Below are 144,179 nucleotides of genomic sequence, written 5' to 3'. Positions count from 1 at the left end.
CTCAAACAAGTGTTATGCAGATGGGGTGTGTCCAATGCTTGAGGTGGTGTATCCAATATTTGTTCTTTTTTATGAAACATTCCTCTGTTAGTTAATGCGAATGTAGAGAAACGAAAGTAACAAAATGCAAAATCTATCTAAATACATGATGCATGAGATGTTCAAGGCATTGATCCAAAAATTTATCTGTTATTATAAATAATCCTTATTGGGGGGAAAAGTGTTACGTCTTAGGAGATAAAAAACATTTTAAAGGTATAGATCTCGAACAGCCTCTGACAGGTTAATTCGTCTTCTGTCTTTTTTCTGTCACTAGTTGAATACCCTATTGAACCATTCCAGCTCATGTACAAGTGATGAGTTGCTTACCCCAAAAGAGTCTCAAATGAATGCATCTCCGGCTTTCACCCTCTGCTGAGTCTGTTCCTCATGAAAGTGCCATTGGAGCCCTCCATCAATAGGAACTATTCAAAGCTTGCTTCTTGAATATGTCAACAATGACCTCCAGTTTTAGCTACCGTTTTGCCATCTTATTCTTGTTGTCTTTGAAAGGACTCTCCAGGTCAGTAATATTTTCTTGTCCTGCCCCTGCCACCTTTGTCAGCTCGAAAAGTTAACTTTTGGTGTGCTTGGTGTAAATCCCGGTCCATTCTGAGTATTTTCTGACCATAGCAGGACTTTTGAGCTTTTCATATCTTGTATTATAACCCCTTTGTCCATTAAATCAAATTATTTACGTTTAATGAACACGTTTTAGTGGATCAACACCACTTTTAAATGATACAAATGTCAAAAAAAATGACAGAGAACAAAAATGAAAAAGAGTTAGTGAGGTAAATCAAAACAATAATAAAAATAAAAAGTCCTACCCCACATGATATCTACCCTGCATGCTTTAATTCCTACCCGGACATGATCTCTATCTCGCAAGTTGATTTTGAACAAGTCCTAATCGTATATTTTCTAGTTCACATGCTTTGAACATAAAATAAAGCAGGAAATAATCTCAAAGCAGCCTAGGGTTTGAAATGAGGTTTTGGGGTAGGCTCTAATTCCCTGTAGTCTCCCAGTTTATGTTCCAAAAAAGATACCCAAGTTCGCCTTGCTGGTGCCCCCTTGGGCTTTCCAGACCCTTAGTCCTAAGCCCATTACAAGCTTGTATGGATTAAGTTAAACTCAAGATGTAACACCCCAACCCGTACCAGACCCGAATACGAGTATGAGATGTTACATTGACTTTTTAAAACGATATTCTTATAAAATATCAAAACATTTGAACTTGTTTTAAGAAAATACAATAATATTCTATTAAATTATACTTCATTATAAAATTCTTGAAAAAAAATATGTATATATGAGCAGTACTATACGATATGAATAGTATCGTGAACAGTACCATGAACAGTAATGAACAATGAAAACTTTCGAATATCAATTGTGTATCGATGCACTGCTACAGTGAAAACTTTCGAATATCAATAATGCATCGATACACTGCTACAATGCATCGATACACTGCTACAGTAACTTTCGCAAAACGTTCATAAAACTCGTAAAAATTTAATTGTTCATTATTACACATTTGCCATTTACATAAACACATTTAAAATACTACAAAACTCTATCATATGATTTTAACAAAACCGATTAAAACATATCGTATTCAAACCTTTATTTACATGCCAACCACTATTCTTATTACAAAATACATACTATTTAATTATTTTCTGATCTGATCTTTGAAAAAGATAACTTACCTGTCTTGCTTAGCTTTTATCATTCTTCCTCTTATCGAAATCCTACGAGTGAAAATATCACACGCTAAGTCGTTGACGTAGTGAGACATATAAAACATATAATAAAAATAATACATTTCATATTCATATGAACATATCTTCTACTCATTCAATCGTGTCACATATGATTCCATGTAAATAATAATAGCATGATAACATGTAATAATGCAAACATTTTTATACCTTTTTATAAGCCCATGTACATTACTGAGAACTCAAGGTATTCGAGTACATTGAATTTGTGCATTATGCTGTCACCACGGCTCGTATGGGGTCCCACGTAGGGCTATGAAATTTTGTCCCGAAGTACATATGTATTGTATTTGTCCCGAAGGACCACTCCTTAAGAACCATATACATATTCCAATGGATCAAATATGTCTCAAAAGACCCTGTAAATGTTCCAAAGGATACATATACGTCCCGAAGGACCACGTAAAACCCTCGACTCTTGGCATGCCAACTATACCTATAGCTCTCGTATCATATACCATGGGCATTATTCTTGTGTTTCATATATTCATGTATTCATGTCATTTCTCTTGTGATCACATATACCTTTTCTTCTATCATATACCACATGTATGTGTAAACATCTATGTCATTTCATATAACATGTAATACATATTGCATATTCATATATATCATATCATATATCTTATGTTTTATGCTCTTATATTCATGCAGATCATGTAACTTATATAATAACCTATACCCATTTCATGTATTCATGCATATATAAGAATTATAAATCAAATAACATTTTAGGAGTCACTACTTACCACAGTAACTCCATCACTGGCTCATCGTAAGCCAATGTTCGTTCATTAACATAAGTACAATTAAAATTTGCACTCACCTTAGCCTTGCTTTGATTCGATCCTAATTCATTGATTGTTCCTGAACTTGTTTAGGCTCAATATCTACATAAGCATAATTTACGAGACAATTATCAAAAGCCTAAACCTTATAACTTGATATTAATAACTCAAGCTAGTTTAATGAACCAAAATTCCATTTTTACTTAAGAGGTGTATCGATGCACTATGGGTGCATGGGTTTAAAATAGCTTCAAAATTCCCATGCATCGATGCACCCCTTAATGCATCGATGCACATTTAAAAATTATCTTAGTGCATCGATACATACTCATAGTGTATCGATGCAACTGCCCAGAATAGGCTATTTCATCCGAAAATCATCAACACTTCACCCAAATTTTCATGTATAAAATCGTTATCATGCTACTAAACTCATCTATAACAACTTTAACTAATTTCTATTACTTCAACACTTTATGATCTCCCATATTTCATCCAAATTCTTAAGGTTAAGAATCATACCAAATTTCCATGTTATCCAAACTTAATTATAACACTTCTAACTTCTTATTCTCATAGATGACAAGTCAAATTCATCCTCCAAATTCATTTAAACCTTCTTAATCAAAATTTCACTTAAAACCCCATTTTCTTTAATCTTTCATAACTCCTTTATCTTTTGATTTTAATACAAATTAGGCTTTCCTTAAGCTTAATTATCATCTAAGGATCAAAACCCAACTTAAATTTCAGCTAATAATCAACAACGAAGAAATCTTATCTTTGCAAGCTTGGATCCCTTTCTCTCATATGAAGAAGAATATGAAATGGAGAAAAATATATCTCCTTATCCTTATCCCCACATGTTTATATATCATTTTATTATCATTTCCAAGTAAAATGAGCATTTTGCCCTTTAATTCTTTTAAAAATTACTAACAACCCTTCAGGAAATACTTTCAAATAAATCATTAAACTTTTCAACTTTTCCACTTTCATCACCAAATTCTGAAATTTTACAATTTAGTCACTAACCCGGTATTGAGGATGTTACAAATCTCTCATCCTTTTAAGAAAATTCGTCCTCACATTTTCATTGTATATACCAATAAGAACATATCTTTTAATGTTCTTATGTTGCTTTTACAACTTTATCCCTTCGAAATTTATAATCAATGATTTGCCTTCAATTTTCAAAGAACCCAATCCATTTATGTCTTTTCATTCCTTCAATTCTACATTTTCCTTTGATCTTTCTAAAATCCATATAATGTCACTCATTATATAGACAATAACTGTCATTCTCATCACTCCATATCATAAATCAATCCATTTCTTCATTAATCTCTAATTACCTTATCACAATACCAAACTTTTATTCCATCATCATTTAACCAAAACACGACTTTAAATCTTCTTTAATTGTGATTAAACACATACTTTACAGAATCAAACAATCTTTCCACATTACTTTGCACATTTTTCATATTTCTATATCAAACTTATCATCTACACTTCCATATAACCTTTATCATACTTAACCCTTTAATTTCTTTATCCTTTTACTCCTTCACAATTCAAAATATACTTGTAACATAGATCATATCTTTTCTTCAGTCTCTCATACGCTTTTCATTTCACTTGGACTTATCCCTGATTACTGATTTTCATCACATCTTCGTAACTTTGATAATTCCTTTCATTTATACATATCCTCTTCCTTGACCATCTCTTGTACTGATAATTTCTTCCTTAATCTTAGACAAATACTCATTTATTTGTCTACATAATATCTATATGATCAGAATACACAACCAAATCCAGATTCATCATACTTAATTAACTTAACCTTATATCTTTTCCAAGTCTTACAACTCTATCACCTTTACTATTACAGTTAATAAACATCAACTGTTCAATCTAGGGCACAAGCCCTAATCATCCAATCATATACCTTCTTTTCCGTCAAAATTTTCCTCCACGGTATCGTACTCAACTTTTCAAACTCATACTTTTACTCACATACTATATTATTCCTCTGTTTGAGAGTCAAACATTGTAACTTTCTTTGTCTTATAAACTGTTAACCAAAATACTCATTCTTAAACTCTTCTTATCAATCACCAGCTTTACTCAACTATATGAATCCTCACTTCCTTCACGATATCACCTTACTATGATCAAAATATGCAACTGTATCCAATACATTTTTATCACAAAATCTTGTTAGCCAACGCTAACTCTTTCCTTCTATAGTACAAACCCTTATCATATCCACACTCATGCTTATACACAACGCTATTCCTTTTTTTCAAATTTATAACTCTGATTTCATTCATCTTATAAACGTATCATTGATGCACTTATTGTTGAACTCTTCTACAATTCTAACTAGATCATTTGATCTTTTAATGTTCTTATGGTGACATTTGTCCACCATACTCTAGCTTTCTCTCATAATAACGAAACTTCTCAATTTAACTTCTCCACTTTGGAGAAATAAAAACCATCTAACATTATCTTCATATCATTTATTCCAAGGTATGTAACAACATAACCTTTCTCAAATTCACCCTTGAAATCAGGTGCTCTTAAATCTTTTAACTATTTCTATACATTCATTCTATGAGTTAAAGAAGTATAAAATTGAAAACACATCATAATATCATTCAACATCATGAAACATTCTCTAATCTTATACAGACACTCCTTGAGGTGTTCGCTCTTCTCCCTGCCTGGCCAGGGCAGGTGAATTGCTATTACCTTCAGATGTATCGCCTTCTGTTTCACTTTGGAAATTCTCATGGTCAAACAACTAGTATAACATAACAATTTAACTCTATTACAAGACAGTACACTCCTTACACTATCATCATAAAAATTTTCACTTTGTCTTTGCATGTATACTTTTTAAAACACTTTTGACTTCGTTTTAAGCCTAGAATCGGCTAAACTGTAGCTCTGATACCATTAAATGTAACACTCAAACCTGTACCTGACCCAAATACGTGTCCGAGATGTCACATTGACTTTTTAAAATGATATTTTTATAAAATATCAAAACATTTGAACTTGTTTAAGAAAATACAATAATATTCTATTAAATTATACTTCATTATAAAATTCTTGAAAAAACTACATATATATGAACAGTATTATACGGTCTGAACAGTGTCGTGAACTGTAATGAACATTACCATGAACAGTAATGAACATTGAAAACTTTCGACTATCAATTGTGTATAGATGCACTGCTACAGTGCATCGATACACTGCTACAGTACGGTTATAGTAACTTTCGTAAAACGTTCATAAAACTCGTAAAAAGTTAATCGTTCACTATTACACATTTGTCATTTACATAAACACGTTTAAAATACTACAAAACTCTATCATATAATTTTAACAAAACCGATTAAAAAATATCGTATTCAAACCTTTATTTACATGCCAACCACTATTCTTATTACAAAATACATACTATTTAATTCTTTTCTGATATGATCTTTGAAAAGGAGAACTGACCTATCTTGCTTAACTTTTATCATTCTTCCTCTTCTCAGCATCCTACGTGTGAAACAATCACACGCTAAGTAGTTGACTTAGTAAGGCATATAAAACATATAATAAAAATAATGTATTTCATATTCATATAAACATATCTTCTACTCATTCAATCATGTCACATATTATTCCATGTAACTAATAATAGCATGATAACATGTAATAATGTAAACATTTTTATACCTTTTTGTAAGCTCATTTACATTACTGAGAACTCAAGGTATTCGAGTACATTGAGGTTCTACACTATGTTGTCACCACAACTTGTATGGGGTCCCACTAAGGGCTATGAAATTTTGTCTCGAATGACCTATGTATTGTATTTATCCCGAATGACCACTCCTTAAGAACCATATGCATATTCCAATGGATCAAATATGTCTCAAAAGACCCTATAAATGTTCCAAATGATACATATACGTCCCGAAGGACCACGTATAACCCTTGACTCTTGGCATGCCAACTATACCTATAGCTCTCGTATCAGATACAATGGGCATTATTCTTGTGCTTCATATGTTCATGTACTCATGTCATTTCTCTTGTGATCACATATACCTTTTCTTCTGTCACATACCACATGTATGTGTAAACATCTATGTCATTTCATATAACATATAATACATATTACATATTCATATATATCATATCATATATCTTATGTTTTATGCTCTTATGTTCAAGCAGATCATGTAACATATATAATAACCTATACACATTTCATGAATTCATGCACATATAAGAATCATAAATCAAATAACATTGTAGGAGTCACTTCTTACCACAGTAACTCCATCACTGGCTCATCGCAAGCCAATGTTCATTCAATAACATAAGTACAATTAAAATTTACACTCACCTTAGACTTGCTTTGATTCGATCCTAATTCTTTGATTGTTCCGGAACTTGTTTATGCTCAATATCTACATAAACATAATTTTTGAGACAATTATCAAAAGCTTAAACCTTATAACTTGATATTAATAACTCAAGCTAGTTTAATGAACCAAAATTCCATTTTTCCTTTAGGGGTGTATCGATGCACTATGGGTGCATCGGTACACAAAATAGCTTCGAAATTCCCATGCATAGATGCACCCCTTAATGCATCGATGCACATTCAAAAATTATCTGAGTGCATCGATACATACTCATAGTGCATCGATGCACCTGCCCAGAATAGGCTATTTAATCCGAAAATCATCAACACTTCACCTAAATTTTCATGTATAAAATCCTTATCATGCTACTAAACTCATCTATAATAACTTTAACTAATTTCTATTACTTCAACACTTTATAATCTCCCATATTTCATCCAAATTCTTAAGGTTAATAATCATACCAAATTTTCCATGTTATCCAAACTTAATTCTAACACTTCTAACTTCTTATTCTCATAGATGACAAGTCAAATTCATCCTCCAAATTCATTTAAACCTTCTTATTCAAAATTTCACTTAAAACCCATTTTCTTTAATCATTCATAACTCCTTTGTCTTTTGATTTTAAGGCAAATTAAGCTTTCCTTAAGCTTAATTATCATCTAAGGATCAAAACCCAACTTAAATTTCAGCTAATAATCAACAACGAAGAAATTTTACCTTTGCAAGCTTGGCTCCCTTTCTCTCGTATGAAGAAGAAGAAGAATATGAAGTGGAGAAAAAAATATATCCTCAACCTTATCCCCACATGTTTATATATCATTTTATTATCATTTCCAAGTCAAATGACCATTTTGCCCTTTAATTCTTTTAAAAATTACTAACAACCCTTCAGGAAATACTTTCAAATAAATCATTAAACTTTTCAACTTTTCTACTTTAATCACCAAATTCTGAAATTTTACAATTTAGTCACTAACTCGGTATTGAGGATGTTACACGAGAGGATACATTCTCTTATGTCTATGCGGTGAATAAATTCACACGAAGATATAAGATATATGAATCCCGAAGGTTACTTGCTAGGCCTATGCGGAGAATAAATTCTCACGAAGGCATCGCTTTCGCCCCCATTTAAAAGGGTTCGGAGCTCAGGTATAGAGCCAGAGATGGAAACTTTTTCAAAATCTGAAATCATTGAAAAACGTCAGGACAACTATTTACTTCAAAAATAATCAAAGATAAATAATTAGAATCAAATAAATAAATTAAAATTTAAACTTGTAATTTTCGTTAAAAAAGACAACCGAAAATTAATTTCGGCTTGACTCACTTACCTGTCCTCAGTGGTGTCGCCAAGCTGTCGTGGACGTCTTTCGGTTGGGCCCGAATTGGGCCTCGACTTGAATAATTGGGTTAGAGTCGCCATCGATCACTTTAAAAACTTTTAGGTGGATCGTATACCATCTTACCTGATCTGCGTTTTACCAGAAATTTGTCGGTTCGGGAGTCGGTTACGGTCAATAAAGGATTAGCACCCTTGAACCTCCCTTTCGGTACAAATTAATTTATCGGTTGCCTTAATTGCAAAAATTGTAATTTAAATTGAAATTTAGAACATTCAATTCAAATTACTTACCTCTGATGAATTTGAATAGAGACCCTTAAGAAAATAGAAATGTTAGATTTGTAATGAAGTGCAGAATCGAGTTACGACAGGAATTGCATAAATATGAAAACAAAAAATAAAAACAAAAAAAAAGACTAAAATCAAAAATAAAACAAAACCAATAAAATAGTAAAATAAAAACAAAACGAAAATAAAATAAAATAAAAGAATAAAAAAATGATAAAAATAATAAAATAGACAAAAACAAAACTAATATATATAATGAAGAAATAAAAGGGGAAAAAGTTTTAAAAAATGTATATGAATAATGTTGTGTAAAAAACAAATAATAAAAAAAGAAATAATATATATATATATAATAATAATAATAATAATAATAATAATAATAATAATAATAATAATAACAAACAGAAACAAGAAACAAGGTAAATAAGGAAAAGGATAATAAATAAAATATATACATATAAATAAATATTAGGGAAAAACTAAAATTGATAAGATAAAAAAATATATAACAATAAATATAATAATAAGGAAAAAATAATAAAATATATATATCAATAATAATGGGGACAAAAGGAAAAAAATAAAAGAAATATATATATAGTAAAGATGGAAATAATAAGTAAACATATATATAAATGAGAATGTTGAATTAACTAAATATAACAGAAAATAATAATTAACAAGTAAATTAAGTAAAAGGACTGAATTAAAATAAAAATAAACTGAGTGATCAAATTAAAAAGATAAAAGGAGTAAAGATCGAATTTAAGGACAAAAATGAAATCTTTAAAAAGATGGGGGACCAAAATTAGAATTTCCCCTGTTGAATAAAAAACATGCAGGTCAAGAGTATGGGTCGGGTCAACCCGCGGGTTACAATGGATTGCATATAAAACCCAAAAAATTACTGTAAACCCTTCATTTCTCCTCTCTCAAGATTAAAATCTCCCCATATCCTCTCAATCTCCCCCATCTCCGGTCATCCTCTCCGATGGTCACCGCCAACCGTCGGCCGAAAATCACTCTGGCCACACCCACGGTGGTCGGAGACCCATAAGTTACACCCTTTCGAAAGCCCTTTTTCCCCTAACCCCGAATCTGGCCACTGATCACCGAAAAAGGCTCTCCATCACTGTAGATCTACACGAATAGGTCTCGAACGTTACCTTTTCCCCGACGACTGTTGGGTTTCCCGACGATGCTTCGGCTACTTTGGTAGTTGTTCAAATATTCTCTGGTTTTTTCCTTTATTTTTGTATGTGTTGTCTCTTGGTTTCGATTTGGTGTTTGGCTCTTGTGGTTTGGTTTTGCTTCGGTGTTTGGCTACGGGTTTCGATGTTCTGTGTTGATGTCTTTGGTTTTGTTGATGGTGGTTTTGTTTCACTATTTTTCGATTGTTCTTGTATCCCCTTTCTCGATGATGCCCCCTGGTATTTATATAGCCCCGTTAGGGGTTGTTTTTGACTATTTTGGGGTCAATCCCGAATATTCAGAGGTGGCCGATTGTTGCATGTATTTGGGTTTCCGTTTTTCGGAACGTGTTTGTTCTGATTTTTGCTCTGATCTTGTTGTATGTTTGACCGGCGACGCACAATGCTTCTGACTCTTGATATCGCCTCTGACTGTTGAGGTTGCTTTCTGACCGTTGGATTGGGTCAGATCCAACGAGCTGGATTGATATGTGCCCTCTTGCCATGAGTTATGTGCGGCGCCTAACGAACGTTAGAACCCTAATGCATTTGGGCTGGTTCAGGCCCACCCAGTACGGGTCTACTGGATCAGGCTAGCCCGATTGGGTTCACTGATGGACTATTGGACTGCATTTTTGGACCTGGACCCTGGACAGAAAACAAACAAAGAATACTAAATAATAAATAAATAATAATAAATAATAACAATATATTATATATATAAAAATATTTTCAAAAACATATAATATATAAATTTCCAAAATGTTTTAAAAATATATATTATATAGATATATATGTATAAAAAAATATATGGATAAAAATAAGTGTCTATCAGATTAAAAAAAGAATAACACAAAACATGAAGAGAAAGAAAAGTTTGAAATTTTTAAAAGATGGATTCCTCATGTGGCCAATGGCAGCTACTTTTTCAAATACCATGCTCCTCTATTTGCTCTACATAGCAAAGGTATAGAAAAATACAAGAATTGTAAAGGTGAGTAAAGTATGTGAGAAAAGGGTTTTGTGGAGATGAGAACGCATGGGGTTGTACCCATCTTCACAGTTCACCCCTCGTGCGTGCTATCTATCAATGGCGGCTCACTCTCTTCGAGCACCTTCAGTTATCATCATGGGTAAACTACACAGGTGACCACTCAACTATTGTCCCCTTTCATTTTGACCAACGATATTTCAATTTCATCAACCAAACCACCTAATTATTTAAATGCTTCAATCAGACCACTAGCTGTTAACATTTAAAAGATATGGTGACATGACAATTAATAAAATTGACATAATTATATATTTGATCCTCGATATTTAAATATTTTATCAATTTAGCCTTTATTTTAATTCAATTAAATAAATTTAATATTCAATTAGATGGTAACATATTTCATCACATAACTAAAGTGTATTTTATTAGTTATAATTAATTTATTTCTCTCTGAATCAAGTTGTGACACTTACAGTCACTGCCTCCTCATTAAATAGGGAATATAAATTGAAGGATACAACGTCTACACCACTGGGCCAATCTGCAAATTTAGCAATGAATTACAACAGGTATTATATAACCTTCGAATGTTAAAAAGCATGTAAGCATCATATTTTTAATACCGTTTATATAATTCATTTTATATTTTTAAGATTTAAGGTTTAGCACCTTAAACACTTATTTTATATTTTAAATATCCTTGATATCACTAATTTATATAATTCTTCCTCATTATTTATTTATTTAATATTTTTAAAGATACTTAATCGTCTTTTTAACATTGTTTTTGGAATAAAAGAAGCTTAATGTTACAATTTAGTCTTTGTGCTTTTAATTAAATATATGCTACGATATTTTAAAAAAATTAATTCGGTACATGTACCATTCATTAGATTTATTAAATGTTAACAAAAAATGATAAATATATATATATATATATAATGATTGAAAAATTAAGATTATATATAAAATTTTAACAAAAAAATTAAGAATATATTATTATCAAATATATTCTTTGGCTTAGTGGATAAGGTTTACTATTTTTATCTCTTGGTTCCTGGTTCGATTCCCCCTATGATCACATTATCTTTTCTCTTATGCCTTTAGTAATAATAGGTTATATAACAATTGTTGTCAATCATTACCAAATATGCAGCTTTGCCCATTGGTTTTGGCGCAGCTAACTCCCCTAAGGACCGAGGTCACCACCTGATTGGGTAAGAAATATAATTATAACTAATAAAATAAACTTAAATTATATGGTGACACGTAATATCATCTAATAAGATATTAATTTTATTTAATCGAATTAAAATAAAGAATAAATTAATAAAATATTTAAATATTGATGATCAAATATATAATTATGTTAATTTTATTAGCTATCATCATCGTATCCATTAAATATTAACTACTAATGATCTGATTAAAGTATTTAAATAATTAGATGGTTGAAATCAAAACATATGGCTAAAATGAAAGGAGATAATAGTTAAATAATCACCCGTGTAATTTACTCTACATCATTAACGGCATGCTGCCAAAAACAGAACCTGTGAGTTAATAGTGTATAGTGAATAATCATTTCTTCTTCTTTTTCTTCGTCACTTTCTGTTCATGTTGTTGCAGTAGAAGCGCGATTGGGGCTGTCATGTCAGCTAATAAGGAGAGGGTGGAATAGGGAAGAATGTGGGAGACAACCCCAAAACATTTGAAGTAGTACCAGTTGACATAACGTCTTTTTAGGCTCACTGTGGACCAGACCACCCCCATTAATATCTCCTTTATATTTATATATATACCACCATTTCATTTCCCTAGCTCCCCATCCTCCTCTTCATTAATTCCTTTCATCTCTCGTAAAAATTTCGAGCTTGCTTCAATGGCTGATGCAGGTGGTTCAGCCTCCGCTATGAGGATGTGGTGCTCAGTTCCTGAAAGGCTCCAGCTGCATATGGCCATGTTGGCCTTGCAGTTTGGTTATGCAGGTTTCCATGTGGTTTCTCGAGCTGCCCTTAACATGGGCGTCAGCAAACTCGTCTTCCCAGTTTATAGGAACATCATTGCTTTCCTTCTACTCGTTCCGTTTGCATATTTTCTTGAAAAGTAAACCATTTAATACAAGCATTATCTTATTACTGAATCTTATTTTTGTAGGTACTAAAACCCTAACTTATTTTCCACACATTTCTACTTTGTCCAGGAAGGACCGACCAGGCATTACTCTAAATTTTCTTGTACAGTTCTTCCTCCTCGCTCTTGTTGGGTACGCATCATATCCTATACAGTCTACACGCTAACATGGTTAGTATAATAAAGCAAAATTAACTAACTTATCCTATTGCCTTTTTATATGACAGAATAACAGCAAATCAAGGTTTCTATTTGCTTGGCTTAGATAACACATCACCAACCTTTGCATCTGCAATTCAAAACTCTGTTCCAGCCATTACCTTTCTAATGGCTACCATATTTGGGTAATCCCACAAATTCCTCATATTATATACATGAGATGGAATGCAGTGTTTGATGGTTATCTATTTTTTTTCTTCTTCAGAATAGAGAAAGTGAGGCTAAATCGAAGAGATGGGATATCGAAGGTTATAGGAACGGTTTTTTGTGTGGCTGGAGCATCAGTGATAACTCTATACCAAGGTCCAACCATATACAGCCCAACTCCACCGCTAAATAGACCCACACCGTTGTTTGTTTCGTTGGGAGATGCAAAGGGAAAGAACCGGACACTTGGTTGTTTGTATCTGATTGGCCATTGCTTGTCCTGGTCCGGCTGGCTGGTGTTGCAAGCACCGGTGCTGAAGAAGTACCCAGCTAGACTCTCCGTCACCTCCTATACATGTTTCTTTGGCCTTATTCAGTTCCTCATCATTGCGGCAGTCTTCGAGCGCGACGCTCAAGCTTGGATTTTCCGTTCCGGCGGCGAAGTCTTCACTATTCTCTATGCGGTCAGTAGTTCACCAATCCCTAATTTAGTCAAACCATTCACAAAATTTTCTTCCTTGATCGGATGTGTAGTTCACCACACATCTCATGTTCATGAAATATAACCCTTGTGTTCTAAAATATTTTAGTAGTACGTTAGAGAAAAAGTGGGAAAGAAGACCTAAAACTTTAGTGTGGAAAATGCAGGGAGTAGTGGCATCGGGGATTGCATTCGCTGTACAGATATGGTGCATCGACAGAGGTGGCCCTGTCTTCGTTGCTGTTTATCAACCTGTTCAGACTCTTGTTGTCGCTATTATGGCTTCCATTGCTTTAGGGGAAGAGTTCTATTTGGGAGGGTAAGTGGGTCCTTTTCTTCTCAACATTAATTATCTCTGCAACCCCTTTGTTTAAGAAACTCATCAATTATCAGCAACCCCAACCGTAGGATCAAAATATATATCCGTCATACATTTAACAATGCTTCCTTTTGGTAATCCACAGTATCATCGGGGCAGTGTTGATCATAACGGGATTGTACCTAGTTTTGTATGGTAAAAGCGAAGAAAGAAAATTCGCAGCTCAAGAAAAGGCTGCAATCCAGTCAACTCAGGGGCATGGCAACAGCAGAGCACCCAGCCATATCAAGACGACATCCCTCACTCAGCCACTTTTGCCTCCTTCAACGGAAAACGTTTGACTTCAAAAAAATACCCTAAACCAAAAACTGTGTGTGTATGATTGTTTTTTCTTTCACTTTTCCTCTTTTTTATATTAGTCATCAATGGATTTCTGTGAGTAGCAGAAAGAGGTTGAAAAAGAAGCGTTTTTGAAAGGCCACGACAAAGACGATGATGATCACTGTCACAGCTATGTAAGGTCTATGCGGGCCTGAAATCCCATATGCATTCTACTTTATATGTTAAATTTTATGGTTTTTTTTAAGATAAAACGATAATGCAAATTATCAAGTTAGTGCTCAAAACATGATGATCGTGTGCGGTGAAATGGACCCACGTGCCATCTTATTTTAATCAAACAAATTCCATAAAATTAGACCAACGATATCAACAGCCTTCTCCTTTTTGCTTGGCCCTTCACTGTGAAATTTATGACAAGTTGGTGTGCGAAATATGAAAAATTAGATACCGACCGGATATCACCAAACCCTACGTTTTGATGATAACTAAGGGTTGTTTGAATAAATCAGAATTATTAAACGTTGAATGATTCAATGATCTGAATGATTCAAATGCTCTGTATGAATTAGCTCTGAATGTAACATGATGTTTGATAATGGTTCTGAATCATTTATAATATACTTTAATGTTGAATCATTCAGCAGCGTTTTGTTGAATCATACAACAGTGTTTTGTTGAATCATTCAGCATGGTCTTCATTCAGAGTGAGAATCAAACACGCTGAATATTAAACGGTTCAGCATTCAGCACTGAATGGTTCTATTCAACCGTAAACAAACAGCCCCTAAATTTATATATTGTGTTGGAAGTAAGCGAAAGAAATGACAAACATATATATAATTATATTCAAGATATAGACAATGATTGACCATAAAGCTTTTAAAAACGACCATAGGTAAAGCAAAATAGCTTGATTCTAAACAGGCAATACTTTCGACTTTATTGTTATTTTCGGAGAACAACCTCCGAAAATTACCAATTCTCTTATATAAGAGATCTTCTAGTACTTCATCGATGGTCTTTATATAGATCTTTTCGTTTGATGAAATCCCTATAAACTCGTGTTTTTCAAACACATATTCTTAAGTTAACTACAATCATAAACGAGACCCAAACAATATCCCTGACATGTTCACGTGACTTACAGGACGAAATCCAAAGTTCAACCATCATATCTTTCTATTACAGTCTATCTATAAATAGTCATCATGATCATACGACTGATACATACACTAACCACTATTAATACTTCAATCAATATCGAAAAAAAGATAGACCGTCTATAACTAATTGACCCTCTTTCTTCTCCTTCATTATAATTTTCTTCATCCTTCAAATACTGACCATTGATCGTTCTCTCACTTATTACGATTCTCCACCTAAATCATAAGGGATGGACTGCTCAAGATCGACGAGCCTATCATATTCCCAACAACATACCTCAATTGACTGTTTTTATGATTTTATTTGTGTTTTTAGCCAACTGTGAATTATTCCTTTCAAATATAAAATAGCTTATGAGCTTTAATAAATTAAACTCAAATTTGGGTTTAGGTATATTAATATATCACAATATTTTCACAAATAAATATTGAATATAATGTAATACATATTAGAGAATCTATGTTTAAGTTTTAGAAATAAAAAAGGATAACCACGAATTTTAAATATGAATTATAAAATAATATATATATATATATATATATCACATATTTTCATCAATTTTAGTTATAAAAAAATACAAAAGTTAATCTCGTCAAGTAAATATTTATTCACAAATTAAATGAATTAGAAATATAATATATTAAAATCTATTATTAGAAAATAAAAAATTTACCGTAATATCTCTATGTTTCAAAGGGAGAGAAATTATTTATAAAATTTAAAAAATGCGATAATTTTATATCATCAAAAGTAAAAAGAAAAGATTATAAAATTTTAAGATATTTTATTAAACATGTGTATGGAAAAGAAAGATAATGAGCGGATATATTTTCATCCACTGTTAAATTATGTAGTGTAAATTAAGGTGGGTGAAGGGATCCCAAGACTAATGCTTCAATAGAGAGATGACATCCCTACAGAATTTCTATTAATCGCAATTATTAGCAACCCTTTAACAAAAGCAATCTCCTTTTCCTTTGTTAATGATGTGAATGGAATAAACATCATTTTGACCCTCTTAAAAGTTTAACCACGGATTGATTATTTTGGATCTGAGTTTAGCAAAAATTTACACGATCTTTTTAACCTAATTTTGTTTTATTCGTAAACGTAAGATTCAAATTTTTAATCTTACTTAAGAAATCTACTATTTTATCCCACTAGATCATCTGATTATTGATAAATTAATTAGTTTCTATTGCTCCTTACAAAGTTTTTGCCTCAATGCATTGTCCTAATTAACTGCGAACGTTTTATAATTTTTTGTCATGATTTTACAAAATTAAATTTTTTTAATTCATTTTTTCACTAATAACGGGGACGCAACTGTAACCCCCTCAGACCGATGAGAGTAACTAGATCCGATTCGGGGTGTCACATTTGGGCCACCAGAGCGACCCACTATAAAAATAGCGAAAAATTTAAAACTTTTTATCAAAACATGTAAACTCATAAAACCATTTATCAATATTAAGAAATGAAACAGATTTTCAGACTTGTATTTAAAACAAAATACAATTACATGTCCCCCTAATCACATGTACCATACTCTGCAAGCAACGCCGGAAGAACTCCCTTACCGATTTTGATAACTGTACTGGTACAATCTTTTAACCTGAAATGGTGAGTAATAGAGTGAGCTTCGAAAAGCTCAATAATACAGAACTACCAGATGATGCTGAAGAATGTGCAGATACAGATAAACATATATTTCCTTATTGGTTCAGATATCTACAGATTTCTTTGGCTGAGCTGAGGTCCCATTGATATTTCAGGTATTAACAGATAATATTCAGTTCTGATGGAAAATATTTGGGATCTTTAGGTTCAAGAGATCAGAATAGGTTTTCTAGTGTGTTCCCAAAAATCATGTAACTTTTCAGATCTTTTTAAAACATATATATATATATATATACCCACATCCGTCAAGTCTAAAATGTGTAGGTTCCCCAGAACCATACACCCACCGTCAAGTCCAGTAAGGCCCTGAGTACACAGCCGAGGAGCCGGTAAGTAAGGCCCTAAGCACACAGCCGAGGAGCCTCCAGGTATACTTCCTCCAACATTACCCCCCAAATAAAACATGTTCCGTCCGTAAACGGATATATCAAAAATCAAAACATAATTCAGGTCAAGTATCAGATCAAAATCCAGGTCAAGTATTCGATCAGAATCCAGGTCAAGTATCCGATCAGAATCCAAGTCAGGTATTATAATAGAAATCAAATCGAAAATCAGGTAAAATATCCAGGTGATTAGGGAGCATTCTCAAATCTTGAAATCATTCCTTAACAGGCTTCTAGCATCGTGCATAAACCCTCTTGGGGTTGAAAACTAATTATCCAAATTTCCTAAGCAAACTAGCATTTCTTATACACATATGTAGTTTTATCATATCAATATATCCTTTCAAAGTTATAAATTAACTTCCAGGGACAATTCTTGACATATTACAACTTAAGGGTATTTTCGTAATTTGACCCTACCGGAGTATTCTCATAATTCCCTATCCAAGTACCTTTAACATTTGACCTTTGATGAAATAAATTATAAGATACAGATCCAGTTTGATTTCTTTATTACCAAACATATAACTTGAAATTTAATTCTAACAATCCCTCAATTTCTTATAAAAGTTCTTTGAACCATAATCAGTTACCAAATTTCTACTATATTCGGATCGAGTGTAGAAATTCATTAACTACCCAAATGAGACCAATGTTATCTTATTCATGCATTTACCAATATTCACATATTCAATAAAGCATAAAGAGCTAGTAAAGTATTACCTCGATTTTCGTACAATACTGATCGACCATTAAATTCTATTAGAATGCCCTTGATCTTGAAATTATCTTTCAATATTTCCTTGGATCCATACCAACAGAAATTACATAAAAAATAGAGCTTAATTTTGAAAAACGGATCGAATCGAATGATAAATCAGTGAAAAACAACTTACCTCAAATTTGGCGAAACGGACTTCAGATTCGGATTCAAGACGTCGAAAGCATAAAATATGACTTTTCAAAAATTTGGAATTTTCGGTCAAAGTCAAAGTCAACGGGTTTGACTGGAAATTTTGAGGCCTTCAGGTCCGAATTTTGAAAAACGGACTGTGGAATCGGATTTGGAACGTCGAAAAACGTCAGGATAGGTATACTCGGTCAAATTCAAAGGTCGTTTAATGCTCGGTTAAAGCCGGTCAAAGTTCCGGTCAACGCCGGTCAACGGTCAACATTCGACCATTTTACACAAATATCACCCTAACAGAAATTAATTACAAAAGCAGCCACATTCTGCAAATATTTATGAAACTAACACCCAGATTTTACATAAATAGCACCCGAACAGAAATTAATTACAACCAAACGATGCGCACTCTCGGGGGTGGGGCGCGTGAACAGTGCTACGGTGTCGAAAAATTCTCGAAAAAATTCTTAAAAATTATTTTAAGGCATTTTGAGACACTTACAAAGCTCGGTTCACAATTTTGAACAACGAAGAGCTCGATTCCGAAACATCAGAAACTTTAACGGTCTTACCCCTCCACGCGCCGGCGACGACGGAAAACCCCGGTGGACTCGAAACGATGCAAGAAACACGATAGTATAGGAGGTGTCGTTAACGGATGATCGGATCGTCGTGAATCGACGAAAAACCAACTGAAATCGAGTTATTACCGACGATACTTCCGACTGAAATTAACGACGAACGGTGATGATTCACGATGAAATGTTTGAGGGGTTTTGTTCCTCGGTCGACAATGAACATGATGGTGGTTTCGGTTCGTCGATCGGAGGTCGGACGACGAGTAGATCGAAGATCGAAGTATGGTGAACGGGGGACAGAAACTGGAAAATGTCTCTAGAAACTGACGGGGGAAGAGTTTATAATTCTCTCCTATATAAAATTGGCTAAATTAATAGTTTAGCCACTGAGTTTCCTGCACTTTATAAAACGGTATGCCAACTTTGAAATTTTACAATTTAATCCTCAATTTTCCTCCCAAAATACCAATTAAATCTACTACTTTATAATTCTTAAAATTTAGCCCCTAAATTGGGGTGTTACAATTCTCTACTCCTTAAAAGAATCTCATCCTCGAAATTTATTCATGTCACATTAATGTAGAAATGGAACTTCCATCAGTTCTTTCATAGCTTCACATTGTTTTTACCAAAAGTACGAATCCTCTACAAATTCTTAGCCAGTTGAATATACATTCTTATCAGAACTTTTCCTTATTTCAATAAAAGAATCCGAACGAAAATGTCCTTAAGTAATCAATTCCGTCTTGGTCATGAGAATAGGTTCATAGAGCAGTAGCATATCCCAATTTTATTTCCGGAGTCGAGTCAGAATTTCTCAAATGAATAATTCACACATGGCTCGTGAGGTACATTACTACGTTTAGACATATGTTATTGGTATTCCTTTTTGTACAAGTATAGCCTTAACGAATAGAAACTTCGGTTTACTCGTTATAGATAGGGACTCAACCTTGGAGTTCCAGCTCAGAGAGGTAAAATTGCAGTCTAGGGGCATGTGTTGATCAGACAAATTTTGACATTCGACCGGCCGATCTATCATGAAAATTTTGACTCAAACCATAGCTCTGATACCACTAAATGTAACCCCCTCAGACCAATGAGGGTAACTAGATCCGATCTGGAGTGTCACATTTGGGCCACCGGAGCTACCCACTATAAAAATAACGGAAAATTTGAAACTTTTTATCAAAACATGTAAAATCATAAAATCATTTATCAATATTAAGAAATGAAACATATTTTCAGACTCATATATAAAACAAAATACAATTACATGTCCCCCTAATCACATGTATCATACTCTACAAGCAACGCCGGAAGAACTCCCTTACTGATTTTGATAGTTTTACTGGTACAATCTTTTAACCTGAAATAGTGAGTAATAGAGTAATCTTCGAAAAGCTCAGTAAATAGAACTACCAAATGATGCTGAAGAACGTGCAGACACAGATAAACATATATTTTCTTATTGGTTCAGATATCTACAGATTTCTTTGGCTGAGCTGAGGTCCCATTGATATTTCAGGTATTAATAGATAATATTCAGTTCTGATGGAAAATATTTGGGATGTTTAGGTTCAGGAGATCAGAATAGGTTTTCTAGTGTGTTCCCAAAAATCATGTAACTTTTCAGATCTTTTTAAAACATATATATATATATATACCCCCATCTGTCAAGTCCAAAATGTGTAGGTTCCCCAGAACCATACACCCACCGTCAAATCCAGTAAGGCCCTGAGCACACAGCCGAGGAGCCGGTAAGTAAGGCCCTGAGCACACAGCCGAGGAGCCGGTAAGTAAGGCCCTGAGCACACAACCGAGGAGCCTCCAGGTATATTTCCTCCAACATTACCCCCCAAATAAAACATGTTCCATCCGTAAACGGATATATCAAAAATCAAAACATAATCCAGGTCAGGTATCCGATCAGAATCTAGGTCAGGTATTCGATCAGAATCCAGGTCAAGTATCCGATCAGAATCCAGGTCAGGTATTATAATAGAAATCAAATCGGAAATCAGGTAAAATATCTAGGTGATTAGGGAACACACAAGAGTTTACAAAAATTATTCAGAGGTACTGGATAATCTTAGCAGGTAGAGAAACATGAATCTTCAGTATACCGATAAGATATCGAAATTTAGAATCACTATAGGAAGAGTTCAATAACTAATGAAATCATCAGTTATTCAGAATATGACTTAGGCTGATAAGGAAGAAATGAAGATTCAAGACATTTACAGTCTATGCCAATTGATTTCATTATCAAACAACTTCAGATGAATATCTCCCAGAATTAATGCTTATTGACTGGTCAATTCATTGTCCTTACAGGGTATTTACACTTTAATACATCAAATTCTAGTCCATATATAATCTTCGAAATCATCGCTGAATAAATCTTCCAATGTCTTTATTTCATGTTCACGCTTCCACTATATCATGAAATGCTGACGTGCTTGATTGTAGTTCAAGACCCATAAGAACATTACATCATGTATGTTCATTAACGTTTCCAGACTCATCTAAATTACTTACTTAATCTTTAGTCTTTAAGGTTACTTAGTTCATTTAGCATTCAAGTCTATTCCAGTTACTTCGGGATTTTTCCAGAGTAATTCAAACGTTACTGAATTTCATATATATGTTGTACTTTCGTCTCATTCAATTTGGTCTTCGTGGTTGATTTGTCGAACAAACATCCAATTCTTAGTACTAAATGCGATCTAGAGTTGAGTTGAGCCGAATACTTCCAAAATTTATCATCGAGCCAAACTTGAGAAGACGAACACGCATTCTAGTAATAGCTATGCCATTCAGGTATTGATATAGCTTTAGAATTGATCTACTCACTTAAATTATGTTTCATTACTTTTAAAGGTAGTCCAATACCTATGCTTATTTGGATTCCTTAATTAATTCAAGACATTTACTTAGTTTAGGCCATAAGGTTACTTTGGTAATTTTGGTATTCAGTTTTATTCCATTCATTTCATAGCTCGAGGATATCCAATCATTCCTGAGCTTGGTGATAGTATTGGGTCATTTTCATTACAGGGGTATTCTGATCATTCTACAGATCTGATGTATTTCAATCATTTCCTTCTATCCTGTCTTATTATTTAATACCAATTTATCATCTATTTCAGTCCCTTCGAACAATTCTGATAAAAGAGCACCCCTGATAATTTGTTTTTCAGGTATTTACTCGTATCTTGGATATTTTCAGGTCAAATGCCTCCTCAGATTTTTACCAACGGAATATCAAGAATTTTTATTCACTAAGTCAGGATCTTAACAATCAAATCCGTACTTAATCGAGTTAAATATGAATCCTCAAAGTACTTTCTCATTCAGGGTCAACTCAGACTATTTAAATTCTTAAGGGTAATTTCGTAATTTCTTAACCAAATAATTTCGATATTAGCTCTTAACGAAAATAATTATAATTTAAAGATCCTAGGTTAATTTCTTTTCAGAATATTCTCAAATCTTGAAATGATTCCTTAACAGACTTCTAGTATCGTGCATAAACCCTCTTGGGGTTGAAAATCGATTATCCGAATTTCCTAAGCAAACTAGCATTTCTTATGCACATCTGTAGTTTTATCATATCAATATATCCTTTCAGAGTTATAAATCAACTTCCAAGGACAATTCTTGACATATTACAACTTAAGGGTATTTTCGTAATTTTACCCTATCAGAGTATTTTCTTAATTTCCCATCCAAGTACCTTTAACATTTGACCTTTGATGAAATAAATTATAAGGTACAGATCCAGGTTGATTTCTTTATTACCAAACACATAACTTGAAATTTAATTATAACAATCCCTCAATTTCTTATAAAAGTTCTTTGAACCATAATCATTTACCAAATTTCTACTGTATTCGGATCGAGTGTAGAAATTCATTAACTACCCAAATGAGACCAATATTATCTTATTCATGCATTTATCAATATTCACATGTTCCATAAAGTATAAAGAGGTAGTAAAGTATTACCTCGATTTTCGTGCAATACTGATCGACCATTAAATTCTATTTGAATGCCCTCGATCTTGAAATCATCTTCCAATATTTCCTCAGATCCATACCAACAGAAATTACATAATAACGGATCTTAATTCTGAAAAACGGATCGAATAGGATGATAAATAAGTGAAAAATAACTTATCGGGTTCGAATTTGGTGAAACGGACTTCAGATTCAGGACGTCGAAAGCATAAAATATGACTTTTCAAAAATTTGGAATTTTTTGTCAAAGTCAACGGGTTTGACTGGAAATTTCGAGGCCTTCGGGTCCGAATTTCTAAAAACGAACTGCGGAATCGGATTTGGAACGTCGAAAAATGTCAGAATAGGTATACTCGGCTAAAGTCAAAGGTCGTTTAATGCCCGGTCAAAGCCGTTCAAAGTTCTGGTCAACGCCGGTCAACAATCAACAGTCAACATTCGACTATTTTACACAAATATGTCCCTAACAGAAATTAATTACAAAATCAGCCACCTTCTGCAAATATTTATGAAACCAACACTCGAATTTTACAGAAATAGTACCCAAACAGAAATTAATTACAACCAGACGATACCCATTCTCGGGGGTGGCGTGTGGGGCGCGTGAACAGGTTACGGTGTCGGAAAATTCTCGAAAAAATTCCTAAAAATTATTTTAAGGCATTTTGAGACACTTACCAAGCTCGGTTCACAATTTTTAACGGCAAAGAGCTCGATTTTGAAACGTCGAAAACTTTGACGGTCTCACCCCTCTATGCGTCGGCGACGACGGAGAAACGGAGAACACCGATGGACTCGGAATGATGCAAGGAACACGATGGTGCAGGAGGTGTCATTAACGGATGATCGGATCGTCGTGAATCAACGAAAAACCAACTGAAATCGAGTTATTACTGACGATACTTCCGACTGAAATTAACGACGAAAGGTTTGAGGGGTTTTGTTCCTCGGTTGACAACGAACACGATAATGGTTTCGGTTCGTCGATCGGAGGTCGGACGACTAGTAGATCGAAGATCGAAGTAGGGTGAACGGGGGAGAGAAACTGAAAAGTGTGTCTGGAAACTGACGGGGAAAGAGTTTATAATTCTCTCCTATATAAATTTGGCTAAATTAATAGTTTAGCCACTGAGTTTCATGCACTTTATAAAACGGTCTGCAAACTTTGAAATTTTACAATTTAATCATCAATTTTCCTCCCAAAATACCAATTAAATCCACCACTTTATAATCTTAAAATTTAGCCCCTAAATTAGAGTGTTACACAACTGTGATGAAATCATGGAGAAATTATTTAGTTTTAAAACTTTATAGGGTCTTTAGAAGTATTTAAATGAAAATAGATATTAAGGTTTAATTTATATAATTTTAAAACTGACAGGAATTAAAAAAATTAAACAAAAAATGAAGTGTAAAAGCTTAAGTTTATTGGTTTCAAAGCTACTGAGACTTGTTTCTCATAGTTCGATCTTTTTTAGTGTTTTAGTTCTGCTACGTACATGAGCAAGTTCACGAATAATTTTAGACTAAACTTGGAGTTTACCTATACTACGGCATGAAGGGTGAGATGAGAGTGCAACAGCGGTTTGGAGTGGTTGTGTTCGTGGATAACGTAAGCAAAAGAATCCATCATAGGACATTGAAAAAAGCTTTCCAAGAGAATGGGGTGGTTATGGACGTGTTTGTTGCTTATAATAACGTGAAAAGGAAGGCGGCGGCGTCAACTTTTGCATTTGTGAGGTTTATGAATGAGTCTGAAGTAGTGGAGGTGATTAAGAGAGCTAATGGGAGGAGGATGGATGAGCATATCATCAGGGTATTTCGAGCGCAAAAAGAAGACCAGACCTCACGAGCAGTCAAAGAACCTGTGAAGAAAGTGTGGAGAGTGAAATCTGCACTGAAGGATACAAGAACTTATAAAGAAGCTTTGGCTAGTGTTAATGTTGCTGGTGTGTCTCATCAACTTTCTGAAATGGGATATGCTAAGGAGGTGAGTGTAAAATTTGTGGAGTCCAGCACTAATGTTTTGAAAGTTCAGCAGGGGGTACCGACGATAAGAATTCCGAAAGCTGAAATGGAGTGGAGAAGCCTTTGCCTTGTGGGTCTCATCAAAGGAATATATAATAGATTAAAGGCATTGTTGGTTGAATGCATGGTCTAATAGGAGCAGATATATATGGCCCAAACAGTGACAATTTGGGTCTGTAGGCCTACTTTCTTGGATATCTCAACTAATGATTGAACTTTTAGACCATCTAACTGTTTAGAAAACTGAGTTATTTTTCACACGAATGTAGTTTTAAAATTGACCTAAAATGTCAAGATCAAAACCGCCAAAGGTTGCACAACGGATAAACCCGTCAAACTATTGAATATTAAACACAACAGAAAAATTGAATAAAAAATAAAGGATAGAACACACCAAATTTACGAGGTTCAACGAAAATATCGTCTACTCTTCGGGCACCACACCGGATGATAACTTCACTATCAACAAAATATTACAACAAATGGAATTCTTTAGAATTCCCAATGTGAGAGAATGAAGAAAACAAATGGAAGAGAGAACTTGTTTTGGGATGATTTCTAATGAAATACTTAGGCCTATTTATATTTGAATTTTAAGGACTAAACTTATAAATAACCTAATATTTTAAGGATCAAACATGAAAATAAGTTGGCTACCTACCAAAGAATTTTCCAATTTGTACAAGTTAGCCACCAAATATGAAATTCAAATGTTCAAAGTTTGGCCACCAACCAAGATGAAATTTCCAACTTGCCAACTTAATTTCAAGCCAAATCTAACAAATCTCCACCTTGGCTTGAAATTACCAAGCCTACTCAACTTCTTCAACTCCCAAAATTTGATGTTGTGCCTCTAATTGCGCTCGCAAGCGCCATACACCCGAAGGTGTTCATACTTTCAGGAAGTTAATCAAGTTCAAACAATGATTGAACTTGATTATTGTTACTACCTTGGTCATCATATCTACATGATTTTCTGCTGTCGTAATTTTCTGAAGCAGAATCTTTCCTTCTTCAAAGATCTCTCGCACAAAGTGAAACCTCACGTCGATATGCTTAGTCTTTGAATGGTAGACTTGATTTTTCGCTAAGTGAATAGCGCTCTGACTGTCACAATAGAGACTAATGTGACTTTGAACAACTCCCAAGTCTTTCATCAACCCGTTAAGCCAAATTGCTTCTTTCACAGCCTCTAAAACTGCCATGTATTCTGCCTTTGTAGTAGACAAAGACACCGTAGATTGTAAAGTAGACTTCCAACTTGTTGGGGATTTAGCAAGAGTAAACAAATACCTAGTAGTTGATCGACGCTTATCCAAATCATCAGCATAGTCAGAATCAGCATATCCAACCACACACTGACCAAGTGTTTCATCCTGTTCAAAAACTAAACCAAAATCCACGGTTTGTTGGAGATAGCGTAGAATCCATTTCACAGCTTGCCAATGTATTTCTCCAGGATTATGCATGTACCTACTCACAACTCTAACTGCTTGTGAAATGTCAGGACGCGTACACACCATTGCATACATCAAGCTCCCAACTGCATTAGCATATGGAACTTTTGCCATATACTCTCGTTCTTTGTTAGTTTTAGGAGATAATTGAGAACTAAGTTTCAAATGAGAAGCCAGTGGGATACTTTCATGCCAAAACATTGTAATACCTTTCTCAGATATTGCTTCTGTGTTAAATAAAGCTTCCCTCTCTGTCTATCTCTATTTATCTCCATACCAAGAATCTTCTTGGCCTCACCTAGATCTTCCATCTCAAACTCTTGATTCAACTGAGCCTTTAATTTTTCTATCTCCTTTTGACTCTTCGAAGCGATCAACATATCGTCAACGTACAAGAGAAGATAAATGAAAGATTCATCTTTGAGCTTTTACAAATACACACAATGATCATATTTGCTTCTAGTGTACTTTTTCCTCTTCATAAAGCTATCAAATCGCTTGTACCACTGCCTCAGAGGTTGCTTCAATCCATATAGCGATTTTTTCAGCTTACAAACCCATTTCTCAAAACCACCATCTTTGTATCCTTCTGGCTGAGTCATATAGATCTCCTCTTTTAAATCATCGTGCAAGAAAGCCGTCTTTACATCAAGTTGAGCTAGCTCTAAATTCAACTGTGCTACCAAGGCCAACAATATTCTAATGGAGGAATACTTCAAAACATGGGAAAATACTTCATTATAGTCGATTCCCTCCTTTTGAGCGTAGCCTTTAGCTACCAACTGTGCCTTGTAGCGAACATCTTTCTTGCTATGAGATCCATCTTTCTTTGCAAAATCCACTTGCATCCAATTGCTCTTTTACCTTTCGATAATTGTGCCAGTTTCCAAGTGTTGTTCTTTTGGAGAGATTGCATTTCTTTATCCATGGCACTTTTCCACTTATCACTTTCCAAGCTTTGTATTGCTTCTTGGTAAGTGATAGGAATATCATCATCAACAACTTGAAGAGCATACGCCACCATATCAACAAATCGAGCAGGTCTACGAATTTCTCTCCTTGGCCTTGTAACTGCAAGTGGTTCTGGTGTCTCCAATGGTTCTTGGGTTTAAACCTCTTCATCTTCTGATTCTTCTATTGGAGTTAAAGAATCAGATGCATCAACTTCTGGGATCATCGTCTGCTGAAACTCCACCTGTTTTGGAGTATGCTCCACCTGCTACGGAGTACTACTTGTCTGGACAGCTTCATTTGTTACCTTCTTTACTAGGGCAGATTCATCAAAGGTAGCATATCTGCTACAAATTATCTTCTTGGTGTCTAAACACCAAAGGCGGAATCCCTTCACTCCATGGGTGATTCCCATAAAGAGAGCCTTATTTGCTCTCGAATCAAGCTTGGATTCCTTCACATGATAATAAGCAGTGGATCCAAATACATGTAAGGAATCATAATCAGTAGCAGGTGTCGTAACCCGTTTTTGCCCAGGCATGAAATTTTACTTGGAGGGAAAAAATAATGTGGATAAAAAATGATTTTCATTTAAAAAATGTTTTGGGAGTCGTCATCGACCTTTTTGGGTTAGGTAGGTCGAATACCTAAAAATTATCTTTTAAAATAGTTTTTAAGAAAACATCAGTTAAAATATAAACTAGTCTGCGTTTAACCAAAAATTCATTCTTTTTAGAAATAAAAGGGATTTGTGGTCGGTTACGTTTGGGGAAGGATTAGCACCCCCACAACGCCTAAAATTGGTACTTGTTGATTATAAATTGTCTCTAATAATAGAATTTAAGAATTCGAATATAAATTTAATTTATGATCTTTTATTTCAAATTTAGTCTGATATTTCTAAGGAAAAATATTAAATATATATATATACATAGGATTTTGTAAATATGACATTTATTTATTTAAAAATATCAGAAAATAATATCTAGTTGCTTTAAGACTGTCTTTTCTTTAATATTAATAAATAAATAAATATTAATAAGAATATATATTTATAAGTAGGATATAATTTATTTTTAAAGTACCATAATAAGACGTCCAGTTATTTTAAGACCGCCTTTTCTTAGTAATTAATAATAAATAAATATTATTATTTAATTAATTGGTGAAATTAATTAAATAATACTTGTTAATTTTATACATATATTAATTTGAAAAAAATATGAAATGAAGGAAAATATAATAATTTGAATGAAATTAATATATATATGACTAATATGAAAATAATAATAAAACAATAATTAAAGTAATAATTTAAACATATTGAAAAAATAAAGGACAAAATTAAATATAATTAAACAGTGACTAAAATAAGTAAAATTAAAACTATAGTATTAAAATATAGAATATATAAATTAATAGACAAAATGAAAATTATTAAAAAAATCAGTAAAAAAATATAAAATATAAAACCTAAAGATCCTAATTTGAATTATTAAAAAGATATGTACTAACAGTGTAATTTAGCCTTAATATTAATTATTCGGGTTAAAATAAAATTTATTAAAATTACTAGGGCCTAAATAAAGTATTTACCATAAATATGTAAGTATACTAATAGTGACTAAAGTATAAATTAAATAAAATTATAAAACCGAATTGAAATGATTATAAATTGACTTTAGTGACCAATTCGTAAAGCTATAAAATTGTAGGTATTGCGGAAAGGGTTTGGCCATTGGTGAAATTACGTACATACCCCTCCCCAAAATGGCGTCGTTTGGGAATAGTATATAAACTCAAACGTCGGCCCTTAAGGGTCATATTCTCTCATTTTTTTAATTTCCTCTCTCTTCAATTCCCTCATCAGAGGGAAAAGAGTTCCGGCCAGTAGCCGCGCTTCGACGTCGGCCGGTGGCCGAAAAATCCTAAAATACACCAAAATGAAGCCCTAAACACCCTAAAGCCAAAACCGAGGACCATTTAGCCTAAAAATCCTTAACCCGACCTAGATCTAAGCTTGTTACCTTCGGTATTTTGGTTTTTCAATGGCGTAGAGAGGCTCCGATGACAGCAATCTCTTCGGTAAGTCTCTCTCTCTTTCTTTTTCTTTCTGTTTTGTGTATTTTGCTTCATGGTTGTTGGTGTTCCCGTGTTCTACTCTCTGTTGGTTTTGTTCATTCTGTTCGTTCTCTCTGTCTTGCTCTAAGGTTATTTTCTTTTTCTTTTTGCAGGTGTGATGGATTTATAGCTATCCCGGTTGTTTGCTCGGACCGGTCCCCTGGGTAAAGTTCGATGAGTAACCGAACTATGTGGTGACTCACCATAGGGCAGCAATGTGGATGGCTGGCCTAGTGTTGGAGAACTTCTGGAGTCTTCTGGCGAGGGCGGCAGCAGCTGGAATGTCGGTGTGGAGATAGTAGAGGCTGCGACGTGGTAGTGAGGTGTCGACGTGGTAGTGAGGTGTCAACGTGGGGTGGTTGACTATCGGAAGTAGCCGGTTGGAGCACTTGGCAGCAGAGGCGGCGGCTGTAGTCCCTGGGGTATCATAACCCTAGGGTTTCCTACTGGATATCTGTAATACCCTAATTTTGACCGGACATTTTAATTCCATTTAAAGATGATCGGGAAATAATTTGAAGATGTTGGTGCTCGATGAAGAATTAATTCAAATAAGGAAGCATGGAATTTTGCGTTTGAAAGCTTAAGGTGCTCGATTGGAATTGGAATCGTATATGGAAATCGAGGCATAAATTGAAATCCAAATTCTAAAATTGAATGTTTAAAGTCCATTTACAAGCCCAACTAAAGTATAAATAGTTACAATAATAATTACAGGATCCGAGCCCACAAAGAAGAGCAGGCCCAAGTTTGACCCGGTTACAACCCGAGCCCATTTGTAGCAATCTGACCTGACCCATTTAGTGGCTGCTCACGTGAAGTCCCTCGGGACTGTTGCTCCACTAAACGTTGCCCATACTTTATTGCCACCAATGCTCATGCATGCCCACGTGAGGACATCACCATGCAGCATTGCACCCAATAGCTCAGTCCCCGAGCCAACAGTAGATCCTCCCAGAGCCCCGAGACAGTGCGCATCAACCCATGTCTATCAACCACTGCTGCCATCAAGACATCCACTGCTGCCGCCCGTGCTCACCATTACTCGAGCCCATACCTTGCAAAATATTTGTTTTTGTTCTCCGAGGGTGCCAGGGGAGGAGGATCGAGAAGGCAAGAACAAATAAAACCAACTATCAGTAATTACAAGAGGGGGGTGACAAAAAAAATCAGCCATCAAACAGAAAAAAAAATCAGCAAACAGAGAGCATAGTGAACACGAACAACAGGGGACATGAGACATCAGTCACGAACAGCAGTGAACAATCAAAAAATTCACCAACAGACAGCAAAGAGGGGGAAAATTCTGTTTTTGTAATGAGGGTATTATGAAACCCATAAAAATGGTGTAACAGGGGTCTTCCCCATCTTTTCCAAAATCAATAGAAACAATTCAAATCGGAGGTATCTCAATTAATCTTTTATTTTTTTTTACATGCATGTTCTTAAGTCTAAAAAGAAACAAAATAAAAACAGTAGGGGGGACGAGACATTTTACCTCGTTGTTGGTCCCTCGTCAAAGCCCAGGTTGTCGTCAAATCGCGAGTCAGAGCATCTAGAGGAAGCAGTGTTGGTTTGATTTCGAGAGAGGCTGGCTTAAGGTTATCTTGATAATGAGTTTTGGCCATGGTCTTTGGAGCCTTGGTTGAATAGAGAAGGGTTTAGGCTCAGTTCAGGGTTGGTTCTAGTAGGTTCCCCTCGGTCTAGGTGGTTATCGGGGTGAAGATGGCCATCAAGGCGTGGTGGCCGTCGGCGGTGTTGAATGATGAGGGCGATGTCTCGGTTGAACCATATGAAGAAGAGAGTAGATAGGGGATGAGAGGAGCGGCTCCTTGGTGAGGGAGAAGAGGAGAGAATGGCTGAGGGGGTAAATGAGGGTTAGGTTTAGTCCAAAGTAGGTTTTATATAAGGCTTTTAGGGTTAAATGCTTTAAGGTCACTACGCTTTTGTCCATATTTTCGTTTTGGTCATGGAATCGAGTCCTATTTTTTAGTAATTTGGACGTCATCTTTTATGCACATTTGATTTTAGTCCTGAATGCTAGTGTATGTGTTTTCTTTCGTTTGCATATTTGGTTTTCAAGTTTTTGCATGTTATATTTTAGTCCTTAAATCGGTATTTTTGTATTTCTGATTTTGACTCTATGTTTTATCCGTATTTAATTTCAGCCCGATTGGTAATGTACTTAGTTTCGTTTCTTTAGACATTTTAACCTCTGAATGGTTGCATGTTTCATTTTAGTCCCTAGGTCGAAGTTTGCATGTTTCTAATTCTGTCTATTTATTTTATGGTTCATTTAATTTTCGTCCTAGTGTTGATTTGTTTATTTTCTGGTTTTTAGATATTTGACCTTAATATTTTTGCATGTTGCACTTTAGTCATGAGTGTGTTTGGATTTATTCTGTTTTTAGTCCCTTGCAATAGGAATAGTTTCATTTCAGTTCTTAGTATTTAATATGGTATAATACTAGCATTTCTACCTTAATTCGTATTTTATTTATAATTAGGTTATTAAAGTTTTATTTAATATTATTTACTCCTCGTTTTAATAAATATATTTATTTTCTGAAATTTATAATTTGTTGTATTATGTTTTCGTTTGTTTTGTTTAGGTCATATTTGTTCATTAAATATAACTATGTATATAGTATATATTTTTAGTTATAAAATGTGTATATAATTTTTATGGAAATGTCATATTGCAGAATAATTTTGTATATGTTATTTGTTAATTAAATGATCATTTTGTTTAATTAATTTTTGCATGTTAACCTCATGTATAACTCAACTCCTAATTTCATAATCGAACTAAGGGTAATACCCTCTTAATTTAAAACTGTCAGAATAGCTTTTCGTAACTTACATAAAAGTCGTTCTTAACGGTTTTAAATTACAAGTGTAACCCGTCATTGTCACCAAAAATTGATTCTTCACTTTAAATTTTGGGAGAGAAAGAAAAAGAAATGTTCGGCTATTTAAATTTGATGAGAAAAGTTCGTTAGAACTGACCTAAAGATCTGGTCTCAACATATTTAAATAATCGAATATTCTTTATCTTTCTAATGGCTTGGTAATTGTCATTTAACTTATCTCATTGTTTTTTAATGTTATAAAATTAGCATTTTTGTTGTTTTAAGGGATCATAAATCAAATTAAACTCGAACTTGTGAAATTCGTTAGAAAGACATTAATTAATCGACTAGGTATCGATTTAGGGTGTTGTGGGGGTGCTAATCCTTCCCAACACGTAACCGACTCCCGAACTCGGATTTTGATAATGCGGACCTTAATTTGTTGTTTTAATTAAAATTATTTTTTATTTAAAATGACAACGTTTTTGGGTGCCCAATCACACCCTAATCAAATATTGGTGGCGACTCCTCGAACCATATGTTTTTATCGTAAACGAATTTCCAAATTTTCGAAACGAGAGGTTTTCTAAAATCGCATTGTTTTTAATTAAAAAATCAATCACAAAGAAGATAATTAAAAATGATGCGGTTTTCAAAATCTCGCTCCCTCCCCGTAAAAATCGTTTCGATACAACCTTTCGATATTTAGAGCCTTCTTACTGTGCTCTGTCCCGTTAGGTAGGGGTGAACGCTACGCTTACGTGAGAAAAATTACTTTTCTCTGCATGGGCTTTAGCAATTAACCTCTGGGGTACATGCCTTATATTTACGAGTAAAACATTGAGTTTTCTCGCATGGACATAGGGAAGAGTATCCTCTCGAATTGAACTTGATCCATTTTAAGCCTATAAATGGGTGAGGATCGAGGGTCTGGCAAGCCCAATGGGGTACCAGCAAAGGACAATTCGAGGACCCTTTTAGTGATACCAAACTTTGACCATCTTATGTTGAATCTCAATCCACAGATACAAAGGGGAAACTCATTCTAAACTTTTCCTCGAATTTATTTTTGCAAGAAGTATGAGAACTAGAAAAGCATGCGGTTAGGTTTTATATTTTCGCACAAAGTATGTGAATTAGATACCATGCGGTTAGGATTTTTTGTTAATGATAAAGCATGTGGGTAGATATCATGTTGGGTAGGATTTACTAAAGCATGATTGGTTAGCCAGCATGTGAGGGTAGGTTTTATTTTATGTTTACGGTACCCACTATCTTGTTGTTTATCTTATGTGCACTAACCCGTTTTTGTTCTATGTCTATTTTATTATGATTTTATTGCATTTGCATCCTCATGTCCTCGAGGGGGTGTTAATTCACAAGTGATTGACTAACAAGAAGGCTAACCATATTGAGGCAAGAAATTCTCCACCATGTAGTCAAAACCAAGAGATCTAGAGATGTTCAAACGATCCATGAAGAAGGACACCCGATAAATGAGGAGATCTGAAGCTGGTTTAAGAAAAGGTGCAAAGACCAAGATGTTGACTCAAGGGATAGATACAGTCATACCAAGGACGAGAAGACCCTTCATAAAGATATGAAGACCACTTTGCATTTCAGGTGCAATACAAGATCCCATGAAGAGTACAACTCAAGGAAATGAAGAGATAAAGAATCACAGTTGTATTTTGACTACATGGTGTACTTGCTGAATTCTTGTTGTCTAAGTGAACGGTTGTTCTATAAGTGGTCACTTTCGGAATTAACACCTCGTGCATTTGCATTTGCATTCTTATTTTTGCATTTGCATTCTTATTTTTGCAATTGCTTATTAATTTATTTTGCTATTATTGTTTTTTTGTCATTTTGTTACCTTATTTATACTTACTTGTTCTTTACGTTGTTTGCATTGCATGATCATGACATAATCAAAAGGTGTCGATTTGTGAGTGGTCAGCATAGTAGAAGGTTTTCATGATGGACAAGGGGTTTCATGATCAAGCAGACTATAACACAGATGAGAAATGGCATCCTAAGAAAGCTTCGAGAATAGTGGAAAGATCTGCACCCGAAGATCGCGTGGCTGAGGAAAGAGAAAAATGAGATAAAGAGAGCAGATGTACAGGATAATGGATATGATAGATGCTTTGTCCAAAGGAAGAGGGACTTCTACAACAGAGCTCGACAGAAGCAACCTTGAGGTGTCAAATATGCAAGAGACTACTTTAGAACCTGCTGATTATAGCCAGTATGAGAAGCCACACACAATCATTATTCGTATCAACAAGCTGTTTGGAAATGCCAAAGAAATAGTGGCAACTACAGAAATTCAGAAGGATGAAAAGAAGCCATGTAGTCAGAACTCGGTGGTATTTGATAGTCTACTTCAGACATCAGGGGAGTAAAACTTAAAATTCTAGTCCAACCCAAGTCGAGAGGTGGCTCTCATTTTGATTTTATCCCTATATCATATAAGGAGTTGTATGATGCACTGTTAAAAGCCCGAGAAGTAGCTCCTCATTATGTGAAGCCTTTGCAGCCTCCGTATCCAAAATGGTATGACGTCAATGTTCGTTGTGAATATCATGTCGGGGTTCAAGTACATTCCATTGAGAATTGCACTGCCTTCAAACATTGAGTCCAACATATTTTGGATCATGAAGTTTTGGAATTTGAAATGAAAGGTCAACTGGGTTTGGTGACTGATTATCTAATTAAGGTGGAGCCAAAAGTGTTCAAAGGTAAAGGTATCAGTGAGAACATCCAAGAAGAAGATAGTTTGCCAAGATATGAAGCCCATATTCTTCATTTAAGGAGCGAGAATGATAGATTGAACAGAGAGATGGAAGTTATGCGTGATAGTTTTCAAAGGATCAGCCACGTCTTTAAATTTGTTGGCATACGAAATGTCCCAGAGGAGTGGATAGTAGGGGTCGCTAAATTGAAGAATGATGTTAAAAAGTAGAAAGAATTGCAAGGTGCATGAAGGCCGAACAAATAAGTTTTCTTATGAATTACAGATTGCAGAGAAAAGGTGTGATACAGCTATCAATGATTTGGGTAGATATCAAGCCGAAAATCAGACGTTGAATTTGGCCATAGCTAACATGGAAATCTCATATCAACACCACAAGTAGGAGAGTGAAGTTGAGCTAGAAGCCACTAAAGCCAAGAACAAGAAGTTGATGAAGATGGTGGATGATTGTAGTAATCTTATGCAAGAGTTTCATAACCACAATGACTTTCTTACAAGGAAAAATCAACAACAGTGTTTGCAGCTCCGAGAATTGGCACTCAAGATAGAGAAGAGGGACAATGTCATGAAAGAGGTTATGACCCAAGCAAGCAATGCGGCTCACAAATGGGTTGATTTAGCTGGCTTTGTAAGAGAATTAAAGCAGATTGACAACTCAAACCCTCGAGCATGAGTGGAAGTTAAATTGGTTTTTGAAAGAGATAGAAAAGCTAGGAGTGAAAGTTGTCTATTATCTATAAAAGTTTGTTTGATGTACCCAAACCTTTGTGTTCAATGAAAGTTGTTTTAAGATGGTCACTCTAAAATGACACCTTTTGTATTTGCATTTAGCATTTGCATTTGCTTTGCATGTATTTATTTAAGCATTTTACATGAATTAAATTATGAAAACATGGAAATAACTTATGAGAGGTTATGTGACAGTAATAACCAGATCATTCATTCATACCACTTCCTCATCATCATGAACAAACAAATAGAAGCAATGAGCAATCTAATGAGAAAGTACAAGATCAGTTGCAAGAGCAGTTGGTCGAGTTACAACAAGATACGAGGAATCAAGCATCGGGGTCTCTACAAGGCGTATCGAATCAAATGATCCAGGTGCTGGCAACCAAGGCTGTTGGTAGAGAGGAAATCACTGATAAAGGACACCAGTATCATCAGAGTAGTGCATCAAAAGTGATAATCTTCCCCCGAACATCTAACTCAAACCAAGGGAAGAGCCTCGTCAATTATGGGTAGTTTGAGAACGAATTCAAGTAGTTGAATGAAGCTGTTAAAAATATGAAGGTTGCTAATGCCACTCAAAAGGAGTTAGAAGCCAGAGAACTCAGTTTGGTCCCTAATTTGGTCATCCCACATGAATTTAGGGTGCCTAATTTTTAGAAATATGATGGCACTAGTTGTCCCCTAATTCATCTGAAAATGTTTTGCAGAAAGATGGAAGGGTACTTAGATGATGATAATATGCTGATTCATTTCTTCCAAGATAGTCTTGTTGGGCCAACTGTAGTATGGTACAATCATTTGAACAGAGAGCATATCAAGACATGGGTCAACCTAGCTGATACTTTTATGGGGCAATATCTCTATGTTAAAGGCTTAGCCCCAAAACGTCATCACCTTCAGAAGATGAGGATGAAAGCTACTGAGAGCTTTAAAGAATATGCCCTAAAATGGAGAGGAGTGGCAGCACAAGTTCAACCTCCTTTGCTAGAAGAAGAAATATCATGCATGTTTATCGATTCTCTCCCAGCTCCTTTCTTTGAGTTAATGCTGGGAAACTCGACGAATGGCTTTAAGGACCTTATGCTAGCTGGAGAGTCAATTGAGGATGCAATCAATAAGGGAAACTTGAAAGTCACTTCCAAAAGCTCAAGAAATGAAGAGCGAAGAGCTGATGAGGTGAATGAATGTCACGTCCATAGCTCCCACAGCCGTAAGAGAAAAGGGGCAGTTGGTTACTCGAGTCATCCAAAGAAGGTCCCACGATCAAAAAGTACTTTGAAAGTGTTCTAAACTTCTATCTTGGATTTATATCCCCATTTGGTTAAAGGTTAATACCTCACACCGAGGCCAGTGAAAGTACAACCAAACCCTTCTGCTTACAACTATGATCCAGATGTTGTCTGTGATTTTCACTTGGGGGCATTGGGGCATTCTACGGGAAATTGTAGGCCATTGTTGAAGGAGATAGAGATGCTTATGGAAAATGGGACATTGACACAAGAATTGGTGAAACAATGGATGACAAGCTCGAGTGGGGCACTAGAGCACAATGTGTAGCACCTGATCGAATCAAACATAACTGCATCAGAAGAATAGTGGGGCACCTGACTGCGCAAAAATCATTTTGTTCATCATGAAACTTTTTTCATTTGCAACATCTTGTTTGAACATATTTTTTGGACTTTCTCATCAGTTTTTTGTAATGATATTTAAATGAATTCATGTTACTTTAAGGATGGTGAACATTGAATCGGATTTATGACTTGAAATTATTTGAATATCAACTGAGTTAAGAGCTCTTTAATAATGATGAGTTGTAGGTCTTTGACAAAGTGACAAGGTTGAAACCTGATAAAATAAGGACCTTGACCTTATCCCCATAAGTTACAATCGAACACCGTACCTTTTTATTACAGGGACCGATATAGCCTTCTCTTATCATAAAGGAATGAACCATAGGCTTGGTATTCAGGTATGCATAGGAGCGGACAACATGGGGCATCTTTTGTGTACGATGTTACAAAACTAAACATACCACACTTTTGTTGATGAAAGTTCGATGATGATTATGGTCTTTACGGATGGAATAGTCGAGTAGGTGAATCTAGTTTAGGTCAGTTGTTTGGAAATTGAACTCTAACGATGAGATTTTCTGGCTTTCAACAACACCTAGACTATGACAGATTCTTCTTGACAAGCTTAAGAAATTGAATCTGCATACCCAACAATATATATATATAATATATATAATATATGGGTGCATAATAAAGCTGAGATATTCCACTAAGGCAATTGGTTATAGAGGAAACTCGAAAGCCCTGGCTTTATGAATAGATTATATTCAAACCATGACCTTGATCGGGTACCTGGCAATTCGGTGTATGCTACACTGTGATTGTCAAGTCAAAGACTTTGTGATGAGATGAACCCTTCAACTAGCCCGATAAAGGCAAATTACAATAAAGCTGATTTTAGCTAGCCAGACAATGGAAAATTAAATCAAGTTTATCTAAATAAGGAGTTGCAGTAAAGATGGACTAAGGGAGTTGAGAAACACTTGTCATAGTCAATTTCATACGAGCACTCAGAAATTTCATTTTTAGATCGATATTTCTGCACTACCTTGGTTAGAGGAGTCTATGAAGCTTGAACAAATGGAAGATTTCAGAGAACTGAAATGGAAGTGTTCTGGAAAGTCTAGTAATGGATTATACTAGTTGCGTCATTTTGTCCGCATCCGATTAAAAATCCAAGCCAAAAAGAAGGGCATGTTGTGGTATTCACAATGACCAAGAAGGAAATGACATTTTGGTGGTCGAAACCTTAGAAGATAAGAAGCCAACCTGGAGCTAACCCCTCAATTTTGACACTTGTCAAATAGCTATAACCCTGAAAACATTAAAGAGCTATTGATTCTTTTGATATTCTGTGAACTCATGTCTATGATTTGATTTGATTGCGAACCTGAATTAAGGGGTAATATTTAATAAAATTATTTCATTCTTTGATCTTTGAAATAAGAGAAAGAAGAAAAATATTTTCAAACAGGACAGTTCAAATGTGAAAGGTCTTTGAAGCTGGTGAGGCTCATTGTGCCTCTATTTGAGAAGAAGAATAAGCAATGTCGGAACATGAAACATTCCACAATCTTGAAGTAGATGGTCTAAAGAGATCAAAGTGGATGAAGAATAAAAGCTTTTAGCATTTCCAAATGACGTTGTCAATAACCCATCAAGAAGTAGATGCTTGCCATATTTGAAAAGGGTACATATCTCAACCCGAATGAAAATGAAAGACATTGTGTTAGAAGGGTTGATCACTTCTTAAGTAGCATCAAGAAAAGCCCTCAAACTATTTGACAACACTACTGCGTAGTGACACCAGAATGAGAACATTCAAGTTATGATATGTTGGGCCCGAATGAACCCACTTCATGTTGAGATGACAAGATTAAGAAGAAGGATGCTTGAGAATGAGCCTTACAATTTGAGGTGATAGGGCATTTTGAAGGCCCGTACCAGTGTAAGATAATGTTGGGGCACGACCGAACCCACGTCATGATGAGAAAACAAGATTCAAACCATAAAGTTATTGAGAATGAGTCTCGCAACTTGAAGTGTCAGGGGCAGACCGTGAATTTGAGCATAGCTTACCTTGTAAAGCAAATCAACTGAGCATCGAACAATGGCAGAGTCCTAGAAGAACAACTCTTAAAGCATAATTGAGCCAAGGACGAAAATGGGGCAGCACAGTCATATTTCTGACCATAGCAGGAAGTTGAGAGAGAAAACACTTTCTCTGAAATGAAGACAGAAAATAAAGACGGCAAGAAGATAGAAGAAGATCAGAGGGCTCGTCGAAAATGCACATTGAAAATTATGAGTTGCTACATGGGTGTCTAAAGCAAACCCTGGAAAAGAATGATCAAATGGAAGAAGATCGAGCTCACGACTCTGGAGCCAAGAGAAGATTGATTCAACATTTATGCATTCATGAGAACATCATTTTCATAAAAGAAAATTCATTACACTGATACATTTAATTGCATTTGTGTTTCATGCATAAACACATGATTTTGACAGGTCTTTCATTGAAAAGAGAAGATGAATGATGTTAAAATCCCAAGTTGAAATGAATATTTCAAGCCTCAAATGCAAGGAGTTGCATTTAAAGAGGCATACCCTAAAAAATAGAGAGGTCTAATCTATAAAAGAAGCATTGCTTTGAAGTGAATACCATCAGATGTAGAAGAAAAACGAAGATTTTTGTGTATGAAGAGAGACTTGCACACATGAGATTGGAGCAAAGTCAATCTTAAGCCTTCACCGAAAAGGAGGGAAGCAAATCAATCTTAAGCCTTCACTAAGAAGGAGTGAAGCAAATCAATCTTAAGCCTTCACTAAGAAGGAGTGAAGCAAATCAATCTTAAACCTTCACCGAAGAGTAGTGAAGCACCACCTTAAGCCTTCACAGAATAATAGTGAAGCAAACCCATCAGTAAGTCTTTCGAGCATGATGCTTAAATCCTTCGGGTCATCTGTAAGCCTTTAGAGCAAGATGATAAGTCCTTCGGGCCATCTATAAGACCTTCGGGTAGGATATTTTCACATGAATTTGGAAATGAAAAAAATGATGTTTTAAGAAGATGAAATTTTTGAAAATGAATAATGCGATTTTCAAAATTTGACAATTTATAAGTCCTTCGGGTCATCAGTAAGTCTTTCGAGCATGATGCTTAAATCCTTCGGGTCATCTGTAAGCCTTTAGAGCAAGATGATAAGTCCTTCGGGCCATCCATAAGACCTTCGGGTAGGGTGTTTTCCATGAATTTGAAAATAAAAAAAAATGATGATGTTTTAAGAAGATGGAATTTTTGAAAACGAAGAATGCGATTTTTAAAATTTCACAATTTATAAGTCTTTCGGGCCATCAGTAAGTCTTTCGAGCATGATGCTTAAATCCTTAGGGTCACCTGTAAGCCTTTAGAGCAAGATGATAAATCCTTTGGGCCATCCATAAGACCTTCGGGTAGGATGTTTTCAAATGAATTTGAAAATGAGAAAATGATGTTTTAAGAAGATGGAATTTTTGAAAAGGAAGAATGCGATTTCAAAATTTCACAATTTATAAGTCCTTCGGGCCATCAGTAAGTCTTTCGAGCATGATGTTTAAATCCTTCGGGTCATTTGTGAGTCTCTCGAGCAAGATGATAAATCCTTCGGGTCATCCATAAGACCTTCGGGCAGGATGTTTTGCACCAAGGTGATAAGTCATCCGGGCCATTTTAAGACTTCTCAGAATAATAGGGAGCAAACCCGTTTTCAGAAGATTTCTTGAGTTCTACACTCCCTGAAAGAATAGGGAGCGGACACGTTTGCTGAAGATTTCTCGAGTTCTATACTCCCTGAAAGAAATAGGGAGCGAACCCATTTTTCTGAAGATTTATAGAATTCTATACTCCCTGAAAAGAATAAGGAGCAAATACGCTGATCGAAGATTAATCAAGTCCTATACTCTCTGAAAGAATAGGGAGCAGACATGTTTTCCGAAAATTTTCAAGTCTCACTTACCCCGAAGGAGGAGTGGAGCAGATCTCTTATCAAATTTTGAAGCAAGAAGATGGAATTGGACAAAAAAGCCCAAGTACAATATAAGTTGTCCGAGCCATTTTAAGCTTTCTCAGAAGAGTGTTGGAACAAACCATCGGATCATCATATGTGCAAGGAAATTGAAGATTCTCGGGTATGAAGAAGTGGAACAAATGATTAAAAGGGTTTGTGCAAGTGAGATGGAAGCGGAAATCAATAAGAAGACTGAAGAAGGAATAGATGTTGCGGTCAGACAAAATTAGGTTATTTTTTTGTCTTTGCCACGTTCTTGTGTGCACAACAACGAGCAAAGAGGGGCAGCTGTAATACCCTAATTTTGTCCAGACATTTTAATTCCATTTAAAGATGATCGGGAAATAATTTGAAGATGTTGGTGCTCGATGAAGAATTAATTCAAATAAGGAAGCGTGGAATTTTGGGTTTGAAAGCTTTAGGTGCTCGATTGGAATTAGAATCGTATATGGAAATTGAGACATAAATTGAAATCCAAATTCAAAAATTGAATGTTTAAAGTCCATTTACAAGTCCAACTAAAGTACAAATAGTTACAATAATAATTACAAGACCCGAGTCCACAAAGAAGAGCAGGCCCAAGTTCAACCCGGTTACAACCTGGGCCCATTTGCAACAATCTGACCCGACCCATTTAGTGGCTGCTCACGTGAAGTCCCTCGGGACTGTTGCTCCACTAAACGTTGCCCATACTTTACTGCCACCAATGCTCATGCTTGTCCACGTGAGGACATCACCATGCAGCATTGCACCCAATAGCTCAGTCCCCGAGCCAGCAGCCGATCCTCCCAGAGCCCCGAGACAGTGCGCATCGACCCATGTCTATCAACCACTGCTGCCATCGAGACAACCATTGCTGCCGCCCGTGCTCACCATTACTCGAGCCCATACCTTGCAAAATATTTGTTTTTATTCTCTGAGGGTGCCAGGGGAGGAGGATCGAGAAGGCAAGAACAAATAAAACCAACTATTAGTAATTACAAGAGGGGGTGACAAAAAAATCAGCCATCAAACAGAAAAAAAAAATCAACAAACAGAGAGCATAGTGAACACGAACAACGGTGGACATGAGACATCAATCACGAACAACAGTGAATAACCAAAACATTCACCAACAGACAGCAAAGAGGGGGAAAATTCTGTTTTTGTAATTAGGGTATTATGAAACCCATAAAAATGGTGTAACAGGGGTCTTCCCCATTTTTTCCAAAATCAATAGAAACGATTCAAATCGGAGGTATCTCAATTAATCTTTTGTTTTTTTTACATGTATGTTCTTAAGTCTAAAAAGAAACAAAATAAAAACAGTAGGGGGGACGAGACATTTTACCTCATTGTTGGTCCCTCGTCAGAGCCCAGGTTGTCGTCGAATCGCGAGTCAGAGCGTCTAGAGGGAGCAGTGTTTGTTTGATTTCGAGAGAGGATGGCTTAAGGTTATCTTGATAGTGAGTTTTGGCCATGGTCTTTGGGGTCTTGGTCAAATAGAGAAGGGTTTAGGCTCAGTTCAGGGTTGGTTCTAGTAGGTTCCCCCCTCGGTCTAGGTGGTTATCGGGGTGAAGATGGCCACCAAGGCGTGGTGGCCAGCCGGCGGTGTTGAATGATGAGGGCGATGTCTCAGTTGAACCATATGAAGAAGAGAGTAGATAGGGGATGAGAGGAGCGGCTCCTTGGTGAGGGAGAAGAGGAGAGAATGGCTGAGGGGGTAAATTAGGGTTAGGTTTAGTCCAAAGTAGGTTTTCTATTAGGCTTTTAGGGTTAATTACTTTAAGGTCACTACGCTTTTGCCCATATTTTCATTTTGGTCATGGAATCGAGTCATGGTTTTTAGTAATTTGGACTTCATCTTTTATGCACATTTGATTTTAGTCCTGAATGCTAGTGTATGTGTTTTCTTTCGTTTGCACATTTGGTTTTCAAGTTTTTGCATGTTATATTTTAGTCCTTAAATCGGTATTTTTGTATTTCTGATTTTGACTCCATGTTTTATCCGTATTTAATTTCAGCCCGATTGGTAATATACTTAGTTTCGTTTCTTTAGACATTTTAACCTCTGAATGGTTGCATGTTTCGTTTTAGTCCCTAGGTTGAATTTTGCATGTTTCTAATTCTGTCTATTTATTTTATGGTTCATTTAATTTTCGTCCTAGTGTTGCTTTGTTTATTTTTTGTTGTTTAGATATTTGACCTTCATATTTTTGTATGTTGCACTTTAGTCATGAGTGTGTTTGGATTTATTATGTTTTTAGTCCCTTGCAATAGGAATAGTTTCATTTCAGTTCTTAGTATTTAATATGGTATAATACTAGCATTTCTACCTTAATTCGTATTTTATTTATAATTAGGTTATAAAAGTTTTATTTAATATTATTTAGTCCTCGTTTTAATAAATATATTTATTTTCTGAAATTTATAATTTGTTGTATTATGTTTTCGTTTGTTTTGTTTAGGTCATATTTGTTCATTAATATAACTATGTATATATATATATTTTTAGTTATAAAATGTGTATATAATTTTTATGGAAATGTCATATTGCAGAATAATTTTGAATATGTTATTTGTTAATTAAATGATCATTTTGTTTAATTAATTTTTGCATGTTAACCTCATGTATAACTCGACTCCTAATTTCATAATCAAACTAAGGGTAATACCCTCTTAATTTAAAACTGTCATAATAGCTTTTCGTAACTTACAGAAAAGTCGTTCTTAACGGTTTTAAATTACAAGTGTAACCCGTCATTGTCACCAAAAAATTGATTCTTCACTTTAAAATTTGGGAGTGAAAGAAAAAGAAATGTTCGGCTATTTAAATTTTTTGAGAAAAGGTCGTTAGAACTGACCTAAAGATCTGGTCTCAATATATTTAAATAATCGAATATTCTTTATCTTTCTAATGGCTTGGTAATTGTCATTTAACTTATCTCGTTGTTTTTTAATGTTATAAAATTAGCATTTTTTGTTGTTTTAAGGGATCATAAATCAAATTAAACTCGAACTTGTGAAATTCGTTGCAAAGACATTAATTAATCGACTAGGTACCGATTTAGGGCGCTGTGGGGGTGCTAATCCTTCCCCACGCGTTACCGACTCCCGAACTCGAATTTTGATAATACAGACCTTAATTTGTTGTTTTAATTAAATTATTTTTTATTTAAAATGACAACGTTTTTGGGTGCCCAATCACACCCTAATCAAAGGTGGCGACTCCTCGAACCATATGTTTTTATCGTAAACGAATTTCCAAATTTTTGAAACGAGAGGTTTTCTAAAATCGCATTGTTTTTAATTAAAAATCAATCACAAAGAAGATAATTAAAAATGACGTGGTTTTCAAAATCTCGCTCCCTTCCTGTAAAAATCATTTCGAAAATATCTCTGGACCGTTGGATCTTGCTAGATCCAACGGCTAATGGTGGATGGCGGCTGGATAAGATGTTATAACCCTAGAAGGGTTTAGGATTATCATATGGGCTTCTAGAACTGGGCCACCGTGTTTGGGCCACTGTTCGGCCAGAATTAGGCCTCTTCTTGGGCTCCGGGTTTGATATTTGGGCCTTCTGGGTCTGATTGTAATTTGTAATATATATTTATTTAATAATAATAATAATAATTAATAATTAATAATAATGTATGATAATAATAATAAAAATAATAAAAATAATAATAATAGTATGAAAAATTAGTGTCTACAGCAGGTTTTCTAGACCATACCTCTAATTGTGTTTTTCCTCCTATCGCTGAGGACTGCAGACGATTGATGAGATGGCCAGCATATGTCACAGCCTCAGCCCAAAATGAATTGCCTAACCCAGCATTAGACAACATACATCGAACTCTCTCCAATAGTGTTCGATTCATACGCTCTGCCACCCCATTCTATTGTGGTGTATTTCTAACAGTGAAATGTCGAACAATATCGTACTCATGGAAAACGTCAAAGAATGGGTCACTTTTATATTCCCCTTCATTGTCCGTCCTAAGACGTTTGATCTTTTTACCAGTCTGGTTCTCGATCATATTTTTCCATTTCAGGAAAATTCGAAGCACTTCATCTTTAGACTTCATCGGATACACCCAAACTCTTCTGGAAAAGTCATCTACAAAAGTTACAAAATAATGGTTTCCTCCCAAAGACGATGTCTTTGAAGGACCTTATACATCTGAGTGAATATAATCCACAACACCTTTTGTATTATGTATAGTGGTGCCAAACTTCACTCTCTTATGCTTTCCCAGAACACAATGCTCGCAAAAGTTCAATTTGCAAACCTTTGCACCTTTCAACAATCCTTTCTTTTCTAGAATTTGCAACGATTTCTCTCCAGCATGTCCCAACCGCATATGCCACAACTGGGTTGTGTCCAAATCATCACCCCTAGAAAATGCTGCAACTGCTCCAATAATTGTACTACCTTGGTAGTAATACAAATTATTTTTCCTGATGCCCTTCATCATCACAAGTGCACCATATGTGACTTTTAAAACTCCATCTCTCATAGTGACTATCGAGCCTTTGGATTCCAAGGCTCCCAATGAGATGATATTTTTCTTCAAATTGGGCACGTACCGAACATCAATCAGAACTCTGGTTGATCCATCTTGATTCTTCAATCGAATTGAACCTATCCTAAAAGTTTTACAGGCATTGTCATTGCCCATATAAACAACTCCTGCATTTAGTTCTACTAAATCGGAGAACCACTCCCGATTGGGGGACATATGATAGGTGTAACCCGAATCTAATATCCATTCATCTGAATGGAATGTTGTTGATGAAGCAACCAATGATATGTCAGAGTCATTTGCATCATGCTCTGCAACACATGCATTTGGAGCAGCTTTTCCTTTCTTCTTCAGCTTTGGACAATCTTTCTTCCAATGGCCTTTCTCATGACAAAAGGCACATTCATCTTTTCCCAGTCTGAACTTCGACTTTGATCTCCCTCTCTACTTTGGCTTTTGAATTTTCGAGCGACCTCTTGCCACCATGGCCTTCGCTGCTTCATACATGCTCTCCTTCTTGGTTTTCTTCCTAAGCTCATAACTATACAAAGCAACAGTTACATCTTTAAGGGTAACATTATCATTACCATGAAGTAACGTTGTCTCAAGGTGCTCAAATTCATCTGGATGAGATGACAACAACATCAAGGCCAAATCTTCATCTTTGAAGGTTTCATCCATGCCCAATAGGTCTGCCACTAGCTCATTGAACGTAGTGATGTGTTCATTCATGATGGTGCCTGGTTGATAATCAAATCTGGACAATCTTTTCTTCATGTGGAGACGATTCTGAGAGCTTTTCTTTAGAAATTTTTCCTCCAATGCTTTCCACATCTTACTTGCAGAAGTCTCGTTCTTGTAGCCATACTTCTGCCCCCTGGAAAGACAAGATCGAATCGTGCTGCACGCTAAACGATTGATTGTTCCACATTCTTTCTCCTCCATATTTTCGGGTTTTTCTTCCTCAATGGCAATGTCTAGACCTTGTTGGAATAAAGCATCTAACACATCGCCTTGCCACATGCCAAAATGACTGGATCCATCGAACAACTCCACCGAGAAATTTGCATTTGGCATCACCCTCATCACCGGTCCAGATTAAGAGCTTGATGTCTCAACTGATCCGTATTTTGGCATTTTAATTCTAACGAACAATATTCAATATCACGAACTGTATCTTTTCAGCAACGGAACCACCAAGATAACCTCAACCGAAGCTCTGATGCCAATTGTTGGGAAAATCAGGTTATTTCCCACACGAATGTAGTTTCAAAATTGACCTAAAATGTCAAGATCAAAACCATCAAAGGTTGCACAGCGGATAAACCCGTCAAACTATTGAATATTGAAACACAATGGAAAACCGAATAAAAAATAAAGGAGAGAACACTCCAAATTTATGAGGTTCAACGAGAATATCGTCTACTCCTCGGGCACCACACTGGATGATAACTTCACTATCAACAAAATATTACAACAAATAGAATTCTTTAGAATTCCCAAAGTGAGAGAATGAAGAAAACAAATGGAAGAGAGAACTTGTTTTGGGATGATTTCTAATGAAATACTTAGGCCTATTTATAGTTGAGTTTTAAGGACTAAACTTATAAATAACCTAATATTTTAGGGATCAAACATGAAAAATAAGTTGGCCACCTACCAAAGAATTTTCCAATGTATACAAGTTAGCCACCAAATATGAAATTAAAATGTTCAAAGTTTGGCCACCAACCAAGATGAAATTTCCAACTTGTCAACTTAATTTCAAGCCAAATCTAACACTAACTAGTGTTGAGACTTGAGAAGTCTAGTCCAAAGGATATCAAACATCTTTTGCCTTTTGACCGCATAATTTTTTTAATTGATATATTATAAAAAATAAGCAAATAAATTAGATCAAATGAAAAATATTATTATTAATATATAAAATATGTTTTTGATTTTTTCCAGATATCACATGTAAAGTAAAAATAAATAATAAAAACTAAAATAAGAAATGAAAAGTAAAAATATGATTCACGTACAAGACATATAACTAGAATTATAATTTTTTATCTAGAAAATTACTAAATAAACTAATAAAGTAATAAATTTTAGGGTACGTTTAGTACCTAAAATTACTTTTGTTTTATTTTTTTACCCAACTTTTTTTCAAAATCATGCATAACGTTTAGTTTATGTTTTATTTTGGTACTCCGTCGTTCAAAACTTAACAGTGATATTGATGTGTCACCATAAGGTGATGTCACATTATCATTGAAAAAATAAAAAAAAAATATCACATTAGTAGTTCTGTTAATTGTTCTAATATAATTTTTTAAAAATAAAGTTTTTGTACCAAAATGAAATAAGAGTATTAATTTAGGTACTAAACATATGGTTTAACCTAAATTTTAAGAATTTAAAGTTTGTTGTGTTATTTTGAAATTTTATTTCATTTGATCGAAGGTGTAACTTTTAAAAATAAAAATAAAAATTGGTTCTTTGGTAACATAATACTGTAAAACGTTTTAACAGAGGAAATTTTTAGAAGCAAAATTATCGAATAATTTTAAGAAAAAAAGAAAATGAGGTAATAAGAGATAGATGACTTACCTCGAATTATATATATATATTGATCTTTAATTAAAATTCTTTGAGCAAATTCGTGTTGACATCATGTCGTAAAATAAAGAAAGTAAACAAAGAACAAAGACAATATGTATGAGAAAATAGAGAATTTTATATTGCTTTCCTAATGTGAAGTGTATACATAGACTTCTTCAACCTCTATATTTGTAGACATAGATAGTAGATTCAACATACAACATTAATACTAATTAATATTAAAGAACTTGTAATAAAATACATCAAAATCTTATCTATATATAAAGTTCTATCCATGATAGACATCCACGTAAACAAAATTCATAACATATAATTAATTGTTTGTATTTTCTTATAATTAATATATTTATTATTAAATCCATAACTAAATAATTTTAGAAGTAGTTTATTCGGCGAAATCATCCAAATAATGAAGTGGGAAAAGAATTCTCAAAATAATGATCATAAGACTTTATTTTTTTTTCAAATAAGGTGGTCTGAACATTGAATTGGAAAAGACACATTGATCACCAGTGTCTTTAGAAAGACGCATGAATGACACGACGTATTCTCTCAAGATACATTCATACCTACAAGCTAATAACATTATAATTTGAACGATATTTTCTCAAAGACTATATAATTTTGATATCTTTAAATTATTATTTTTCATGATGTACTATAATAATGATCTTATATAAAAATAATAATTTTTCTTATCCCTTATGTGAACATTTTTTAACCTCGTTATGTAAGAAAATTTGTCTAATTTATTCTATTTATAATAGGATTTTTGAGCGATCTATCTACCTGTCTGAAATCTAATAATGATTCTATGATTGGTTATTTGTGACATCCCGATATGTTAGATATGTTATCTGCTCATGTTGTGTGCATGCTTCCAAAGTTGGATTATACCAACGAATGTGCCACATGTTACCTACCACGTTTGTTCACACAAGGCTCATATGAGGTCATGTGGACTTTATGCCTTTGTCATTTGGACAAGTGGTTGGGCCTTATTGGACCTTATTTCATTTTAAGTAATAAAACATAAACTAATTTTTAAATATATATTGTTACTAAAATTGTTTAATTAAAATACATATTTCAATATAAAAATTATTCGAGATTGATTTCAAAATTTAATATTATTTTTTATTAATATTAATTTTGAATAAAATAATGTACATTACTAGTATGTGACAAACTTAGTCAAGTATACAGAGACTATATGCTAATAGATTTAGATAAAAATATTTGTGTTGAAAAAAAGATTAAATATTAAATTTATATGAATTTTTAATTTAATATTACTTACTACATACGATATCCTCTGTAGGGTTTACTCTACTTTCTTGGTAGTTGTCCCTTTGCTGTGTGGCAGTTTCTGAATTTTCTCAGTTTTCTATTTTTCTAGTTTGGTTTTGCTGGTTGGTTGTGCGCTCAGGTGCTAGTAAATTATGGGCGACATCGAGAATGATTTGGAGGGTTTGCATATTGGGGAAGAAGAGGATGAGAGTTTAGTTCTGATTCCATCCAAAAACCTTCACGGATTTCTTTCGAGCATTGTTTTGTGGGGCGATTCATTTCAGCTAGCACGATAAATTTTCAAGCCATGAGGGTGACTTTGGCAAACGTATGGCGCCCGATTGGAGGCATCACTATTACAGACCTTGGAGAGAACAAGTTTTTATTTCGTTTATTTCACGATGTGGATGTGGATCGCATTGCGGCTGATGGACCCTGGTATTTTAGACCCACATTCTAATTTTGCATCGTTCGAACCCGGAGGGTACCCGATGACGGTTGATCTTAATTGGATTAATTTCCGGATCATTATTAAAGAGTTTCCAACGGGATACGTATCGGAGTCGGTAGCAAACAGTTAGGCAACTTTATTGGCGTGTTCCTGGAGTACGATGCTACGACCATATTGCTGGGTTATAAGAGTTGTTTAGAGTACGGGTAAAGTTGGATGTTCAAAAACATCTCAACGGAAAAAAATCGTGTTACTTAATGGAACATTCGTTTATACATTGTTCTTAATATGAAAAACTCCGTTTGTTTTGTTTCTTATGTGGAAAATTGGGTCATAGTGAAATTTTTGCCCATTATGAGTTTGCATGATAAAATGAAATGGTTATTCAATGGGATGAATCACTAAAATCTCTGCAACGCCGTTGAGAGGCCATGAATAGTCCGTGGTTGAGAGATGTAAACGATGAAGAAAGAACGGCGACTTCAATGCTCCCAGGTACCGTGGATCAGAAAAGTCTGACTAGGTCTTGGGTTCAGAAAACTTTTTATTCGATGGGTAATGGAAGGATGATCTTGATGAAAATATGGTGGCAATCGATTAGGAAAATCCTTGACTAGGGTTGAAAACGCCAAGAGACAGTGAAGTTTTTCAGTTCTTTCAACTGCAAAAGATACTAATGTGGCTGAAAATTCCAATTTATTGGAAGGCCTGGCAGGCCAGCCGACCACAATGAAACTTTTAAGTTGGAATGTTTGAGGTTTGGGGATACCCGGACGGTTCTCGTCTCGGCACATACTGAGAGACAAATCCTGATGTAGTTTTCTTTATGGAAACGAAGTTACATAATTCACACATGGAAATGTTAGCAAATTTTGTGGTTTTAGCAGATCCAGAAAGATATCTTAGACTATCGGCCATAGTTGGGCGAAATAAGAGAGGGGCTTTGCATTCCTAATTGATAAGCTACAAAGTCGTATCCGGAGTTGGAGTGTTAGAGCATTATCTCAGGGTGGTAAATGAGGTTTACATAAAGTCTGTTTTGCATGCTATCCGTTATATGCCATGTCATGTTTTTTACTTCCTAAGACTCTCTGTGTAGCCTAGAGAGTGTTATGGCTAGATTCTGGTGGCAGAAATCCGTAGCCAAGAAGGGAATTCATTGGTGTGTATGGAATAAATTATGTTGGATAAAGAAATGTGGGGACCTTGGCTTTCGTGATCTTGCAAAATTCAACATCGCCCTCCTAGCAAAGCAAGGTTGGCGTTTGATGTCTAATCCAACTTCACATGTGGCATGTCTTATCAAGGTAAAATATTTTTCTGGAGAGGATTTCAAAAGATCTCGCCTAGGATCATCTCCATCTTACATATGGAGGAGTGTTTGGAGTACTAAAGGGCCACTGGATAAGGGTTAGGTGGTCGGTGGGATCTGGGAGTTCTATCTCCATTTGGAATGATATGGTTACCAACCACAATACCCTGTCGATTGGAACCTAGGCAAAATTGCTCTGTTACTAGAGTGTCTGAACTGATTGATAGTAGTTCGTGACCTGGAAGGAACATTTTATCCAGAATTTGTTTACAGCAGAAATTGTAGATCAGATAAAAATATTTGGAGTGGGGGAAAAATAGGCATGTACAACGTTCGAAGTGGTTATCGGTTACTTATGGAGGAGGGTGATGTTTCGCAAACGAAGGCAGTAGTGTTTAAACACATAGTTGGTGCGTGTTAACGTAAAATTAAACTACAAGTATGACGTTTCATTCACAATTTCATTCCCACCCTTAAATGTCTATACAATAAAAGGATCATAAATGATTCGGTGTATAGACAGTAATATGTACGTGGAAACCAGATTACATGTGGTGCATGACTGTTTTATCACAGGTTGTTTGGTCAGATTTTCTTTATAACTGATCTGCTTAATCCCACAGATGATCCATTAGTATGGCTAGATTGGTTGTTATCCAAACCAGAAACACTCAGAAATTTTAGTATTGATTTAGGTTCTATGGTATTCGCGTAACATACAGTAACCACCAAGGAAAATTAATGAGAAAAGAGGAGGTACTTACTCTCATCCGAACGCATGTATTGACTCCGCAAGGCAAATACAACATAAGAGGACCACCGCTGTCCACTCTCACAAGATGGCAAGCGCCTATGTCCCGAATGGTGAAAGTAAACTTTGACGCCAGTTTTGCGCAAATCGAAACATGCATGGACATGTGTAACCATAGACAACATGGATTAATGGGAGCTAGTATAATGAGTGTTTTGAGGATTACCTCTGCTTTCATGGCTGAAGCCACAACAACCGTACATGCAATTTCATTAGCGCAGATCTGGGTTTCTCCGAGTTTCTCCGAGATTGTCGTCGAAGGTGATTCCAAAACCATCATTGAAAAATTAAAAGCAAAGAAGATTCATCTGTCGTTAGTGTTTTAATCATGGAAGCAAAAGGCAGAGCAGAAAGTTTTCGTTCTTGTACGTATCAATTCGTTCCAAGAAGTGCAAACATGGCATCCCATATCCTAGCTACTGAGAAGTCGTTGGGTTTGACTGATCTTTGTTGCGTGCGGGAAGTCTGAAAGCCGATATTTGTTCATTTAGTATAGAGTTTAATTTAGTTCTTTATAAAGGTGCTTGGTTCCGATTACTGATGTTCAGTGATTTTGTTTTCTAGTGTTAGGTTATGAGGTGTACCATATAAATCTTACTTCTAATAAATGGTTGGTAATTCAATGTATATATATATATATATATATATTCCTTACTACATAAAATTAGGTTTTGTATTATTTCATACCTAAAATTTTGTTTGTGAAAATTTTAATTTGATTTCATATATTTAAAAATAGATAAATTTATTTATTTTTATATTGAAAATATAAAATGATAGTAGCTACTACGTTAACAATAATGTTTTAGGTTTAAACTATTCAACCCGTCACCTAGAAAACATCGATACCTCGATCATTACAATTAATAAAATAAATTATACAATAGTTATACTTGTTTTGGGTTTGATTGATTATGATTATCAATTTAAAAATTAAGTACATTGGTTCTTTATGGTATTGATTCATTCGATTTTAGTTTCTCAACCGTTAATCCTGTTAATCCTTTAACGAAGTATTAAGTGATAATTAAAAAAAAAAAACCACATGTCTCTTCTTCTTCTAATTCTCCCTCCTCCTCCTCTTTCCGAACTCATCCCTAGTTTCCTGCATCTCTCTTTTTCTTTTTCTTCTTCTTTCTTCCGCAACTCATCCCCAATTCTTACATCATGTTAGTTGATATCGGTCTTTCCCCAATTATTGAATCGAATAATCGAGATAGTCCCTCGAGCGTTTACGCGAGGGTCGACTCCAATTATCCCCTAAATTAAGAGATTGGTTTTAAATTTAAACTAAATGAAAGCTATATTAACTTATTTAATTATGTCAATATTAAAAATCTAATTGATGTTCGAAAATTAAAAGGATCAAGGTCTAAAATATCAAGCTCTAAAGACTTAAATAATAAGGACCTAATTGTAATAAAATCTAATTATATGGATTAATATAGAGCCTACATTTTTAGATTTGAGCCTCTAGGTTCCTTAATTCTCATAATTTGACATCTTAAGTTAGAAAAAAACCTTAATTTTACTTTAAATTAATTAGGGTTGAATAAAATTTTGTTGATTGCATTTTATTTTAACTTTAAGGCATTGTTCACTCATTTAAGGAATTAATAGTATCTCTCGCGATTATGCTCAGGGGGTGACTACTGGTGATTCTCTAAATAAGTCGACATCCTTTTCAAAATCGCACATGTTTTCTAAAATTGAGGCAATATTTTGTTATTAGGCACAATAGTTGATCTTTCGCATTTACGCTCGGGAGTGAATGTTATCGGTATTAATAAACGAATACCTTTTTCAACTTTGCATCCTTAATGATTTTTAAATTAAATAAAATTGAACTCAAAACTTCCGATTTTAAATATATGGTAATCAACTAGGTACCAATTTTTGGGCGCTTGTGGGGTGCTAATCATTCCCCACGCGTAACCGACTCCCGAACTTGATTTCTGGTTTTTCGCAGACCCAAAAACTCGATATTTTATTAAAATAAAATATTTTATTAAAATCACCCATTTTTACGGTGTTCCAATATCATCTTAAATGATTGGTGGCGACTCCTCACATTTCTGGAGACTTATATTATGTTTAACTATTTTATTTTTGTTTCCCATGTTTTCTTAAGTTTGTCTTATGTTAATTTGACAATACATCTTGAAACTTTTAGATGATATATCTTGTTTTTATAAATACTCAACATACATGCTTCTTTCAAAATCTGGTGCATTGTATGAGTGTGTATATATTTAAAAACCTTGTTTTATGAAGTTATGATTCTTCACATACATGCATATGTCCCAACAGATTAATTGTTTTGCACTTTATTTGTATACTTTGGGTGCTTATGTCAGTTGAAAAAGATGGCCGCTTACAAAGCCATCGAGTTTGTCGTATCAGGCATGGTTCTGGGTGTAGGCACAGATTCGACGGCTAAGCACGCGGCGGACCGAATCGATGAGTTACTTCATCAAGGCAAGTTCAACAACATCATAGGAATCCCCACCTCGATAAAGACGTAAGAGCAAGGCAGTTCTTTACGCATCCCACTCTTGAATCTCGACAGCCACCCCACCATCGATTTGGCGATCGACGGTGCTGATGAAGTCGACCCTCATCTTAATCTCGTCAAAGGCAGAGGTCGGTCTCTTTAAGAGAGAAAATGGTGGAAGGAGCTTGCAAGAAATTTGTTTGCATCGTCGATGAATCCAAGTTGGTTGAGTAGTTGGGAGGCAACGGTTTGGCTCTGCCTATTGAGGTGGGATTTGCATGTTACAAGTGGTGCTATTTTGAGGATGTTGGTGTGGTTGAACATGGCATGTTCCTTGATATGGCGACTAAAGTTATTGTTACAGGTGAGCTTGGAATCACCCTCCAGAATAAGCAGTAGAAACTGAAATTTAGTTTTTTTAACTTTCTTTTTAATAATTAGGGAATTGATTTTTGGCATCTACCGATTGATTATTTAGGAATGTTAGTATTGTAGAATCAGATGAAGTATGAGAACTATGTATGTCAACTGTTATGATAATTGTGATCACAAAATGGAATTATTATTTGGATATTGCAGTCTTGAAGGTATGTTGAATTTTTGGAAAATGGTAAATCATTTTTAGTCACTAAAATTTAGGGTATTTACAAATTAGTGTTTAATCTTCAACTATAAATACCCTAGCTCATTTTGCTTCAAAATCATCTCAAAGCATTCTAGCTTTCTTCCAATACTAGAGAGAATTTAGAGAGTTTCTTGAGAGTTGTTTTCTCATTTTTATCAAGAGATAATTATCATTGTTTTCTTCTTGGTAGATCGAGAGAAGTTGTAATTCCTATTTTCTCATAGTGAAATTCTTCTACTGTTGCCCGTGGTTTTTACCCTATATTATTTAAGGGTTTTTCACGTAAATTTTGTGTCTCTTTTATCTTCAATTTTATTTTCTCAAATTATTAGTTGCGATTTTGCTCTATCCGATAGCTGTCTTCCGCAACAATTGGTATCCGAGCCAGATTTGAGTGTGTAATATATGCTTATTGTCTTTGTGGTTGCCACCAAAAGGTGGATCCTCCAACATAAGAAAGTAAGAAGTTATTACTCATTCTTTGAAGGTTCCAGAGAACTATTCATGATAGTGAAATAGTGGGAGCTATCCGTAAAATAAACTATGGCAAAGAAATTTGATATTGAAAAATTCAATGGGAGAAATTTTTCATTGTGGAAATTGAAGATGAAGGTCATCCTGAGGAAAGACGGGTGTCTAGCAGCTATCAGTGAAAGACCGGTGGATTTCATAGATGACAACAAATGGATCGAAATGGACGGGAATGCTATGGAAAACTTTCATCTAGCATTAGCAGATGAAGTATTGTCAAGCATCGAGGAGAAGGAAGACAGCTAAGGAGAGATATGAGATCATCTCACCAAATTGTACAAGGCCACATCGCTGCACAATAAATTTTACTTCAAAGTCTACCTGATTCGTATGATCAACTCATCATCAACTTGACAAACAGTAATGTCACCAGTCTAGTCTTCGATGACGTTGCAGCTGCTGTTCTCCAAGAAGAAAATCGGCGCAAGAACAAGGAAGACAGACAAGTAAATCTGCAACAAGAAGAAGCGTTGACAACGATGAGAGGGAGATCAATATAACGAGGCCAATGCAGCAGTCACAAACATGGTAGATCGAAGTTGAGGAGCAAGAAGAATTTAAAATGTTACAACTGTGGAAAGAATGGTCACTTGAAGAATGATTGTTGGAGTCTAAATAAAAACTACAATCCACAAGGCAATACCGCAAACACTTCAGATGATGGAGATGCTCTATGTTGTGAAGCGTCAACCACCGTGGAAGGCAGAAAGAGATATGCAGATATATGGCTCATTGATTCGGGAGCAACATATCATATGACCTCAAGAATAGAATGGTTCCATCATTATGAACCTGTCTCAGGAAGATCTGTGTATAGTTGCAATGATCATGCCTTAGAGATCGTTGGCGTTGGAACCATCAAATTGAAGATGTATAATGGAACAATTAAAGTTGTTCGAGATGCGGCACTTGAAAGGCCTGAAGAAAAATTTATTATCCTACGGATTGTTGGATAATAATGCAAGCAAGATTGAAACACATAATAGAATCATGAAGGTGTTCCGTGGAGTGCTTATGGTGCTGAAAGGCGAAAAGATAGTAGCAAACTTGTATATGCTGAAGGGAGAGACTTTGCTACAAGCAGAAGCCTCTGTTGCCTCATGCAGTTCAGATTCTGCAATGTTATGGCATCAGAAACTTGGACACATGTCAGAACAAGGAATGAAAGTCCTTGTGGAGCAAACCTATTTCCAGGCTTAACAAAGGTAAAACTTCCTTTGTGACCATTGCATAACAAGTAAGCAGCACCGGTTGAAATTCAACAAATCAAATTCTAGAGACAAAAGTATTCTAGAATTGGTTCACTCTGACGTATGGAAAGCACCAGTTACATCCCTAGGTGGAGCAAAATACTTTGTCTCATTTATTGATGACTACTCTAGGAGATGTTGGGTGTACCCTATCAAGAAGAAGTCAGACGTGTTTTCAACTTTCAAAAACTTCAAGGCGCGGTGGAACTTGATTCTGGAAATAAGATCAAGTGTTTCAGAACAGATAATGGAGGAGAATACACAAGCGAAGAATTTGATGACTTTTGCATGAAAGAAGACATCAAAAGATAGTTCACAGTGGCGAACACTCCTCAACAAAATGGATTGGCAGAGCTGATGAACATAACCTTGTTAGAAAGAACAAGAGCAATGTTAAGGGATGCATGCCTAGAAAAATCATTCTGGGCAGAAGCTGTCAATACAGCCTGTTATTTGGTGAATCGAGCTCCATCAACTGCAATAGAGCTGAAGACACCAATGGAGATATGGACTGGTAAACCAGCTAATTATTCAAACCTCCATATATTTGCAAGTATTGTGTACGTGATGTACAACTCCCAAGAAATCTCAAAGCTGGATCCAAATTCAGGAAATGCAAATTCTTGGGGTATGCTGATGGAGTCAAGGGGTATCGCTTGTGGGATCCCACTGCCCACAAAGTAGTCATCAGCAGGGATGTTATCTTTGTAGAAGATAAGCTACAAAGAAAAGAAGATGGTGATAGCGCTGAAAAGTCAGAGACTACACAGATACATGTGGAAAAAGAGGTTGAACAAGGAGATTCTTCTGAAGTAGAATCAGCACATGATGAACAAGAACCAGAGAGTTCTGAAGCTCCAACAACTCATCAATCAGATCGTGTGAGAAGACGTCCAATTGGCACTCAGATTATGTTATAGAAGGAAATGTTGCATACTGCCTTTTAACAGAGGACGGTGAGTCATCAACATACCAGGAGGCAATAAACAACTCAGATACTTCACTGTGGATAATGGCGATGCAAGAAGAAATCGAAGCCCTTCATAAAAATAAATACATGGGACCTTGTGCCACTACCACAAGGAAGGAAGCCAATTGGTAATAAATGGGTCTTCAAAATCAAGCAAAATGGTGACGATCAAGTGGAGAGGTATCGTGCAAGACTGGTGGTCAAAGGATATGTTCAAAAAGAATGTATTGATTTCATTGAAATTTTTTCTCCTGTGGTTCGACTAACAACAGTTCGAGTAGTCTTGGCAATGTGTGCTACATTGAACTTACATCTAGAGCAGCTAGATGTTAAAACAACTTTTCTTCATGGAAATCTTGAATAAAAGATTTACATGCTCCAGCCTGAAGGTTTTGAAGAAAAAGAAAAGAAGAACTTGGTTTGCAGGTTGAACAAATCTCTGTACGGTCTAAAGCAGGCGCCGAGGTGTTGGTATAAGATATTTGATTCCACAAAGATCATATTAAAGAATTAAAGGCACAATTGGCTAGGGAATTTGAAATGAAGGACTTGGGATCAGCAAACAAGATTCTAGGGATGCAAATTCACCGAGACAGAAGTAATAGGAAGATTTGGCTTTTACAAAAGAATTACTTGAAGAAGATCTTGTCACGATTTAGCATGCAAGATTGTAAGCCAATTTCTACTCCTCTTCCTATTAACTTCAAATTATCCTCCAGTATGAGTGCTAGCAGTGAAGAAGAGAGGATGGAGATGTCTCGAGTACCGTATGCATCAGCAGTGGGAAGTTTAATGTTTGCTATGATATGCACAAGACCAGACATTGCACAAGCAGTGGGACCTTAAATGTTGTATTATGTTACGGATGATCAAACTTACTAATCAATGGGTATGTAGATTCTGACTATACAGGGGATTTGGATAAAAGAAAATATACTACATGATATGTGTTCAAAGTTGTTGGTGGAGCTGTAAGCTGGGTTTCAAAATTGCAGTCAGTTGTGGCTACATCCACAATAGAGGCAGAATATGTAGTAGCTACACAAGCCAGTAAAGAAGCAATTTGGTTGAAGATGCTTTTGGAGGAGCTTGGGCACAATCAAGAGTATGTCTCTCTGTTTTGTAACAGTCAAAGCGCCTTGCATTTAGCAAGGAATCCAACATTTCATTCAAGGACAAAGCACATACGAGTTCAGTATCATTTCATTCTTGAAAAGGTAGAAGAAGGGACAGTAGAAATGCAGAAGATCCATACCAAAGACAACATAGCATATTTCATGACGAATGTGATCAACGCTGATAAATTTACTTGGTGTCGATCCTCTTGTGGCCTGTCAGAGACGTAAGCAACATGAAGAAACAAGGTAGAAAGAATGGTGTGAAGATATGACTGTTCCAATCAAATCTTCAAGTGGGAGATTATTGAAAAGTCAAGCTAGGTGGTGCACATGCCACCGAAAGTGCACAATTAATGGCACCAAAAATTAGCTAGCATTTGTTGAATTTTTTGGAAAATGGTAAAATCATTTTTAGTCACTAAAATTTAGGGTATTGACAAATTAGTCCTTAAGCTTCAACTATAAATACCCTAGCTCATTTAGCTTCAAAACCATCCCAAAACATTCTAGCTTTCTTCCAATACTAGAGAGAATTTAGAGAGTTTCTTGAGAGTTGTTTTCTCCTTTTTATCAAGAGAGAATTATCATTGTTTTCTCCTTGGTAGATCGAGAGAAGTTGTAATTCCTATTTTCTCATAGTGAAATTCTTCTACCGTTTCCCGTGGTTTTTACCCTATATTATTTAAGGGTTTTCCACGTAAATTTTATGTCTCTTTTATCTTCATTTTTATTTTCTTAAATTATTAGTTACGATTTTGCTCTATCCAATAGTCGTCTTCTGCAACAATAAAAACCTGCAAATAATAAAAGGGGAGCTAATGAGAGAAAGGAAAAATAGAGCAGAGAATAAGAAATGGAAAGAAAGTTGTGGCCTTATGAACATTATCTTTAGTGGAAAAATGAAGAAAGGAGAGGCCTTCATGCCCCTTACTCAAGCACCCACATTTCATCGTCGGTCCTCCTCACCTAAGCAGCCCTCAGCTGAAAGATGCAAATTAAGAAACTGGTCAAATTTTTTGACCGTGTTTCCTTTCTAATAAGGAAGAGGAGGAAGAAGACACATGGATGATAGCTATTCCACATGTTAATAACTCTTCTTTTTCATCAAGAAGCTATTAAGGGACTGATAAGTGAGTTTAGTATTCCTAAAAGTGAAAATCCAATGTTAAATAGAGGTGATCGGTGATAGAGATGGAGACAGAAAAGACGCACAACCGTGCAAGTGGGGAAAACAATTCAATAAAGGAGAGAGAGTGAACGGAGGAGGAGGAAGTGGGGAAAACGATTCAAAAAAGGAGCCGGCGGTAACGTAGGAGGAGGAGGAGGAGACACATGATTTTTTTATAATTTTTTAATTATCATTTAATAATTCTGTTAAGAGATTAATGAGAGTTAATATCAGAGAAACTTAAATTAAACGAACTGATAATAAGAAACCAAACACACTTAATTTATAAATTAATAATTAAAATCGATCAGACAAAAACAAAATAACAATTCATATAGTTTAATAATATATAAACGTAAAGTTAAGGTAAAATAAACATAAAATAATAGCAAGTCTTTTAATTTTCATAAAATAATATATAATAATAGCTGTTTGGTACCTTTCGTTTTCATTGGAATAATAGCTAGCTAGTCTTTTCATGGTTCAAAAATGTCAGTGTCTATACTTTATTTTTTAATCAGTTTAAAGTATAATTATAAAGTTTTATTTATTAATTTTTTTTTATCATTTCAAATGAACGTTTGTAAATATCATACTCAAATATAAAACATTTAAAGATAAAAATTATTTAACTGGAGACAAATATGTTTACTAAAATCTGAAGGGGTCTGGGTGTAATAGATATAGGTGGTTGGAACAAAGTATGCTTTGTGCATTTGATCAAAAAATTATGGCCTCGATTCATTCTTATGTGATTAAGAATTTTGAGTTTTGACATATGAAAAAAAAATAACTGTCCTTTTTTCCCATATGTATGGGGTAAGGGGAGGTAAGATAGTAGGCTACCCCCAACACCAGGTTGGGAGCAGCTTCCGTAAGATACCTTCGAATTATGAAATGCCCTCCGTGGGACACGATCCCATGACCTCAAGGTTAAGAACCTTATGCTCTACCAACTGAGTTGGATGGTCATTTCTGAGTTTTGACATATGAGTACCCCATAAATGCCAGTTGCAGTTTTAAGAGTATATTGAAAATAAGGCCTACTGTTTCTCAGTTATTTACTGGCTCGGTTAGAGATCTTAGCACAAGACAAATTTGGGAGGATTTGCGCATTAAGGCTCCTAAGGTCTCTTGGCATTCGTTGGTTTGGTTTCTTAGGTGTATCCCAAAGCAAAGCATTATTTTGTGGATGTCTATCTTGGATAGACTTCCTACTCGGGTTAGGCTTATGTGAATGGGATTGAATATTGATAATGTCAAATGTATGATTTGTGGTATTGAGGATGAGACTAGGGATCATTTGTTCTTTGAGTGTGGTTTTGCGAAAGAATTATGGGGTACTATGCTTACTTTATGAGTTAGCTTTTGGGATAGGGAATTGGCATGGGATATTCATTGCTTCAAAGGTAAGTCTCATTGTGAAAGTGATGAAACTTGCTTTAGTTGGTCATGTGTATGTTATTTGGAAGGAAAGAAATAACATGTTGTTTAGGGGTAAAGCTAGATTGGTGGATGAGGTGTTGGAAGGTGTTCGAGAAGCCATCCAGATTCGATTGTGTGGCTGGACTATTAGCAGAGCTGACTCGAGGAATGCTACTCTCTATGTAAGTTGGGATATCTCTTGAGCTGGGGTGTTGTTTCTTTTGTTCTTTGCTGTTTTGTTGGTTGTTCAGTAGTGTTAAATTGTTGTTTATATAGCAAACAGTATTTATGTAGCAAGTTTTCTGCTTTCTTGAATAATGAAAAGAATTATCCAAAAAAAATTATTTAACTACGAAATAGCATTGTTAGTTCATCCATAATTTATTTCAAAATTTATTAGGGACGTATATTTTGATGAATATAAAACGATACCGTGCTTTGTGCGTTAGGTTAGGTATATAAAAGCCAAATACTGCAATGTCATCGACAGTGACGAGCCACAAGTTTGTTGAAGTGGGTAGGAACTCACCTCGAAATTTACTTTTTTTTTAATTATTTATTTTATTTATAATTTTTTAAATTTTATTTATAGTTATTTTATTTTAAAGTTTTATATTATTAAAATATATATATCTACTTTAAAAAAATATGTTAAAGATCTACCACTTATCATCGAGAACACACAATTATTACAAATTTCTTCGAGTAGACAGTTGAGTCACGTAGACGTGATTGGCCATCCCACTGTTTCTCTAGCGTTTTCCATGTCTTTTCTAGTGTACCCTCTACAAACAACATTGATGCATTTCTCGATTATGGACACCTGCTACTTTAAGGACCAATAAATAAATTACACTTGCCATTCTTACCAACTTATTCTTTCTGATCCAAACCCAGAAATATCTACACATAAGAATTACGTGGAAGGAACAAAACCATAGTGATCTGCTCCATTAGATAGGCTGAAAACTTGAAGGGTTTCAACTTTCAAGTCCGATGGCGCTGCTTAGAGTATTGAACTCTTTCGCCATTTGTTTTCTGTGTTTGATATTGAGTTCATGTGGGTTCTGCACTGGAGGAATAACTGGTAACTTTGTTAGAAAAAAGTATTCTCCTGATATGCCACTTGACAGTGATGTTTTCCAAGTTCCTCCTGGTTATAATGCACCTCAACAGGCATGTTTCACTTCTTCTTCCAAATCCCATCATCTTTCTTTTAGTTTTTTTTTCCCTATTAGTCTGGATTGATTATAAGGAAGACTCTAAATTATTTGATAATTAATGTTCATATATCTCTGCATACGTATAGATGTTTAGGGGTTGTTTTTTTCTTTCTCAAACATTAGATGTTTGGTTTTCTTATAGGTTCATATAACACAAGGGGATATTGATGGGAGGGGAGTGATAATCTCCTGGATAACTGCTGATGAACCTGGGTCCAACACAGTTCTTTACTGGTCTGAAAATAGCAGTCATAAGAATCACGCCGAGGGAATATTTGTGAGATATAACTTCTTCAATTACTCCTCAGGTTACATTCATCACTGCACCATCGACAAGTTGGAGGTGTTTGACTATTTCTTCCCTCTTTTTTTGTTTAGTTTCACAATAGGCCAAAACTGACAAATTTGAGTAGAAAATTCTTGGTTTTTTTCTTCCAATTACAGTATGACACCAAATACACATATGATATTGGATTAGGGGATTCGTCAAGACAATTCTGGTTTGTGACTCCTCCAAAAGCTGGCCCTGATGTTCCTTATACTTTTGGTCTGATAGGTATTCGACTATTTGTTTGTGCCCTCTGACTTGTCTGATTTATTTATCACTTCAAAAAGACAAACTCAATGTAAATGTTGGTTTTTGTCTTATTCCTAATTTTCAGTTAGAATGCTTATGTCTCGTTACGTTTATACATGTGCATGGTTTGACGAACAGGGGATCTTGGTCAAACACATGATTCAAATGTTACACTCGCACATTATGAATCAAATCCAAAGAAGGGAAGAACAGTGTTGTATGTGGGGGATCTCTCGTACTCGAATGACTATCCGTTCCATGATAATTCAAGGTGGGATACGTGGGGAAGATTTATAGAGCGGAATGCTGCTTACCAGCCTTGGATTTGGACTGCAGGGAACCATGAGATCGATTTTGCTCCTGAACTTGTATGTGATTCAACACATAAAAACTACCATGTTGACATAGAAGGCCATAAATCCTAATGATCTAATAACTGTGGGTTATAATTCAGGAAGAAACTACACCCTTTAAGCCTTATACGCACCGGTATTATGTACCGTTCAAATCGTCACGAAGTACTTCTCCGTTATGGTATTCGATCAAGAGAGCTTCAGCTTATATCATTGTTCTGTCTTCTTATTCTGCATATGGTAAGGGTTAATCTTCACCAGGGACTTGTTCTAATGCATATAGAGAGTTTCATCTTGTGTTTATCCTACTGGTTTCCAACTTTTAATTTTGACAGGAAAATCTACTCCTCAATACAAATGGCTAAGGAACGAGCTACCAAAGGTGGATAGAAGTGAGACTCCATGGCTGATTGTTCTAATGCATTGCCCACTCTATAATAGTAATTCACATCATTTCATGGAAGGAGAAACCATGAGAGTGGTGTTTGAGTCATGGTTTGTCAGGTACAAAGTAGATGTCGTATTTTCTGGTCATGTTCATGCCTACGAGCGATCCGTAAGTACAATCTACTTCAATTTTGTTTATTACCAAATATTTAGGCCTAAATCGCCTGCCAAATTTGTACCTTAATGTTTCCATTTAGAGATATTAACATATAAATCCCAATGTTGCAGAAAAGTGTATCCAATATTGCATACAATATTTTGAATGGGCAGTGTACTCCTGTTAATGACCAGTCAGCACCAGTTTACATAACAATTGGTGATGGTGGAAATCACGATGGACCAGCTCTAGGGTAATGCTTACCAGTGTATTTTCTTGATTATCTGTTGGTGGGAGAACTGGCTTAAGACATCAATTGATTCTTCTTCTTTAACATGATATACCCTTCATCTATATTTTCAATGTTATTGATTATATATCATAATACTTTTAACTTATAATTGTCACTCCTTGGTTTAAACAGAATGGTGGAACCACAGCCAAGCTTCTCAGCCTATAGGGATACAAGTTTTGGTCATGGTATTTTCGATATAAAAAACCGGACACATGCTTATTTCGGTTGGCATCGTAATCAAGATGGATATGCTATCGAAGCTGATTCTTTCTGGTTTCATAACAGATACTGGAATCCCTATGGGAAATCTTTTGTAGCTTCATATTAGTCGGTTATTTATCTGATTAAATTAGTTCAGGAATACTCTGTACCTTATTTTCGTAGGTATTTTCCAGCAATATAATAGTTAATTGGAACATGCATGGTCTTGGTTTAAGCATTGTCTAACTACTGTCATTTGCAGTATCAGTCTTTCCATTGCTGTCAGCTTGAATGGTTTGCATGAGTTGACATTATTCATGGTCCAGTATGGGAACATATAGATTAAACAATTGCAAAGGTGCATGTAAACAAAAGAACGATCAGATAGAGCGACAATAAAGAGAAGACGATAAGAAAAAGGCAATAATAACTGAACCAACCAAGTATTGCTCGATTTAAGTTCTCTGCAACATGCAGCTGGCACTCTGAGCTAAGAAGGTGAAACATTGGAGATTTCTCAGGTTCCTCATATGCAAGCAAAGCCATAAAATCCTAGTCACAGCAATGTCTTTCACCATCCAACACATAAGATTAAATGCATAAAGATTTGCTAAGTTAGAAACATAGTTCAAGCTTTTCATTTTTCAACATATTTTTGCTCCTTCCTGACCATTTGATTTGTGCAAATTCCAGACTTTCTGTGCTGCAAGTCATGACATTCCTCGATGAATGTCAAGCCGCATTTCAGAGATTAGGTAAAAGGAAGTGTATCAAAATGTAGTGTGACTCAGCTGGTCGTGTACACGGGAGTCACATATCTCTGGTAATGTTCGTCTGCTTTTAAGAGTTGTGATTCTTTAACTTTCCCTAGACATAGAGAAAGAAAAACATGTCTTCATCATAGGTCTCTCATTAGAACATCTTGCAGACTTGTTCTTTGGCAACATGGACGGGAAAGAAACCATTATTAATATCAGCAGTGGGAAGTTCTATTTAAAAGCAATATTATAACTACCACCAAAGGATAATAATTATGATGAAAAGCGTCCAGCTTTTCAAAAACAACCAAAAATTTCACTTCTTTATAATAAGATCCTAGCTGATAATAAGAATAATGCCTTGTTTGTAAGATCACCCACATCTAGATTCAAAAACAACCAAAAATATCAGTTCTAATGTTACTGTTACAAGGGGAAAATAAAAAAGAGGAGTCAAAGACAATCACCTCAGAAATGCTTCTGGGATAGTACTTGGAGTCGAAGATGAAGAATCTGGAATTCTCCTTTGTCCATTGATGAAAAATGACTTCTTATCATGGTAATGCTGCAATGGATCAGTTAGAACACACTAACCAGTCTGTGAAGAACAAAACCATCAACTAGGAAACTGAGCTAGTTTCCATTTTCCCTCAATGATAACAGATAACTTGAAGGAAAATTTGGGGGAAAATGTACATTTGAATTGGTGAAACGAGAGAAATGATTGAATAGCAAAGCCCTTGCCAAAATTCTACTCAGAAAACTAGCAAGTACACAAGTCAATGACACCAAATTACATCAAGCATCAATCCAAGCTTAGCAATAGAATAAAATTTGCAGTAACATCAAGACTAAAACATATCCAAAAGACAAGTAATATTAACATCAATATCATTCAAATATTGATAATATAGGAAAAAGCACTTTGCCAAAATTCTACTCGAAGAACTAGCTAGTACCCACATCAATTTTCGCGGTAACATTAAGAATAAAGCATCTCCAAAAGCTAGCTTATATGCAAATTAACCATCTTAACATCAATAATTCATTAAATATTCTAATGCCTACTAATAAATAACAAGCAGAGTTATATCGATATTTTACAGCTCCATGCATAACAAATGAAATTACCCATGAAAACATCTGCACAAATTTACGAAATTGTCAACAAAATTTGCCTAAAATTACTTAAATCCGTCGTCATGAAGAGGGAAACACGTCCTTCACAGCTGATGCAGCGGACAAGTAGTTAAGAGTGTTCCTTAAAGTTTCCTTTTCTCTTTTTAATCTGGCAGCCGTATCTTCCAACTCCAGTAATGCCTGCTGCTCTCTCGGCGCCCCTTCGAACGTACTCCCTACGAAAAAAGAAAACGGTGTCGGGAAAAGGTTCCTCCTCAAATCATGCGCTTCTTTTCCTGGTTTCTCATTAAGCCGGTTCGATAATCGAATCACGTCTTTCATACAACTCTCCACTTCATTCGCTAATCCTTCCAAATCTTCGTCACCGGAGGGTCGGTCTTCGAGCCAGTTCACTTCCGCGACAAGGTATGGTTTCGTACGGACGACGCTGGTGACGCGGAACCGTTCCTTGCCTTTGCATATGAGGAAGAAGCGGTCGTCAACCAGACGTTCGTGTTTGATGATCTCGCCGACGCAACCGACGCTGGAAGTTCCGGATTCATGGTCAGAAAAGATCAAGCCGAAGCGGAGATCGGTGTGGAGGAGCGTGTGCATCATAATGCGGTAACGGAATTCGAAGATCTGGAGAGGGAGAACGGAGCCGGGGAAGAGAACTAAGGGGAGAGGGAATAGCGGAAGCTCAACGACGTCGTCTGATTTAGCAGGATCGGCGCGGTGTTTCTCTGGGAAAGAGGATGCCGAGCACCGGAGAGAACTGAGCTTTTGGAGTCGGCGCGATTGAGGAATAAATATGGTTTGTAAAAGGGGTTCGAGTTGAGGTTCAAAAGAGAGGGACTGTCGGCGTTGGGGTTTATCGAAGGTCGGTGAGTGAGGGAAGAAGGAGGGATGAATTGAAGGAGAGACATTGACGTAAGACCAGAAACTGTTCGATATTTTGCCGAACTGAACAAACAAACAAATACTAATAGAAAGAACTCCTACGTGGGACTATTGAGTGGCGCACTGGCGCTAGTGCTTGCGTCGTATCTGATTTTGGTTCGACCCGCATCGTGTCACTATTTTAACGCAATCTAAACAAGGGATTTAAATTATTATTTTAACTCTATATCATATTGAGTTGATACGAAGTTTATGTTTTTTTTATAACTAAAAAAAATATTTCAACCGAAAACTTTTAATCATTTACTCTATTAATTGTTTACTTAATACGAAATCTATGTTATTATAAATTTTTATATTAAATTGATATAACGTAAAGTAATAATGATCTTTCGACTGTAGTGAGTGACGGTCCCAACAATCGACATTAACAATGGCCGATATCGATTGGCAGAGATAATTGTGAGTGATGGTCGATGAAGGGAGACTTTGATCGAATTCAGTGATCAAATTAATATTTTATCTAAAGTTTAAGAGTCAAAATAATATATCTTATAAAATTTAAGATCAAATTAGTATTCCATCTAAAATTCAAGAGTTAAATTAAAAATTCATTCATTTTAACTAACATGTCGCATCATCAAACTAAAAGAGTTAATGATTCAGCACCCAAAATATAACAACCGATAATATAAGTTATCAAAATTTAATAAATCGATAATATAAATAATCAAAACTTAACATTTTTAAATTTGATGAGAAAAATATATAAATATGAAAGAAAAACGAGCAATCCAATAGTTAACCTTTTAAATTATCATTTTAACTCTCTTTTTTATACGAACCAAACGCTTTTTATGATTAAGAGATTGTTATTATCTTTTGAAGTTTCAAATTCGAACATCGTATATACAAAAATATAAAAATTTATTATTATATGATTGAGTCTTTGAATATATTCGTATCTTATATTAGTTCTATAGATTTATATATAAAAAAGGTTTAGGGTCACTGTCTAACTGGATGTTATATACCTAGGGTGGTCATACTAAGTTGAATCAATTTGGATTTTAATTTTATTTATTTATGGTTTAAGTTATTTTTGTGATTGAATCGTTTGAATATTTAAATCATTTTGATTTACAAGTTACATTTTTTTTGGATGGTATCATTTTAGAATTTATATTATTTTAGATTTGAATTATTTTTTATTTATCTTATTTTAGACTTAAAATGTTAGAATATTTTTTTTAAAAAAATAGATATAATTTGGAACAATCTTATTCTTATATTCTAATTAAATTTATCTTCGAGTGAATTCAATAATGAAAAGAAACATTATCTTCTATAGAAGATCCGAGTTCTAATTGCAGGATATATTAAAATGAAATCTAGAAGTGTTTCACCAGTAGCAAAGAATGATTCATTTCTTCAAATCACTGTTGCATAACATTGCATTCCAAACAAACGCAAAAATATGATTTTCAAACTCAGATATCAACTGCCTCGACTCTCAACACCCATGCCAAACCTGACTGATGATGACTGCCTTTTTCTAAAACCCTTACATTTCTGCTACATTTAAACATTACCCAAATCTCATCTACATTTACGGAACTGCAATTTCTTATTTATTCTTCCTTCAATTTCCTTCTGTCTTGTGATGGTGTCCACGCGACTTATATGAAACCCTTCTCCTCACAAGAGAAATCTTTGTTGCGTCTCCGCCCAGTTCTTCGAACAGTACCAACAAGTTTTTCCTTGGTTTTAGCCATGATCTTGGAACGTGGTACCTGATCATGTTTCGAAACATAAGAGCTCAACAAGTGAAATATACACTCATTTTATGCTAACTGCAAAATTCAAGTCCATCGGAGTTTGAGAGTGATTACCATCTTTGTGTTGGATGGCCACAACCACTCTGGCACTTTGTCGGTCGGAATGTCCCCGAGTAACTACAAGTTCCACACTCACCATTCCCATACGCCATCCAATATCTTCCTAAGCTCTGTCCATTGATCCATACTTGACCCTTTCCCATACTCCGCATATCCAAAGCCAATGGATCGTTGCCCACCGGGGCATCAAAATATGCCTACAATATCCAAGCCGATAGTTAACTTCAGAAACCATCGAAATATCAAAAAAGATAAAAATGAAAACACCCTTCTGCTTATCTACCTTGTACCATGTCATGGACTGCCTCCGTGCAGCTATTAAACCTCGGATCCATTCAACAGATGAGACCCCATCTGGAGAGACCAAATTCATTGCTTCTCCTTTCAAGCCAACCTGCTTGTAAGTACTTTTGTGAGCCTAACTAACTTCTGGCTTTATATAGCATCATCAAAACATCTAAAATTGTAGATTTTGCATATTAAAGGCTATTGAACCTGGTACGACCATTTCTGCCACGTCAAATCTTTCTTTCCTTGGTCAAGGCCATTCAAGAAAACACCCACGATTCCCGTTTTCCATGTCTCGTAATGCAGTCCGACGTTCTACACCACCACCATAAATTTGTATTAGTTGAAAACTTTCCAATCAAAATGGATCCATGTGGTGAAGGAATGGCACGTTCTGAAATCGTATATTTGCTACCTAACATTTAGATTCAATAAAACATGGTAAATAAGAACAAACCGGTAATCCAACTGATATGCTGACAAGTGAAATATGATTTGTTCCAGCATGTAGGTTCACTGGCCCTGTAAATGTGAACCCCCTGTCTTTCCTAGTCCCATATGCTGACCCTGTGATATTATCATAAGACTTAGAACCTCTGTTTTGAAAACCGGACCGGACCGGCCGGTTCAACCGGGAACCGTTGCTTAGTCCGGTTCAATCTAAACCGGTTGAACCGCTATTAGTGAACCGGCCAGAACCGCTGAACCGTTCAAACCGGACCGGCTGAAAACCGGAAAAAACCGGGGAAAACCTGGATTTTTGTTTTTAAAAAAAAAATTAAACCAAACAACGTCGTTTGTTAAACGAGCCAAGTCGAACTCGAGTATTGCTGAGCTTGACTCGAACTTAAAAATTTTAAAAGTAAGCTCAACTCAACTCAAACTCACAAGCTAAAAATTATCAAGTTCAACTCAAACTCGAAATATAATATTGAAACTTGAACTCAAAAAGGCTTGAACTAAAAAAAAATTTAGAAGCTCGATTGAAGCTTAAAATTCGAGCTTGATTGAAGTGAAAGAATAGTTCACTCAATGCTCACCAAAAGGCTCTATGATTTTGAATGATAAATTACCTCTATTATTTATAGAAGTTAGTTGTGATGCGCTTCTATGTTTCTTAGCAATGTGAGATTGTTTTGTTCTCATATTTTCTCTTTAGACTTTTGGGATGCTCTTCTATGTTTCTTAGTCATGTGGGATTGTTTTTTAAAAAAAAATTAAACCAAACAATATCATTTTGTTATGATTTTGTTAACCCAAAATTTATTTTTTAATTATAGTTATATAATTATATTTATTATTTAATATGTTTTACCTTAAATATTATGTTGTAGTTAATTTGAATCATTTTGTTTCACTTGATTTTATGATTTTTAACTTATATATGTTATGATTTGCTTTGAATATGACTTGTGATATAAAAAATTATTTTTTATTAAATATTTTTGGTATTTTTATTTAATTTTTTAAATAATTATGACGTCGTCCGGTTCTTCCGACCGGTCGGACCGGTTCGACTGGTTGAACCAGTGAACCTGTAGCATGACCGGTTCGCTAACCGGTCCGGTTCTGAAAACCATGCTTAGAACACATATATCGAAATTCTGCTGTATCAACATGTTAGGCAAACTTAAATTATGTTTTATATTTTTACTTAGTGGAGTAAACTAATAATATACCTGAAAACTGTCCATTGATGTAAACATGAAGGGCATGGCCAGCTGAATCTACATTGAGAGTTGGCTTTTGTCCTCCTCGTAGAAATGATTCCGATGGACTGATGTCAACACTGGAATGAATGTGTATGTGGGATTTCTAGATGAGTTTCAAGATGCTATTTCAACAATTATGAAAATAGTCGTGTATAAAATGCAGTTTCGCACCTTGTTGCGTACCACAGGTAGTCACTAGTATCTCTGGTAACATTCATCTGCTCCAGGAGTTCGTTAGCTATGAGTCTAGAACTTTCCCCCAGAGAAGAAATGGATTCATCATAAGTCTCCCACGAGAACATCTTTGAGCTCGTCGCCAACATGTGGGTATGTGAAGTTTTAACCCGAACCTTGATGCACAAAAAAGGTACAAGTACTTTCATAGGACAGATATAATAGCCTTAAGTACATTAAGATAGGGCCTTAGGATTCACTCACTTTTGCAGTATTAAACACCACGTTTCTGCAATCAGGGAGGATGCTAATAGACCAAGGGGGCAAATTGTAGTGCCGGTTATTAAAAATCACCCTAGCAACAGATTTCGTATTGTAATTTGAGAGAAAAACGGCACAGCTTCCGTTAGAAGAAAATACATGGGCCTGAAAGATAAAACATTATTAGCATCATGAGTGTAAAGTTATATTTAATACCAAATTATCATATTACCAATGGAGAGCAAGAATTATGACTAAAAAAGAATGATTACTTGATGATAGGTTCCCAATGAAGTAACAGTAGGGTCTGAGGAAACTAAAGCATGTTCACATAGCTTAATAGCACGATGAAGCTCCTTTAGATGATCATATTTAGGCTGCCGGATTAATCCTGAAAAACACGAACTTGTAAGTGACAACTCAGAGTTCTAAGTTTGTTTCTATGTGTACAAAGGGTCCTTGTGAACATAGCAAGGAAATGATCTCGGTTTCTCACCATATTCATCAATTGGAGCATCGTAGTCATAACTGGTTGTAATAAACGGTCCACCAGCAGTCCGTCCAAAGTTGGTTCCTCCATGGTACTAATGAAAGCAAATAGAGCATAAGCTGTAAGCTTAAACTTGTTGATGGCTGCATGATTCTTTTTCAATTAGAAACCGAAATGGATACGTTAACTAACCATATAATAGTTAATATATGCACCACCCTTTTGTATGAAACGAGCAACTGCAAATGCCAAGTCTTGAACCGGACGGTGGTGAATCGCACCACCAAATTCTGTAAACCTTCTCATTGTTGAGTGCAGAAATATCAGATCAACAAATAAGTATTACATTACATCTTTAAGGAGTGGCAGATTAAGTACTTACCAACCACTCCAAGCCTCGGTCCACAATTTGGGCTTGTAAGGTTTGTTAGGAGAGAATGCATCACAGTAAAAGCCATTACATGTATTTATCTGTATTCAAGATGTGAAGGAAAACAGAGTAAGGGTCTTCCTATTCCACATGAAATTTAATAACAAGTCAGTCACGACGGGAAATCCGGGAACGAGAGAGCATGTGATGGCTTACCACAGGGTCTGGAGTATCATCTTCCTTGCACATGACCCATGGGACTCTGGTATCTAGTCCGACAGCCATTTTTGCTGCCCAGTTAATGTATGCATGACCAGCTGCTCCAAGTGCCTTACTCTCAGGACCATATTCATTCTCAATCTAAAAGGAAAGTCTCAAAGAATTAGTATTTGTCAACGTGGTAAGTCAGTTCAGGCCAATGCATCTATTGCTATTGCCTATTGGCATCTTAGGCTATTAGCCATGCTTTTGAACAAACCAAAATTCCTTAAATAAGTTCCAATTATTGAGAATCCCATACCTGAGAAAGGATGATGGGGCCACCTTGTGATGCAAAAAGTTTTTCATTCTTCATCATTTCGACAATTTTCTGGGTAAATCCTTGCATTGCCCTCTGCAGGAAAAAAAAAACAAATTAGAATTTACATAACATCCTTTTCACTTTATGACTTAACTTCTTCCTTTTCATCTTCTTCAAGGTGAAACAGGCAGTGTAGACTGAAGAAAGCAAACACCTTGAAGGGCTCATTATCTGTTCTGAAGCTGATACCAGGAACATACTTCAGCCAAACCGGAAATCCTCTGTATCAGAAAATAGAGTGTAAACCACTCAAATCCAGCATTTTTAAAGTTAATCTAATAAAAAAAACCTTATCTTTTTTTTAATTGAAAAAAAAACTTATCTTTAATCAATCCATTGCTCTAAAACAAGCTAAGAAGGTTAAAAATTGTATTTCCAACCGAAAAAGGCCAGTAAGGATAAAAATAGTAAGTACCCAAAGTTCCACTCTGCACAAACATAGGGTCCAATGCGAAGATTAGCGTATAATCCCATTTTTTGCACCATCTTGATGAACCGGACAAGGTCATATCTCCCCTCGAAATTATACTATATCATCACAAAAAAGTTAATGAAGTAAAATGCAAAAAAAAAAACACAATTTTGAAGATGATCCAGTTGAGATCTAAGATAGTACATTGCCTGGAGAAGGCTCATGACCATTCCAGAAGACATAGGTGTCTATGACATCCAAGCCTCCATCTTTTGCCTTCTGTATAAGACTCTCCCACATCTACATCCCAACAAAAAATGAAAACCCAGAATCAGTCTTTATTTCACTTGTATTCTTAAGGGGGAAATAGAAAGGAAAGAGTGAAGGAAAATCACATCAGGGGTGCTTCTGGGATAATGAATGGAGCCGGAGATGAGGATTCTCCTTTTTCCATTGATGATAATAGATTTCTTGTCATAGGTAATGGTGCAGTGGATCAGCTTAGAACTCACAAACAAGACTGTGAAGAACAAAATTAACAGCTTAGAAACTGAGCTAGTTTCCATTTCCCTTCAATGAGAAAAAAAAAAAGCTTGAATTTTTTTTATATGAAAGAGAAGTTTGCTGCAACTCTGCAACTAGCAGCAATCTAGCATTGTTCTAAGTTCACATGACATGATGAAATCTCTGAGGTTTTCTGTTTTTATATGTACTTTGGATCATGTATGTGAGCAATCATGGCAGAGTCCTATGCATTTTCAGCCATTAAATCATAATACATGAGAAGAAGATGGTACTACAACTAACAAGAAACACCAAACATCAAAGAAATAAAGAGGTAGCTTTAATGGGGAAGTATTTTCTTTTTCTTTTTTTTAAAAAAAAGGTCCAAAATCAAAATATGATTACACTGCCACAGCAAAGAAAGGAAGAGAAGGCAAAAGAAAATGAAAAGAAAGAAGTGGGAGTACGAGTGAGTTTTGGGCTATTTAATTGCATGACCCTAAGTTTTTATAATTAAGATTTTAATCCTCAAATTTGAGTTTAAGAGGTTGGACTTTGGAGTGAAGCGTCACGAGAATCTGCCTCTTAGCATTACTGCTAATAAATAAGACAAATAACATTTGTATATATTATAATCTCCCAATAGGGATGAATGCAGCTTGAATTTCCAAAAAAAAAAAAAACAAAACAAAAACCTTGAAATTAGCATTTTTTATTTTTTATTTAAAATTAAATTATATATCTTGCAAAACAAACAACGATGAGAATTGATTTAGTTTCGTTAACAAAAATAAAGAAATTTTTATTTTATTTTTTCTATCTATTTAGCACTGGCACAATTAACATAGATGCCAACGAAGATTCTTGGCAGTTTTAAGTTTGACCGAATTTGGATGCGTAATATCTTTTAAATTAGTTCAGATTTTAAGATTAAGGATAGACTAGAAAATTCATATTTTTTAAAGAAAAAATAAATTATTCTGAGTATTGAAATTGAATGGCAGGTCCTTGTTTACCTCGTATAGGTGTTGTTCTCCATGTTTTCCTCGTTGCTCCCCTTACGGATGCAAACACACGCAAATGCACGACACATACTTAATGTATAATACTATTTGGAGTTTTTAAAAAATATTACGTGATAAGATAATATATATTCAGAATTTTTTTATTTATTGACAAAGTAAACACATCTTATAAATGTAGTTATTTGAATTCATGACTTTTAAAAAGAAAAACATCATTTTTATTATTGAAGTTGTTTGATCGATTAATGAAATTGAAGTTATTTAGTGATTTTTGGCAACTATGCCTATGTAATAATAGAGTAAACTACACGTTTAGTATTTAATTATCATTCTGTTTCATTTTGATTATCTACTATTTTTTAAAAATTATACTTATCGTTGTGTTTTTGTTTCATTTTGGTCACATGTCATTAAAAATTTAATAGAACTACTGATGTATCCTAGGGTGGGCACGTGTTGGTCATGAAATATGAATTTTCTTCGATTAGCTACTTATTTTATTGATGGTGTCCATCCTGAAATTTTATTTGTACCCACCCAATTTAAAAAAATTTGTGTTGTTAACATGTGTCTGCTCACCCTAAAAAATATTTCTAGATATGTCACTAGTGATACGTCAGTATCATCATTAACTTTTTAACAGCATGTAACTAAAATAAGATCAAAATAAAATTTTAAATATGAATTTGAAAAAAAAATAGATGAGTGATTGAAATGGAATAAAAGTAATAATTGAAGTATTAAATATGTAATTACTCATAGTAATAATAATAATAATTCATGAAGTTAATTTCGAAAGATATATGCATCATGAAGTGGTGGTATGCACACTTTTAGCTTTTGCATGATAGTTATTTTATTAAAAGAACAGTAATATCACTTAAAAACAGACACGCAATTCTCCTAATTATAACTTGAGTAGTGGTTGTTAAATGTGTCCCACCCACCCATGCACCTATAAATATTTTTAAAGTTACACACATACATTAATAATATAAAATTTTTTATTAATAAAATAAATAATAAATTAAAGAAAATTCATATATATTTCAGAACGGACACGAATTCACTGTCCTTTTTCTCTTCTTTGTTGGTTTTAGGCTTTGACTGCTATTAATCCGAATGAATGAATCATGCAGTGTGATCATGAAACGAAAAGCAGCCGACACCCTTTCACTATTTAGTGGATGTAATGATTAGAAAAGGGATGCCGTCGATGTGCCGTTTGTTTCTCATACATTAAATCAAAGAATTTATGTGCCCCTAGATCTCCGTTCCGTTTACGTCGGTGCATGCTACATATTCCATAAAATTAACAATTACTGCTTATTACATCTTACCGCGCTTCTTGGATCACGTGACCTAAACTTGAGATCCTCCTTTTCAATTAGGGTTTGCTCAACCCTTCAGTGTTGAAGCTTTCTCATTTTCGATTTTAATTTTACATTCATTTTCGAAATCAACCATAATCCTTCAAAAGATAATGGTGCTTTTAAGTATCTTGGAGTTTACAATCTTATTACAATTAATAATAAAAATACTAATTTAACTAAATATAGTTGGTATCACTTTAATATTGTTAGTACGTTCAAATTATATAATATATATATATATATATATATATATTATAGAAGTAGCTAGTTTCATTAATTTACATATATATATTTAAATCATAAAAAATATTTATAATTATAATCATAAATTAAACACATAAGAAGAATATTTTTTATAATCGTTATCGTAAGAAATTAATAGTATAAGATCATACGATGACCATACGTGGAAAAGATTAAAAAACTAAAAAAAATTGAACAAAAGATTGATACGAGATCTAATTATATCGGTAATAAACTATAAAAGAAAATCAAACTATTGAAAGATCATCGAAAACTCACAAATTAGAGTCGAGTGACATGAGAAAACTATCCACAGATGCAAATCGAGTAACCAAATCCAATGAAAAGATCCAAAACAAGAAAGATCAATATGATAACAAATAAATGTCATCTTGATCAAATGAATGAAAACGTGCCAAAGGCAGAGAAAAATATACCATAAAAGCACTGAAAAATGTGCCATGAAGGCATAATTATTAAAAAATAAATAAAGGATATAAGAAACTAAAGAAAAGCAAGAAATATGGGCTGCGACAATCAACACCAAAACTAATGTCTATCTATCAATCAAATTTATAAACAATATAGTTGAGGTTAATGGGTTGATCAGAAAGAAGTTTAGTCTCTAATTAGGGTTTGAAAAGCCCAGTATATTTTGGAGTGAGTTGAAGAAAGAAACACTGAAAGGCTTCAGATTGGGCCTCAGCAAGTGGAATATATGTCTCCTTATCCCACCAAATCAAAGAAAGAGTTTTTTTTTTGTGCATCTATTTTCCTAAGAAAGTAGAATTGGAATTTGAAGAGAGTAGTGAGAGCCAGCTATTTGAGTAAGATGGAAGATACACATGCACGAAAGAGAAAACGCAAAAATAAAACAAGAATCCATGACGTGAATTCATTTCCTTCATCATCTACACCTAACCCTTTGAAAACAACATTTTGTTTCACATGAGCCGTGGATTCAAATCACATTGATTCCCTTCATTTCCTTTGAATCGATTCCCTTCCAAGTGGAACACAGAATAAGCTTCTTCGTCACAGTTTAAAACTACATTCGTAATATTCAAGTCATATCCGCTGCTCACTCGTTGCCATTCTAAACAAACTTGCCTACTCTTTGCTCCTTGTTCCAGGAATGGTAACCATTAATCTTCTTTTACTAATCTTTTTTTCAATTGATTGATCATTAATTCTCATATACCATCACGTTTTCAGAGTTTCGAGGACGAGAAGAAACCGGTATCCGTATCATTCGGTCCATGGGGAGGCCAAGGAGGGTCTCATTGGGACGATGGAATGCACTCCACCGTAAGGCAATTGTTGATCTGTCATGGAACGGGGATCGACTCGATCCACGTAGAATATGATAACAAAGGGACCTCTATTTGGTCAAGGAAGCACGGGGGTGATGGAGGCTCCAAGACTGATAAGGTTAGCTTTTGAAATACCAATTTGGTAAATCTACTTCAAAGTTAAAACTGATATTTTCATTGTTTTAGGTCAAACTTGATTACCCAGATGAGTTTCTTACTTCCATCCATGGATACTGAGACACCCTAAACGAAAGGGGACCTATTATGGTTCGATCACTCACTTTGCAGAGCAACAGGAAACCGTATGGACCCTATGGTATGGAGCAAGGGACTAGTTTCTCGGTGAGTAGGGGAAAGATTGTGGGATTTCATGGGAGAGGTGGTGTGTATTTGGACGCAATTGGTGTTTATTGGAAACCTGTCATTAACCTGAATCACTCCAAGACTATATCCATGCTAATAGGGCTGATAAGGGTGGGTTTTCAGTCATCCCAGGAAGTAATGTAGAAAGCTATGATATATTACTTGCACTTAGACAAAGGGATTCTTCTGGGAATTCCTTGCCAAAGCCTCTCCCCAGCCTAACTTCGAGTAGCTCTCATGATTCCAGCGACGTAGAAACCAAAAGTAAGGTAATAACAACACTCGATTTTAGAGTAACAATTAACCCGTAGCTTAACCTTAGGGGAATATTCAATCAAGTCGAAGTCGAGTCAATATCAATTGAGTTGATAATTCTTATTTTATAATTCAAATTTTATTTAAAGAAATTTTCAAGTTGATTTGAGTAGAATTATTTGAGTTTCTATTTAAATTTAATTGTAAATATTTGTAACATTATGATATTATTTGATTTCAAATTAAATAGTTTTCTATAATCATACGTGATATGCATATATATTTCTTCATATTTTTCATATGGATATATATATATCATACAGAGTTAAGAGACTCAACTCAAAATGAAAATCAATTCACTAACTACTAAAAAAATGAGTTATTCAAGTTATATTTTATAACTCGACTCGAATTTAATTTTTTTGAATCAAGTCACATTTATGTAATTATGAATCAATTCGAGTCAAAAATTTTCAATTTTTCCAATTCGAATTGGGTTTTGCTCACCCAAAACTTAACTTGAACAATTGTTTTTATTTTAAAATAATTTTGACCCGAAATGACTCACAATCTAAAATAATTCAAACAACTTAAAACAACCTAAAATTCTATATTAATAAACTCAAATTATCTTAACTTAAAATTCAAATTGATCGATGTAGATTAACCTTATCCAAAATTATTCACCGAATTGACAGGTGTAAAATGTGATGTTGATTCACTTTTATGTTACATATGTGAAGAAATTTTTTGTTCTTTCTTTCTTGCATGCACAAGGTTTCATTTGGGACTCTAGAGAAGGTACCCTCAAAACTGCCGGAAGGATTGAAGACTCCCGAGAAGGTAACCTCTAAAGTATCGGAAGGAGTGATAACTTATGGACCCTGGGGTGGCAATGGTGGAACCAATTTTGATGATGGAACCTATACCGGTGTAAGGCAAATCACTTTATCACGCAATGTCGGAATTGTATCGATAAAGGTTTGCTACGATCGTGACGGGCAAACGGTACGGGAAGCAAACATGGAGGCACCGGAGGCTTCAAAACCGATAGGGTATTGAGTCTAGCTATTCTTATAAAAGTTCAAGTCAACATTGCTAGTATTTCAACAAATTCACTTGTTGTTGCATTATCCCACAGATAATGTTTGATTATCCATCAGAAATTTTGACACACATTATGGGGACATTCGGGCCATTGATGTACGTGGGGCGTTATGTGATAAAGTCACTTACGTTCTACACCAACAAAGGAAAGCATGGGCCATATGGAGATGAACAAGGACCCTCTTTCTCGAACAAGATGAATGAAGGCTAGATTGTTGGATTCCATGGCAGTGAAGGTTTATTCCTGGATGCCTTTGGCGTGCACGTAATGGAAGAAAAAATATCACCTCCAAAACCACCTTTGTCCCAAGCAATCATCCAAAGTGAAAAGAGTATAGCCAAGATAGATAATTCTCCATGGTCTAACAAGCTAGTACTAGCAAAGCGAGCACCGGATGAAGAGGTAATTTGTATGTTTCATTTTTGTTTTTAATAGTTTGGGACGAATATAAGATAGTATCTGTTCATAATATTTTTTAGCCATTGACAATGCACATACACCCTACAAACGTAGTTGTTTAAACTCAAAATTTCAATAAAGAGCACTCTTTAACCACTTACGTTGCTTAATGGATTCTCGTATGTTTCATTCTAAATGTCTCCAAAATGAAATAAATTTGGATTGAATTTGGTCAGGTTGCTTGTAGTGTGGTAAAAGAAGCAGCAACAAGGGGACCAGGTCCTTGAGGAGGAGATGGAGGAAGACCATGGGATGATGGGGTATATTCTGGGATTAGGCAAATATATATAACCAAAACTGAAGCTATTTGCTCAATCCAGATAGAGTATGATCGAAATGGACAATCTGTGTGGTCCACAAACATGGAGGTCATGAAGGAACCACCACAAATAGGGTAAAATTAGCTTACCCGGACGAGGTATTGCGTATCGGGATATTATGGGTGCATAGACAATGAGGAGAAGCGGAAAGTGGTAACCTCGTTAACGTTATACACGAGCAGAGGGAAGTATGGTCCATTTGGAGAGGAGAAAGGGACGTTTTTCACTTCAACCGTGACAGAGGGAAAGGTGGTGGGGTTCCATGGGAGGAGCAGCGCTTACTTGGATGCCATTGGAGTTCATATGCAGCACTGGCTTGGTAATCAAAGAACCACAAGGATATCTCTCTTCAAATTTTTTACTTCAATTATACTATAAACTTAGTTATTATTTAAGAATACTCTTATTCGGGGATAATCATGTAGCTATTTTGTGTTAAGTGTAACCCAGTTCATTCATGGGGTTCGAAGCCAGCTAGATAACTAGCAATGAAACTGCTAAACATGGTCCGTAACGAGAAAAAAAATACATTTTATTAAATACGTTTTTAAACAATTTTAACCTTCAATATTAAAGTAGAAGATATTGGGAGATCCAATAATTAATCGAGTGGTCAAAGATATTCATATTATCTCATCTTGTATGGTTGAAATCCTAATATTTACCTTAATAACATAATCTCTAGTTAATAATATTTTTTTGGAATAAAAGTTATTGTAACACTTTCCACTAGAGTTTATTTAAATATTAAATTTAATATATTACTAATGTAATTAATGTATTAAATAATATATAAAAACAATAACACATAGTATTAATACATTTAATATATACTAATATATTATTAATATATGACATAAACAACTTGATATCATTTAAGCAAATCTCGAGTTCGAAACTTTATGTATGCAGAAAACCCCTACTAAGAGACTCACCCACTAAAATTAGGTATACGAAACATGTTGATCTGAATTAGTCAAGACTAAACCCTGAGAAATCAACAGGGCAACCAATATATATATATATATAATGCTTATCTTTCTTGACAAAAAAATTCTGAATCCGGGTTCAAGTAAGGCCTAGCTGACTCACTCAAATTATTCGTTTTACATTTAAAATAAACAAAAATTAATTTTATATTAATACTTATTCATTTTTATAATTAAATAAAAATATTTTTAGATACTTTTAAATTATATTTTGATCGAATGAGCAAGCAACCCAACACATGAATAGATCCAATTCAAAAGGTTTAAGTTGACAAAACAATATTATGGATAAAATTATCTAAAAAAAATATTCACGTATGAATATTACTTTATTAGTACCATATCAAATGAGATAATCTATAGCGTAAGATTACTCCACACACACCCACCCTTAATGAGTTTGGCAAAAAAGTGAAAATGAAGATAAAAACGAAAATATAATTTATTCTAATACATTACTTAATAAAATTGAAAAATAAAATGAATTATTTTAATCTTGTTTAATATTGCAAACATGCGCACTTAATATCTATCATTTTGTTTCATTTTATTATTCCAATTTAAAATATTTGTTCATTTTGTATTAGAATAGAAAATGACTTCTTTTTTTTATCAAGCACACTGATTTTTTTTTTTAATTTCAAAATTTTCAATTTTTTATTGAACCAAACTGACCATAATTATAGGTCCCCGGGTCCAAAACAGACAAATTAAACAATGAGTAATAAGCATCAAAGTCAGGACAAAAATAATTTCACTCGAATAACTTAAAATCTTTTTGACTCGATTCGATTCGACTTTATCTAAGGGTCAGCCCTAAACACTAGCACAATAGGAAAAAAATTAATATACAGCGCAACATGAATTATCAACGTATCATTTTTTTAGATATAAATATAATACTTTAACTATGACCAAAACGTGAGAATCCAACACGAATTGGCAGATACCACAGGTGAAACAGTAATTAAGAGATGATGGATTCAGCGACTTGATTAAACTTAGGAAAAGTGCAAACTGATAGTACTTCATCTATAATTACTGCTTTACCTTACCTTAAATCGTGCCCTCGACATCCACAAAATGCAGGCGAAAAGGCAAATAATCTAGTACTGTATATGGATTTTCCCTGTTAAATTAAATAGATCAAAAAGGTGAGTTTTGTTCTTGGCTTTTGAACTTCCAAGCTTCTTATTCAATCTTACCGGAATGCTGGACATTAATTTGAATCCTCCGCTTTGTTCTTCTTTGCGAATTTTCTCAAGGCAAGTGAATATATCGTTTTCTTTTTCATTGATGTTCCTTCAGCCACCAATTTGACTGCCTGCAACATATATCGTATTTAGTTATTTTCATCAAATAAAAACAATGGGGAACATTCTTCAAAAGATGTAAGTTCTTCCGAATTTCTTAATGTCTAAATGGAATATACTTCATAATGACAGTCGCACAAAACTCATAAGGAATCTATATCAAGCCTTTGCAAGGTATAAATTATATAAAATGTGTAGACACATAAATCATACCGAAGAAAGACTATGGCCATTGGAGATCAATTCTCTCAGGTTATTTTCTAACATGCTCTCGGATGGAGTTTCCACACTGCAATTTGAATTGCCCTCAATCAAGAGGGTAAATTCTCCCTTTGGCTGGTGAGTTAAGAAGGCTTCCTTTGCCTTCCCCAAAGTGCCCCTCCAGAACTGCCAGAATTAACAGTAACTAATAAAGAAAAATCCTCAAAACAAGGTCACACTGGCTAATAGATTTAGCACTAGAAGCATTTTATTGTATTTCTTTAAAATCAAATCTCTATTCAAACCTATTGCATAAGCACTTTTTTGTATTTTTTTGAAGTAAGATCTCCAAATTTAAACCAAGTTATGCTTCAACTCATTATAGGGTGAGAATTTGCATCCCTTTTCTACCTTCTATAGACTACAAACTATAGGAGTACAATCATATATTTTTATTTTCCTCCGGCTTTCCGAGCCAGTGAATTTACAGAAAGCAACAGCGTTTCTGATAAGGGGTGAAAATCACATCAATGAATAGCTTGAACAGAACACAAAGAACATTAAAAGAAAAACTCAATTCTCAAAAACATTTCTCCATTGGAAAACGCAAGGCCACAAAGCCCTACGACATAAGGTTCAAATAAAATGGTGTTAAAGCCTCATAAGTTTAGGCTGTATTCCTAAAGTTTTTGCCAAAAGCTGGCCCACTGAAAAGAAATTCGGCATTGGCCTCTTCTACTGGCCTTTAATCAGAAGCCTAAAACCAGAACATGATTAGTTATTGAAGCTATAAACATTAACAATTTAGTTACCGAAATAACGGCTATGTTATCATACACATATATGGAAGGTAAAAATAAAATAAACTCTGCTTAACACTTGACCAAGTAGCATACAAAAGCATAATGAGAAAATAAATACAGACCTACCTCTTCGTGCATTTTTGTTAATTTCCGAGCTATGACACATTGTCTGCAATGAGATCAAGTCAACTGTCATAATAGGGTCTAAGAGTCATCAGTCATTTCCACTTAAGATTTACCCTAAACCCCAAGAAATACAACTACGGAGGTTTCAAAGAAGTATCAAAAGGCGGATAACTGAGGCAAGGGAAAAGTACATAATGTCAATCAATCAAGCAGAGAATCTTGCACTTAAAGATGACAACAAACCAAATTTCTTCACCCCTCTAATTTGATTGCCTGGGAAACTGCTAATACAGTTTCTGTTAATGATATCATCTGATAATAGAGATTTCAGCTATTAATCTGATAATGAGTTACCACAAAATTAGAGAAAGTTAACTAATAAGCTTTACATGATTGAAGCCACTATGTATTCTTTTCCCTCCACAGACTTCCTATATATTTTTGAGTAATGCAGATTAATAGATGCATACACAACCAAAAATGATCCACCAAAAAAAGAGGATACTTCCTGAACAAGCGGATTTCTCCTCGTGACAACACATTCCATATTTTCATACCGAATCCCTTCACCAAGAATGACTTGATCTTTCAATCCTTTCCTCTGGTTCTCACCATTTGTTAGTAAACTGATCAAAGTTCAAGGAAGAAAGGCAGATGCATTTTTTACCTTGAATCACCAAAAATCAGGGAACTTTCTTCAAGAAACTGGCTAAGCTTGTGAGGAGGAACATAAAATATCTGTGTTGGCATTTCACTTGCAGAAGTCATCAGCCTCTCCTTCCGTGAACTGGCATGTTTTGGAAGAAACCCAACTGCAACAATATATGACATATAAGAGTCTTTAACTTCCTAGAAATGTAGAGAAGCACATACAATCACAATAGTTTACAAAGGAATTACCAAATGTAAATTCATCATTGGACAATCCTGAGGCAGAAAGAGCAGTTAAGAAGGCAGAAGGCCCAGGAATTGGAATCACGGGAATGTTCTCCTCCACACATATCTTATCCTAAACCACGGTTCCAAACATCAGTCGCTACATTCTTCATCAAGACCAGGCAATCTATAGAATTCAGCCAATAGGGACGCAAACACAAACCAGTTCTGTACCGGGATCACTAATGCCAGGCATTCCAGCATCACTGATCAACGCTATGATCTCCCCTTGCTTTAACCTCTTCAAAACTGTTTGCTCTCTTTGAGATTCATTATATTTGTGATTACTTAGCTGAAACTCTAAAACCCGCACAATCAGAATTGTTGAAAAACAAAATGAATGATATCAACTGATCAAGGAAAAATGGCTCAATCTCACTTACAAGAGGAGTTTTGATGCTATAGTAGTGAAGCAACTTCCCGGAATGCCGCGTGTCCTCTGAGAGTATGACATCAGCTGATTTCAAAACCCGTAGAGCTCTGCTTTGATGAAATCACCAATAATGTTATATAAAAAAGATTAAGGTCAATATATGTAGTCAGATCCTATATTCAAATGAATTGGAATTTAGTCATGTACTCGGGGTCCTCACTCTTAACCTTCCAGTGTCGAGTGAAGACAGGTGCATCGAAGAAGTCCATAAGGAGTACACTAGGCAGAAGTGCTCGAGAATAATACCATTTAACTTATTAAATCCTTTTTTCATTAAAAAATTAACCTAATCGTTAATAGTTTTCGTCAAAATTTAACATCAATATACGCATACAATCATATTAACTTGATAAGCAAATTATTAGGAACATCGTAAGCAAACATCATACTAAGCGAATTTTGGTAAGAAAATAAAACTAAAAACATCAACATTGAACTGAAATTTTTAATTTGAATAAGTAAGATAATTTATATTTTAAGTTTTTAAGTAGAGTAATAAATCTGAAATCTCTGATTTTGCCAATATAAATGAACAAAAGAAGAGAAATAAAGAACCGTAAAGTGATGTCTTCAAGGTTCTCGATAGGTGTTCCGACAGATAGAGTCCAGGTTTGAAGGGTCCTTATAAGTAACGAAAACTTGATTAAATATTCATCCGAATAAATTCGAAAGAAGAGACAGATAGTGTGGATGTTTTACGCGCTTGGAGGATTGGTCGGTGATTAAGTCGATGAAATCAGATGAAATGTCTGAGGTGGAGCTAAAGGAAATGAGGCTAAGATTAGGGTAAAAGGATATTGAATTGAAGGATTTGAGGCGGCTCTGAGAGAAAAAGGAGGAAGAAGTAGTGTAACGCCAGGATAGAGCGGTGACAGCCACGGAAACGGCGGTTGAAGGCAGCCGTCGGGGAAGCATTATTTGTAGTAAGACAGTCCGCGATTTTTAAGTATTTCAGAAACGCCACCGAAAGTACCCATACAAATAAATATTGGACGGACCATTTGAAAAGTAGGTCCAACCTCACATCCACCAAAACGGCCTCACAGTACTGTTAATAGGATAAACTATAGGCATAAAATAATAGTAAAAAATGTTTTTAATTTTGATTTAATTTTTTATTTTAAGATAAAAAATATTTTTAATATTTGCTTAAATGAACCCTTTAATTTTTATCTTCTATTGAAGTATTTTAACTCAAATATTTTATTTTAGAGTAAAGGATTCCTCTCTTTAAATATTGATTATTTGTTGACTAATGATTTTAAATAAGAGATAAATCCTTTTCCTTAAAATAAAACATTGAGAGTCAGTTTTTTTTAAAAAATATAATAAAAAATTAAAATAATTATTTAAACAAATATAAGGGACATTTCTTATCACTATGTCTAAATTATATTAACAGTCATCCATTTGTATTTTTTTATTTTAATTAATTTTTGTATAAAAAATAGTCACTATTATTTTATTTATTTTAATTATCAATTATTAAAATTTAAAAGTAAATTAATATGATATACTTTTATTTATATTTTCTCTCTCTTCGTCATAAGACCATGTATTATTTTTAAGAAATTTATTTAATTAATATTATTATGACATGTGACATCGTTTTACTGTTTAAATAAAACAAAAAAAGCTAACTTGACACTTTGTACATAATTTAGGGTCTAGCCACTATGTTAGAATAAATATTTGGTAAATTTTAATAAAAAAAATATTTAAGTTATATTATATCACTACCTTAAAATTATTGTCAAAACATAAACCCATGTAAAATGGATATAATATTTAACCATTTAACCAAGTTATATAATCTATATATTTCAAACTAAATTAGTATTTAATTTAAATTATAATTATAAATTAAATACTAAATTAATTTTTTTACTTTATTTTATTGATGAAAATAATTAAATTGTGATGGTTGTAAGTGGTTCACTCATTTTAGTTTGGGTGGAGAATCGCAGTCGATAAAAGAACTATAGTTAACTAGTGTCAATATTCTTTGTCTCCATGATAAAGTAGCATAGAAATAAGTGAGGGTGATGTGGCATTGTCCCTTTCATCGGTCTTAGTCGAGAGATTTTATAATAACTCTTGAAGTTGATATTAAATATAGGGTTATCAGGACTACCCGTGGACTAGGTAAGTATGATCAAATAATAGTATATTTGATTATAGTAGATCATGTGGTATTATCAAAAGTAATGTCAACAAATCATGACTTACTTAGGGTGTTAGATATTCAAGGTCTTTTTTTTCCAGAAATGTTCTCTCTGTTTTTCGAGGTTCTTGATATTTTTTTCTTTAGAAGTGCTCTTGTGGGATCATACCTGCAAATAGTTTCTTTCTCTTGAGGCTCTAAAGTGCGGATGATGTTTGGCGAATGTACTATATTTTGTACCTTTTAGTCGAGAGAATGTCGTAAAATAGTTTTATCTAGGATTTTACTATTGAATCGTTACTAACATTATGATGATCTGTTTTTTAGAGAAATGTCACGATTATTATTTCTTAAATGGCTCAAGACTTAAGTACAAACATTTTTTTTCTATATCGGTGGAATAATGCGTTGTTCCAATAATTGACGGTGTATAATTTCATTTGACTATTCAAGGAGGATTTAAAGTATAAATTGTAAATATTTTTCTCTATATATTTGCTCTCATCACGTTATTTTTCAGTTGAGCTTGTTGTTGTGATGATGAAGGTTGTTGTGATGATGAAGATTGTTGTGAAGGGTTTGAAAAAGTGAGAAAGAGAGAGGAAAACATAAATAAAATAGAGGATTTGTCCACATGTCGTTCCATGATTAACGTAATTACACCATTAAAAAGTTTAAGTATCTAATTGCATAAACGAACTTGGACACTACATTACACATAATTATAAAAGCTAAGTACCAAAAGTTATATTTATCCTATAATTTTAGGCATTCTATCAAACAATTTCTATAATTTTTAATTTTTTTAATCAAATATAAATAGTAAAAACGGATATTCCGATACGGGTCCGTTATTGACTTTGGGTCTGGCTTAATAAGCCGTGGTGGGCTATTTTCTATCCAAATTTCCCGACAAAAATCGGTCTGGACCTAATTTATTAATGTCCGAAGCCCACGCCACAAGTTTGTTCGGCAAACCTTATCTTTACTAAGGAGATGTTTATTTGTCTATTAATAAAATCATTCAGCGCTGAATGTTGAACCGTTCATTATTTATCGTGTTTGTTTCGAACCTCTAAATAATTCAGTGTTGACTGATTCAACAAAATAGTACTGAATGATTCAGCACAGAAGTACACTCTGAATGATTTAGCACAGAAGTACATTTTGAATGATTCAACACAGAAGTATATTTTAAATGATTCAGAGATATTATCACACAACATATTACATTCAGAGCTAATTCATACAAAGTCTCATAATTATTCTGAAGTAAACAAAAAATAACTAATCTTTTTGCAAATGTTCGCACTCGGGTTCCGACCCAAGTAGATCTATAAAACCCTGGCCCTTTCTTCCCCAGGAAAACAAGATAGAATTACGATGACGAAAGTCGATAGCAGGCGGGCATAACACTACCATTTGGCTCTAGAATTTCAAGCCGCTTTGTTTCGTTATTCTCCAATTCATGGTAGCCTGTCTTCCTGACATCTACCTAAGGCTTTAGTTAAAGGAAAATTCATTGATTTTCTTAGTTTTTGGGATTTTGTTTCTTTTTCAACCGAGCTTAGTATTGGGTTCACAAGATGGATGTTAAGCTTTAAATTTGATGGTTGAGACTTGAGGTTAACTCGCTATGTGGTTTTCCCCGTTGGGTTGAAAATTCTAAAGCGTGAGACATTCCTTTCAGTTTCCCAACAGTATGTTATCTGCAGGATTTCTCTTTTAAGTTTCATATTTACTTGTTGCAGGAAATGGAATGTAGATTAAGATTTATTATTATGCTTAAGAAAACATGTTTCTCATATTAGCTTTAATCAAACAACAATGGGCATTATAGCTGATATTACGGGTTAAGAGCCAGTGATAAAATGTGAACAATGTTGAACCAGAAACACAAATGATTTTACTGGTATTAGGGTATAGGAATTAATTTGTCTGAAGCTGTCTTTTTTAATCTTAGTACAATTTATAACGTGGTAATATCGATTTGTGATGGAGATATTCCTTAATTAGCATGAAGAGAATCCGCTATTATGAAATTTTCAATGTGGTATAGTTTGGTCGTGTCTTCCTGATATATGCTTGAACTTTCTTATGTTTATTATCTGGGGAAACCTAGATCCCCATGTCATTTATTGCCTATCATTTTTACATTATTTGAATGATGCATAGTTGGTCTGATTCTATTTTAAAATTTTCCCTTTTTACTCCATGCTCATAAAGTTCATACAATGTATTTTACAGGTAGCTGCCATGATTCTGAATGGATTGACCTTGCCCTCCAGGTCTGTTTCTGTGAGTTCAAGGCTTCCTAAGCCTGTGCCATGTAGCTCTAGTTTTTCATGCTATCTTCGTTTGCCTATCACAGCCAGGGCCGTGACTAATTTTTCGGGGACTCTGTACAAATTCTTATAAAGGGCCCTATTTTTATTTAGATATATTCGATTTCGGGGAAATAATAGTGGCGTTTTATGAAAAAAAAACGTCGCAATAGGTCTATCTATAGTGGTGTTTATTGGAAAAACACCACTATATATATTTTTTGGCATTTTTTTGGGCAGCGCAATAATAGTGGCGTTTTTATAAAACAACGTCGCAATATATCAATCTATAGTGACGTTTATTGAAAAAACACCACTATATATATATATATATATATATATATATATATATTTTTGGAATATTTTTCGGGGCCCTGCGCGGTCGCGCAGGCCCAAGCCACGCCCCTGATCACAGCTCTATTTCGAAGCAGCAGCAGCAATAGATCTTCAGGGTCTTATTGGGATTTAAGATCCTGGCCAGCTGGAGGTATATGTCATTGCTTACCCTTTTTTGTTTTATAGACATCATTTGGTGTACAAGAGGATAATATCAAATACGATTCGCAGATTGTTTTGAAGTAGGCCTGAGCATTATTTGGTTAAAAATTAAAAAAGGGGAACCGAATCATATATTTTGGTTTAATTTGAAAACTGAAAAAAATTGTTTTGGTTTCAAAGCCCAACTGAATTAGGATTTTGTTTTAATTTTGGTTTAGTATTTTTCTGAAACAATTTAAACCAAAAGGCAATCTGTAAATGAGTAATATAATGGTATTTGTCGAAACGATTTTTTTTAAATATAAGATTTTAAAAACCATATTAATTCTTAATTATCCTCTTTCAATTGATTTTTTAATTTAAAAACAAATGCGATTTAAAAGACCTCTCGTTTCGAAAAATTTTGGATTTCCTTTATGATAGCAAAAAATACGGTTCAAAGAGTCACCACCAATAATTGATTAGGGTGTGATTGGGCACCCACAAATGTTTTTTCATTTTAAATAAAAATTAATTTTAATTAAAACAACAAATTGTGATATGCATTACCAAAAAATGAGTTCGGGAGTCGGTTACGTTTGGGGAAGGATTAACACCCCCATAACTCCCTAAATCACCTAGTCGATTAATTAACGTCTTTGCAATGAACTTTACAAATTCGAACTTAATTTGATTTTTGATCCCATAAAACAAAGATGTGAATTTAATAATATTCAAAAGCACCCAAATAAATTAAATTAAAATTATCAAGTCGTTTTAGAAAGATAAAGAATGTTCGATTATTTACAAATATCGAGACCAGATCTTAAAAGCTATAACAACATTTTCTCGATAAATTTAAATAGCCGAACATTTCTTTTTCTTCCATTCCCAAACTTTAAAGTGATAAATCAATTTCTTAGGTATCAGTGATGTGATACACTTTTATTTTAAAATCGTTAAAAACGGACATCGAATGCGTTATGACAACCCACTTAAAACGATTTTAAATTAAAAAGGTATTACTCTTAATCCTATTATGTCATGTAAAAATTAATTAAACCAATATTATGATTAAAATATCATGCAATGTTATTTTAATACAAACAATTACATACATATTATATTACCACTCATTATACCCAACATATATATATATATATTAATATGTAATGCACCAATATGACTAAAATGCAAAAAACATAACAAGTTAAAATACAAATTCCAGAAAATAATCATTCATGTTACAATAAGGATCAAATTATATTAAACCAAACTTCATTACTTTAAATACAAACAAAATATTAATTCAAACGGACATATGAATATTACACCAAAATAAACAATGAAACTAAAACAAATCAACATCATAAAGGTCTAAAATTAGAATAAACTCTAAACACATAAACATGACTAAAACGAAACATGTAACAACTCGGAGGTTAAATGTCTAAAACTGTGAAAATTAAATACAATAACAATTTGGACCAGAATTAAATGTGGGTAAAATAAAGTAAAAAAATTAAAAAAAATAAAATAGAAGACTCGATTCTAGGACTAAAATGGAAATAGATGGCAAATGTGTAGTGACCTTAAAGCAATTAACCCTAAAAACCTGATATAAAACTTACTTTAGACTAAACATAACCCTCATTTACCCCTCAGTCGTTCTCTCTATCTTTCTCTCTTCAACTCTCTCTACCAATCGTCAAAACCAGAAAACCCCTACTATGGCTACACCGGCTACCAGCAGTGGTGACCAAACGACCAAAATCGCCTTGAACAGGCGCTATACCGAACCCAGAACATCATCCAGACTAACCCGATCACCGACGACGGCTGAGCAAGCCGAACGAACTCCTAATAGTCCCTCAACTCCGATCTACCCCCTACTATGGCTATAAACCACGATGAAAGGTAAACTCAGAAATCCCCTTTCTCTATTTTGCTGTATTTTTTATTGCTTTTAAACGTTTAGAAACCCACATGCATACACACAAATAGAATGCAAAAAAGAAAGAAAAATCAGAATAAGAACGAAGATACCCCTGATAAATCTCTCTGATTACTTCCAAAATTCGAATGATGCTGCATTTGGAAAATAATGAAAGCCAAAATCTCTTGTATTGCTTCAAAAATTTTCTTTTGTATTTATTTTAAAAATATGGGTAGAACCCCCCGTTACATCGCTTTTCTTTTGTTACAACAAGTTCCCCCTTTGATGAAATTTTTTGGTTGATTCATTCTTTTCGTTTTTTCGTGTTTTTTCTGTGGACTCTTGTTTTTTTGTGATATTTTATAATATTTGGTTCTCCCTCGTTCCTCCCTTTTTACGGATGATGAATGCCCCTTTCAACGAACGGTTTCCTTCAATTTTTGCTTATGGTTTTTCCCCCATGATATGTTGAATGGTGTTCTGTAATCCTCTCCTTGTTTGCTGCAGGTATGCTTCCAACGGATGTGGAGGGATAGCTGGCTCATGAGACTCGGCTAGCTTTGGTTCGGGCTTGTTGGGCTTGTTTCTGGTTACTGGGCTTAAACCCAAATTGAGTCTTTATAATGACCTAAAAATAATAATAATAAAATAAAATTAATATCTAATATTTAATAATTATAAAAATAAAAATAAAATAAAACAATAAAAATCCCGGACAAAACACATGTCTACAGATGCCCCTCTTTGCCCATTCTTGTGCTAACAAGAATAGGGCAAAAATAAAAAAGGCAGTGCGTTTTTGTCCAGTTCCATCTTCGGGCTTTGAAACTTGATGAGGGATCTGCTCTCTCTTCTTTGAACAATCTTCGACTAGCGGGTTAGCTCCCTCTTGCTTTAGGGGGTAGAACTCAAACAATCTTCTGGTGTGATTCTGCTTCACTACTCTTCTGTGAAGGCTTAAGATGGTTTGCTCACTACTCTTCCGTGAAGGCATAAGATGACCCTTGGGGACTTTTCATCTTGCTCGAATGTCTGATAGATGACCCGAATGATTTAATCATCATACTCGGAAGGCTTACTGATGACTTGCTTCATTACTCTTCCGTGAAGGCTTAATATAGTTTACTTCACTACTCTTCCGTGAAGGCTTAAGATGGCCCGAAGGACTTAATCATCATGCTCGGAAGGCTTACTGATAGCCCAAAGGACTTCATCATCATGCTCGAAAGAGTTACTGATGGCACTTACTGATGGTATTGCTTCACTACTCTTCCGTGAAGGCTTACAAATTACCCGAAGGATTTAATCATCATGCTCGAAAGACTCACCGATGGCCCAAAGGATTTAAGCATCATGCTCGAAAGACTTATTGATGGCCTGAATGACATAAATTGTTTACTGGGTAAGAAACCTTACTTGTTTTTCAAAATCTCAAATTTCATATTTTAATGAGAAATCCTCCTCATTTCACTTCATAAAAATGACTTAATGATCGGTACACGTGCCCCACTTCAAAGCAATGTTTCCTCTGTGGATTGACCCCTGCGTTCCTCAGGTTCTTCCTCTCTAAACATGATTCCTTGTATTTGATGTTAACTTCTACCTTTCAATTGTCGGGATTTTAACATCCTGCATCTTCTCTTTTCACTGGAAGATCTGTCAAAACCATGTGTTTATGCATGAAACACGAATGCAATTAAATGTATTATTGTAATGCATTTTCTTTTATGCAAATGATGTTCTCATGAATGCATAAATGTCGATTTCATCTTCATTTGACTTCAAAGTGGCGAACTTAGTCTTTTTCTACTTGATCATTCCTCTCTGGAGTTTGTTTTAGATATCCGTATAACAACTCATAATTTCCAACTTGCATTTTTGAAGAGCCTTCTGATCTTCTTCTATCTTCTTGTTGTCTTCATTTTTTATCTTTATTTCGGAGAAATTGTTTTCTCTCTCAACTTCTTGCTATGATCAGAAATACCACTGTGTTTCCGTCATTGACTCAATTATGCTTTCAAAGTTGTTCTTCTAAGACTCTTCCATTGATTGATGCTCGGTTGGTTTTCTTTACAAGGTAAGCTCTGCTCAAATTCAAGGTCTGCCCCTGACACTTCAAGTTGTGAGACTCATTCTCAATATCTTCTTGGTCTGAATATTGTCATCCCAACATGATATGGGTTTCTGGTAATACCCCAAAGTGAGTACTCTTGGATCTCTTCGTGCCCAAAATATCCTAACTTGAATGTTCTCATTCTAGTGTCACTTCACAATAGTATTGCCAAGTAGTTTGAGAGCATCTCTTCATATTGTCATAAACACTTAAGAAGTGATCAATTCTTCTAACAAAATGTCTTGCATTTTATACAAACTGTAATATGTGCCCCTTCTGAATAATGAGATCATATTCTTCTTAATGGGTTATTAACAACGTCACAAGGAAATGTTATAAGTTCTATTATTCATTCATTCTATTCTCTTGGACCATTTTACTTCAAGATTGTGGAATGTTTCATGTTCTGGAATCACTTATTCTTTTTCTCCAATAGAGGCATAATGAATCTCACAAGCTTCAAGGACCTTTCACATTTGAAACTGTCATGTTTGAAAATGTTTTTCCTTTTTCTCTTATTATAGGGATCAAATAATGAAAGAATTTTATAAAACATTGCCCCTTAATTCAGGCTCATAATCGAATCAAATTATAACCACGAGTTCACAGAATATCAAAAGAATCAATAGCTCTTTAATGTTTTCAGGGTTATAACTATTTAAAAAGTGTCAAAAGTTGAGGAGTTGACTTCAGGTTAGCTTCTTATTTTATAAGGTTTCGGCCACCAAAATTTCATTTCCCTATCGATCATCGTGAATATTTTAACATGCACCTCTTTCTCGGCTTGGTATTTTAATCGGATACGGACAAAATGACGCAACTTGCATAATCAATTACTAGACTTTCTAGAACACTTCTATTTCAGTTCTCTGAAATCTTCCATTTGTTCAACCCTCGTAGACTCCTCTAATAAAGGTAGTGTAGAAATATCGGTCTAAAATGAAATTCCTGAGTGCTCGTGTGAAATCGACTATAAAAGGTGTTCCTTAACTCCCTTAGTCCATTTTTACCGAAACTCCTTATTCATAAAATTGCCATGTTTGGCTAGCTGAAATCAACTTTATTGTAATATGCCTTTATCGGGCTAGTTGAAGGGTTCATATCATCACAAAGTCTTTTGACTTGACAATCACAGTGGAGCATACACCGAATTGCCAAGTACCCGATCAAGGTCATGGTTTGAATATAATCTATTCATAAAGCCAGGGTGTCAACACACATTTTTCGTCCTACTAGGATTCAAACTCCTAAAAATAGGATAGAATTTTAGGATTCAAACTCCTAAAAATAGGATAAAATTTTGCTAGGATTCAAACTCCTAAAAATAGGATAGAGTTCTACTATTATTTAAATTCCTAAAGATAGGATCCACAAGCACTATAAATAGCCATTGTAGCTCACCATTGTAACACACGATTGACGGAGGATTTACACACAAAACACATAGGAAAGCACGGAAAATACAAAGGCAAAGTTGTTGTAAACGATTCGAAAAGGAAATAAAAGGTAGCATCTCTTTTTACATTGGTTCGTTCATTTCTCGCATGTGCACGTTATTTTTCTTGAGATTTGGTTCGAATAACCCAAAACGTGGGTTGCGCCGATGACTAAAAAAGGGTGGGATTTCGAAGTTTCGAACCTAGATCCACCCCCGAGGCGTGTTCATTTTTTTAAAATATTTAATTCTCCCCCCTAAATCATTTTTTCCCTACTTTATTATTCTTGTTATATATGCATATTACTTTCTATTAATTTATTATATATGTATATGTTTTTTATTAGTGTTATTATATATATATATATATTTATATATTTCCTATTTTGCATGTATATATTACTTTTGATTTTTTTTTTATTATTATTATTTTACTTATATATATATATGCTTTTACTTTTTTATATATTTTACTCATTTATTTATCTATTTTTATATTTATCCTATATTTTATGTTTTTATATTCTTTTACTTGTTTTATTTATTTATTTACATTATCATTTTATTTTTTATTTAGTTGTTTGGTGTGCATATATTAGTGTTATTGTTTTTTATTTTATATATTCTATTCATTTTATATTTACTTTATTTCTTACTTAATCTCCTTATTTTATTTGTTTTACTTTATTTATCATTTATTCATCTCTTCTAACCCATATTTTGACTTTTAAAGGGTATATTTGTAAATCCGTCAAAGGTAAGTAATTTTGGATCATTATTTTATCTTTTAATTTAACTTGTTATTTTTCTTAATTAAGACAACTGGAAATTACGTAGTACCGAAAGGGCGGTTCAAGGGTGCTAATCCTTCCTTGACCGTAACCGACTCCCGAGCCCGACATATTTCTGGTAAGACGCAGATCAGATAAGAAATAGGGTATCCGATCAACCCATTTATATTTAAATAAATGATCGGTGGCGACTCCAATCCGCATTTTTCAAGTCGAAGCCCAATTCCAGGGCCCAACCGAAAGACGGTTGCGACACAGGGCTTTCGAGTTTCCTCTATAACCAATTGCCTTAGCAGAATAGCTCAGCTTTATTATATACATATAATATAATCACCGTTATCAGGGTAGCTGAATTCTATCATAAAGCCGAGACGTTTAACCAATTGCTCTAGAGGGACAACTCAAGCTTTATTGTATACATGTAATATTATAATCTGGGTATACGGATCCAATTTCTTAAGCTTGTCAAGAAGAACATGTCATAGTCTAGGTGTTGTTGAGAGTCATAAAATCTCATCGTTAGAGTTCAATTCCCAAGCAACTGACCTAAACTAGACTCATCTACTCGACTATTCCATCCGTAAAGATCATAATCATCATTGAACAGAAGTGAAATCTAGTCGGTTTTGTAACATCATACAGAAAAGATGCCCCATGTTGTCCGCTCCTATAGATACCTGAATACCAAGCCTCTTGTTCATTCCCTTATAATAGGAGAAGACTATATCGGTCCTTGCAAGAAAATGGTATAGTGTTCGATTATATCTTCTGGGGATAAGGTCAAGGTCCTTATTTTATCAGGTTTCAACCTTGTCATCTTGTCAAAGATTTATAACTCTAATCATTTAAAGAGTTTTTAATTCAGTTGATATTCAAAGAATTTCAAGTTGCAAATTCGATTCAATGCTCACCATCCTCAAAGTAACATGAATTTATTTAAACATCATTACGAAAAACTGATGAGAAAGTAAAAAAACATGTTCAAACAAGATGTTGCAAATGAAATAAAGCTCCATGATGAATGAAATAATCTCTTCCTAATTAGGATGCCCCATTACTCATATAACGTAGTAACACCTGACCCAAACGGATGCTACATTATGTGCTCTGATGCTCCACTCGAGCTCATCATCCACCGTTTCACCAATTCTTGTGTCAATGTCCCATTTTCCACAAGCATCTCTATCTCCTTTAACAGAGGCCTACAATTTCCCGTAGAATGTCCCAATGCCCCCAAGTGGAAATCACAAACACTATCTTGATCATAGCTGTGATCAGAAGGGTTTGGTTGCACTTTCACTGGCATCGATGTGAGGTATTGTCCTTTAATCAAATGGGGATATAGATCTGAGATAGGAGTTTGGAACACTTTCAAAGCATTTTTTGATCTTGGGACTTTCTTTGGACGTATCGAGTAACCTGCTGCCCTTTTTCTTTTACGGATGTGAGAGCTCTGGATGTAATATTCATTCACCTCATCAGCTTGTTCCTTTTGATCGGTTGGGTTTTTAGAAGTGTCTTTTAAGTTTCCTTTGGTGATTACATCCTCAATTAACTCCCCAGCTGTCATAAGATCCTTGAAGTTATTCGTCGATTTTCCCAACATTAACTCAAAGAAAGGAGCTGGAAGAGATTCGTGAAACATATATGATATTTCTTCTTCTAACAAAGGAGCCTGAACTTGTGCTGCCACTCCTCTCCATCTTAGGGCATATTTTTTAAAGCACCCAGTAGTTTTCATTCTTATCCTTTGAAGGTCATGATGTTTTAAGGTTAAGCCTTTAACATATTGATATTGTCACAGAAAAACATCAGCTAGGTTGACCCATGTCTTGATTTGTTCTTTGTTCAAACGGTTATACCATACTACAGTTGGCCCAGCAAGACTATCATGGAAGTAATGAATCAACAGATTGTCATTATTTAGGTACCCTTTTATCTTTCTACAAAACATATTTAGATGAATTAGGGGACAACTAGTGCTATCATATTTTTCAAAATTAGGCACCCTAAATTAATGTGGGATGACCAAATTAGGGACCAAACTGAGTTCTCTAGCTTTTAACTCCTTGTGAGGGACATTAACAACCTTTATATCTTTAATGGCTTCATTTAACCACCTGAATTTGTCTTCAAATTGCTTATAATTGACGAGGCTCTTCCCTTGGTTTGAGTTAGATGTTCCAGGGTAGGTTACGATTCTCGATGTATTAGTCTGGTGAAACTGGTATCCTTTATCAATGATTTCCTCTCTATCAGCAGCCTTAGTTGCTAACATCTAAATCATTTGATTTGATACCCCTTGCAGAGAACCCGATGCTTGATTCCTCATATCTTTGTTGTGACCCGGCTAACTGTTCTTGTAGTTGATCTTGTAATTTCTCATTAAATTGTTCCATTGCTTCTATTTGTTTGTTCATGGCGATGAGAAATAGTATGAATGAATGATCTTGTTACTACTGTCACATAACCTTCCATAAGTTATTTCCGTATTTTTATATGTAAAATACTTAATAAATGCATGCAATGCAAATGAAAATGCCAAATGCAAATACAAAAGGTGTCATTCCATAGTGATCATCTTAAAACAACTTTCATTGAACACAAAGGTCTCGATACATCAAACAAACTTTACATATAATGGACAACTTTTAATCCGAATTTTTCTATCTCCTTCAAAAGCCAATTTAATTTCCACTCATGCTCGGGGGTCGAGTTGTCAATCTGCTTCAATTCTCTTACAAACCAGCTAAATCAACCCATTTGTGAGCCACATTATTTGCTTGGGTCATAACTTATTTCATAAATTTGTCCCTTTTTCTCTATCTTGAGTGCCGATTCTCGGAGTTGTAAACACTGCTGTTGAATCTTCCTTGCAAGAAAGTCATTGTGGTTATGAAGCTCTTGCATAAGATCACTACAATCATCCACATTCTTCATCAATTTCTTGTTCTTGGCTCTAACGACTTCTAACTCAGCGTCATTCTCCCTCTTGTGGCATTGATATGAAATTTCCATATTGGCAATGGACCTATTCAACATCTGATTTTCGGCCTGATATCTTCCCAAATTATCAACAGCTATATTGTGTCTTTTTTCTGCAATTTGTAAATCATGAGAAAACTTCTCGGCTCGACCTTCGTGCACATTGCAATTCTTTCTCAACTGTTCAACATCATTTTTAAGTTTAGTGACCCCTATTATCCACTCCTCTAAGACATTTCCTATACCAACAAATTTAAAAGCTGACTGATCCTTTGAAAAACATCCCGCATGGCTTCTATCTCTCTACTCAATTTATCATTTTCACTCCTTAAATGGTGAATCAGAGCCTCGTATTTTGGCAAATAATTTTCTTTCTGGATGTCCTCACGGATACCCTTACCTTTGGTCACTTTTGGTTCAAACCAAACAGGATAATCCGTTTTCAAACTGGGTTGTCCTTTCAATTCAAACTCCAATACTCCATGATCTAGTAGAAGTTGGACTCGACGTTTGAAGGTAGAACAATTCTCAATAGAAGTCCTTGAACTCCAACATGATATTCATAACGAACGTTGATGTCATACCAACTTGGATATGGAGGTTGTAAAGGTTTCACATAATGCGGTGCCACTTCTTGGGCTTCTAACAGTTCATCATACAACTCCTATATGATATTGGGATGAAATCACAATGAGAACCACCTCTCAACTTGGGTTAAACTGGAGTTTCAAGTTTTACTTCCCTGACGTTGGGAGTAGACTATCAAATACTAACGAGTTCTGACTGCATGGCTCTTTTCATCCTTATGAACTTCTACAGTTGCCAGTATTTCCTTGGCATTTCCAAACAACTTATGATACGAACAATGATTGTGCGTGATTTCTCATTTTGGCTAGAATCAACAGGTTCTAAAGTAGTCCCTTGTGTATTTGACACCTCAAGATTGTTCATCGAGCTCTTTCTTTTCTTGGTAGAAGTCTCTTTCCTTTGGACAAAGCATCTATTCTATCCATCACCTCAAGATTGTTTTCATCGAGCTCTTTCTTTTCTTTGGTAGAAGTCTCTTTTCCTTTGGACAAAGCATCTATTCTATCCATCATTTTGGACATCTTCTCTTTTATCTCTCTTATCTCCTTGTGCTCTTTGTTAGACATATGATCTTTGTGTGCACAACTCTATTATTCTCGAAGCTTTCTTAGAATGCCATTTTTTGACTGTGTATAGTCTGTTTGATCGAGAAACCCCTTGTCTATCATGAAAACCTTTTACTATGATGACCACTCATAAATCAACACCTTTTGATTATGACATGATCATGAAATGCAGACAAAGAGAAAAACAACATAAAAACATGTTAGTACAAATAAGATAACAAAAGGACAAAAAGCAACAATAGCAAAATAAATAAATTGAAGCTAATAAGAATGCAAATGCGAATGCGAATGCAAATGCAAATGCACAAGGTGTTAATTCCAAAAGTGACCACCATAGAACAACCTTCATTTAGACAACAAGAATTCAGTACACCATGTAGTCAAAATATAAATGTGATTCTTCATTCCTTCATTTCCTTGAGTCATACTCTTCAGGAATCTAACATTGCACCCAAAGTTATCGCCGTATTTTATCACCTTTGATGACACCAGATGTCCTTAAATTGAATCTTGAAGTCTCTATTTTACTTTCAATACGAAGTGGTCTTCATGTCTTTGTGAAGGGTATTCTCGTCCTTGGTATAACTGTATCTATCTTCTGAGGGAATATCTTGGCCTTCACTCCTTTAAAGGAAGTCTTCAATCAACTTTAGATTTCTTCATTCATCGGATGTCCTTCTTCATGGATCATTTGAACATCTTTGAATCTCATTATTTGACTACATGTTTAAGAATTTCTTGTCTCATTATGACCTGCCTTCTTATTAGTCAATCACTTGCGAATTAACACCTTTAGATGACATGAAGATGCAAATGCAATAAAATCGAAATAAAATAGACATATAACAAAATGGGTTAGTACACATAATATCAGCAACAAATAATAAGTATCATAATCATTAAATAAAACATACCCTCACATGCTGGCTACCCAATCTGTGTACCCTCCTCACGGGACTCTTAAGGTTCGGGTTAGACTCGACCTAAATTCAGGCTCTATGTTCACTATATGGTGGGTTCGGTTCTAAAGTAATAGGTTCTCGAATTGTCCTTGTCGGTGCCCTCTTGGGCTACCGAACCCTCAATCCTGGCCTATCATAAGGTTTAGGGGATCGAGTTCAATTTCGAGGGAACACACCTCCATATGTTCGTGCGGAGGTGAATACCATCACGAGGACCATAAGGCGTGAGCTCCAAGAGCGATCCACTATCCCATGCGGAGGTGAAAACCACACGAGGGCATAGTCTCTCACTCCTACTTAAATAGGACGGAGCGGGGTTTTAGCTCATGTCATGATAATGCAGCTGTGCAGTGTGTGAGGAAAAGCAAAAAACACACACAATAAAGACACTCAAAATTTCCTAAATTCACACAATTAATCTGAAACCATTAGCAAACAAATCAATACAACTATTTATTAGTTAATCGAATTAAATTAAAAAAAATCAAAATACAAACAAAACTTATTAAAACCAAACAAGGGATCAAAAATCAAATTAAAACGAATTTATAATTTTCAATTGCAAAGACAATTAATTAATCGAATATCGGCCTGACTCTCTAAAAAAATGTTCCCAGCGGAGTCACTAAGTTGTCGAAACGATTTTTTTTAAATGTGAGATTTTAAAAACCACATTAATTCTTAATTATCCTCTTTCAATTGATTTTAAAAACCACATTAATTCTTAATTATCCTCTTTCAATTGATTTTTAATTTAAAAACAAATACGATTTAAAAGACCTCTCGTTTCGAAAAATTTTGGATTTCCTTTACGATAGCAAAAAATAAGATTCAAAAAGTCGCCACCAATCCTTGATTAGGGTGTGATTGGGCACCCACAAATGTTTTTTCATTTTAAATAAAATTAATTTAATTAAAACAACAAATTGTGATATGCGTTACCAAAAAATGAGTTCGGGAATCGGTTACATTTGGGGAAGGATTAACACCCCCACAACGCCCTAAATCGGTACCTAGTCGATTAATTAACGTATTTGCAATTAACTTTATAAATTCGAACTTAATTTAATTTTTGATCCCATAAAACAAAAATGTGAATTTAATAATATTCAAAAGCAACCAAATAAATTAAATTAAAATTACCAAGTCGTTTTAGAAAGATAAAGAATGTTCGATTATTTACAAATATCGAGACCAGATATAAATTCGAACTTAATTTAATTTTTGATCCCATAAAACAAAAATGTGAATTTAATAATATTCAAAAGCAACCAAATAAATTAAATTAAAATTACCAAGTCGTTTTAGAAAGATAAAGAATGTTCGATTATTTACAAATATCGAGACCAGATCTTAAAGCTATAACAACATTTTCTCGATAAATTTAAATAGTTGAATATTTCTTTTTCTTCCATTCCCAAATTTTAAAGTGATAGATCAATTTCTTAGGTGTCACTGATGGGATATACTTTTATTTTAAAATCGTTAAAAACGGACCTCGAATGCGTTATGACAACCCACTTAAAATGATTTTAAATTAAAAGGGTATTACCCTTAATCTCATTATGTAATAATGTCGAGTTATGCAAGTGAGGCTATTATGCAAATCATACAAACATGATGTCATGTAAAATTAATTAAACCAATATTATGATTAAAATATCATGCAATGTTATTTAATACAAACTTACATACATTATATTACCACTCATTATACCCAACATATATATATATATATATATATATATATATATATATATATTAATTTGTAATGCACCAATATGACTAAAATGCAAAACATAACAAGTTAAATATAAATTCCAGAAAATAATCATTCATGTTAAAATAAGGATCAAATTATATTAAACCAAACTTCATTACTTTAAATACAAACAAAATATTAATTCAAACGGACATATGAATATTAAACCAAAATAAACAATGAAACTAAAACAAATCAACATCATAAAGGACTAAAATTAGAATAAACTCTAAACAAATAAACAGGACTAAAACGAAACATGCAACAACTCGGAGGTTAAATGTTTAAAACTGCGAAAATTAAATACAATAACAATTTGGACCAGAATTAAATGTGGGTAAAATAAAGTAACAAATTAAAAAAATAAAAATATAGAAGACTCGATTCTAGGACTAAAATGGAAATAGATGGCAAATGTGTAGTGACCTTAAAGCAATTAACCCTGAAAACCTAATATAAAACTTACTTTAGACTAAACCTAACCCTCATTTCCCCTCAGTCGTTCTCTATCTTTCTCTCTTCAACTCTCTCTGCCAATCGTCAAAACCAGAAAACCCTACTATGGCTACACCGGCTACCAACAGTGGTGACCAAATGACCAAAATTGCCTTGAACAGGCGCTATACCGAACCCAAAACATCATCCAGACTAACCCCGGTCACCGACGACGGTTGAGCAAGCCGAACGAACTCCAAACAGTCCCTCAACTCCGATCTACCCCCTACTATGGCTACAAACCACGATGAAAGGTAAACTCAGAAATCCTCTTTCTCTATTTGTGTTTTTTTTATTGCTTTTAAACTTTAGAAACCCACATGCATACACACAAACATAATGCAAAAAGAAAGAAAATCAGAATAAGAACGAAGATACCCCTGATAAATCTCTCTGATTGCTTCCAAAATTTGAATGATGTTGCCTTTGGAAAATAATGAAAGCCAAAGTCTCTTGTATTGCTTCGAAAATTTTCTTTTGTATTTGTTTCAAAATATGGGTAGAACCCCTCGTTACATCGCTTTTCTTTTGTTACAACAAGTTCCCCCTTTGATGAAATTTTTTGGTTGATTCATTCTTCTCGTATTTTCGTTTTTTTTCTGTGGACTCTTGTTTTTTTGTGATATTTTATAATATTTGATTCTCCCTCGTTCCTCCCTTTTTACGGATGATGAATGCCCCTTTCAACGAACGGTTTCCTTCAGTTGTTGCTTATGGTTTTCCCCCATGTTATGTTGAATGGTGTTCGTAATCCTCTCCTTGTTTGTTGCAGGTATGCTTCCAACGGTTGTGGAGGGACAGCTGGCTCATGAGACTCAGCTGGCTTTGGTTCGGGCTTGTTGAGCTTGTTTCTGGTTACTGGGCTTAAACCCAAATTGAGTCTTTATAATGACCTAAAAATAATAATAATAATAATAAAATTAATATCTAATATTTAATAATTATAATAATAAAAATAAAATAAAACAATAAAAATCCCAGACAAAATGCTTGTCTACAGTATTTATATTTATAAGTTTCTTCATGTATTAATATTTACCAAAATAATATAAACTCTCTTTAATTTAGAATCTCCACTGAAAAGTTAAATTGAATCATGTCTCTCGTACCTCTAAGGCTCTAACTCTTAACTTCTGTTCTCCATGTACTGTATATCGTTTGTACTCAAAATTAATGAAGATTTCTTCATGCTTCATTTTATTTGCTGGTTCAATTCGGTAGAGTTATATTTCTTCATAGTTGTTTGTTTGCACTATCAACCCACGAGCAAGATCTAGTTAGTGAGATTCATTGTCTATATTGCACTCTCTAAAGTTATGGGATGGTTTTTATTTTGTTTCCATGTTTTAATTAACTTTGTTAGAAGATCGAAACTCAAAACTTCTTATCAAAAAAAAAAAAAACTTCTAAGAATCCAAACCTAATCAAATTATTTTGATTTGTTAGTTTACTTTCTGCGATTCTGGATGAACGAATGTCAAAATTCCCAACAAATTTTCATATTTTTTGTTGTTCAATCTTCTAGATGTGCCTTTCTTGCACCTTTCTGCTGCATCATCTCCATTGTTGACTGGGGATCAAGGTAGCCTGTCTCAAGCTTTACCATCATTACCAAGGCGTTGCAGATATAATTTGGTGCCTCGAGCATCAAAGGATGTTCCGTACAGTTTTCGTTTTCCTCCAATGACTAAGAAGCCCAGATGGTGGTGGTGGAGGACTTTAGCATGCCTACCCTATTTACTGCCTCTTCATGAGACGTGGATGTATGCTGAGACAGCATATCATCTACACCCCTTCTTGGAGGACTTTTGACCTATCCTTTCCTCGGAGTCATTGGAAGTTTGCCGAGTTGGTTCCTGATGGCATATTTCTTCGTTGCGTATCTGGGGATAGTGAGGAGGAAAGAATGGCCTCACTTTTTCAGATTTCATGTAGTGATGGCATGTTATTGGAGATTGCCTTGCAGGTGATTGGGACCGTGAGCCGCTGGATGCCATTTGCAATCTATTGGGGCAAGTTTGGGATGCACTTTTGGACGGCTGTGGCATTTGCTTACCTATTTACGGTTGTGGAGTGCACAAGATGTGCACTTGCTGGTATGTATGCTGACATTCCATTTGTATGTGATGCTGCATATATCCAAATTCCATATGATTAAGTGAAAACATGGCTGAAGCTGTTCTGAACTGATTTTGTAATGTTTATTTTGGATGGAAAACATTTTAACCATCTATGAATGTTTTAGGCGGAACATTGGCTTGTGTCAACTTCTGTGATTTGGGAATCATCAAGTTTTAACCGCATCTTCTTTCTGTGATTTTGATCTTTATTTTAAGCTTGTTGTATCAAATTTTACATGTATTCTATGGTTATATTTAAATGAAATATATCATCATTAAATTAATAGTAATCTGAGTTGAATCATAGATGGATGTTTCCCATCATATTTTTGGGATGGACATACATAACCAAATCAAGGGATTAGAATATCAAAATGAAAATGGAAAACATAATAAGGCAGCATGGCTAAAACAAAAGCTACCAATTTACATTGATGGCATGAAGACAATCTTTTGAAAAGAAAACGTATAATTGGGTTTAACGCATCTTTAAAATTCTGAGGTCATATCCTCAATCAGATCGCACCCATGGAAATTAGGGCAAAAATATAATAAAAAGGGTACAAATTTCAATTGTATATGAACGTTTATGGATAACGATTAAGGTAATTTCATGAAGAGATGCAATATCGAAGTTTAATGCTACTTTTAGCTGGCCTCTCGTATTCTTCTATTATGTAAAGACTTTCGGTAAGATTCAACGTAAACATTTTCGATCATTACTTGAATCGAATATAAAAAATCTGAAACGTGATATCATTGTCCAATACGTCAAATTATCATTAAACACGTTAAATCATCATCGAGCACATCAAATTTAGCTATACGAAGCACTGAAAAACAACAAAGTCTTCTACACAATTGAAAACCCTTACTAGATAGTATAGTTTCACAGATAATTTGCATGTGTTTTCTGTGCTTAGGGACCTTATGGCTAACACTTATTTATAGTGATGGTTTCTAGTAAAAAAACGACCAAAAACACCCATAGTTATCTCCACATTTGAACATGGCATCATTGTGGAAATGTCCCACGAACGTCTACGACCAAGTTTACTTACAATTTACTCCCACGTACCGTCAACCAATTACAGTTCCCATTTTCCCATTTGGTTTGTATTGTCCACGAGTGTTTAAAGTCAACATAATGCATGAATTATGACGAAAATTTCTCTTAGAATTTGAGGTTTAAGATAAATTACATGTTTAGTATTTAAATTATTTTTTGTTCAGTTTTGGTATTTTAATTTTAATTTTTTTCAAAATCATACCTAACATTTAATTTATGTTTCAATTCGGTATCCATCATTAAAAAATTAATAGAATTACATTTCATATTTTATGACCATTTACATACAATTTAATTAAAATTATTTTAATAAAAACATTTCGTGATCATGATGGTCATTACTTGCTTAAAGACATTATAATGAGTTATAATGTTATAGTATATACAAAGAAGTATATGACTTAAACGATGTACAATCATCATAACTCAGAGTTTCCAATTCATGATAATATGGTTATTATTATGAGTATTATGAACATAATGAACTTAAAATTAATCAAATATAAAGATACTAAAAAATAGGTTTGGTAACAGTGACGAATCCAAAATATTTTCAGGGTGGACACATATATATATTGATCACATAAAATTTTTATACGAGGTGGGTACAAATAAAATTTGAGAGTGGACACAATCAATTAAATAGGTAATTACTTAAAGAAAATTCAGAGTTCAAGGTGGGCACGTGTCTAACATGAATCCTTAATGGATCCGCCACTTCTGGTAATGTTAAGGTTTTCTCTTAGTATTAGGGTTTTCCCTTTTTCTCTCAAGCCGTTTGGCCTTTTCTTTATTATTATTTTGTTGACATGCGACGGTGAACGTTAGTGTTGATTGCCGAATGCCGGTATTTATTGTTTTTCATCTATTTTTTTATATGGCATCTTTATTTTTTTTAATTTCTAATAACTTTGCCTTCATGGCGCGATTTTCTCTGTCTTTGTGACATGTTTTTCTATGACTTTTTGACATGTTTTCGATCTTCTCTATCGATCGTTTGCCCATTATTTTTTGTTGAACTTTTTTTCAAGGTTGGATTTGATATCGCCTCGACTGATTAAGATAGCGCTTATTTGTTGTCATGTTGGTATGCCTTGCTTTGGACTATCAAATGAATTTGGATATACAACTTGTGCTCGGAGATAGTTTTCTCACGGCGCTCGACTTTGATTCGTGATTGTTAGTGGTCTTTCAGTAATTTGATATCTTGTTGTACTTCGTTTGTCGATGCAGTCAGATCTATTCACATCTTTATTTTGTTCAAGTTTTTTTTTAGATGTGTTTTAACATTTTCCTTGTATGATCTTTGTATGATCTTAAGTGCTAGTTTTGTGTCATTGCAGTTTTAGATTTTTCTTTTTTAATAAAACAAACAATTTCCATTGCATAAAAAATAATAATAAATATAAATTTGTTCAAGCTCTATCCATTAGGGTTAAACACATAAAAAAAACTAGTAGAAAAATTATAACTTCAATTACTAAGATCTGTGTAACAGAACAGAAAACTAGGAAGAAATCAATTTATTATAGGATGGATTCTTCAACGTTTCCGTTGGTCACTTCTAATTCTGCATCAAATAAATTTATTATTGTAAAATCCATAATTTCTAAAGTCTTGAATATGTTAAATTTATTTTACAAAAAGTGTTAAGAAATTTTGTGTTGGCAAATGTTCACATTTTACTGACACTAGTGATCAACCTATTAAAAATTCTTTTTTGGCACTCTTCTAATCGACGATCAAAGACTGTCGACAAAGATAATATTATTTTTTTAATCTTTTATAAGTACTTGTAAATGCAAGTAAAAATGTTTTTTTTTGTTATGTAAATATTTCTAATAATTTGAGGGTGAAAACTACACTAGAAAAACTGTCATGGACTGACAGGGTTGAATGGATACGCAGAGTTGTAGGTGAGGAAGATGAAAGAGATTTTTAAAACAGGAGGAAGAAAAAGAAGCAATAGAGAATGTTGATCGAGAAATTTCTTCTTAATTTTGAATTTTCTTCTTCAATTGATTTGATTTTAGGATTTTAAATCTATTTTTAATAATTAACATTGTATAAAATAATATCATCAATATTTTAAATATTTATTCATTTAAAATATTAAATATTCTTCATAAAAGATTTATTTGAATGATCGATGCATAATTTTTTACTCAGAAACAAAAGTTCCAATTTTTCTAATTTCTGCAAATAAAAAGTAGTCAAGCTACGCATAAGGATATAAAATAGGTGCATGATATCATATATATATAGTATTCATTTTTATATTATAGAATTGTTAAAATTAATTTTAAATTAAACAAACATTAAATTCGATTCAAATAATCACAGTTTTTGAACTTATGGAGTGACTACAAATATTTCAAACACTATGGTTTGAATTAGTTTTAGGTTGATCAATTTTTATTTTTCAACCATATAAAGTTGGTTGATTTGATCATTTCCCCCTTGTTTTTGTTTGTATATTTTTCTTTGATAATATTTTTTACTGCTTAGTTTATTGCTTCCATGATTTCATAATTAATGGTAACGTGCTCTTGATAATGTTTAGTGGATCTCATTGGAGATGTTAGCTCTGTAAAACAATGAATAAAAACCATGATAATGAAAAATTGTTTTAGAACACTTGTTAAAAGAATTTCAAATCATGGCAATAAATTTCAGACTGATGAATGCCATGCAGGCAAAGTACTCAAGTAGGGTTTATTGGCCATACATACCATGACCTCTATGATTTGAACTTTTTATGAATAAAACCAAAAGGTTAAAGTGCCTAAAGGTGTACTAAAATTGTACGTGAGAAACACTACCAAAAAAATATTTTTTCTTTATTAAAAGCCTTTTCTTTGATCATTGGTGATGTGTACTTGGATTTAACGTTGATGGTATTGGTAGTTGTTAAACGCAAAGTAGAATGAATTTGTTGAACATAAAAATCGAAGCATCAACTTAAGCTTCAAAATAGATAGGTCTCCAATCTGTCCCACTTCCTAGTTACATTGATGAATGAATTAATAACAATAAAATTTTGATTAGAATAGATATAACATTTTAAAGTAAGAATTCGTTTATTTCACAATGTTGCTTTTGGGAATAAAATGGATTTGCTGTACAAGCAACAATTCTGCCTTTTTTTTCTGGCATTACCAATTATTTTCTTCTCAAAGAGAAAGAGGTGTACAAAGAACAAAAGATATCAATTTTTCAAGGAGGAAGAAGACAACAAACAAGTATATTAATTAATACATTATAAAAGGGAGGCCACATACATGCATAATACTTGATACCACAATTTTTTTAATCCCCCAGCTGCCAATTCTCTTACAACTCATCCTTTACATCATCTTCCCTAATATGCTACTAATTTCAATAATAACACCAATACTACAAAAGAAAGAGAATACAAAACAACCCATACCAGCAAGTTTCACCATTTTTTTCTAGTATTCAAACATCATATCTGCTGATGCCATGATGGGTTGGTTCAGATGAGGGATATTAAAAGGGTTGGTGGTGAAGCTTTCATCACTTGTTTCAAAGCCCTCGGATTCATACACCCAATTGTTGAGACAATGGAGGATCTGATTGAGAGATTCGAGTCTTTGACTTAGTTCCATCATCTGAGCCCTTAGAACCGAGTTCTCAGCCTCCATGCTCATATAGAGTTGGGTGGTGAAGGTGATGCTTGTGAGGATCTGGATATTATCCTTGGTTAACTGACTCACTTAGGCCATTAAATCATCTACGTGCTTTTGTTTCCTCATCCTTGAGCTCCTTGCTGATTCTCGGTTGGACTTCATTCTCTTTCTTTTTCTTTGATCCATCAACTGATGCAAGTCTCCTTCAGATCCCGATGGCACCATGGAACCTGAGGAATTGGAGTTTCCACTGGACGAAGCCATATATAATATATAATATATATATATACACCAAAATCACAGCTGAGAAGTTGAAAAAGAAGAAGATACTAATTATAGAGAGTTATTATATATGATAATAGCTCTAATATATGAAAGTGAAGGATTTAGAGAGAGATTATTTATGAAAACACATAGAACCAGTAGAGGAAGACAACAGAGAAAGATTGAACGAGATGAGTCCTGCGTCTAAGGGAGGAATTTATCATAAACCCCGAACGGAGTATTTCACTCACAACTGGAGACATGAATCTCAAACATCAAGATTTCACACAGCATCTGAGCAAATTGAAGTTTAAAGCAGGAGCTAAACCAGCAGAGCTTCAGCTCTACAAAAGCCTAAGAAAACGAAGAAAAGGCCTGGATTCCTACAAGGGCGGAAGAGAAGAAAAACTGGAAGAGATATATGAGAGAAATGAGAAGGGAATTTATAGAAGAAAAAAAAAAATAAATAAAAAGTGAAAAAGCATTGAAATCTCCTTCATGAGAGTTGATTAGGCATGCAGGGTGGAGACGAATTTCCCACATACGTCCAATTCCAGCTGGTCACCATTACTCTCACCATACAAATTATTTAATCATAACCATATTTCAAGTTTTTTTTCTTTCTATTTCCTCAACTGTTGCTTGTACTGCATCATTTATTTTTTTATAACTATTGGTATTCGATCTATTGATTAATTAATTCGGATTGAATATCATAAAAGTGAATGCGACACTCCCAACTCAAATTGTTCCATTTGCAGATATTAAGATTCGAACATCTGATCTTATTCAAAGGATTTAGTGTCTCAACCCACTAGACCACCTAGTGTTGGTGTAGAACATTTCACCTTTTTGTTAAATTTTAAAAATTGATTTATCTTATTTTTAGTTATAAAAAACTATTTTAATAGATTACGTTATTCATGTTTCAATAAATTTTGACGAAAAATGTAATATCAACGAGTTATATGTTTCAATTGATTTTTTTTTTAACTTTAAACTTTGTTGTATTAAATATTTTATTGATTATTTTGTTTTACTAATTGGGGTTCGTGATTATAACATCTCGTTCTTCAAATTATAAGCTTGCAATTGTAAACGAATTCATTTACCTCAGTTTCACCGCCTGTACCAGAATTAACCGTTTAAGTTTTGCAGAGTTGTTTTTCTGACATGTGACAGTTGCTTAAAACCAAAAGGAATCTTAGGGATGGCGGTGTTATTTCAAGCCGTTCAAGGGGTAATCTAGGCATTGGCTTTAAAATAATAATAGTTTAACACTTTATATTTGTTTAGCACTATGTAATTCTATTTGTTACTACTAACAAAATAATTTACCTCCCTGACTATTAGAAATTTTGTAGGCCGGAAAAGATTCAAGTGAAATTTTGTATGAAATAAATCATACTACATTTCAATTTTTTGAATAAATGTTTAAATACTAACTTGAATTATGGATATATCAATTAATAAGATAAAATGTGTTTAATCCAATGAGGATTGGGTTTAATTAGTTATAGAAAAGATTTTTTTCAATTGAGAATGGAAAAGGAAGGACCGAAGGTACGGATTTTTCATTATGGTTGAATTTTCAGTCAATTTACTTGTTTTGAGTATTATCACTATAGATAATGTGACACATGTCATGTCATCATTGATACATGTCATATTATCACATTGGATGATATATCATATGTCACATCAATAATTAAGTACATGTGAAAATAACACTTCAACACTATATGTCGATTGTTAGTTAACTAACAATTTCCTTTTAATGGAGGATATTTTGATTAAAAATGAAATGTTAGGTACTAAAATACTAAAATAAAAAGAACAATGGGAAAAATTATGCAAAAGTTGGAAGTAATTTTATCATAGAAAAATTTTCATTTAATTTACTTGTTTAAACCCAGAGAAAAAGGAGAAGAGAGTTGAAAACTGTAATATTACCATCATATTCTCATTTTTTATCTTCTCTTTCTCGTATCTTCATTATCTATTAAACCTTAAATTTAAACACTATAAAAATGATCTTTGATATTCAAATCAATCATGCATCCAAGATTGAAGAAAGTAAAAATGATAATCTACATTTCAGGAGCTTCAAGAAAAGTTCATTGTCCTATCCCAAAAATTATGTGAAGCTACTTGAAGACTTTATAGGGTTTAAGCTTGGAAGATATTCTCTAGACCATTTTCATTATATTTATGTCTAAATTTGTAGTATTACTTCCCTTAATATTTTGGTGATGTATAAATTGGTTTTATACTTGGTTGATTAGTGAAAGAAGTTGGTGAGCTATCTAGGGAAAGAGGGAAGATAAGATTGAAAGAAGCTAATTAAAAGAGTCTAATTTTTGTGATTTGTATTGAGGTAGTATACTTTAAAATATTTCATTTTTTTTTTCCTTTATGCTCTAAAATACTTCTTGTATTTCATAAGTTCAATGCTATGCATTTTGGTGTAATGGATATTGGATGTTTTGAGTATCAATACAAGAAAATATACCTTTAATGACACAGGCTAATTTATGATTTGTAAAATATGTGTGTCATAAACAAAATGTCATGTTTTTTAAAATCTGAACGATTTATGACTTACAATAATATGTGTTATATTTAATAGTCATAATCCAAAAATTTTAACAAAAACAATGAGTAAACTTTTAATTGTGTGTCATATATAAAAGTTATCTTTTAATTTCCCCCATTATTTTCATCCTTTACTGTTCTAGTCTTGGCCTCCTCGATAATCAGTTCACGCACGTATGCTTCCCCTTTATCTCTTTGCATCAGTGGACAATTGAAGCAATGCTTCTCGGCTTTCATCGCCTCAGCCCTAGCCTCTTATCGCCAAAACCCCTTAAAAGTCCAGGTTAGTCTTCCTCTGTTTGGTTCTTTAGAAAAATCTAGAAGTTAAAGGAGTGAACATTAACAAAGAAGTGTTGAGCACTGTTTCGATTTTGCTTTTGGATTTTGATTTTCCCAGAGGGTAAAACTAAACGTCGTGGGATTCTACCTTATCTTCGTCTTCTCTTGATGACTCTACCGGCTTAAACCAAAATTCTGATCTCAGACCGGTTGGCCAACGTTTCGATTTGTTGACACTCACTGAACCTAGTCGTGGAAATGGCGATGACTTTGCCAATGCATCGTTGAATCGGGAGAGAGACAACGGTGATGAAGAAGACGACCAATTAATTGTGGAGAATAAGGATATAATATGTGACGAAAGGCCCTCTAGTTCTACCAGTAGTGGATATGCCGGTGAGAGAGGAAGTAGTAGTGCCACGAGCGAGTCTAGGATCGATGAAGTGAGTGAAATTGATGGTAATGAGATTCATGAAGTAAGGAACCATGGTTTCCTCGAAGGATTCTCCGTTAATCAAGCACCCCCTTGGGTTCCAGGTAAACGCCATGTTGATGAGGTTAGCCATTCCAGTTCTTTTTCCTTGTTGAACAAAAAAAATGGTTTAGCTTGTTTTTCGCCGAATTTAGTAAATTTAAAGTTGGGAATGTTTATGAGGCTTTGGAATTTGGATCAGTGGATAACGATTTTATTGTTTGAGTGTAAGAATTATTAGCCTTTCATGGTTTGATTTGGAAACAAAAAGAAAGAAGCAACTTCAAACAATCTTTGCTATATTGCATCATGTTTAATTTAGGAATGAAGTGCAGGATGATGGTTCGACAGCATGGAGAAAGAGGAAGAAACACTTCTTTATTTTGAGTAATTCTGGTAAATCGATATATTCCAGGTGTGTTAGTAGTTCCTAGAAATGCTAACACTTGAAGGTGCAAAATCTGCACAAATAAAATGAACAGCTTGCTAATGGATCCTACTTTAATTATTTTGTACATTTCACTTCCAGATATAGAGATGAACACAAACTAGCTGGTTTCTCAACTACATTACAAGCCATCATTTCCTTCGTGGAGAATGGGTAATTGGCTGGATATAGCTTACTTGGTTTTTAGTAATGATTCATGTACTTACTCAGTGCAATTATTTGGGAAACTTTATCATTTTTATGTCAGTTTCATGGGGTTTTAACATTTCGGTAATTGCTTTTCAGGGGAGATCGTATCAAATTGATCAAGGCTGGGAAACACCAGGTATTGTTACACTTGCTACTTTTGGATTTGAAATTTATGTACTTTCTAATTTTCCAGCTCTGCAATCAGTTGTTATTAGACTACTTGCATTTGAAATACTTTCTCATCCATTTAATGATTAATCTTTTAAGTATTCCTTTGAATTGACTTTTCATATTTTTGAAATTGCATTCTTTAGAAATAAACACTGAGGAGTTGCAATTTAATTTCTGTTTCACAGTAGTATAATCAGCGTAGTTTCATTAAATGTGATGGAACTTTAATCCTCAAATAGTTTTGTAATATTTGGCAAGACGTGTCAATTAATTTTAAAAAGAAAAGTGAATGATGTGATAGCCGTTTGTTTGATATTGTTAGAAATAGACATGTTTACATGGACAAAGAAGTGTTGGCCTTCTATTTTTCTTTTGGTAGATGATCTGGGTGATTTTTCTGCGGAGCTTAAACTGTCGTTTTTTCAGCTTGGTATCAGCCCTTAGATCATTGCATCCATAATTATGCAGGTTTGTAATTTTTCTTTGGTCATATAAGATTTGTTTTACATGATTGTATAAACTTTTAAATTCCATATTTTTTTCTACACTTCATGCTATGAAATCTATTTTCCACCCTCATGTTATATGTTTAAGTGGAGATAGATAGATAGATAGATGTTGAGGATGGTTACTATGTTCTTTTAATACGGAATGGTTGTACAAAACTCTGATGCTTTCTCACAAGAAATTGGCAGGATATGACACATATTCAACCTTTTCCCGGAATAAAACTTAAACATAATTTTCACATGTTCTCTATTCATTTTTTCCATCTATGCCTTATATTTGAGCTTTTATTTGTAAACTAAGTTCTTATGGTTTTTGCAGGTTTAAGCATGTTGTAACACCCATAACCCGTAGGATTATACCTATACAGATTATAGATGTCACCCGAATTTATAAAACCATTTCCACTTCAAAAGTGATTTAAAATTTATTTTCTTTAAAATGGTAAATGATATTATAAAAATATCATATCTTATGAACTATAATTCTTTATAAAAAAAATTAATACCAAATACGTGAACAGTAACGTGAACAGTGTACCGATGCATAAAAACTTCGAATCAAAAATGTGTATCGATGCACTGCTACAGTTCATCGATGCACTACTACAGTAACTTCCAAAAATTACATAAAACTTATAAAAACTTAATCTTTCATCACTGTACTTTTACCATTTTGTTTTCAAAATAATTCAACAAACCAAATTTAACATTTATAATTACATGTCATTATCTCAGTCAAATTCTATTATAGGATGTTTTACTAATATTGAAATATACTCATCGATGCTTGATGTTATTCAAAAGTCTTTACTCTACTACTGGCTTTTTACCTACGCGTGAAAATCATCACACGCTAAGTATATACTTAGTGAGGCAATTAAGACAATAAATAGTGCAATACAATTCATGCATTTCAATGTCAAAATAAAAATTCCATAAAATCATGTTATCAATATATCAAATATTTTACCATTATCAAAATACTATAAAATTTCTTATCAATATACATACCATTTAATCCATAAGCTCATAAACTTATTTTACCAATATACTTACCATTATTCCATAAGCTCGTAAGCTTATTTTATCAATATACTTACTATTATTCCATAAGCTCGCTTATTTTACCAATATACTTACTATAATTCCATAAGCTCGTAAGCTTATTTTACCAATATACTTACTATAATTCCATAAGCTCGTGAGCTTATTTTACCAATATACTTACTATAATTCCATAAGCTCGTGAGCTTATTTTACCAATATACTTACTATAATTCCATAAGCTCGTAAGCTTATTTTACCAATATACTTACTATAATTCCATAAGCTCGTAAGCTTATTTTACCAATATACTTACTATAATTCCATAAGCTCGTAAGCTTATTTTACCAATATACTTACTATAATTCCATAAGCTCGTAAGCTTATTTTACCAATATACTTACTATAATTCCATAAGCTCGTAAGCTTATTTTACCATTATAATTACTATAATTCCATAAGCTCGTAAGCTTATTTTAACAATATACTTACTATAATTTCATAAGCTCGTAAGCTTATTTTACCAATATACTTACTATAATTTGCATCACTGATGCCATTAACCTCATTTATTAATCGTTATCGGAATCCATACATTCCATAGGAAGTTTATACAATTCGTATAATTTCCTTATAATATTAGCACTCTCAGTGCTCTATCTGGAATATCATATACTTAATATGATTTCCTTCTCATTTTAGCACACGAAGTGCCCTATTCGAGAATCCATACCATTATGATGATTCCTTTACCATTTTTAGCACATAAAGTGCCATATTCGAGAATCCATACCATTAGTATGATCCCTTTACCATTTTTAGCACATGAAGTGCCCTATATGAAAATCCATACTATTAGTATGATTTCCTTATCCTTGTAGCACCCTTAGTGCTTTTTTCTGGAAATCCATACACTCAATATGATTCCCTTACCATTTTAGCACATATAATGCCCTATCTGGAAATCCATATATTCAATATGATTTCCTTATCATTTTAGCACACTCAGTGCTCCATATGGAAATCCATACACTCAGTATGAATTTCTTATCATTTTAGCACACTCAGTGCTCCATATGGAAATTCATACATTCAATATGATTTCCTTATCATTTTAGCACATATAGTGTCATTTGGTAATCACTATACATACATTAATAAATCATGCTATTTTAACTATTACCACATGTACGTTCATAATTAGATGCACTCACCTGGTTCGCTTTGCTTATTTATCCTGATTAGCAAAATGATTACTCTGAGACTTGGCCCTTGCCTTTCGCCTTACTCGACTCGGGAGCTTGATTTCGATCTATCTCCCATTCATTCAGTACATGTATATTACCAATTGTTAGTGTATTTACTAACCATTATAACTTAAACATTAATAAAAATATTTATTATTAATTTTTCTACAACATTTCCGTCCCAACTTAACAATTCTGGCCCTTATGTATCGATGCACTCAATAGCGTATCGATGCACTGCCTATGAATTGATGCACTTATTGCATTCGATGTTTTTCAATTGAAGGGTGTATCGATGCACTTTGCCCAGAAATCTCACTTTAAGCACGAAATTTCACTCCTTTCAACTTCAATACTCCATGTTTCTTCCCCTTTCATGTTTTTAAGTCACATACACATGCTTAAACTCATTAATACTCATTTATCCCATCTTTAACTTCAAAATTCACTTCTCTACATAGAACTCAATATTCATACTCAAATTTTAACATATTCTAATCATCATACATGCTTGAATATGCATATACTACCTCACAAACATCAAGATTCATCATCAATTCCATGATACCTTATATGAACATAAACTATAGAATTTGGGGTCTTTGAACACTAGCAAGATTATCAAACAATATTGGTACCAAATGATATCGTTTTTCGCATACAATAATTTTCTATTTACATCATACTCAAAATCCTAAGGAAATTGCTTGAAAATTGAGTTGAAACTTTCTCTCACCTTTGAAGAAAACCCACACAACTTTGGAGAAGAAGAGAGCAAATTTGGATGAAATGTTGGGTGCATTTCATCTTTGTTTAAACTATATTCCATTATAAATGAATATAATATTCATTTAATTGGGATAAGACCAAATCACCCTTAATGAATCTTCTTAATCACCATAAAACCATGGCAACTCATCCTTATCATATTTAGAAGTCAAAGATGAATTAATTTGACTTTAATTTCTGAAATTTCTCTTAAACTTTTCAAAAATTGCATTTTAGTCACTAAATTCCACTGTTTCGGTTAAATCTAAACAATTGCACATTTCCAAACAAATTTTATCTAATCTAAAATATTAAAATAATACTTCCAACCATTTTATACCATCCTTCAAATTTTTATAAAATTCCAATTCGATCTGAATTACCGATTCCTTACCGGTTTCTACTATTTCTAATTTTTCTTTACTAAAATTCCAAATCCAAAATATGATTTCTATAAAACCCCCACTCTCAAGAGTAAACTATCTATTTATGGAATAAAATTCTTTTTGGGAAAATTACCACTTAATTCCTTAAACTTTTCCCAATTTTCTACTTTGACCATCTAACTTTCAAAATTTGTATTTTGGTCATTATCTAAATTTTTGGGGTATTACACATGTGATGGTGACTTATTTACTTTTGGTTTGTGGTGCAATGACTATGACATGGATCTGTGATACGATATCAAAATCTGAATTTGGTATCATTCTTATTACATTTACTCCTTGTTTATTTCAATTGTTATAGACAAGTTTTTAATTTAATAAGAACAACTGAGTAACTAACCGAATAAATGTAAAGCTAGTGGTTATTTTCTCTAGAATCTATAATGAGGAAAACTCTAGAAATAGAGCTTTAAGCAAAAGAGTTTATTCGATGTGCAGAGACCTTATGTTGGATTGGAGGAAATAATAGGAAATAGTGATATTCTTCTCATATGTTCACCTTGAGACGAGAAATATGCTTTTATCCAAGATTATAGAAGTTATAGAAATTCATTAAGTTTCATCCTTTCACCTTGTCCAAAGTTAAGGAAAGTTCATATAAAATTGGTGTTCTTTTTAAAGATCCTGTTTTCTTACAATTTGAAAGTGATGAAGTTGCACATTACTGTGATGTTTTGAGTATTGTGGCCTTCTTAATTCACTGCTTGTGTGTTTCAGGTCAAGGTTCGTCTCTAATTATATGTGTTGGAATATTAACTAGATACACAAATACAAAAGGTGTCATTCCATAGTGATCATCTTAAAACAACTTTCATTGAACACAAAGGTCTCGATACATCAAACAAACTTTACATATAATGGACAACTTTTAATCCGAATTTTTCTATCTCCTTCAAAAGCCAATTTAATTTCCACTCATGCTCGGGGGTCGAGTTGTCAATCTGCTTCAATTCTCTTACAAACCAGCTAAATCAACCCATTTGTGAGCCACATTATTTGCTTGGGTCATAACTTATTTCATAAATTTGTCCCTTTTCTCTATCTTGAGTGCCGATTCTCGGAGTTGTAAACACTGCTGTTGAATCTTCCTTGCAAGAAAGTCATTGTGGTTATGAAGCTCTTGCATAAGATCACTACAATCATCCACATTCTTCATCAATTTCTTGTTCTTGGCTCTAACGACTTCTAACTCAGCGTCATTCTCCCTCTTGTGGCATTGATATGAAATTTCCATATTGGCAATGGACCTATTCAACATCTGATTTTCGGCCTGATATCTTCCCAAATTATCAACAGCTATATTGTGTCTTTTTTCTGCAATTTGTAAATCATGAGAAAACTTCTCGGCTCGACCTTCGTGCACATTGCAATTCTTTCTCAACTGTTCAACATCATTTTTAAGTTTAGTGACCCCTATTATCCACTCCTCTAAGACATTTCCTATACCAACAAATTTAAAAGCTTGACTGATCCTTTGAAAAACATCCCGCATGGCTTCTATCTCTCTACTCAATTTATCATTTTCACTCCTTAAATGGTGAATCAGAGCCTCGTATTTTGGCAAATAATTTTCTTTCTGGATGTCCTCACGGATACCCTTACCTTTGGTCACTTTTGGTTCAAACCAAACAGGATAATCCGTTTTCAAACTGGGTTGTCCTTTCAATTCAAACTCCAATACTCCATGATCTAGTAGAAGTTGGACTCGACGTTTGAAGGTAGAACAATTCTCAATAGAATGTCCTTGAACTCCAACATGATATTCATAACGAACGTTGATGTCATACCAACTTGGATATGGAGGTTGTAAAGGTTTCACATAATGCGGTGCCACTTCTTGGGCTTCTAACAGTTCATCATACAACTCCTTATATGATATTGGGATGAAATCACAACGAGAACCACCTCTCAACTTGGGTTAAACTGGAGTTTCAAGTTTTACTTCCCCTGACGTTGGGAGTAGACTATCAAATACTAACGAGTTCTGACTGCATGGCTTCTTTTCATCCTTATGAACTTCTACAGTTGCCAGTATTTCCTTGGCATTTCCAAACAACTTATTGATACGAACAATGATTGTGCGTGATTTCTCATTTTGGCTAGAATCAACAGGTTCTAAAGTAGTCCCTTGTGTATTTGACACCTCAAGATTGTTTTCATCGAGCTCTTTCTTTTCTTTGGTAGAAGTCTCTTTTCCTTTGGACAAAGCATCTATTCTATCCATCATTTTGGACATCTTCTCTTTTATCTCTCTTATCTCCTTGTGCTCTTTGTTAGACATATGATCTTTGTGTGCACAACTCTCTATTATTCTCGAAGCTTTCTTAGAATGCCATTTTTTGACTGTGTTATAGTCTGTTTGATCGAGAAACCCCTTGTCTATCATGAAAACCTTTTACTATGATGACCACTCATAAATCAACACCTTTTGATTATGACATGATCATGAAATGCAGACAAAGAGAAAAACAACATAAAAACATGTTAGTACAAATAAGATAACAAAAGGACAAAAAGCAACAATAGCAAAATAAATAAATTGAAGCTAATAAGAATGCAAATGCGAATGCGAATGCAAATGCAAATGCACAAGGTGTTAATTCCAAAAGTGACCACCATAGAACAACCTTCATTTAGACAACAAGAATTCAGTACACCATGTAGTCAAAATATAAATGTGATTCTTCATTCCTTCATTTCCTTGAGTCATACTCTTCATGGAATCTAACATTGCACCCAAAGTTATCGCCGTATTTTATCACCTTTGATGACACCAGATGTCCTTAAATTGAATCTTGAAGTCTCTATTTTACTTTCAATACGAAGTGGTCTTCATGTCTTTGTGAAGGGTATTCTCGTCCTTGGTATAACTGTATCTATCTTCTGAGGGAATATCTTGGCCTTCACTCCTTTAAAGGAAGTCTTCAATCAACTTTAGATTTCTTCATTCATCGGATGTCCTTCTTCATGGATCATTTGAACATCTTTGAATCTCATTATTTTGACTACATGTTTAAGAATTTCTTGTCTCATTATGACCTGCCTTCTTATTAGTCAATCACTTGCGAATTAACACCTTTAGATGACATGAAGATGCAAATGCAATAAAATCGAAATAAAATAGACATATAACAAAATGGGTTAGTACACATAATATCAGCAACAAAATAATAAGTATCATAATCATTAAATAAAACATACCCTCACATGCTGGCTACCCAATCATGCTTTAGTAGATCCTACCCAACATGATATCTACCCCCATGCTTTGTTTGAACATTAAAACCCTAACCGCATAATATCTAATTCGCATGCTTGCTTGACAAATAAAACTAACCACATGATTTCTAGTTCGCATGCATTTATTCGAAAAGCGAAATTAAATGACTCAAAAAACTTTTCCTTGTGTACCCTCCTCACGGGACTCTTAAGGTTCGGGTTAGACTCGACCTAAATTCAGGCTCTATGTTCACTATATGGTGGGTTCGGTTCTAAAGTAATAGGTTCTCGAATTGTCCTTGTCGGTGCCCTCTTGGGCTACCGAACCCTCAATCCTGGCCTATCATAAGGTTTAGGGGATCGAGTTCAATTTCGAGGGAACACACCTCCATATGTTCGTGCGGAGGTGAATACCATCACGAGGACCATAAGGCGTGAGCTCCAAGAGCGATCCACTATCCCATGCGGAGGTGAAAACCACACGAGGGCATAGTCTCTCACTCCTACTTAAATAGGACGGAGCGGGGTTTTAGCTCATGTCATGATAATGCAGCTGTGCAGTGTGTGAGGAAAAGCAAAAAACACACACAATAAAGACACTCAAAATTTCCTAAATTCACACAATTAATCTGAAACCATTAGCAAACAAATCAATACAACTATTTATTAGTTAATCGAATTAAATTAAAAAAAATCAAAATACAAACAAAACTTATTAAAAACCAAACAAGGGATCAAAAATCAAATTAAAACGAATTTATAATTTTCAATTGCAAAGACAATTAATTAATCGAATATCGGCCTGACTCTCTAAAAAAAATGTTCCCAGCGGAGTCACTAAGTTGTCGAAACGATTTTTTTTAAATGTGAGATTTTAAAAACCACATTAATTCTTAATTATCCTCTTTCAATTGATTTTAAAAACCACATTAATTCTTAATTATCCTCTTTCAATTGATTTTTAATTTAAAAACAAATACGATTTAAAAGACCTCTCGTTTCGAAAAATTTTGGATTTCCTTTACGATAGCAAAAAATAAGATTCAAAAAGTCGCCACCAATCCTTGATTAGGGTGTGATTGGGCACCCACAAATGTTTTTTCATTTTAAATAAAAATTAATTTTAATTAAAACAACAAATTGTGATATGCGTTACCAAAAAATGAGTTCGGGAATCGGTTACATTTGGGGAAGGATTAACACCCCCACAACGCCCTAAATCGGTACCTAGTCGATTAATTAACGTATTTGCAATTAACTTTATAAATTCGAACTTAATTTAATTTTTGATCCCATAAAACAAAAATGTGAATTTAATAATATTCAAAAGCAACCAAATAAATTAAATTAAAATTACCAAGTCGTTTTAGAAAGATAAAGAATGTTCGATTATTTACAAATATCGAGACCAGATCTTAAAAGCTATAACAACATTTTCTCGATAAATTTAAATAGTTGAATATTTCTTTTTCTTCCATTCCCAAATTTTAAAGTGATAGATCAATTTCTTAGGTGTCACTGATGGGATATACTTTTATTTTAAAATCGTTAAAAACGGACCTCGAATGCGTTATGACAACCCACTTAAAATGATTTTAAATTAAAAGGGTATTACCCTTAATCTCATTATGTAATAATGTCGAGTTATGCAAGTGAGGCTATTATGCAAATCATACAAACATGATGTCATGTAAAAATTAATTAAACCAATATTATGATTAAAATATCATGCAATGTTATTTTAATACAAACAATTACATACATATTATATTACCACTCATTATACCCAACATATATATATATATATATATATATATATATATATATATATATATATATATATATATATATATTAATTTGTAATGCACCAATATGACTAAAATGCAAAAACATAACAAGTTAAAATATAAATTCCAGAAAATAATCATTCATGTTAAAATAAGGATCAAATTATATTAAACCAAACTTCATTACTTTAAATACAAACAAAATATTAATTCAAACGGACATATGAATATTAAACCAAAATAAACAATGAAACTAAAACAAATCAACATCATAAAGGACTAAAATTAGAATAAACTCTAAACAAATAAACAGGACTAAAACGAAACATGCAACAACTCGGAGGTTAAATGTTTAAAACTGCGAAAATTAAATACAATAACAATTTGGACCAGAATTAAATGTGGGTAAAATAAAGTAACAAAATTAAAAAAAAATAAAAATATAGAAGACTCGATTCTAGGACTAAAATGGAAATAGATGGCAAATGTGTAGTGACCTTAAAGCAATTAACCCTGAAAACCTAATATAAAACTTACTTTAGACTAAACCTAACCCTCATTTAACCCCTCAGTCGTTCTCTCTATCTTTCTCTCTTCAACTCTCTCTGCCAATCGTCAAAACCAGAAAACCCCTACTATGGCTACACCGGCTACCAACAGTGGTGACCAAATGACCAAAATTGCCTTGAACAGGCGCTATACCGAACCCAAAACATCATCCAGACTAACCCCGGTCACCGACGACGGTTGAGCAAGCCGAACGAACTCCAAACAGTCCCTCAACTCCGATCTACCCCCTACTATGGCTACAAACCACGATGAAAGGTAAACTCAGAAATCCTCTTTCTCTATTTTGCTGTGTTTTTTTTATTGCTTTTAAACTTTTAGAAACCCACATGCATACACACAAACATAATGCAAAAAAGAAAGAAAAATCAGAATAAGAACGAAGATACCCCTGATAAATCTCTCTGATTGCTTCCAAAATTTGAATGATGTTGCCTTTGGAAAATAATGAAAGCCAAAGTCTCTTGTATTGCTTCGAAAATTTTCTTTTGTATTTGTTTCAAAAATATGGGTAGAACCCCTCGTTACATCGCTTTTCTTTTGTTACAACAAGTTCCCCCTTTGATGAAATTTTTTGGTTGATTCATTCTTCTCGTATTTTCGTTTTTTTTCTGTGGACTCTTGTTTTTTTTGTGATATTTTATAATATTTGATTCTCCCTCGTTCCTCCCTTTTTACGGATGATGAATGCCCCTTTCAACGAACGGTTTCCTTCAGTTGTTGCTTATGGTTTTCCCCCATGTTATGTTGAATGGTGTTCTGTAATCCTCTCCTTGTTTGTTGCAGGTATGCTTCCAACGGTTGTGGAGGGACAGCTGGCTCATGAGACTCAGCTGGCTTTGGTTCGGGCTTGTTGAGCTTGTTTCTGGTTACTGGGCTTAAACCCAAATTGAGTCTTTATAATGACCTAAAAATAATAATAATAATAATAAAATTAATATCTAATATTTAATAATTATAATAATAAAAATAAAATAAAACAATAAAAATCCCAGACAAAATGCTTGTCTACAGTATTTATATTTATAAGTTTCTTCATGTATTAATATTTTACCAAAATAATATAAACTCTCTTTAATTTAGAATCTCCACTGAAAAGTTAAATTGAATCATGTCTCTCGTACCTCTAAGGCTCTAACTCTTAACTTCTGTTCTCCATGTACTGTATATCGTTTGTACTCAAAATTAATGAAGATTTCTTCATGCTTCATTTTATTTGCTGGTTCAATTCGGTAGAGTTATATTTCTTCATAGTTGTTTGTTTGCACTATCAACCCACGAGCAAGATCTAGTTAGTGAGATTCATTGTCTATATTGCACTCTCTAAAGTTATGGGATGGTTTTTATTTTGTTTCCATGTTTTAATTAACTTTGTTAGAAGATCGAAACTCAAAACTTCTTATCAAAAAAAAAAAAAAACTTCTAAGAATCCAAACCTAATCAAATTATTTTGATTTGTTTAGTTTACTTTCTGCGATTCTGGATGAACGAATGTCAAAATTCCCAACAAATTTTCATATTTTTTGTTGTTCAATCTTCTAGATGTGCCTTTCTTGCACCTTTCTGCTGCATCATCTCCATTGTTGACTGGGGATCAAGGTAGCCTGTCTCAAGCTTTACCATCATTACCAAGGCGTTGCAGATATAATTTGGTGCCTCGAGCATCAAAGGATGTTCCGTACAGTTTTCGTTTTCCTCCAATGACTAAGAAGCCCAGATGGTGGTGGTGGAGGACTTTAGCATGCCTACCCTATTTACTGCCTCTTCATGAGACGTGGATGTATGCTGAGACAGCATATCATCTACACCCCTTCTTGGAGGACTTTTGACCTATCCTTTCCTCGGAGTCATTGGAAGTTTGCCGAGTTGGTTCCTGATGGCATATTTCTTCGTTGCGTATCTGGGGATAGTGAGGAGGAAAGAATGGCCTCACTTTTTCAGATTTCATGTAGTGATGGGCATGTTATTGGAGATTGCCTTGCAGGTGATTGGGACCGTGAGCCGCTGGATGCCATTTGCAATCTATTGGGGCAAGTTTGGGATGCACTTTTGGACGGCTGTGGCATTTGCTTACCTATTTACGGTTGTGGAGTGCACAAGATGTGCACTTGCTGGTATGTATGCTGACATTCCATTTGTATGTGATGCTGCATATATCCAAATTCCATATGATTAAGTGAAAACATATGGCTGAAGCTGTTCTGAACTGATATTTTGTAATGTTTATTTTGGATGGAAAACATTTTAACCATCTATGAATGTTTTAGGCGGAACATTGGCTTGTGTCAACTTCTGTGATTTGGGAATCATCAAGTTTTAACCGCATCTTCTTTCTGTGATTTTGATCTTTATTTTAAGCTTGTTGTATCAAATTTTACATGTATTCTATGGTTATATTTAAATGAAATATATCATCATTAAATTAATAGTAATCTGAGTTGAATCATAGATGGATGTTTCCCATCATATTTTTGGGATGGACATACATAACCAAATCAAGGGATTAGAATATCAAAATGAAAATGGAAAACATAATAAGGCAGCATGGCTAAAACAAAAGCTACCAATTTACATTGATGGCATGAAGACAATCTTTTGAAAAGAAAACGTATAATTGGGTTTAACGCATCTTTAAAATTCTGAGGTCATATCCTCAATCAGATCGCACCCATGGAAATTAGGGCAAAAATATAATAAAAAAGGGTACAAATTTCAATTGTATATGAACGTTTATGGATAACGATTAAGGTAATTTCATGAAGAGATGCAATATCGAAGTTTAATGCTACTTTTAGCTGGCCTCTCGTATTCTTCTATTATGTAAAGACTTTCGGTAAGATTCAACGTAAACATTTTCGATCATTACTTGAATCGAATATAAAAAATCTGAAACGTGATTATATCATTGTCCAATACGTCAAATTATCATTAAACACGTTAAATCATCATCGAGCACATCAAATTTAGCTATACGAAGCACTGAAAAACAACAAAGTCTTCTACACAATTGAAAACCCTTACTAGATAGTATAGTTTCACAAGATAATTTGCATGTGTTTTCTGTGCTTAGGGACCTTATGGCTAACACTTATTTATAGTGATGGTTTCTAGTAAAAAAACGACCAAAAACACCCATAGTTATCTCCACATTTGAACATGGCATCATTGTGGAAATGTCCCACGAACGTCTACGACCAAGTTTACTTACAATTTACTCCCACGTACCGTCAACCAATTAACAGTTCCCATTTTCCCATTTGGTTTGTATTGTCCACGAGTGTTTAAAGTCAACATAATGCATGAATTATGACGAAAATTTCTCTTAGAATTTGAGGTTTAAGATAAATTACATGTTTAGTATTTAAATTATTTTTTGTTCAGTTTTGGTATTTTAATTTTAATTTTTTTCAAAATCATACCTAACATTTAATTTATGTTTCAATTCGGTATCCATCATTAAAAAAATTAATAGAATTACATTTCATATTTTATGACCATTTACATACAATTTAATTAAAATTATTTTAATAAAAACATTTCGTGATCATGATGGTCATTACTTGCTTAAAGACATTATAATGAGTTATAATGTTATAGTATATACAAAGAAGTATATGACTTAAACGATGTACAATCATCATAACTCAGAGTTTCCAATTCATGATAATATGGTTATTATTATGAGTATTATGAACATAATGAACTTAAAATTAATCAAATATAAAGATACTAAAAAATAGGTTTGGTAACAGTGACGAATCCAAAAATATTTTTCAGGGTGGACACATATATATATATTGATCACATAAAATTTTTATACGAGGTGGGTACAAATAAAATTTGAGAGTGGACACAATCAATTAAATAGGTAATTACTTAAAGAAAATTCAGAGTTCAAGGTGGGCACGTGTCTAACATGAATCCTTAATGGATCCGCCACTTCTGGTAATGTTAAGGTTTTCTCTTAGTATTAGGGTTTTCCCTTTTTCTCTCAAGCCGTTTGGCCTTTTCTTTATTATTATTTTGTTGACATGCGACGGTGAACGTTAGTGTTGATTGCCGAATGCCGGTATTTATTGTTTTTCATCTATTTTTTTTATATGGCATCTTTATTTTTTTAATTTCTAATAACTTTGCCTTCATGGCGCGATTTTCTCTGTCTTTGTGACATGTTTTTCTATGACTTTTTGACATGTTTTCGATCTTCTCTATCGATCGTTTGCCCATTATTTTTTGTTGAACTTTTTTTCAAGGTTGGATTTGATATCGCCTCGACTGATTAAGATAGCGCTTATTTGTTGTCATGTTGGTATGCCTTGCTTTGGACTATCAAATGAATTTGGATATACAACTTGTGCTCGGAGATAGTTTTCTCACGGCGCTCGACTTTGATTCGTGATTGTTAGTGGTCTTTCAGTAATTTGATATCTTGTTGTACTTCGTTTGTCGATGCAGTCAGATCTATTCACATCTTTATTTTGTTCAAGTTTTTTTTAGATGTGTTTTAACATTTTCCTTGTATGATCTTTGTATGATCTTAAGTGCTAGTTTTGTGTCATTGCAGTTTTAGATTTTTCTTTTTTAATAAAACAAACAATTTCCATTGCATAAAAAAATAATAATAAATATAAATTTGTTCAAGCTCTATCCATTAGGGTTAAACACATAAAAAAAACTAGTAGAAAAATTATAACTTCAATTACTAAGATCTGTGTAACAGAACAGAAAACTAGGAAGAAATCAATTTATTATAGGATGGATTCTTCAACGTTTCCGTTGGTCACTTCTAATTCTGCATCAAATAAATTTATTATTGTAAAATCCATAATTTCTAAAGTCTTGAATATGTTAAATTTATTTTACAAAAAGTGTTAAGAAATTTTGTGTTGGCAAATGTTCACATTTTACTGACACTAGTGATCAACCTATTAAAAATTCTTTTTTGGCACTCTTCTAATCGACGATCAAAGACTGTCGACAAAGATAATATTATTTTTTTAATCTTTTATAAGTACTTGTAAATGCAAGTAAAAATGTTTTTTTTTGTTATGTAAATATTTCTAATAATTTGAGGGTGAAAACTACACTAGAAAAACTGTCATGGACTGACAGGGTTGAATGGATACGCAGAGTTGTAGGTGAGGAAGATGAAAGAGATTTTTAAAACAGGAGGAAGAAAAAGAAGCAATAGAGAATGTTGATCGAGAAATTTCTTCTTAATTTTGAATTTTCTTCTTCAATTGATTTGATTTTAGGATTTTAAATCTATTTTTAATAATTAACATTGTATAAAATAATATATCATCAATATTTTAAATATTTATTCATTTAAAATATTTAAATATTCTTCATAAAAGATTTATTTGAATGATCGATGCATAATTTTTTACTCAGAAACAAAAGTTCCAATTTTTCTAATTTCTGCAAATAAAAAGTAGTCAAGCTACGCATAAGGATATAAAATAGGTGCATGATATCATATATATTATATAGTATTCATTTTTATATTATAGAATTGTTAAAATTAATTTTAAATTAAACAAACATTAAATTCGATTCAAATAATCACAGTTTTTGAACTTATGGAGTGACTACAAATATTTCAAACACTATGGTTTGAATTAGTTTTAGGTTGATCAATTTTTATTTTTCAACCATATAAAGTTGGTTGATTTGATCATTTCCCCCTTGTTTTTGTTTGTATATTTTTCTTTGATAATATTTTTTACTGCTTAGTTTATTGCTTCCATGATTTCATAATTAATGGTAACGTGCTCTTGATAATGTTTAGTGGATCTCATTGGAGATGTTAGCTCTGTAAAACAATGAATAAAAAACCATGATAATGAAAAATTGTTTTAGAACACTTGTTAAAAAGAATTTCAAATCATGGCAATAAATTTCAGACTGATGAATGCCATGCAGGCAAAGTACTCAAGTAGGGTTTATTGGCCATACATACCATGACCTCTATGATTTGAACTTTTTATGAATAAAACCAAAAGGTTAAAGTGCCTAAAGGTGTACTAAAATTGTACGTGAGAAACACTACCAAAAAAATATTTTTTTCTTTATTAAAAGCCTTTTCTTTGATCATTGGTGATGTGTACTTGGATTTAACGTTGATGGTATTGGTAGTTGTTAAACGCAAAGTAGAATGAATTTGTTGAACATAAAAATCGAAGCATCAACTTAAGCTTCAAAATAGATAGGTCTCCAATCTGTCCCACTTCCTAGTTACATTGATGAATGAATTAATAACAATAAAATTTTGATTAGAATAGATATAACATTTTAAAGTAAGAATTCGTTTATTTCACAATGTTGCTTTTTGGGAATAAAATGGATTTGCTGTACAAGCAACAATTCTGCCTTTTTTTTCTGGCATTACCAATTATTTTCTTCTCAAAGAGAAAGAGGTGTACAAAGAACAAAAGATATCAATTTTTCAAGGAGGAAGAAGACAACAAACAAGTATATTAATTAATACATTATAAAAGGGAGGCCACATACATGCATAATACTTGATACCACAATTTTTTTAATCCCCCAGCTGCCAATTCTCTTACAACTCATCCTTTACATCATCTTCCCTAATATGCTACTAATTTCAATAATAACACCAATACTACAAAAGAAAGAGAATACAAAACAACCCATACCAGCAAGTTTCACCATTTTTTTCTAGTATTCAAACATCATATCTGCTGATGCCATGATGGGTTGGTTCAGATGAGGGATATTAAAAGGGTTGGTGGTGAAGCTTTCATCACTTGTTTCAAAGCCCTCGGATTCATACACCCAATTGTTGAGACAATGGAGGATCTGATTGAGAGATTCGAGTCTTTGACTTAGTTCCATCATCTGAGCCCTTAGAACCGAGTTCTCAGCCTCCATGCTCATATAGAGTTGGGTGGTGAAGGTGATGCTTGTGAGGATCTGGATATTATCCTTGGTTAACTGACTCACTTAGGCCATTAAATCATCTACGTGCTTTTGTTTCCTCATCCTTGAGCTCCTTGCTGATTCTCGGTTGGACTTCATTCTCTTTCTTTTTCTTTGATCCATCAACTGATGCAAGTCTCCTTCAGATCCCGATGGCACCATGGAACCTGAGGAATTGGAGTTTCCACTGGACGAAGCCATATAATATATAATATATATATATACACCAAAATCACAGCTGAGAAGTTGAAAAAGAAGAAGATACTAATTATAGAGAGTTATTATATATGATAATAGCTCTAATATATGAAAGTGAAGGATTTAGAGAGAGATTATTTATGAAAACACATAGAACCAGTAGAGGAAGACAACAGAGAAAGATTGAACGAGATGAGTCCTGCGTCTAAGGGAGGAATTTATCATAAACCCCGAACGGAGTATTTCACTCACAACTGGAGACATGAATCTCAAACATCAAGATTTCACACAGCATCTGAGCAAATTGAAGTTTAAAGCAGGAGCTAAACCAGCAGAGCTTCAGCTCTACAAAAGCCTAAGAAAACGAAGAAAAGGCCTGGATTCCTACAAGGGCGGAAGAGAAGAAAAACTGGAAGAGATATATGAGAGAAATGAGAAGGGAATTTATAGAAGAAAAAAAAAATAAATAAAAAGTGAAAAAGCATTGAAATCTCCTTCATGAGAGTTGATTAGGCATGCAGGGTGGAGACGAATTTCCCACATACGTCCAATTCCAGCTGGTCACCATTACTCTCACCATACAAATTATTTAATCATAACCATATTTCAAGTTTTTTTCTTTCTATTTCCTCAACTGTTGCTTGTACTGCATCATTTATTTTTTTATAACTATTGGTATTCGATCTATTGATTAATTAATTCGGATTGAATATCATAAAAGTGAATGCGACACTCCCAACTCAAATTGTTCCATTTGCAGATATTAAGATTCGAACATCTGATCTTATTCAAAGGATTTAGTGTCTCAACCCACTAGACCACCTAGTGTTGGTGTAGAACATTTCACCTTTTTGTTAAATTTTAAAAATTGATTTATCTTATTTTTAGTTATAAAAAACTATTTTAATAGATTACGTTATTCATGTTTCAATAAATTTTGACGAAAAATGTAATATCAACGAGTTATATGTTTCAATTGATTTTTTTTTTTAACTTTAAACTTTGTTGTATTAAATATTTTATTGATTATTTTGTTTTACTAATTGGGGTTCGTGATTATAACATCTCGTTCTTCAAATTATAAGCTTGCAATTGTAAACGAATTCATTTACCTCAGTTTCACCGCCTGTACCAGAATTAACCGTTTAAGTTTTGCAGAGTTGTTTTTCTGACATGTGACAGTTGCTTAAAACCAAAAGGAATCTTAGGGATGGCGGTGTTATTTCAAGCCGTTCAAGGGGTAATCTAGGCATTGGCTTTAAAATAATAATAGTTTAACACTTTATATTTGTTTAGCACTATGTAATTCTATTTGTTACTACTAACAAAATAATTTACCTCCCTGACTATTAGAAATTTTGTAGGCCGGAAAAGATTCAAGTGAAATTTTGTATGAAATAAATCATACTACATTTCAATTTTTTGAATAAATGTTTAAATACTAACTTGAATTATGGATATATCAATTAATAAGATAAAAATGTGTTTAATCCAATGAGGATTGGGTTTAATTAGTTATAGAAAAGATTTTTTTCAATTGAGAATGGAAAAGGAAGGACCGAAGGTACGGATTTTTCATTATGGTTGAATTTTCAGTCAATTTACTTGTTTTGAGTATTATCACTATAGATAATGTGACACATGTCATGTCATCATTGATACATGTCATATTATCACATTGGATGATATATCATATGTCACATCAATAATTAAGTACATGTGAAAATAACACTTCAACACTATATGTCGATTGTTAGTTAACTAACAATTTCCTTTTAATGGAGGATATTTTGATTAAAAATGAAATGTTAGGTACTAAAATACTAAAATAAAAAGAACAATGGGAAAAATTATGCAAAAGTTGGAAGTAATTTTATCATAGAAAAATTTTCATTTAATTTACTTGTTTAAACCCAGAGAAAAAGGAGAAGAGAGTTGAAAACTGTAATATTACCATCATATTCTCATTTTTTATCTTCTCTTTCTCGTATCTTCATTATCTATTAAACCTTAAATTTAAACACTATAAAAATGATCTTTGATATTCAAATCAATCATGCATCCAAGATTGAAGAAAGTAAAAATGATAATCTACATTTCAGGAGCTTCAAGAAAAGTTCATTGTCCTATCCCAAAAATTATGTGAAGCTACTTGAAGACTTTATAGGGTTTAAGCTTGGAAGATATTCTCTAGACCATTTTCATTATATTTATGTCTAAATTTGTAGTATTACTTCCCTTAATATTTTGGTGATGTATAAATTGGTTTTATACTTGGTTGATTAGTGAAAGAAGTTGGTGAGCTATCTAGGGAAAGAGGGAAGATAAGATTGAAAGAAGCTAATTAAAAGAGTCTAATTTTTGTGATTTGTATTGAGGTAGTATACTTTAAAATATTTCATTTTTTTTTTCCTTTATGCTCTAAAATACTTCTTGTATTTCATAAGTTCAATGCTATGCATTTTGGTGTAATGGATATTGGATGTTTTGAGTATCAATACAAGAAAATATACCTTTAATGACACAGGCTAATTTATGATTTGTAAAATATGTGTGTCATAAACAAAATGTCATGTTTTTTAAAATCTGAACGATTTATGACTTACAATAATATGTGTTATATTTAATAGTCATAATCCAAAAATTTTAACAAAAACAATGAGTAAACTTTTAATTGTGTGTCATATATAAAAGTTATCTTTTAATTTCCCCCATTATTTTCATCCTTTACTGTTCTAGTCTTGGCCTCCTCGATAATCAGTTCACGCACGTATGCTTCCCCTTTATCTCTTTGCATCAGTGGACAATTGAAGCAATGCTTCTCGGCTTTCATCGCCTCAGCCCTAGCCTCTTATCGCCAAAACCCCTTAAAAGTCCAGGTTAGTCTTCCTCTGTTTGGTTCTTTAGAAAAATCTAGAAGTTAAAGGAGTGAACATTAACAAAGAAGTGTTGAGCACTGTTTCGATTTTGCTTTTGGATTTTGATTTTCCCAGAGGGTAAAACTAAACGTCGTGGGATTCTACCTTATCTTCGTCTTCTCTTGATGACTCTACCGGCTTAAACCAAAATTCTGATCTCAGACCGGTTGGCCAACGTTTCGATTTGTTGACACTCACTGAACCTAGTCGTGGAAATGGCGATGACTTTGCCAATGCATCGTTGAATCGGGAGAGAGACAACGGTGATGAAGAAGACGACCAATTAATTGTGGAGAATAAGGATATAATATGTGACGAAAGGCCCTCTAGTTCTACCAGTAGTGGATATGCCGGTGAGAGAGGAAGTAGTAGTGCCACGAGCGAGTCTAGGATCGATGAAGTGAGTGAAATTGATGGTAATGAGATTCATGAAGTAAGGAACCATGGTTTCCTCGAAGGATTCTCCGTTAATCAAGCACCCCCTTGGGTTCCAGGTAAACGCCATGTTGATGAGGTTAGCCATTCCAGTTCTTTTTCCTTGTTGAACAAAAAAAATGGTTTAGCTTGTTTTTCGCCGAATTTAGTAAATTTAAAGTTGGGAATGTTTATGAGGCTTTGGAATTTGGATCAGTGGATAACGATTTTATTGTTTGAGTGTAAGAATTATTAGCCTTTCATGGTTTGATTTGGAAACAAAAAGAAAGAAGCAACTTCAAACAATCTTTGCTATATTGCATCATGTTTAATTTAGGAATGAAGTGCAGGATGATGGTTCGACAGCATGGAGAAAGAGGAAGAAACACTTCTTTATTTTGAGTAATTCTGGTAAATCGATATATTCCAGGTGTGTTAGTAGTTCCTAGAAATGCTAACACTTGAAGGTGCAAAATCTGCACAAATAAAATGAACAGCTTGCTAATGGATCCTACTTTAATTATTTTGTACATTTCACTTCCAGATATAGAGATGAACACAAACTAGCTGGTTTCTCAACTACATTACAAGCCATCATTTCCTTCGTGGAGAATGGGTAATTGGCTGGATATAGCTTACTTGGTTTTTAGTAATGATTCATGTACTTACTCAGTGCAATTATTTGGGAAACTTTATCATTTTTATGTCAGTTTCATGGGGTTTTAACATTTCGGTAATTGCTTTTCAGGGGAGATCGTATCAAATTGATCAAGGCTGGGAAACACCAGGTATTGTTACACTTGCTACTTTTGGATTTGAAATTTATGTACTTTCTAATTTTCCAGCTCTGCAATCAGTTGTTATTAGACTACTTGCATTTGAAATACTTTCTCATCCATTTAATGATTAATCTTTTAAGTATTCCTTTGAATTGACTTTTCATATTTTTGAAATTGCATTCTTTAGAAATAAACACTGAGGAGTTGCAATTTAATTTCTGTTTCACAGTAGTATAATCAGCGTAGTTTCATTAAATGTGATGGAACTTTAATCCTCAAATAGTTTTGTAATATTTGGCAAGACGTGTCAATTAATTTTAAAAAGAAAAGTGAATGATGTGATAGCCGTTTGTTTGATATTGTTAGAAATAGACATGTTTACATGGACAAAGAAGTGTTGGCCTTCTATTTTTCTTTTGGTAGATGATCTGGGTGATTTTTCTGCGGAGCTTAAACTGTCGTTTTTTCAGCTTGGTATCAGCCCTTAGATCATTGCATCCATAATTATGCAGGTTTGTAATTTTTCTTTGGTCATATAAGATTTGTTTTACATGATTGTATAAACTTTTAAATTCCATATTTTTTTCTACACTTCATGCTATGAAATCTATTTTCCACCCTCATGTTATATGTTTAAGTGGAGATAGATAGATAGATAGATGTTGAGGATGGTTACTATGTTCTTTTAATACGGAATGGTTGTACAAAACTCTGATGCTTTCTCACAAGAAATTGGCAGGATATGACACATATTCAACCTTTTCCCGGAATAAAACTTAAACATAATTTTCACATGTTCTCTATTCATTTTTTCCATCTATGCCTTATATTTGAGCTTTTATTTGTAAACTAAGTTCTTATGGTTTTTGCAGGTTTAAGCATGTTGTAACACCCATAACCCGTAGGATTATACCTATACAGATTATAGATGTCACCCGAATTTATAAAACCATTTCCACTTCAAAAGTGATTTAAAATTTATTTTCTTTAAAATGGTAAATGATATTATAAAAATATCATATCTTATGAACTATAATTCTTTATAAAAAAAAATTAATACCAAATACGTGAACAGTAACGTGAACAGTGTACCGATGCATAAAAACTTCGAATCAAAAATGTGTATCGATGCACTGCTACAGTTCATCGATGCACTACTACAGTAACTTCCAAAAATTACATAAAACTTATAAAAACTTAATCTTTCATCACTGTACTTTTACCATTTTGTTTTCAAAAATAATTCAACAAACCAAATTTAACATTTATAATTACATGTCATTATCTCAGTCAAATTCTATTATAGGATGTTTTACTAATATTGAAATATACTCATCGATGCTTGATGTTATTCAAAAGTCTTTACTCTACTACTGGCTTTTTACCTACGCGTGAAAATCATCACACGCTAAGTATATACTTAGTGAGGCAATTAAGACAATAAATAGTGCAATACAATTCATGCATTTCAATGTCAAAATAAAAATTCCATAAAATCATGTTATCAATATATCAAATATTTTACCATTATCAAAATACTATAAAATTTCTTATCAATATACATACCATTTAATCCATAAGCTCATAAACTTATTTTACCAATATACTTACCATTATTCCATAAGCTCGTAAGCTTATTTTATCAATATACTTACTATTATTCCATAAGCTCGCTTATTTTACCAATATACTTACTATAATTCCATAAGCTCGTAAGCTTATTTTACCAATATACTTACTATAATTCCATAAGCTCGTGAGCTTATTTTACCAATATACTTACTATAATTCCATAAGCTCGTGAGCTTATTTTACCAATATACTTACTATAATTCCATAAGCTCGTAAGCTTATTTTACCAATATACTTACTATAATTCCATAAGCTCGTAAGCTTATTTTACCAATATACTTACTATAATTCCATAAGCTCGTAAGCTTATTTTACCAATATACTTACTATAATTCCATAAGCTCGTAAGCTTATTTTACCAATATACTTACTATAATTCCATAAGCTCGTAAGCTTATTTTACCATTATAATTACTATAATTCCATAAGCTCGTAAGCTTATTTTAACAATATACTTACTATAATTTCATAAGCTCGTAAGCTTATTTTACCAATATACTTACTATAATTTGCATCACTGATGCCATTAACCTCATTTATTAATCGTTATCGGAATCCATACATTCCATAGGAAGTTTATACAATTCGTATAATTTCCTTATAATATTAGCACTCTCAGTGCTCTATCTGGAATATCATATACTTAATATGATTTCCTTCTCATTTTAGCACACGAAGTGCCCTATTCGAGAATCCATACCATTATGATGATTCCTTTACCATTTTTAGCACATAAAGTGCCATATTCGAGAATCCATACCATTAGTATGATCCCTTTACCATTTTTAGCACATGAAGTGCCCTATATGAAAATCCATACTATTAGTATGATTTCCTTATCCTTGTAGCACCCTTAGTGCTTTTTTCTGGAAATCCATACACTCAATATGATTCCCTTACCATTTTAGCACATATAATGCCCTATCTGGAAATCCATATATTCAATATGATTTCCTTATCATTTTAGCACACTCAGTGCTCCATATGGAAATCCATACACTCAGTATGAATTTCTTATCATTTTAGCACACTCAGTGCTCCATATGGAAATTCATACATTCAATATGATTTCCTTATCATTTTAGCACATATAGTGTCATTTGGTAATCACTATACATACATTAATAAATCATGCTATTTTAACTATTACCACATGTACGTTCATAATTAGATGCACTCACCTGGTTCGCTTTGCTTATTTATCCTGATTAGCAAAATGATTACTCTGAGACTTGGCCCTTGCCTTTCGCCTTACTCGACTCGGGAGCTTGATTTCGATCTATCTCCCATTCATTCAGTACATGTATATTACCAATTGTTAGTGTATTTACTAACCATTATAACTTAAACATTAATAAAAATATTTATTATTAATTTTTCTACAACATTTCCGTCCCAACTTAACAATTCTGGCCCTTATGTATCGATGCACTCAATAGCGTATCGATGCACTGCCTATGAATTGATGCACTTATTGCATTCGATGTTTTTCAATTGAAGGGTGTATCGATGCACTTTGCCCAGAAATCTCACTTTAAGCACGAAATTTCACTCCTTTCAACTTCAATACTCCATGTTTCTTCCCCTTTCATGTTTTTAAGTCACATACACATGCTTAAACTCATTAATACTCATTTATCCCATCTTTAACTTCAAAATTCACTTCTCTACATAGAACTCAATATTCATACTCAAATTTTAACATATTCTAATCATCATACATGCTTGAATATGCATATACTACCTCACAAACATCAAGATTCATCATCAATTCCATGATACCTTATATGAACATAAACTATAGAATTTGGGGTCTTTGAACACTAGCAAGATTATCAAACAATATTGGTACCAAATGATATCGTTTTTCGCATACAATAATTTTCTATTTACATCATACTCAAAATCCTAAGGAAATTGCTTGAAAATTGAGTTGAAACTTTCTCTCACCTTTGAAGAAAACCCACACAACTTTGGAGAAGAAGAGAGCAAATTTGGATGAAATGTTGGGTGCATTTCATCTTTGTTTAAACTATATTCCATTATAAATGAATATAATATTCATTTAATTGGGATAAGACCAAATCACCCTTAATGAATCTTCTTAATCACCATAAAACCATGGCAACTCATCCTTATCATATTTAGAAGTCAAAGATGAATTAATTTGACTTTAATTTCTGAAATTTCTCTTAAACTTTTCAAAAATTGCATTTTAGTCACTAAATTCCACTGTTTCGGTTAAATCTAAACAATTGCACATTTCCAAACAAATTTTATCTAATCTAAATATTAAAATAATACTTCCAACCATTTTATACCATCCTTCAAATTTTTATAAAATTCCAATTCGATCTGAATTACCGATTCCTTACCGGTTTCTACTATTTCTAATTTTTCTTTACTAAAATTCCAAATCCAAAATATGATTTCTATAAAACCCCCACTCTCAAGAGTAAACTATCTATTTATGGAATAAAATTCTTTTTGGGAAAATTACCACTTAATTCCTTAAACTTTTCCCAATTTTCTACTTTGACCATCTAACTTTCAAAATTTGTATTTTGGTCATTATCTAAATTTTTGGGGTATTACACATGTGATGGTGACTTATTTACTTTTGGTTTGTGGTGCAATGACTATGACATGGATCTGTGATACGATATCAAAATCTGAATTTGGTATCATTCTTATTACATTTACTCCTTGTTTATTTCAATTGTTATAGACAAGTTTTTAATTTAATAAGAACAACTGAGTAACTAACCGAATAAATGTAAAGCTAGTGGTTATTTTCTCTAGAATCTATAATGAGGAAAACTCTAGAAATAGAGCTTTAAGCAAAAGAGTTTATTCGATGTGCAGAGACCTTATGTTGGATTGGAGGAAATAATAGGAAATAGTGATATTCTTCTCATATGTTCACCTTGAGACGAGAAATATGCTTTTATCCAAGATTATAGAAGTTATAGAAATTCATTAAGTTTCATCCTTTCACCTTGTCCAAAGTTAAGGAAAGTTCATATAAAATTGGTGTTCTTTTTAAAGATCCTGTTTTCTTACAATTTGAAAGTGATGAAGTTGCACATTACTGTGATGTTTTGAGTATTGTGGCCTTCTTAATTCACTGCTTGTGTGTTTCAGGTCAAGGTTCGTCTCTAATTATATGTGTTGGAATATTAACTAGATACACAGATACGCTGTATGAGATGTTGACTCAACTCTCAGGTATGCCACATGTGTTGACTAAGGTCGTCTTCTTAAGTTGGGTGGAGCTTTTGTCAAAATTATATTTTTTAGTTCAAAAACTGTCATGTTTTAAAAGTAAAAAAAATGATTTCATGATTTCTGTTTTCCATGCAAAATTCTTATTATTAATAAGTAAAAATATCCTAAGCGGTTATTAACGAATTAAGTTTGACTAGGTAGGCAGCCTAAAGTTGTGGTACCAAAATCTGATTTCATTGTAAAGAGTACATTCTGTAGCTATTTCAATGAAAGTAATTCAGTATGTGGGTCATAGGAAGGTGAGGAAAGTGGTGTGAAAATTGTATATGTACACTAGTCCTTTAGTGATTATTTGCTCAACTGCAACGACCTTGGTTTTCTATAGATGTGGACATCAACTATACGCGTCTTCTGTATTTTTTTCAGTGTGCATCATTATTGGTTTCTTGCATCCACAGGCAGTGCCGTGAGTTGGTGGCCGTACATGCTTGCTGTATTAGGTGTTTTTACTGTAGTCACCATGTGGGCAGCTGTAATTGAGGGTTGCAGGAAAATAAAGCTGCAGTACTATGGGTTTAAACTAGCATCTGCTGCAAGGTAAAGTCAGTGCTACTTACCTAGACATTATATGCATTTGGTGGAGAGACATAGACTTTGGTTTCAATTCTTCTTTGTGCAGCATAGATAGTACAGTTCATGGCTAATTCGAGCAGGGAGCAGTAACTAATTTTATGTGAACTACGACTATTGTTCAATTCATTTAAGGAGATTTGTAACTTTCAGTGTTTGTTTATTAACTTATAATAATGATTATATGTTCTTTCTCAATGTCGTATTTTCTTTGTTTTCTTTGACTAATCGTTTATTGTAAACTGTTTGTAGTGTCCCTGTCAGTCGGGAGGTACCGAGTGTGGATATTATGTTTGTAAGTTCATGAAAGAGATAGTCGAGAACGGAATTGAAGTGCTGGTCAATAAGAATGTAAGCAAACTTTTCTGATACACATCTGTCATATCATACATACACATTAGTCATACAACTATCATATGGACTTGAAGTAGGATGCTATTCTAAACAAATTAATGCAAGTACTTGTTAGTAAGACTGAAAACTGTGAATTCGTGCCGTGATAATGTATATAATTTATATGAGAAGTTTTACTAATTAAATGTGTAAAATTTATTTTTACATATGCTTCAAAGAATGCATATGTAAAATTGGTCATTTTAGTACTCTTTGATAGTTATATACTTCACTTTAAATAAGTATAAATTTTATACTTATTTCATATTTTTTACTTAGGTTGGCGTTGGGAAGGAGATATTCACAAAGAATTGGTATCTTATGTGGCAAACTTTATTATGCCGTGATATTTTGTATCGACATATGATTACAATATTTTTGATAACTTAATGTGAATATATTGTATGCAAATGGATTGCTTATATATAATATGATATATATATTTAGTATTATGAGGCATTAAATGTGATTTAGTTTGATTAGTTGTTAATCTACAATATATATATATATATATATATATATTTTACGAAATACAATCACGACACACGAATGTGTCATCTTCATTTATGACGGGGGCCTCAATGACACGCAATGTAAGTCATACATGCGTGTCATAAATTTATGACACACAAATGTGTGTCATCTTTATTTATGACGGGGGCTTCAATGACGCTCAATGCGCGTCATAAATGTGTGTCATAAATGCGTGTCATAAATGCGCATCATAAATTTATGACACACAATTGCGTGTCATCTGAGATTTATGACGGCGGCTTCAATGACATGTATTTGTGTGTCATCTACACCTATAGATGACACGCAATGAGCGTCATTAAAGGGATTTTTTCTAGTAGTATGTTAATCATCTTTTAATAATCTTTTTAATGATTTGACATTAAAAGATGCTAAAAATGACGTTGAACGATGTCTTAATGATCCCATTAGCTCTAGGATTCATGTAGGACTCTAAAACAAATATTTAGAGATATTTTAGAGTGGTAATCGGAGTCTTACATGAGTTTTCTTAGATTATAGTATCGATACTGAGCATTCATACTTTGTAATTTAATTTTTTTAGAATAAATTTTGTATTATTTTATTAAGATAATACAAACCAAGACCAAAATAATCACAACACCTGCAGAGCCAACTACCACAGACTATCAAGACCATAACGAAAACAGACTAATACTCAAACCTCATGGGCGACAACAGGAAAGAGGGACGACATCTGCAGAACTCAAAACACTACGTCAACTTACAAACAAAACTCCATAATTTAATATTCATAATCTCTAATTGAGTATTCATACCCTGTGATTTGATATCTATACCCT

General features: G+C 33.8%; 4 protein-coding genes, 2 long non-coding RNA genes and 7 pseudogenes across 6 annotated transcripts; 8 read left to right on the top strand and 5 right to left on the bottom strand.

Moving 5' to 3' along the window:
- Positions 1-12,695: 12,695 nt before the first annotated feature.
- LOC120183630 (protein WALLS ARE THIN 1-like) lies at positions 12,696-14,706 on the top strand. The gene is made up of 6 exons (XM_039188306.1): positions 12,696-12,994; positions 13,092-13,154; positions 13,249-13,365; positions 13,446-13,851; positions 14,036-14,187; positions 14,333-14,706. The coding sequence occupies exons 1-6, from the start codon at positions 12,771-12,773 to the stop codon at positions 14,526-14,528; spliced, it is 1,158 nt and encodes a 385-aa protein (XP_039044237.1). The 5' UTR covers positions 12,696-12,770; the 3' UTR covers positions 14,529-14,706.
- A 22,503-nt stretch (positions 14,707-37,209) lies between these two features.
- On the top strand, positions 37,210-55,656 carry LOC120184008 (annotated as a pseudogene).
- Positions 55,657-63,248: 7,592 nt separating this feature from the next.
- On the top strand, positions 63,249-65,772 carry LOC120183619 (purple acid phosphatase-like). The gene is made up of 8 exons (XM_039188297.1): positions 63,249-63,520; positions 63,710-63,910; positions 64,012-64,123; positions 64,283-64,512; positions 64,599-64,737; positions 64,833-65,053; positions 65,173-65,294; positions 65,466-65,772. The coding sequence occupies exons 1-8, from the start codon at positions 63,341-63,343 to the stop codon at positions 65,662-65,664; spliced, it is 1,404 nt and encodes a 467-aa protein (XP_039044228.1). The 5' UTR covers positions 63,249-63,340; the 3' UTR covers positions 65,665-65,772.
- A 1,632-nt stretch (positions 65,773-67,404) lies between these two features.
- LOC120182945 (lon protease 2-like) lies at positions 67,405-68,360 on the bottom strand. The gene is given in 2 exon segments (XM_039187764.1): positions 67,405-68,193; positions 68,196-68,360. Coding segments are annotated over 2 exon segments (843 nt in total). The 5' UTR covers positions 68,341-68,360; the 3' UTR covers positions 67,405-67,495.
- Positions 68,361-69,714: 1,354 nt separating this feature from the next.
- Positions 69,715-75,283, bottom strand: LOC120183592 (beta-galactosidase 5-like). The gene is made up of 18 exons (XM_039188270.1): positions 74,895-75,283; positions 74,704-74,799; positions 74,503-74,615; positions 74,242-74,308; positions 74,028-74,120; positions 73,724-73,867; positions 73,520-73,608; positions 73,330-73,435; positions 73,144-73,231; positions 72,920-73,038; positions 72,651-72,812; positions 72,384-72,562; positions 72,180-72,289; positions 70,958-71,067; positions 70,708-70,815; positions 70,496-70,606; positions 70,207-70,409; positions 69,715-70,107 (listed from the first exon to the last, which is right to left on the bottom strand). Exons 1-18 carry the CDS (start codon positions 75,063-75,065, stop codon positions 69,957-69,959), a joined length of 2,220 nt encoding a protein of 739 aa, XP_039044201.1. The 5' UTR covers positions 75,066-75,283; the 3' UTR covers positions 69,715-69,956.
- Positions 75,284-78,508: 3,225 nt separating this feature from the next.
- On the top strand, positions 78,509-81,903 carry LOC120183601 (annotated as a pseudogene).
- Positions 81,904-83,379: 1,476 nt separating this feature from the next.
- On the bottom strand, positions 83,380-87,189 carry LOC120183610 (annotated as a pseudogene).
- A 2,536-nt stretch (positions 87,190-89,725) lies between these two features.
- On the top strand, positions 89,726-107,041 carry LOC120182936 (annotated as a pseudogene).
- A 4,287-nt stretch (positions 107,042-111,328) lies between these two features.
- LOC120182925 lies at positions 111,329-112,549 on the bottom strand (annotated as a pseudogene).
- A 2,212-nt stretch (positions 112,550-114,761) lies between these two features.
- On the top strand, positions 114,762-116,831 carry LOC120183090. Its single transcript, XR_005521913.1, has 4 exons — positions 114,762-114,842; positions 114,957-115,725; positions 115,840-115,911; positions 116,044-116,831. It is a non-coding gene; the product is annotated as an uncharacterized LOC120183090 (long non-coding RNA).
- Positions 116,832-125,775: 8,944 nt separating this feature from the next.
- On the top strand, positions 125,776-128,015 carry LOC120183999 (annotated as a pseudogene).
- Positions 128,016-132,215: 4,200 nt separating this feature from the next.
- On the bottom strand, positions 132,216-133,427 carry LOC120182914 (annotated as a pseudogene).
- A 2,219-nt stretch (positions 133,428-135,646) lies between these two features.
- On the top strand, positions 135,647-142,740 carry LOC120183060. Its single transcript, XR_005521912.1, has 7 exons — positions 135,647-135,727; positions 135,842-136,610; positions 136,725-136,796; positions 136,929-137,471; positions 141,736-141,819; positions 142,278-142,416; positions 142,702-142,740. It is a non-coding gene; the product is annotated as an uncharacterized LOC120183060 (long non-coding RNA).
- Positions 142,741-144,179: the final 1,439 nt, after the last annotated feature.

Source organism: Hibiscus syriacus, unplaced genomic scaffold (genome assembly GCF_006381635.1).
Source record: "Hibiscus syriacus cultivar Baekdansim isolate YM2019G1 unplaced genomic scaffold, ASM638163v2 tig00003725_pilon, whole genome shotgun sequence".
NCBI lineage: Eukaryota > Viridiplantae > Streptophyta > Magnoliopsida > Malvales > Malvaceae > Hibiscus > Hibiscus syriacus.
The sequence above is the reverse complement of the archived record's forward strand: the minus strand, read 5'-3'. Positions and strand labels throughout refer to the sequence as shown.

Excerpts from the sequence above, each read along its gene's own strand:
- LOC120183592 (XM_039188270.1), bottom strand. The coding sequence starts at position 75,065 with ATGGAAACTAGCTCAGTTTCTAAGCTGTTAATTTTGTTCTTCACAGTC. Across the intron at positions 74,616-74,703 it reads ATGAGCCTTCTCCAGGCAAT|TATAATTTCGAGGGGAGATA; the intron begins GTACTATCTTAG and ends GTGATGATATAG. Across the intron at positions 72,290-72,383 it reads TACCTGTGGTACGCAACAAG|TGTTGACATCAGTCCATCGG; the intron begins GTGCGAAACTGC and ends CATTCATTCCAG.
- LOC120183630 (XM_039188306.1), top strand. The coding sequence starts at position 12,771 with ATGGCTGATGCAGGTGGTTCAGCCTCCGCTATGAGGATGTGGTGCTCA. Across the intron at positions 13,155-13,248 it reads TTCCTCCTCGCTCTTGTTGG|AATAACAGCAAATCAAGGTT; the intron begins GTACGCATCATA and ends TTTATATGACAG. Across the intron at positions 13,366-13,445 it reads CTAATGGCTACCATATTTGG|AATAGAGAAAGTGAGGCTAA; the intron begins GTAATCCCACAA and ends TTTCTTCTTCAG.
- LOC120183619 (XM_039188297.1), top strand. The coding sequence starts at position 63,341 with ATGGCGCTGCTTAGAGTATTGAACTCTTTCGCCATTTGTTTTCTGTGT. Across the intron at positions 63,521-63,709 it reads GTTATAATGCACCTCAACAG|GTTCATATAACACAAGGGGA; the intron begins GCATGTTTCACT and ends GTTTTCTTATAG. Across the intron at positions 63,911-64,011 it reads GCACCATCGACAAGTTGGAG|TATGACACCAAATACACATA; the intron begins GTGTTTGACTAT and ends TTCCAATTACAG.